The sequence below is a fragment of the Gopherus evgoodei genome, chromosome 11 (assembly GCF_007399415.2).
Source record: "Gopherus evgoodei ecotype Sinaloan lineage chromosome 11, rGopEvg1_v1.p, whole genome shotgun sequence".
Taxonomy (NCBI): Eukaryota; Metazoa; Chordata; order Testudines; family Testudinidae; genus Gopherus; species Gopherus evgoodei.
The window spans coordinates 34,656,845-34,801,023 of record NC_044332.1 but is presented as its reverse complement, the minus strand read 5'-3'; the positions used below and the strand labels follow the sequence as shown (position 1 = coordinate 34,801,023).

The following is a 144,179-nucleotide window of genomic DNA, read 5'->3' as shown; positions in this document are numbered from 1 at the left end:
AACTGATGCAGAGCCTGGTGCAAAGACTGAGGGAAGGTGGCTTAAGCCTCCTGTATCCTGAGGGTGCTGGGAGCTAGCTCAGCCTGTGGCATAATGCCACTCTAACTTGCACACGGTTACCATGCCATCTTCTGATCTTTGATGCACCAGAGGAATGACAATGACATAAGAATGCCACAGCCATACCTCCTCCTGCCCTGTGCTCCAGCATGGCCCAGAATGCCAGCAACACTAGAGGCTTCTGCAGGCACAAAGGATGGAGCAGTCAGCACAGTAGGCCCAGCGCCTGCCAGAAGCCTTTATGCTGGGGGTTTCCTTAAAGGGGACTTCTATCAGCTTTATGCCCCTCATAGATAGATAGACTAGGTACTGCACCTATAGTACATCCTCTGGAGACATGATAATTAAAATGCCTGCACATGTTTGTTTTAAGTTTTTAAATGTATTGGTTCCCATGATGTTCTCCACCCTGTTGTGTTTGGTTTCTGTGATCATCTCAGTGATTTATTTTTACTGATGCCATTTTTTTCTGAAATTGCATTTCAAATTCATGTTTATCTGTGTGTCTGAAATTTATAAATAAAAATATTTGCCCCAGAAATGCTTACATTGCTTACCCAATCAGAAGATAAAAAGAATACCGTGCAACTTACCTAACCAGTCACAACTAAGTAACAAGGCTTGAATTTTGGGTATGCATCAAAAAACAAATCTCATGTAGGTGGTACAAGCAAGAGGTACCCAAATTCATCTTATAAATTATTCATGATGAATTATTCACCATAATCTCATAGTGGTAAAGAAGGCACTGTGTTTTATACTATAAAATCTACTCAGACTTTCAAACCATATTTATGTAAGTGAAGCAGGATTGTAGCTGGAGATGTACTTTTATATCAATTTTATGAAATATGAGTTCAACTGAGGACACATTAAATATACATCCAGTTCCACTGAGTTCAAATGTTAACCCTAGCAGGATGGGATGTGGGATGTGGGATTCAACATGTAGGAAGAAGTATCCTTATCTGCTCAGGAGCATCCCCTATTCCTCAGTTGGACTCATTCTGTTTTGGGATGGGAAAGGTTGGGAGCAGCTCTTTGAAATTCCAGCTTAACTACAAGAATTTTCCCCAAGAATCCTGTTTCATGTTTGTGACCCCAGGTTCTTTCCTGTGCACTTCAGAATAGTCTTTTTGATGAGCTTATGTTTTCCAAGAAACACTTCCCAATGTTTTCGATTTCTGATTTTATGACGTCTTAAGCTAAATTAGGACAAGCTAAAGCCCTAATCCTGCAAACACTTAAGCACATGTGTAATTTAATGGTATTAGTTGCATGAGTAAAATTACTAAATTGTTGCAGGACTAAGGCCTAACCAGTGAATGTGCCGAGTGTGCTGAAGTAGCCATCTTCTTTGTTTGAGGTATACAAAAACAATCATATCCAACTTCAGCACTTTAACATAGATCATGCCACAGGACCACTGCCAGCAGGATAACTGGGTACACTTCTTAGACAAACAGGTCTGGGTTGCTAGTAGAACTGTGCCACTTCCAGGAGCAGTTGCCAGATTTTTTTTCCAACTAAAATATTAAAGCTACCCAGCTTCAAATTTCATACCAATTTCTTCTTTGTCTTATCCAGTGCCAGATAAATTAAATTGCTCAGGCAAGCTCTGACCTTGCAACTGGATCTGGGCCAGTGTTGAAGTCAATAGGGCTCACATGGGTGCAGGCCTAGAGTCCATCCCCTGTGATCCAGGGCCAATAGATAACATTAGTTGATGATAAAATAAAGAAAACTGCCCTGAAAAAATATAAAGTATCCAGTAAATCCAGAAGTAAGTCAGGTCCCTTAATGACATGGTTGAATAAATTGTGGCATATCTGTTCCTTCACCTCCTTTGCATTGTATATAGTTCCCAGTTCTCAGTGTTCTCATGTTAGGGAGTGAACATTATCTCAGAAGGTGGTGAGCACTTGGGGAAAGATTTATTTTCGATGTGGCCAACAGAACACTACAGATCCATCTCTAACAGTGACAGTAACAGGACTCCTGAATTACTAGCTGTTTATTACATCCAACCTTTTTCTTAGAGCTTCTGATACCTAGTTTCTCATCAGTCAGATCTCAAAGCTCTCAACAAAAGAGCAATATTTTACTCACTCCCTTTCTCAGCTGTCGTAGAAGTTCTTGGTGCATTCTTATGCAAACTACATACAGCATCTCCAAAGTTCCAGTTGGTTCACTTTCACTGGCTTTGAAATACAGATGTATAGCCATTCATAGAATCATAGAATATCAGGGTTGGAAGAGACTTCAGGAGGTCATCTAGTCCAACCCCCAACTAAATCATCCCAGCCGGGCTTTGTCAAACCAGGCCTTAAAACTCTAAGGATGGAGATTCCACCATCTCCCGAGGTAACCCATTCCAGTGCTTCACCACCTTCCTAGTGAAATAATTTTTCGTAATATCCGACCTAGACCTCCCGCACTGCAACTTGAGACTATTGCTCCTTGTTCTGTCATCTGCCACCACTGAGAACAGCCGAGCTCCATCCTCTTTGGAACCCCCCTTCAGGTAGTTGAAGACTGCTATCAAATGCCCCCTCACTCTTTTCTTCTGCAGACTAAATAAGTCCAGTTCCCTCAGCCTCTCCTCATAAGTCATGTGTCCCAGGCCCCTAATCATTTTCATTGCCCTCCGCTGAACTCCACATCCTTCAGTTTGTCCACATCCTTTCTGTAGTGGGGGGGGGGAGACAAAAACTGACACAATACTCCAGATGTGGCCTCACCAATGCCAAATGGAGGGGAATAATCATTTCCCTCCATCTTCTAGCAACGGTCCTGCTAATGCAGCCCAATATGCTGTAAGCCTTCTTGGCAACAAGGGCACACTATTGACTCGTATCCAGCTTCTTCTCCGTTGTAATCCCCAGGTCCTTTTCTGCAGAACTGCCGCTTAGTCAGTCGGTTCCCAGTTTGTAGCAGTGCCTGAGATTCTTCTGTCCTAAGTCCAGGACTCTGCACTTGTCCTTGTTGAATCTCATCAGATTTCTTTTGGCCCAATCCACCAATTTGTCTAGGTCACTCAGGACCTTATCCTTACCCTCGAACGCATCTACCTCTCTCCCGAGCTTAGTGTCATCCACGAATTTGCTGAGGTGCAATCCATCCCGTCATCTAGATCATTAATGAAGATGCTGAACAAAACCGGCCCCAGGACCAACCCCTGGGGCACTTCGCTTGCTACCACCTGCCAAATAGAAATTGAGCTGTTGATCACTACCCATTGAGCCTGATGATCTAGACAGCTTTCTATCCACCTTATAGTCCATTCATCCAATCCATACTTCTTTAACTTGCTGGCAAGAATATTGAGGGAGACTGTATCAAAAGCTTTGCTGAAGTCAAGGGATATCACGTCCACCGCTTTCCCCGTATCCACAGAGCCAGTTATCTCATCATAGAAGACAATCAGGTTGGTCAGGCATGACTTGCCCTTGGTGGATCCATGTTAATTGTTCCTGATCAACTTCCTCTCCTCCAAGTCCTTCAAAATGGATTCCTTGAGAACCTGCTCCATGATTTTTCCTGAGACTGAGATGAGGCTGACTGGTCTGTAGTTCCCCAGATTCACCTTCTTCCCTTTTTTAAAGATGGGCACTATATTTGCCTTTTTCCAATCATCTGGGACCTCCCCTGATCCCCACAAGTTTTCAAAGAAAATGGCCAATGGCTCTGCAATCACATCAGCCAACTCCCTTAGCACCCTCAGATGCATTGCATCCAGTCCCATGAACTTGTGCATATCCAGTTTTTATAAATAACCCTTAAACTGTTCTTTCACCACTGAGGGCTGGTCACACCTCCTCATAGACTCATAGACTCATAGGTCAGAAGGGACCAATATGATCATCTAGTCTGACCTCCTGCACAAGGCAGGCCACAGAACCCCACCCATCCAATTTTATAACAACCCCTAACCCAGGACCGAGTTATTGAAATCCTCAAAATTGGTTTGAAGACCTCAAGCTGCAGAGAATCCACCAGCAAGCGACACGTGCCCCACGCTGCAGGGGAAGGCGAAAAACCTCCAGGGCCCCTGCCAATCCGCCCTGGAGGAAAATTCCTTCCCGACCCCAAATATGGCGATCAGCTAAACCCTGAGCATGTGGGCAAGACTCACCAGCCAGCACCCAAGAAGGAATTCTCTGCAGTAACTCAGTTCCCATCCCATCCAACATCTCCCCGCAGACCATTGAGCAGACCTATCTGGTGGTAATCCAAGATCAATTGCCCAAATTAATGATCCTATCATAACATCCCCTCCATATACTTATCAAGCTTTGTCTTAAAGCCAGAAAAGTCTTTTGCCCCTACAACTTCCCTCGGAAGGCTGTTCCAGAACTTCACTCCCCTAATGGTTAGAAACCTTCGTCTAATTTCAAGTCTAAACTTCCTAATATCCAATTTATACCCATTCGTCCTCGTGCTTACATTAGTACTAAACTTAAATAATTCCTCTCCCTCCCTAACGTTAACCCCCCTGATATATTTATATAGAGCAAGCATATCCCCCCGCAGCCTTCTTTTGGCCAGGCTAAACAAGCCAAGCTCTTTGAGTCTCCTTTCATAAGGCAGTTTTTCCATTCCTTGGATCATCCTTGTAGCCCGTCTCTGAACCTGTTCCAGTTTGAATTCATCCTTCTTGAACATGAGACACCAGAACTGCACACAGTATTCCAGATGGGGTCTCACCAACGCCTTATATAACGGTACTAACACCTCCTTATCCTTGCAGGAAATACCCCGCCTGATGCATCCCAAAATCGCATTTGCTTTTTTAACAGCCGTATCACAGTGGCGACTCATAGTCATCCTGCTATCAACCAGTACCCCAAGGTCCTTCTCCTCCTCCGTCGCTTCCAACTGATGCGCCCCCAACGTATATCCAAAATTCTTATTATTAATTCCTAAGTGCATGACCTTGCACTTTTCACTATTGTATTTCATCCTATTTCTATTACTCCAGTTTACAAGGTGGTTCAGATCTTCCTGAATAGTATCCCTGTCCTTCTCTGTGTTAGCAATACCCCCCAGCTTTGTGTCATCCGCAAACTTTATTAGCACATTCCCGCTCTTTGTGCCAAGGTCAGTAATAAAAAGGTTAAATAAGATCGGTCCCAAAACCGATCCTTGAGGGACTCCACTAGTGACCTCCTTCCAGCCTGACAGTTCACCTTTCAATACGACCCGCTGGAGTCTCCCCTTTAACCAGTTCCTTATCCACCTTACAACTTTCATATTCATCCCCATCTTTTCCAATTTAACTAACAGTTCCCCATGGGGAACCGTGTCGAACGCCTTACTGAAATCTAGGTAAATTATATCTACCGCATTTCCTTTATCTAAGTAATCCGTCATCTTCTCAAAGAAGGAGATCAGATTGGTTTGACACGAGCTACCTTTAGTAAATCCGTGTTGCAATTCGTCCCAATTACCATTGACCTCTATGTCCTTAACTACTTTCTCCCTTAAAATTTTTTTCAAGACCTTACATACTACAGACGTCAAGTTAACAGGCCTATAATTACCCGGATCACTTTTATTCCCTTTCTTAAAAATAGGAACTACATTAGCAATCCTCCAGTCATACGGCACAACCCCCGAGTTTATCGATTGCTTAAAAATTCTCGCTAACGGGCTCGCAATTTCACGCGCCAGTTCCTTTAATATCCTGGGATGGAGATTGTCCGGGCCCTCCGACTTCGTCCCCTCGAGCTGTTCAAGTACGGCCTCTACCTCAGTTGCGGTAATATCCACTTCCATATCCACATTCCCGTTTATCATCCCTCCATCATCGCTAGATTCCTCACTAGTCTTATTAAAAACTGAGGCAAAGTACTTGTTTAGATGTTGGGCCATGCCTAGGTTATCCTTAACCTCCATTCCATCCTCAGTGTATAGCGGCCCCACTTTTTCTTTCTTTGTTTTCTTCTTATTTATGTGGCTGTAGAACCTTTTACTATTGGTTTTGATTCCCTTTGCAAGGTCCAGTTCAATGCGGCTTTTAGCCTTCCTCACTTTTTCCCTACATATTCTGACCTCACCAAGGTAGCTTTCCTTACTGATCCTGCCTTTCTTCCACTCCCTGTAAGCTTTTTGCTTTTGTCTAATCCCCTCTCTGAGTTGCTTGCTCATCCAGTTTGGCCTACAACTCCTGCCCATGGTTTTTTCCCCCTTTCTTGGGATGCAGGCTTCTGACAGTCTCCGCAGCTGCGACTTAAAGTAATTCCAGGCCTCCTCCGCATTTAAATCCACTAATTCCTCCGTCCAATCCACTTCCCTAACTAATTTCCTTAACTCTTTAAAATTAGCCCTCGAGAAGTCGAAAACCCTAATCCCAGATCTACATTCGTTTATCCTTCCATCTAGTTTGAACTGAATCAGCTCATGATCACTCGAACCAAGGTTGTCCCCTACCACCATTTCTTCTACGAGGTCCTCACTGCTCACCAACACCAAATCTAAAATGGCATCCCCTCTCGTAGGTACTTCAACTACTTGATGAAGAAATCCATCCGCTATCACATCCAGGAAAATCTGACCCCTATTATTCTTGCAAGCACTCGTCCTCCAGTCTATATCCGGGAAGTTGAAGTCCCCCATAATCACACATTTCCCCTTTGTGTTTACTTCATTAAAGACATTAAAGAGGTCTCTATCCATATCCCAATGAGATCCCGGCGGTCTATAGCACACCCCAAGCACTATCTCAGGGGAAGCTCTAGTTGCTTTTTTACCCAGTGTGATTTTTGCCCAGACAGACTCTGTCTTATCCATTCCATTGCTTCTTATTTCGCTACAGTTAATTTCATCATTGATGTACAAGGCTACTCCACCACCTTTGCCTTTCTTCCTGTCTTTTCTAAACAGCACATAGCCTTCAATACCCGTGCTCCAGTCATGAGTACTATTCCACCAGGTTTCGGTTATCCCTATAATATCCGGTTTCACTTCCTGCACCAGTAACTCCAGTTCCTCCATCTTGTTACCTAGGCTCCTCGCATTAGTGTACAGACCTTTTAATTTTCGGCATTTGGCGTCAGTGACATTCTTTCCCCCGTCGTGCAGAGACCTTCTACCACCAGCATCACCTGTTACTCTGGTTTCTACTCCACTATTCCTCCTTGGATCAATTCTTGGGACCGCAAGGGTATCCCCTCTCACTTTGTTTACTTCCCTCTCCAGGTTATATTCCGGCGTGGAGATCTCCCGAACATCTCCCAACCATCTCCCCCAACTTCCTAGTTTAAAGCTCTCTTGATGAGGTCGGCGAGCCTCCATCCTAGAATTCTATTTCCCTCCTTGCTTAGATGAAGTCCATCCTGAGCGAACAGTTGTCTATCCGTAAATGCTTCCCAGTGACCGTACATCCCAAAGCCCTCCTTATAACACCACTCCCTAAGCCATCTGTTGATCGCCATAATCTTGTCACTCCTTCGTCGCCCCGCTCTAGGAACCGGCAGAATCCCACTGAAGATCACCTGAGCCTCGATTTCTTTGAGCGTCTTCCCCAGTCTGGCATAGTCCTCCTTGATACAGTCCAGCGAGTAACTAGCCGTATCATTCGTTCCCACATGAAGGATAATCAACGGATTCTTTCCCGCTCCCGCTAAGATCGTATTCAGCCTCAGGTCCACATCCTGTATCTTAGCCCCTGGCAGACAGCACATCCTTCTGTTCTCCCGATCAGGTCTAGTTACAGGCCTGTCTACTCTTCTCAGTAAAGAGTCTCCAATCACGTAGACTTGCCTTTTTCTGGCGACAGTGCGATTCTGCGGTCTATCCGCCACAGCAGCTGGCCGCAATTCCTCTCGATTTGTATTCGCCCTTACAATCCTCCTAGGGCTCGTACTTGGTGTCGCCTCCATTGACTCCTCCCCTCCTTCTGCAGGACTAGCTGCTCGCCTCTTCTTCCTCACCCTTTCTCCTTCTCCCCATACTGTGTTGCCTAGTGCAGCAGTCTGGGAGCTGACCTTGTCTTTGAAGACTGAGGCCAAAAAAGCATTGAGTTTTTCAGTATTTTCCACATCATCTGTCACTAGGTTGCCTCCCCCATTCAGTAAGGGTCCCACACTTTCCCTGACCACCTTCTTGTTGCTAACATGCCTATAGAAACCCTTCTTGTTGTCCTTCACATCCCTTGCTAGCTGCAACTCCAATTGTGCTTTGGCCTTCCTGATTACACTCCTGCATGCTTGAGCAATGTTTTTATACTCCTCCCTAGTCATATGTCCAAGTTTCCACTCCTTGTAAGCTTCCTTTTTGTGTTTAAGCTCACCGAAGATTTCACTGTTAAGCCAAGCTGGTCACCTGCCATATTTGCTATTCCTTCTGCACATGGGGATGGTTTGTCCCTGTGCCCTCTATAAGGATTCTTTAAAATACAATCAGCTTTCCTGGACTCATTTCCCCCTCATATTAGCCTCCAGGGGATCTGGCTCATCAGTTCCCTGAGAGAGTCAAAGTCTGCTTTTCTGAAGTCCAGGGTCCGTATTCTGCTGCTCTCCTTTCTTCCTTTTTTCAGGATCCTGAACTCAACTTCTCATGGTCACTGCTGTCCAGGTTGCCACTCACTTCCACTTCTCCTACCAATTCTTCCCTGTTTGTGAGCAGCCGGTCAAAAGGAGAAAGGCCCCTACTTGGTTCCTTCAGCACTTGCACCAGGAAGTTGTCCCCAACATGCTCCAAAAGCTTCCTGGATTGTCTGTGCACTGATGTATTGCTCTCCCAACAGATGTCAGAGTGATTGAAGTCCCCCGTGAGAACCAGGGCCTGTGATCTGGAAACTTCTGTTAGTTGTCCGAAGAAAGCCTTCTGGTCTATAGCAGTCACCCACCACGACATCACCCTTGTTGCTCTTGCCTCTAAACTTAACCCAAAGACTCTCAACAGGCTTTTCTCCAGTTTCATACTGGAATTGTGAGCAATCATACTGCTTTCTTACATACAGTGCAACTCCATTCAGACCTATCTGCCCTTAATGGCAGCTTTAATGTCATACCACAGCTGAGCATGCTGGGTATTACTTGTAGTCCACCTCTAGATACTCGGGCAAGGATTCTCGACCCAGAAGATTCCATATTTCCATCTGGGGCAGAAAAACAAGGTGTGCAGATTCCAGAAGAAAGGAGAGAAAAGGTTGTTGTAACTGTGTTGGCCCCAGGATATGAGAGACAAGGTGGGTGAGGTAATGTCTTTTATTGAACCAACTTGTATTGGTGAAAGACAAGCTTTGGAGCTCCACAGAGCTCTTCTTCAGGTCTTTGGGGCTCCAAAGCTTGTCTTTCCACCAACCAAAGTTGGTCCAGTAAAATATTACCTCACTCACCTTGCCTGAGAGAAAGTCAGATTAAACTACAATCCAACTTTTGAAATCAGGGTTACATGTGTGTGATGAGCCCAACCATGGTTGGTCCCACCCAAACTCCACAGCTTTGGGGAGTTATTTGAATTATAGTTTTCTGAAACAAAAAGACTGGTGCTTGTGAATGATCGCACATTATGACCAGCACTAACTTTCATCATTCAGAGCTAAAATGTTCTCCAAAAGCTCTTGGCTACTCGACAGAAGTTCATCCTATAGAAGATATTATCTCACCCACTTCGTCTCTCTAATACCCTGGGACCACCCTGGCTTCCGCAACACTGCATACAGAGAAAAGTGACAGCTCCAGACTTGCAGGCAAAATTCCCTCAGCAAGGATGATATGCTCTGAGAGTTTGAGAGCAGAACCCCTCAATAGAATTAAAGCCTCTTAATTCAGTTATCCTGATATTCTTATAGATATCAGATTTTTGTCTCAAGTTTTATTTTTACTTTCACTTTCACCTATGAATAACTGCCAGGTATAAAGCCATCTGATTGGCTGGCACAGAAACCATTTTGTATCATTCATTAGTTGAGCTCAATTGTGAATTATTTTCATTCATGAAATTTAGAGCACTAGTTAATTTCAGGATAATAGCATGAATCATTAAGCTAATATATCTAGCGTCACCTCTGTTGTAATAATCTGCCTGTACTAATCTGTAGTTGTACTAATCTGTTTTCTTTACTAAGGCTCCAAAAAGTTAATTTGTAAATTGACTAGAAGTTCCAGTTTTGATTAAGAGCTAAGCTGACAGCACATCCTTTGTGTAAACTATGCCTTTAAAAACAGATTCATATTAATTCTAGAATTTGTGTAACATTATTTACATTCTTAGTGTAATTTACTCTTTTGTTTTTTCTTTGCCTCCTCAAGAAGCCCCTCCTTCCCTCTCAGACACATATTTACCTATACACATGCATCTTTGGTATATGTGTTTGTTTTTTCCCTTCTCTCTCTCTCATCATTAATTTAAAGTGTAGTCAAGTAATTCATTGCATTGGAAGCTCCTCTGTTTGGCTGAAATGAAATCTGTTTCCTCTATTCATTTATAGGAAGTAAAAATTCCACAGTCACAAATCATTCTCCTGTGCATATAGCATAGTGCTACTAATTATTCTTGGTACTTATATAGGGCCTGATTCAGTTCCCATTAAAGCTTTGGATGAAATCCTGGCCTCATTAAAGTCAATGGCAAAACTCCCATTGACTTCAGTGAAGCTGGATTTTACCCCTGGAGCAGGGTTGGGCTTATGTGTACTTTTAATCCATAGACTTGAAAGGATTTCCAGAGGAGAAGAGACAAAGGACTCTTGCTGCTGCAACAGGTTTATTTTAGAGATGGGCCAGAGCCTCAAAGGTTAGACCTGTATCTTGATTTCACTATTTTCACCTCTGCTCCAATTATCTGAATCAGCCAGTTCTGATTAAATGAGGGTTACTGTGTCACGCAATAGCAATGTAATAGTTTAGGCGCTAATCATGCAAAGACCTACACTCGTATTCAGTTTTAATGATATAAGTAGTCCTATTGAAATTATCCATACTATGGACATGCTTGAAATTAAGCACATGTGTATGTGTTTTCAGGACTAGAACATTAGAATTTGCCCATAATTAAACCTGTTCAATTTATTTGTCAAAAAAGCTAAAATTTGGTGAACAGCCTTTTGGCTCAAAGGTGAACCTTTCATAACCTTTTTTTTTTGCAGGGAGGGGTGGCAAGAAATCAAGAAATATAATGGATGACAAGAAAAAAGTCATTCTTTTTATGTCTTCAAACCAAAACTTCTAATTCTGTACAAACAGAATCTTGCAAGCATTTATTCCTTAAATCACACTAATAACTTTTGGTGTGGTGAAAAGGACTGGATATTTATACCTGAGAAATAGCTGCTGCAGCTACTTTCTCCAATGTTTCATAATTACATGTCAGCACTGCACACTGCAGAGATGATTCCATACTAAATCTCAGTGTGGACATGTTTTCACTCTTATAAAATGTCAGCAAGTACATAGTTGTGGGGACATTCATATATAACATGACAGACATGTAAATTCATATGTGGTGTGCCTTATTGAAATAAATGATCTATCAAGAGTTTTAATGTATTGCTTTACAGCTTTGGGTTTTACATACAGAATAGGGTGTCTTGTATTTAGTTGGGCAAAGCCACTTGGTAATGAGACACAATGGATCAGGAAGTGCCCTTCCCCCTCAGGTGTAAACTCCATAAATAGCTGGGGAATAGGCTTTTTGATTCCTGGGTTGTTGGGTTGCTGGGTTGTTCATAGGCATTTGTTCGGTATCGCTTTTTTATTTTAAAGTGAGGAACAGGAGAGCTATGTCCAAAATGCAAAGCTAGCAACATTTCTTTTTCCAGTTAAGATGTACTCTTTCAACAGAAGGATTTTCCTATTGATTCACTGGGGCAAAAAAACACAGTTGAAACTATGAGAGGCAGGGGTTGGCCTTGATCTTAAATTAGAGTGAGATACAGGATCTTGAATGAGCTGTGTTGTATTATGTGTTGTTGTGGCAGAAAGCAAAGTACTAGGCCAAATCTTGCCTTCCTTAATCAGTCCTAAGTAAAGCAAAATTCATCCTGAGCACAATGAGAGTTGTCTTGGTAAGGACTAAGAACCTTTTCCTGTAAGATACTGGGTGCCTTCAATGCCCAATAGCCAACAAGAGGTCTCACCTTGCATAATCAGGCTGTTAAAAAAGGGCTTTAAGACAAAGTACCCCTAGTACCAAGTATATTTGTTCATCCTGCAGCATCAGTTATTCAGCTTACCATATATACTCAATCATAAGCTGGTTTGTTTATAAGCTGCCTGTCCCCACCCAAGATGGATAAGTAAAAATGGAAAATTTTCATGACCAGTTCATAAGCTGACCCTATAATTCAGGAGTCAGCAAACTTTGGCTCCCGGGCCATCAGGATAAGCCACTGGTGGTCCAAGATGGTTTGTTTACCTCGAGCGTCTGCAGGCACAGAGGTAAACCTAAGTAAACGAAGTGTTCCTGCGTACCAGCTGCTTACCCTGATAGGCTGGGACAGCAACTGGTGGGGAAATTAGGGAGGAGGGAGAAGCTGGGGGTCAGGGGAGTAACCCCTGTGACCGCACCCCTAGCCCGGGACTCCCACACTCTTCCCATCCCATCCCTTCCTACCACATCTGGGGAGGACCAGGGGAGGATGTCTATGGCCTGGTTGGAGCTGCTCTGGCAGGCGGGGTAGTGTGGCCACAGCCTGCTCCGGCGAGCCAGACCAGGCAGCACGGCCACAGCATGTTCCAGTGGGCTGGGCTGGGCAACATGGTAACAGCATGCTCTGGTGAGCCGGGTGGCTGGTATGTAGCCCACGGATCCACAATTAAGTCCATCTAAAGGTATCTTCAGCAACACGCTGTAGTAGCTCTTACACTACAGTACTTGCAGCCCAGCTGGCTCCCATGGTGTGAAGCCACTGCCTCCCCTTCCATCAACATGAACTCCTTTGGGGTAACAGGCTGTAGATGGGGAGTTCTACTGGTCTGAGTTGCAGAAATTTAGAATATGTATTTCTCTGTAAGCCCCTAAAATGAATTTTTCATGGTTCCTGTAGCCTTGCAGTTAATTCAGAGCTGGAAAGCTGGACATGCTTTTTATATTTATTTTAAATGCAAACTGTGATGGTAATATCCCTGATTCTCATACAGACACAACAGATTTTGCTTTAGGAATTCAGCCCCCTACGTATTTTTTATATTCCTATTGCCTTTCATTCCAGGAAGACAATTATCTACAGTAAAATTTGGGAAAGAGGTTTAGCAAAACAATAAAACATTGGCATTAACTGTATTCTAATGGAAGATTAAAAGGGTTTTGTTGTAAATAAGAGACACAATGTCTGAAAACGCAGTTCTCCCAGTGACTGTTGAAAATCCATTATCTGTAATATGTGAGGCAAAAATTTCACATTCATTCTTTTCACAGCATTAGGAGACTGAAAAGAGCCTATTCAGTTCAATGACCTATAATCCACCCTGTTTGATTATATGTACCCAGCACTTTTTTCATTTGAGTAAAAGTCAACTTAAAAACACATTTCTCTCTCCCTCTTTCTTTTTCAATCCATTTAAGAAACTGTTAAATATGTATTTTAGCATCATTATTTGTTACCCTAGAAGTGGCAGAACACTATGAATGGATCAGAAAGAATTGAGAGGAATGCAGCTGTTCTCTTATAAAGGAGACCAGTATTTCTGGTAAGATACTATGCAGGCCCTAACATCTGAGATGCAGAGAGTAAGGGTCAGATTTTTAAAAGTATATAGGTGCCTCTCTACATCATTAGGCACCTAAATGCCTATCTGCTTTTCAAGACTCTGAAATACCTTTAAGAAACTGTCCCTAAATGTCTATTTGGGACAGTGGCCATAGTTCAATTCCCACCTCTACTCATCGTGATACAAATTGCAGAAGTGTGACAGATAAGGCTTTAAGAGTTTCTGTAAATGGTTTTGTCTATAGATTTTGAAATCTTGCTTAGCCAAGCCAACAGCTTACGTGAATGCTGTTTTGGGAACACACCCATCCAGAGGGTCTGGCTGGACTCCAGGGTCAAGTGCTGCCTGGCCATCATTGTAAATGTTAGATAACTGTATTTGGTTAATTAACAATTTGGAAATCATCTCAGCACAGTTTAACCGCTGACAATTCTAGATCCTTCCCACAGAAACCATTATAGCATCCAATTCACAATTCTGTGCCCAAGTGAGAGAAGCCCATATCCTGAAGCATGGGAACAGAAGAGGGGCACGGATGAGACACAGCTACGCCATATTCACTTGACTAGTTCACAATGTGATCAGCCTATAGACCACCCAAACTTTTACTGGAAACCTAACTCCTGGAGCAGGGACAAATGGCCCCATTACAAGTTAACAACTCATCCCCCAAACAAAAAGAATTCTAATCCTGCATTCTGGCTGCCAAACTTCTCCCTTCTCAAATTCTTCAGATTCTCCACTGTGGCTAGAGTAGAACCTCAACCTCCTGTCTTCCACCAAGGGCTCAGGCTATTGCTGTCACATGCCTAGACCTTACTAGCACACCAATGGCAAAACTTTCTGATCCACCTGCCTCTCAGACCATTCTGTCCCTTTGCTCTTGTGGCCAGATTCTGCTGCTTGTACGTTGAGTAATAACTTATTCAACCGAGCAGTAATATTTACTTGAATTAAACTGCTCATGTAATAAGGCGCTACTTAGTGTGAGTAACAGTGGCAGGATTGGACCCTTAGGCCTGGTCTACACGATGGGGTTAGGTCGAATTTAGCCGCATTAGGGCAATTTAAAAATTAATGCGTCCACACAACCAACCCCGTTCCGTCGACCTACAGGGTTCTTAAAATCAACTTCTGTACTCCTCCCCAGCAAGGGGAGTAGAGCTAAAATCGACTTTGCTGGGTGACATTTAGGGTAGTGCAGATGCAAATCGATGGTATTGGCCTCCGGGAGCTCTCCCTGAGTGCTCCATTGTGACCGCTCTGGACAGCACTTTGAACTCCAATGCACTAGCCAGGTACACAGGGAAAGCCCCAGGAACTTTTGAATTTCATTTCCTGTTTGGTCAGCATGGCAAACTCAGCAGCACAGGTGACCATGCAGTCCCCCCAGAACCATAGAGCATAGAATGTTTCTACGCTCCCCGTATCATCTCCGTCCCTAAGGTTACTGCAGTTTAGAAGGCAAAAAAAACGCACTTGCGATTACATGTTTTCCGAGCTCATGCAGCCCTCCCACACTGATAGGGCACAGCTTAATGCATAGAGGCATTCAGTGGCAGAGGCCAGGAAAGAATTAAGTGAGCGTGAAGAGCAGAGGCAGGACGCGATGCTGAGGCTAATAGGGGAGCAAACGAACATGATGAAGTGTCTGTTGGACCTGCAGGAAAGCCAACAAGACTCCCGCTGCATCCACTGTATAACTGCATGCCCTCCTCCCCAAGTTCCATATCTGCCTCACCCAGATGCCCAAGAACAGGGGGGAGGGAAAGCTTCAGACACCCAGCCACTCCACTCCAGAGGATGGCCCAAGCAACAGGCTGTCATTCAAGGCTGTCATTCAAACACTTTGATTTTTAGTGTGGCTGCAATAAGCGATGTGGCCTTGTCCTTCCCTCCTCCCCCATCCCATCCAGGCTACCTTGTCCATTATCTCTCTCTCTCTCTCTCTTTTTTTTAATTAAAAAAGAAAGAATGCATGGTTTCAAAACAATAGTTACTTTATTTCGAAGGGGGAAGTGTGGTTCAGCTTACAGGGAATTAAAATCAACAAAGAGGGCGGGTTTGCATCTAGGAGAAACATAACTGTCAAACCAAAGCCTGGCCAGTCATGAAACTGGTTTCCAAAGCCTCTCTGATGTGCAGTGTGCCTTGCTATGCTCTTCTAATCACCCTAGTGTCTGGCGGGAAATGATTGTCTGCCATTACTTTCACGGAGAGAGGGGCGACTGATGACGTACCCCAAACCACCTCTGACAATATTTTTTGCCCCATCAGGCACTGGGAGCTTAAACCAGAATTCCAGTGGGTGGTGGAGACTGTGGGAACTGTGGGATAGCTAGCTACAGTGCACTGCTCCATAAGTCCATTTTAGCCACGGTAGCGAGGACGCACTCCGCCAACTTAATGCGCTTAGTGTGGACATACGCAATAGACTATAAAATTGATTTCTAAAAATTGACTTCTATAAAATCGACATAATTTCATAGTGTAGACATACCCTCGATTGTCTCAGTTGTAATACGGACCTGAAGCTCTGAAATGTCAAAGCTCACAATCACAAGAGCAGGCGGCCAACTGCACAGAACATGTCTAGTTTAATAATGCTGTAGGTGTGGGAAGCTACCAACACCTGATGAGGGAAGTTGCCCACTACCAGACATAAGGTGTCCATGCATGTTTTAGCGATTGTCATTGCATGGGGAAATAAGAGGATGTAAATGGGTGAGGGATTGCTGCCCGTTTGCTTTGGTAGCAGTCAAGATGGAAGGAGCATCGCACTCTTCGAGTCTGTCGCCATGAATGCCAGCAGATTGGGAACTGCTAATTTAACAAGGCTCCAGATTCCAGAAAGCAAAAGACGAGGGTAAGGCAATACATTGTTGGTATTGTTTCCTCTTTGTATGCTAGCTGTTCTGCACATATTCATTTAACATTGCTGGTTGAACCTGGGGTATTGTGGTTAGATAATTGGACCTGTCTTCATTGCTGGCTGCTTTTTATTACATGCTGAGAGACTGCATGCCATCTAAGACATGGACAAATTTATAGCTGGCACTGAGGAACACCCAAGGAGAGATTAGCAGATGAAAGGAGACAGAGAGGAGTTAAGATTTTTAAAGTTGAGAGATTTAAAGGAAGTGTACTTAGGCAGGAAAACAGCATAGTAGACACCACATAAAAATGTCCTTTTTACATGTTAGTTAATAATGAGGGAAATTAAAAGCTCTAACTGCCATATAAAACAATACTACAGATGCAAATTACAAACAAAATATGTAACTTCATGATATTGGGTTATTATGTGTCACAGTTCAACCAATCCTTCAGAAAACAGACCACTCCTATCCCTAGTCCTCTCTATCATGCGGTACCTTCTCCAAAATCCCCTAGATATGTTTAGCCAGATTTTTCAGCTCAAGCACTGGCTATGCAATGCAGCTGCATTTCTGATTCATCTCTTCTTAGTCCCATGTACATCAGGAGAAATCAGACTAATAATCCAGCATCAGTGTAGCTTCACTAACAGTAGCAATTGTAAAAGCAGTAGACGTCTTAGAAAATAGTGGTTAAAAACTCCTGCATACTATCAACACTACAGCTTTCAACATAGCTCCTACCAGTGGAAAATTATAGATCCAAATTTTGCCAGTCTTGACACTTTCTCAGAGTACCTTCACCATTGCAGGTGAAATCAGTGTCGATAGCAGCTCCAGATGGATAAACATTATCACCCTCATTATACAGACAGGGAGACCGAGGCACAAATTAAAAATGATGAGATAGATTACAAGCAAGGTGCTCAAGGCATGAGAAATATTCAAGAACATGTTGTGTAAGAGATACGAATGGGCACGAAGGAGGGAGTAATTGTGCAAAAGGGGTGGATGCTCCAAGAGGTTATTTTTGTCTCTACTGTCCATAACTACTACATATGTATTATGAACTATCTTACAGCAAGAACAAATTTAATCATTTAGTTATTTACATCATCATTATAGAGAATTGATTTCCTTTTATTCTACAGGCACAGATTTAAATTATCACTGCATGGCCAGGTCTTACATTGTCCTGGCTTATTTTGACATCTGCTAGGTTAAGTCTATGCAATATTGTAATTTTGCTTTTAAGAAAAATGCATCAGATTGAATAGACTATAACTGTCAAATGTCCAATTTATTCCACCAGTGCATACGTATGTAACACTATTTCAAATTCCTATCAGATAACTTGTGTGTCAATTGTGCCTGCATTCAACAGCTATATTTTCAGTTAATCAAAAGTTGCTATTCTCACTTCTCCCTCCTGTTTATTATGCAAGACTGATCATGTTCCAGTATTCTTGTACAATTGTCAATTGCTAATTACCAAAGGAAAAGTTATCAGATTGTCAAGTATGGAATCAAACGACTTGAAAATACCGTGTCAAACATTTGACAAAAGTGAGGAAAAATACAATTCTAAAAACAACAATTAGCATGTTCCCTTACTTCTGTCAATGATCTCCTTCAGTAAAAAATACAAATCATGCTTAATTATCTCACATTTCATTAGCAACAGCTGCTAATTGTCTTTCGAAATGTGAATTGTCTTTCATAAGTAAAGTGAAACATTTCATAGGTCTTCAAACTGATCCAGTAAATACATTGTTGGAATGCAAATGCTCATCTCCAAATTAATGCATGACAGAGGGTTTGGCTAACCTGAGCTAATCACACCCCTGGGGTCCTCTAATCCTCTAAGGCTGATTGTCTCATGATTGTCACACCCATTGGGAGTTGCTTTTGTCATTATCAAATCCAGATTGTAACCAAAAATGTATACTTAGTTGACGTTGATGTTGGTTAACGAATACTTGATTCAGCTCAGATATTATAAAGAGCTGATAGGAAGAAAAAGTATTCTAATCAGTCTTAGTGCTCCTTTAATCCTAAAAATATTAGAATTTACATGGAACAAACTCCAAGATAAGAGTGCAAGAGTGAAGGCTCTAACTAGTAGGAAAACCTATTCCTGTCCAAAATATAGTAAGTCAAATTCTGCCCTTGGATATTTGGGTACAGCTATAAGTAAAGTAAGGGATTCTGAATAGAACCACATGAAATGGAAGAGCCATCTAGTCAGAGCTCCAAGGTAAATTTCAAATGTCTAGTGTTTAATAAGACTGTGGTAAATTGAATCAGACTAGATGATCATAAAGGTCCCTTCTGGCCTAAACATCAGTGAACTTATTAATCTTTCCACTCTTTTTGTTTTGGTCACAATTTCAGTTTTTTCAGCAAAATAATTTCTAAACAAAATTTATTGTTTCAAGAAAATTATTTTTTTTAATTTAATTTTTTGTAAGGTATTTGGTTTGTTGGGTAGGGTTCTTTCCATTTCTTTTGATTCCCCCTGCCCCTAAAAGAGAAGGGAGGGTGGAAGGAATTAAAAAAAATTAAAATGAGGAAAAACGTCTCCCTAAAATCAACAACAATTTGTAAAAAGCAATCTGAAAAACCTAAATTTTAACAGTTTAAATCCAAAACAAAACTAAAATTTTCATTTTTTTCAGATTTTTACATTAAAAAACAAAATAAGTACCTAGAAAATATGCAAAGACAAACCATTTTTGTTTTTTGTGAAAATGGAATTCTCTTTTTCAACCAGCCCTAGACCACAATGTTTCTTGTGATATCAACATTAAGTTGTAAATAATTTTGCACAACACAGATTGCACAGTATATTTGCAATGTGCATTTTGAGTGTTTGAAATTTACACTACACTAGTGCAGTAGCATTAGCACTGTAAGCAGAGAAATGTGTACGTATAACAAATTAGCCAATGTGTGTGTGGTATGTAACCACTACCAGGTAACAGATTACTTTTAGCCCAAGTAGTAGAAGTCTCTGTTCTGGGGCTGAAAATCCAAGGTTCAAATTCTGCTGATGACCAGACCTGTGCATGCAAACTGATTTTTTGCTTTACTGGTTGAATTAAAAAAAAAAAATTCCGGATCAACCTAAAAACAAATCTGTCTTGAATTTTTCAACGAACAAAGCTGAAAAAAATTCATTTTGGGTTGAACATAATGTTTTGTTTGATCCAAAATAAAATGTTCTGTTTTAGAGATTAAATTTTTTTTTGTAAAAATAAAATTGATGTAAAACACAAAGGAAAGTTGTTTCAAATCAAAATGTTCCATTTTGAAAATATTGAGACAAAATGCTTGAGGTTTTTTGCAGTTTTCCTTCAACAAAAACAATCTGATGAATTTGACACAAGTTTGCAAAATGTTTCAGTCAACCCAAATCTGCATTCTTCAGTGAAAAGTTTTGTTCAAAAAATTTCACCCAGCTCTATCCATGACACGTTTGGGCAGTCCTTACGTACATATTGGAAAGTATTTTGCACATACATACATATGAAAAACTTCAAAACAATGTGTGATATTTGCATTCTGAATTTGAGTTAAATGTGTTGTGTACACTGTAAAGTTTATATTCCAGTCATGCTGGAAAATTATGTGGGGAAACTTGCATTGAGTATATACTTTGAATTATTCATCACGTGTGCTGTTTAATTTGCACTGTTTGTTCCCAATATTATCAACCTGCTGAAATTTGCTTGATACATTCGCTGTCTTTAAATGTATAGTGTTGGTTTTTTACTCTATATTCCAAATAACATTTGAGAATCATCTATGAACTGATTAATTGTTTATCGGCCTAATAGTCACTCTGTGGTATTTTTATTGACTTGTTATTTAAAAACATATCTTGTAAAATTTTATTCAAAAGGTGCACTGTGTGTTTCAGAATCTGTATTGTGCAATTTACATCCCACATACAAACGTAAGGTCTATTTTGTCTTACTCACTCTGAAATTCACACTGAAGCTAGAAATTTATATTGCATGCTCTGATGTTCATTTTCTATGGTAGTTTTCTGGAAGCTACATAATCTGTACATTGTGAAATATGTAATGCGTGATATGGAATTTATGTTTCACCCATGTTCATTGTAGCCACAATAACATTAGAAAACTAGACATATGCTTAACAGTTGAATCATTTGTATAGTCTGTAATTCATATTGCATGCCGCATGGAATTTACACTGCAAAATTTGTGTTCCATATGGAATGGCTTTGTGTCACAGGTTAAAAAGTATTGCCCAGTGTTTTGGTTTTTTTTAAATCTTGTATGCTATGAAGTTTGCATTCAATGCTCTGTTATTTATGGAGCATACATATCTTAAAATCTGCATTTTAATAAAGTATGTTGGGGGAGCTGCATTAAACACTGTGGATATTATATATGCATGTTGTGAAATTTGAGATATACATTGAGAAATTTGCATTGGGACCACTGTGAAACTAGCACTGTTTCATGATGTGAGTATGTGATAGAATTTGTATTATACATAGGAAATCAGATTTTATTAAAGCTCAGAAGTATAAGGCTGCATGTAAAAAAAATGTATGCACACTACACAAATAGGATAAAATCTTGGCCCTACAGAACTATCATTTCAGTAGTTCCAGGATTTTACCTCCAATCTTCATATGTATGTATTATAATTCTACTTGAAAAGTAGTATAAGTTGCCAGTTACACAGCTTACTGATCATTTACATGTGCAAATACTCAATCTGCATATGAACTGCCACCATTTCCCAAAAAGATTGTGTGCGCATTTTTGTGAGCAGCTTCTGATGGTTTGAAAAACTAGTCCATGGTGACAAATTTACAAATCAACCTCAATGTGGAACTTAAACAACCTGAAGAAATGTGAAAGTTCTACTGACAAGTTACGGTTGGTGTATTGACAAGAGACTGTTTTCCATGGAGTGCTAGAGCTGAAAGTGAAGTACTGGAATAATGGTGAAGGTGAATTTCTCATAACTATAAATAGCAAAAAGCTACCTCTTGTTTTTCCTGCCTATATCAGATCCCTTATACACTATGACCAAACCTTCTGCAGTGTAACTACAGAGCAAAAGAGTGAAATACATGGGGACCTCACCTCTGAGTGATGGTGAATATACATAACACAGTATCTTTAGTTTAAAAATGTAAAGTATTTTAATAAACACTCTTAATTTGGGCACAACCCTTTCTCTTTATGGGCCCTCCTGACAAATATTGCTTCTACTGATTGCCTTGCCAAGGACTGCCTGATTTGAATCCCAGATAACTGGCTTACAATTATCTGCAACCCTTCATTTGTGAGATATGAAAAGCATGACATGATGATCAATTGTGACTTGTCACATCTCCTCACAGCATGCCTTATGTAAAAATCTCATAATAAAGAAGAAATTAAGACATGTCAAAAACTGTAGCTGCCTGTGTACACCAAATGAAACTCAGCATGGGGACTGTAAAAATGCTCACTATAGCAAAGAATGTATTAGTCATAGTTACTTTTTATTATTTATTCATTTGTATTGTGGCAGCACATAGACTCCCTATTGAAGAATCAGGCCCACACTAAGCTAGGCACTATACACAGACATCAGAGGTCAAGTAAAGCTGTATCTCTTGACATCAAAAGCATGGTGAAAGCTTCCTAGGGTTATGTTACATATGCCATGGAAAGTTACTTTGACTCCACTGGCTTCTGTAGTATTTTGAAAATATGTTCACAATAATATTCTATTTCCACCCTGGTAATGTCAGTGGGAGTCCTGGTAGTACAGTATTTAGACGCATTGAGAAAATAATAGGATTTACAATAGCTGGCAATTTGTTTTCCACTGCCATGGTATGTGTGTTTTTGTTAAAGTCTTTGGTGCTGTTGGCGACTTCTGTCTATTTCAGTTCTCTTTTACAATGAGGTATTTATTTAGTGCCAATCATTGTAGTACAGAAGTGTTTTTCCTGCTGTAGCTCTATATAGTAGACTAGTAGACTTTTGGGGGGAATAGTCATTTAAATATTTTAAGTGAATATTCTAACTGTTAATGACTTGTGTGCCTGCTTCCTGCAAATACTCAATGAAATGAACAATGAATATTCACAGAGCAAGTGAAGTTGTATTTACACCAATAACTTTATTCTGAAAGGTATGCTCATCTACTCAGGGAACAGAATCATATCATGTCTCCTATATGATTCTAATAAGAACTAATCAACAGACTCTCAATTTTGAACATTGAACATACAGATCAAGTTTGTACTATTTGCAGAAATTAGTCAAATATTTCAGATAATGAACATATTAAAGCTGTTCATAGAAAATTAGAGATAGAAAATAATTATTTACCCAATTATATTCAAGAAGCTTGTGACATAACATCTGAATGCCTGCGCTTATAATTTTGACACTCCTGTGGCTGAGAATATAGTGTGTACTGCTAAGATGTTTCCTCACCATTATTACCTGCTGCTAAAAACTTATTTTGGTTATTCAAATTGTGCACCCAAACACCATAAAATCCAGGGAAACAAATTGGTTACGTAACAATTTAAGCAATATGCATATCAGAATTGGAAGGGACCTCAGGAGGTCATCTAGTCCAATCCCCTGCTCAAAGCAGGACCAATTCCCAGACAGATTTTTGCCCCAGATGGCCTTCTCAAGGATTGAGCTCACAATGTAGGGTTTAACAGGCCAATGCTCAAACCACTGTGCTATCCCTCCCCCCTGAAGAAAACCTATACATAAGTCTGCAAATGAGGAAGGTGAGTTTCAAATATCAAAACAGAGCCTCAAGTACTAGGGGGAAACCTGAGATTATAGCGCTGTTAGGAATTTACGTGTAGTACACGGAGTTGACTTGGACTAAGCAAGGACAGGAAAATTAAAACAAAACAAACTGATGAATATAAAATTGGTTGTTATTTCTGATCTTCAAACATGGAAACTGAATGTCCAGTTCCCTTCTGATTCCAGCCCAATGCTTTCCATGAGACCCCCTGCTCAATCCTTTATGTGAAGCTTAAATGGTGGAGAAGGTCACCTTAACTTGAGTGAATTTCACCAACAGTGTGTATCTTCGATTGTCCACCAAGCATACTTCAATATACCCCAATGCTAGGGTGACCAGATGTCCCAAGTTTATAGTGACAGTCCCAATATTTTGAGTCAAGAGAGAAGTTGTTTATTTTTGCATTATTTGTGTAGCCTGACCACCAGTTGTGGCTATTGAGAACAGTGTTATGATTAATTTTTGCCTACACAATTTTTGCCTCTTCTACAACTTTGTCCTTCCTTCCCCATTTTTGTTTGTCTGTTTATTCATTTGTTATATTTTACCTAAATCTTAGATTGTGAGCTAAGAGGGCAAGACGACAGTCTTTGCGTGGTGCTCCTGTAATTAATGTCCTCAACAGGCTAATGGACATCGATTTGTCAATCTCCCGGTATGATTAACAACGGAAAATTTGTTTAGAGTCTTTTTTGGGACATCACCAAAGAACAACTGGACCAACTCTTTGTGTGTACCAACTCAGTAGGGGAGGTCTGTCATATGCTACTAATGTCAAGGTGTACAACACTAACATTTCTGCTCTCAAGAAACTCATGCTGCAGACTATGAGCAAGCTACAAGACACAAAATTCATAGCTATGAATTAATTGCCAACATGAGTAATGCAAAGTATGACCTTGCCATGTACATCAGGCACAGTCTTAAAGATGTCTCAGTCCTGGAGGAATCCAAAACTATGGGAATCTCTGTTGTTGTGGTAAACATTGTATAACTGCCCATAACAAATGTCTTCAAATCTCAAATGGCCAAAGCCCACATTACCATCTTTTATCCACCCAGACATGCACCTAGGTGTCTTTCATAGCCACCATTCCCAATGGGATATAGCAGAAATGATGCAGCTGGTGAGCAACTCACAGACTGGGCCTTGTTCACCAATGTTCACCTTCTTTTTGAACTTAAATAACAAGGGACTTTTTGCTTGGCCAGATGGAACTCTGAACCTGGAACTTTACTTTCTGATGAAAGACTGTAGTGATATTCCTTTGCAAGCTTCACAAGCAGTGTTTGGATACTTTCCTGTAGTCAACAGCATCCCACTATTCTGCATGTCAGCTTTGGAGTTCTGCTGATTGAATCAATGCTGAAATAGTTCTGGAATTTCCACAAAGTTAACTGGATTGCATCTACCTCTGAAGCTGAATATGGGATAAATTGTATCAAGTCAATCCCATAGAATGATGCCTGCTTTGTTCACCTTCTTACCAAAGCAGCAGTGAAACATATTCCTCACGGCTATCGCAAGGTCTATATCAAACAGGAGTATGTTAAAGTGAATTAGGTACCATTTAATTTGTGCTAGTAGGGTCTACAGAGAGAAGTTACAAAGCAACACTGCAACTCACATACTCCTAGCCTGTGCTGTGGGGATGTGCAGACAAACCCTTATAAACCTAACATGCTTAAGCACTTTGTAAGTCCCGGGAGGAACCTACCTTCACCTTTAAGTGCTTAAATATCCTTGTGAACCAGGCCTTTGATGACTTGTTCTGGTCAATCAGGAAGCATATGGCAGAGCAAGGAATTGAACATAGGTCTGCCAAGCTCCAGGCTAGTACTATAACCACTGACCCATCCTCCCTCTCTCATTCCAGGGCACAGGATGGAAGGCTGTGCTGGAGCTATTGTGCCAATCCTGTGCCACCTGTGGATTCCCCTCTTGGGGAAATCTTCCAAGAACTGCATCTATGGCCTCTTTGCACAGCTTGACTAGCGTAAAGCAGCTGCACCAGGGAGCCAGGATTAGTCCAAAGCATTTAGAAATGTACATCTATTTCCCAGTCTGTCACTTTATACTGAAATTAAAAGATAGGAATTAATTTTAGCAAAGGATGATTAGTCACTGATTAGAGTTTAATTTACTATATTTTTTGTGATAAATTACCAATAAGTGTAGCCAGAAATAAAAATTTTACAGATTTATAATCAAGCCAAAGAATTTTTGGAGTCTCAATTGCCCTCCTACTAATAGTGTATTAAATTATCCTGATATACCTTCAGCTGATGATATCAAGGGATGTTCACTTCCAGAATTTAAGAAATTAGTAATACATTAAAAGATACAGGGATATTGATTATTGTTATTTTTAATCTGTAATATTCCTCTGATTTTGAGTTGGATATTGATAAATATGTCTGCGACCTACCGTGCACAGTCTTTCTTCAATAAGCGATGTTAGGTCAAATTCTTAATTTAGCTTTATTGTATGTTCTGGGCTGGATTCTGTAAAGACAGACCCAAATCATACCCTAATACTAGGGATACAGCACCCTCGTGATTCCTCATATATCTGTGTTTCTAGAATTCCCGTAGCAGCCAGTCCCTTTTAGAGGGAACAGTGCTGCTAGCTTCATAGGTGCCATATTTATGAGTTGCCTAAGGTTGCTCAACCCCTGCTCCACCCCAGGCCCTGCCCCCACTCAATCCCTTCCCCTACCCCCACCCCCATTCCACCCTGCTCCCCACCTCTTCCCGCCTCACCCTGCCCCCTCCTCTGAGCGCACCACGCCCTTGCTCCTCCCTCTCCCTCCACATGCCTCGTGCATGCTGCTGAACAGCTGATCTGCAGGAGGTTGGAAGCGCTGGGGGGGAACGGGGAGGAGCTGATCAGGGGGCTGCCAGTGGGTTTTTCTGTGGGTGTTCCAGCCCCAGAGCACCCACCGAGTCAGCGCCTATGGCTAGCTTAACTGTCCTCTGTTCCTCAGATCCAACTAATGATAAAATTCTGAGTGGCCAAGGTGAAGGGAAACTAGTGTAGCACTTGCACACATACCTATGTATGTAGTAGGCAGGCGCTGGATCACCCCAGGTGTCAGACCATGCTCCCCTTTGGACAGCAGTCCCTACCCAAGCTGATGCTGGAACTGGACGTTGCTATGAGCACTTTTAAGTTCTACAGAGGGTTCCCATGAAATGCTTGCATGAGGAGTAAAGGAGAATCTTCCTATCTTCTCCACACTATTCCCTACAACACACCCAAACACAGAGTCAGTGCCAAGGAGTCTGTCCCTTCCCTCTCAACTCTCTATATTCCTTTTACTGTCATCAGTTAGAATCAAAACATCAGGTATAAAAATATAAGAGTTTTTTTTACTCATGCACACAGAATAAGCCTAATGCTTCAGACCACTTGATCATCATGGGTGTTAAGCAGAAACACTACCATTCCAGTATATGACAGCTGCTTTGTTTAAGTACAAAATTTTATGAACACTCCAAGACAACTGTAAATGTTATCTGTTTGCCAATATTTAAAGATCTGAAAGTCAGAAATGCCCTTGCCAACTGTTTTTGTCAAGTGTGATTTCAAAAATCTTGAAAAAGCTAACTATTGGCAAATGAATCATGTTAGTAGTATTATCCCACATAAGGGAATATTGTTCTAGCCAGAAACTCACTAGTGTCTTGTATAAAATAAGATTTAGCCAAATGTTTGCAGTTGTAAAGGATTTTTGTTCACTAGGGTAAATTGCTCTAACTCTAAAAAGAAAAAATAAAATAAACATAGTAATTGCTACATTGTACTTTCTTTACAATGAACAAACATGAGTATGTACATTCTATATAGTAACTAATATACATAGACACATACTGTTTCTTAAGACTGCGTTGCATAATACATTCAATTATTTTCCAGCGTATAGTATTATTTTGGGACTGTTTAGAAAAATTCCATTTCTTTGATGTAGCACTAGCTCCCTGCAGGTCAGTCTACCAATCGCAGACATACCTTTGCATGCATTTTTAAAGGAGTCAGTTGCCAAGCTAAGGAAAATGCTAAGTTTCAGGTTAGATAGACCATCTGACAGGTTGTCCGTACTCGTCAGCTTCCTGTTTTTTTCCTTTATTATTAAACCTATTCTGAAAAAGCAAGCAAGGACTTAGCCCACCTGAAAATGCACTACAGCACAGCTGCATTGAGGGAAAGACCCAACATGTCCCAGTGCATATAGTGCAGGGAGCAAAAGCGTAGCCTGCAACACTTTATTGTAATGTTATGACCAACAATATTTATGTGGATCCAATGACCACAATTACATTTCCGAGCAATACATCCACTACTTGTCTTATATGGAGCATGGCTATGCTCGTCACATCAATGGCAGGCAGACAATGTTCCACACTGCTCTGTTGTCCCTGGTACAGTGGAAAGAGCTGTAAATAGGTAAGCAGAGGATGTTCAGGTCACTGGATTCAAGAGTGAATTAGGAGTTAATTATATTAAAGATGGGAATTATATGTACCATGAGGAAAGAACATGTAGGACACTGTTGGCTGGAACAGTCATTCAGTTAAAGTGGAAGTAGATTACGAAGGTTCAGCACTGAACTACAATCAATTTTTCTGTCATTGTGGGAAAGCTGACTGAAAGGCAAAAGACAACTGATAAGAGGGTTTATAGAACTGGTCACATTATTCATTGCATGCAAATATAATATGGAGAAAGGTCCTGGAGGCCAAATTTAGGCTGCTAGGTAAGAGACTGAAGTTCAGGACCTCCATGGTAGCATCCTCTGAAATGCTTCCAGTTCCATGCGCAGGGTCAGTTAGACAGGCAGAACTGCAGGGTCTCAATGCGTGGATGAGACGATAGTGTAGGGAGAAGGGGGTTAGATTTATTAGGAACTGGGAAGCTTTGGGGAGAGGGGGAGCCTATACAGGAAGGATGGGCTTCACCTAAAGCAAAACGGAACCATGTCCTAATAAGGAGAGGAGGATGGACACCGATAAAATACAGGGAGGATCTGATGAGAAACAGTCAAATGAAAAAAAGTCCCATTCAATTATGTCATGCAATAGGGGACAGCCAAAAAATGACAAATTTTTAAAATGCTTATATACCAATGCTAGAAGCCTAAATAATAAGATGGGTGAACTAGAGTGCCGAGTATTAAATGAGGATATTGATATAATAGGCATCATAGAACCCTGGTGGAATGAGGATAATCAATAGGACACAGTAATACCAGGGAACAAAATATATCGGAAGGACAGAACAGGTCGTGCTGGTGGGGGAGTGGCATTATATGTGAAAGAATGTGTAGAATCAAATGAAGTAAAAATCTTAAATGAACTAAATTGTACTATAGAATCTCTATGGATAGTAATTTCATCCTTGAAAAATAAGAATATAGCAGTAGGGCTATATTACAGTCCAGGATGGTGTTAGTGACTCTGAAATGCTCAGGCTGATTAGAGAGGCTACTAAAATAAAAAACTCAATAATAATAATGGGGGATTTCAACTATCCCCATATTGACTGGGTACATATTACCTCAGGACGGGATGCAGAGATAAGTTTCTTGACACCTTAAATGACTGCTTCTTGGAGCAGCTAGTCCTGGAACCCACAAGAGAAGAGGCAATTCTTGATTTAGTCCTAAGTGAAGCACAGGATCAGGTCCAAGAGGTGACTATAGCTTGACCACTTGGAAATAGTGACCATAATATTATTAAATTTAACATCCCTGTGGCAGGGAAAATTCCACAGCGGCCCAACACTGTAGGATTTTATTTCAGAAAGGGGAACTACACAAAAATGAGGAGGTTCGTGAACAGAAATTAAAAGATACAGTACCAAAAGTAAAATGCCTGCAAGCTGCGTAGAAACTTTTTAAAGACACCATAATAGAGGCTCAACTTAAATGTATACCCCAATTTAAAAACATAGTAAGAGAACAAAAAAAGAGACACCGTGGTTAAACAACAAAGTAACAGAAGCAGTGAGAGGCAAAAAGTTATCCTTTAAAAAGTGGAAAATCAATCCTAATGAAGAAAATAGAAAAAAGAGCATAAACTCTGGCAAATGAAGTGTAAAAAAATATAATTAGAAAGACCAAAAAAGAATTTGAAGAACAGCTGGCCAAAGACTCCAAAAGTAATAGCTATTTTTTTTTAAATACATCAGAAGCAGAAAGCCTGCTAAACAACCAGTGGGGCCATTGGAAGACTGAGATGCAAAAGGAGCACTCAAAGACAATAAGGCCATTGCAGAAAAACTAAATGAATTCTTTGCAATGGTCTTCACTGTTGAGAATGTGAGGGAGATTCCCAAAACTGAGCTCTTCTTTTTGGGTGACAGATCTGAGGAACTGTCCCAAATTGAGGTGTCATTAGAGGAGGTTTTGGAACAAATTGATAAACTAAACAGTAATAGGTCTCCAGGACCTGACAGTGTTTACCCAAGAGTTCTGAAGGAACTCAAATGTGAAATTGCAGGACTACTAACTGTCATCTGTAACCTATCATTTAAACCAGCTTCTGAACCAAATGACTGGAGGATATCTAATGTGACGCCAATTTTTAAAAAAGGGCTCCAGAGGTGACCCTGGCAACTATAGGCCAGTAAGCCTCACTTCACTACTGGGCAAATTGGTTGAAATTATTGTAAAGAACAAAATTATCAGACACATAGATTAACATAATTTTTTTGGAAATAGTCAACATGTTTTTTGTGAAGGGAAATCGTGCCTCATCAAGCTACTAGAATTCTTTGAGAGGGTGAACAAGCATGTTGACAAAGGAGATCCAGTGCATATAGTGTATTTAGATTTTCAGAAAGCTTTTGACAAGGTCCCTCACCAAAGGCTCTTAAGCAAAATAAGCAGTCATGAGATAAGAGGGAAGGTTCTCTCATGGATTGGTAACTGGTTAAAAGATAGGAAACAAAGGGTAGGAATAAATCGTCAGTTTTCAGAATGGAGAGAGGTAAATAGTGGTGTCCCCCAGGGACCTGTACTGGGCCAGTCCTATTTAACATATTCATAAGCAAACTGGAAAAAGGGGTAAATAGTGAGGTGGCAAAATTTGGAGATGATACAAAACTGCTCAAGATAGTTAAGTCCCAGGCAGACTGCGAAGAGCTACAAAAGGATCTCACAAAACTGGGTGACTGGGCAACAAAATGGCAGATGAAATTTAATGTTGATAAATGTAAAGTAATGCACACTGGAAAACATAATCCTAACATATACAATGATTGGGTCTAAATTAGCTGGTACCACTCAAGAAAGAGATCTTGGAGTCACTGTGGATAGTTCTCTGAAATCATCTACTCAATGTGCAGCAGCAGTCAAAAAAGTGAACAGAACGTTGGGAATCATCAAGAAAGGGATAGATAATAGGACAGAAAATATCATATTGCCTCTATACAAATCCATGGTACACTCATACCTTGAATACTGCGTGCAGATGTGGTAGCCCCATCTCAAAAGAGATATATTGGAATTGGAAAAGGTTCAGAAAAGGGCAACAAAAATTATTAGGGGTACAGAACGGCTTCCATATGAGGAGAGATTAATAAAACTGGGACTTTTCAGCTTGGAAAAGAGGCACCTAAGGGGGGATATGATAGAGGTCATGACTGGTGTGGAGGAAGTAAATAAGGAAGTGTTATTTACTCCTTCTCATAATACAAGAACAAGGGGCCACCAAATGAAATTAATAGGTAGTGGGTTTAAAACAAAAACAAGAAAGTATATTTTCAGGCAATGCCCTGTCAACCTCTGGAACTCCTTGCCTGAGGATGTTGTGAAGGCCAATACTATAATGTGGTTCAAAAGGGAGCTAGATAGATTCATGGAAGGTAGGTCCATCAATGTCTATAAGCCAGGATGGGCAGGGATGGTGTCCTTAGCCTCTGTTTGCCAGAAGCTGGGATTGGGTGACAGGGCATGGATCACTTGATGATAACCTGTCTGTTCATTCCCTTTGGGGCACCTGCCATTGGCCACTGTTAGAGGACAGGATACTGGGCTTGATGGACTTTTGGTCTGACCCGTATGGCCGTTCTATGTCGCAAACATAGCCTTTTTTCCTGTTCAAGAATCATTTGTGATCAGAACCTGATTTCTATGAATGTCTTCATTGCTCATAAGTATTCACCAAATAGAAAATCCCAGCTTTGGGTTGTTTGCAAACAGATCGCAGACTATTCATGGTCACTTAATTCATATGGTACTGTTTCTATTTTCCTGACTGGATGTTAGAAACTTTTCAAAGAAGAAACTAACAATTGGCAAATACTGAAGAGAAAATACATTTCTGGTATGGATTTTTGGATGAATAATCATATCTTCTAAAATTTGAGAGACTTTAAAATACCCGGCAGCTGTCCAAATACTCATGAACGGTGAACAACATGATTAAAAAATGTAATAGCAAACTGAACTCGCTGCCTCGATTAATACAAATACTTGTGAATAACTTTGTGATGATCAGCTCTAGTCTTGGAAATAAAAAAGGAGAAGGATTGTAAAATGAAAAGGGCAGGAAATTCCCCAAAATAGAGAACAAATAAAATTGAGTTTGTTTTATAATCTTGATATTATCCAATACATGGACAATTGTCTAGTTCAGTGCAGAAATTAGCTATCATAGGATTATCTAAGACAATGAAAAATAAAGCTGAAGAGACAGCAAAATATAACTTGCATAAGTTGTGAGACAACTTCATATCAAGCTAAAACACTACACTTAAAAAGAAAGAATAAAAAACTGATAGAAGGTTTTAAGAAATGCACAAACTACCTCAAAGAAAGTGGCACAAAACTCATGTCCTTTAGGGAAAAGGGCATCATATCTGAAACGGCTGGTAGAAAGATTATAGAAGAAGGATGAAGAGAAACAGATGGACAATTATCTGAGAGAATGCAAAAGCAATTTCTTGGGCCGTACGAATCTTATCTGAATTGGAATCAACTGATAGTCCAGGAGCATTTAATTTGGGGAAAAGGTTAAATCAAAACCTGAACAAGTGATGAAAGCTCCCATCAAAGATGTTTAATGTGTGTCAGAACAAAACTTGCTCTCTCTTTCCCACTATCTTCCATCACAATGGTACTCAACCTATGTGCTAAACCTTCATGCAGCAAGATTAGAATTAAAAGGGAAAGCCCTGCTAATGAAAGCAATGTTTCTAAATAACGAACCTACTTTTTTCCTCTACCATCTGTGTCCAACCTGAGGGATTCTTAAGAAATATTGAATGAAAAATTCGTCATAAGAAGGGGGAAAGAATACTAGTCTAACTTTGACTAAAGCATTAAACAAAGGCTGAAGGTGATTCTTAAAATTACAGGAATATTTTGTTAAAGAAATTTAATCAGCTAAAAGGACATGTTCTAGAAAAAGTGATGTGTGCCAAAGAATGCATCTTAAAATCTTCTGCTTAGTGTGAATAATCTTGCAGAAGAGAATTAAACACACATCTGGCCTATACATCAGTTCTTTTCTATTGTTTATATTACATGGATGCAATGAGTCTGTCATGAAGCTGCATTCTTACTCTGCCAGCCTTCAGCACAGAAAGAGAAACCAGTAACAGTGACCTTTGTGAATTTGAATAAATGAATGAGTCATGACTGAATGAACTATTCTCCCTTCAATCTTATATTTTTACTTTAATAAACCTTTATCTCAGACAAATCATTGCCTTGTATGTGACAGTAAGAATCCAGAAAAAAATGGTTTTGGTCAAACTCTAGACACTAATTAATTTTTAAGTTATATAATTGCAAAATAAGACCAATGGCTCCAAGACACTGAAAACCTTGAGTACCATGGATAGAAACACTTGTGAGAAAGCTAAGGGTTAGATGGTGTCCTGGTGACAGCAGCTGTTTTTCATAGACTTTAAGGTCAGAAGGGACCATTATGATCATCTAGTCCGACCGCCTTAAGAATGGTGACTTCATAGCAATAATGGATATTCACAGTGTTTCAGTGGTAAGTAGGAAAAAATATACCAGCAGCTCCTACAATAACATATCAACAGATATGCCATGTATGCTTACATTTTCTGATGTGAACAGGAAACATAAGGGAAAAACAAATATATTATGTCAGTGGAATGCCAGCATATACAATCAGTGTGTTGAAGACTTCAATGGGGTCGGCTCCAATGCACTAGGACAATGGTTTTCAACCTGGGGTCCACAGACTATGCCTAAGATTTTCAAAGGGGTCCGCACCTCCCTTCAAAAAATGTGTAGGGGTCCACAAATGAAACAAGAATGAAAATTCTGCATTAGGAGAAGAATTTGGCCCTCCCTGTTTTAAGAGAAGAGGCAGAACAAGGAATAAAGATAACAGAAATCGTCTTGTAATTGACATTCTAATAGGCAGATGTATCCAAGCAACAGCCAAAGTAATTAAACTAATTGGCTATATATCATAAGAAAATGTGTGCAAAAAGGGAATATATTTTGCACAAAATACAGGTAGCAGTCCTGACGAGCTGCAGAGAAAACTGTCCTTTTCTGGAACCTAGAAAAACTGTCACCATTATATTACTTCATTTCACAGTGTATTAAAGATCACCAAGACAAAGTGACTAATTAAAAGATTGCTCATAAAACTGATTAATTTTTCTCAGGTTTTCAGCTCTTAAGCTTGGCACCAGACACTACATCATATTAAATTGTTGCACAACTTCTGCAATGCTCATTTAGGTATCTTTGTAGAATGAGGCACTATTATAATATTGCTATGACATCATGATCGTTATGGTTCAGAAGACAAACTTTTTTCAAGGTGCTTATAACTTTTGAAAAGATATCACTTTAAATTTGAAAAAACCACACACTGCCCGATTTCAAGTGTTTCAGGTTTGTTGTCAACCCAATGGCAAATACTTTTGGGGTAAAAAGCCCTCATATTTGAATTATCTCCATGGAAAAAAATATGATTTTGAATTAAAAAAAAGTTCAGAAGCTCAGCCCATTCAAATAACCATGCTCAGTGAAAAAGAAACGAAATGCAGAAAACTGTACTGATGTATACCAAAATCAGAACGTATACCAAATGTATACCAAATGTATACCAAAATCACTGCACTTGTAACACCGCCACTGTGCAAGTGGAGTAACAGATTAAGCAGTGCACATCGAGTCATTAAAGTAACGGCACACACAGTAATGCAAAACATTATGAAAGCAGAAGAGAATCAAGTTAAGGTTACTTTGAGAAACAGAATTTCTTGACTTATGTCTACAAAACGTTATGTTAACAAAAGACCTGAGTCTGCCTCAAGTAGAAGCCAAGAAGCTCTAGGAGTTTGCTTTTGTGGAGTTTCCTCCAAATTCTTCTGTCAGGTAGCAAGGGGTTTGCTCCCTGCCCACCTCTGTCACTTCTAGTTCACTCCCCCAACTTGGCAATCCACAGAACCACAGAGAGTTCTCAGAGACTCAGGAGCAGAGAGAAATGCTGCTGTGGAGGCAATCTGATGCTACCATATAGAAGAGGAGATCCATGTGTGGAAAGGACATATCCATCAGGACTACAGCTGGTAGGAAAAACATAGTTTCTATTGTGCAGGAAATTCTGATATTGTGGAATTTGTTATTCCAAACGGGAACGAAAAGCCAAAAATATCAAAATTTCTCAAAAAACACAACATTCCATCAAATGGAATGCGGGAGAGAGGGGTTTACATAATTGGCAGTTCGGGGGAGGGAATAGCATCCAGTCAGGTTGGACAAACAAGGCCAAGACATAGCTTGTCTTATATACAATATATATATATATATATATATAATATAAACTATTAATCATTATATTAATATATAATATTAAAGTCTAAATATAAAAGTCAAAATGAAATTAATCTAAATGATCAAATAAAAACAAAACACTGACATTACTGAAATGAAATGAGAAAAATAAAAACAATTTGTTAAGCCTCTTTCTTCCCCCCAGAAATTTGGTTGAAATCAACACATTCCTGTGAAATGTTTTAATTTTGATGAAACTATATTTTCAGACAGAAAACTTTTCCATCATTTTTTTTACTAGCTTGACTCTGGGCACAATGTGGCTCACAGGAGTTTTCTTCATGAAATATGTCTGCTTGCACAAAACAGTCATCTACAATAAATTGCATCTCTAAGGGAAGGAAGTATCACAAAAGGTAATTCTGTATTGTCAGCAATAAATCACCTCTCTGTCATGAACTGAATGAGCTACTGAAAAAGCGAATAGAGTCTTCCAATGGAAATTGCAGTCACAAACATGTACTAACAGGAGCGAAAGAAAAGAAAGATCCCTGAAAATGTTGTGAAAGATTGTTTGATTGAAAAAAAATCATGCAAAAATTACCCAGATCCATGCAGAACACACCTCAGGGCGATGACATCTGTTTAGCCTGGATTGGCAGAAAATGATGGCTTCCTTTTAGGAAAGAAGAAATTTGACCTTCCCTAGGGTAAAAGACCTACAGTTGTTTCCAGTGTAATCAGAGAAGAAAATACATATGGAAAATATATTCTTCTTTGACTGAAAGGTTAGTGTTCATCTATGTTAAACGGCTGTTTTATTGTAGGAACAGCTGACTATTTAATGGGACAAATGCTTTCCTTTTTCATAGTTGCATTTTATACCATCAAGTACTGATTAAGCATGATGAACAGTGAACAAGTGAATGCTTAGAAATATACACACATGCCACTGTGGTAGTAACGGAAGACCTAACTGCTCAGATATGGACTACAGAGAATGTGAAATGAAGGGCTGGAGAGGAAATAAGGCTGCAGTTATTGGATCACTTATAGTGGCCTTTTAACTCAATATACACATCAGTCATTTAGGAAAGAAATAATACTAGTTTTGGTTGGGAGTAACAGAAGATGCGGTCAAGGGCACAAATGTAGGAAAAACATGGGAAGCAGTGATCACAATCATATTTGATAAAGGGATTGAAGTTGCTATCACTGAAGGTTTAACTTCATTCTTTGTCCCAGAGTCAAAAGAGACAATAGCAGCATGCAACGTTATTAATACAGTTAAGAAAAATAAAGCAACTAGAACATCTCAAAGACTGAGACACATTTCTGTGTGGAGGCTATTTGGCAGTTTAGAAGCATTAAAAGCTGACAAAGCAGGAAGACATATAGTGCTTCAGAAAATTCTGAAGGAAATATCAAAGCTTCTGGCAAAGAATGTTGTTTAAAAGGGACAGTGCCGGAAATCTCAGCATCTAACACAGAGCCTAAAATTCATGGACAAGGGAGTTTAGATCTATACATTGTATCTATACATTCACTCACTGCCACAACTTCTTCTTCGACTGCTGCTGCTGGTCTTGCCTGTCTTGTACCACTGCTGCTTTTGCCCAGATGGCTGCGTTTTCTTCTCTCTTCTGCTATTGCTTGTAATGCAGTTACAGAATGTGACCCAGACCATTACTACTGCTTTTGCTACAATCATGAATGATAGCAGCATCCACCTCTGCTTTTACCTCTTTTCTTAAATCAAATATTTTGAGGGATTTTATTTCTGCTGGTTTAAAAACAGTACAAAACTTTTCCCTGGCTTGATTTCCTCTTCCTCTTTTTCCCTCACCCCACTACTCTGTTGTTTATATTTCCTTTCGTTTTTGGTTTTTTTCCCAGTCTTGTATGCAACCCATCAAATTCTCTTTATCCAGTTCTCCTGCCAAATGAATGATTCCTCTTAATACCAGAAAGAATGTCTAGACTCCAGCAGCCAGCTTTCACTGCTTAACGCCGAGTTTGTTTGTTTTTTTAACTGCATTTAGGCCAGATCAAGACCTGAGGCAATGTAACTGCAACTCCATGGAAATCAGTAGGACTCTTACCAATTCCTGTTTGATATGACCTATGCATTTTGGTTTTGTTTACAAAGGTGCTGAACTGGTGACAGGTGCATCGTTACTGTTTGCTTCCTGGTTAAACTGAAAAAGGGCTGAACCCAACTCCCCCTCAAGTCCATGGAGAAGCTCCCAAAAGAGGAAACGTGTTCCAGTTTATTTTACCACATGGACCATTTCACAAAGCTATTCCACTGAAATGAAATTCTGAAAATCAAGGATGCCAAAATCTGTGGTGATAGTATATTCCATGCTGACTATATTTCCATCAACTATATTAAATCATTTACTAAAGCTGCTTAACAACCAAAGTGCTGCAGTAATCTAGGCGCCTTGTGATTCTGTGGTTTTAGATACAAAATCAGACCTGGGTAAGTGCTGACAAAGCCTGGTTAGCAGTTACATTTGCTAACAGATGACTTATTAAAAATTATTAAAATATAAAAATACATTGATTAATCCTACTCACTTAATCACTGAATGATACATCAGCTAGGGAACAGAAGTGCATAGAAGTTGTGTGCTTGGATTAAGACATTTGCTGTTAACCTTTTATTTGCATTTTGAGGTAAAATATCTGCTACCTAGCACATTTGCAATTGCCATAAACTCAAGTCTCTGAATTGTGTGTCCAACATAGTCGAGCAGGTAAGAGATATCTTTGATTAAAAAAACATTAGAAGGACCTGATTTACCATTGCTCTGCATCTGTGTAATTATTTTCACCACTGCAAAATGCTATCAAATCAGAAATTCAGCATTTTGCATTGGTGTAAACAGTACAAAGTGCACAGCAAAGTGAATCAGGTGCAACAATGTTCTATTCTTACAGAGAGTTGTTTTTTAACCTTCTCTAATCCAACTGTTTGATATAGTTTAAGCATTTTTAAATATGTTCATTTCTTTTATGTGAATACCTCCACTTCCCTAAAGATTTATGCCTGGACTGCATCAAAGTTTGCCTATAAAAGTCTGGATAAACATAATAGTGTGAGGGGCTGTCATTCTTCAGAAGTACACTTTCATTTCGTTGTGCACAGGTAATACCTGAAGAAAATAACCATCCAGAAAGGACTGTTGTTTTCTGTTCACATGCTGCTGGCCATGAGTATCATTCTCTGCCATCCCTTTAGACCTGTGGTCATGTGGAACTAGGTGACTTCCATTCCCTTCGAGAATATTGTCAGTCCTTGTCAATACATGTTTCGCTTTAATGTAATTTAATGTAATTTAGCTGATTTAGTATTTTCTGCACCAATGACACTAGGATACCATTACTTCTATATGCCCCATTATTTTTTACTGTATGTTCTACTCTCAAATTTCCTCTTTCTAGGGAGAGAATGTATTAAGAATTCTGTGGAGCAAGTTAGCAGTAATATACTGGAAAACATGATGAAATGAGACTTTCATTTACAATTGTAGGAAAACACTGAAGCTAAAATATCATAACAGGAAAACAAGAGACTATTACATTTTCATTTATCTGAGGAAAAACAAAATAAAGTGTACACAACTGTCCGGAAAAAAAAATCAGTTCAACCAATATTATTATTATGATTACTTATTATTTGTATAGCTGTATTATCTAGAGGCCAAAAACACACAGGAGATGGTCCCCTTCCCCTAAAGAGCTTCCAATCTAAAGAGACAATGCACAGAAAATGAAAATAGGAAATAATCAGAAAATTCAGGATGAGGGAAACAGTAACAAGGACCATGTATTTACCTGAGCTGACTGGTGACAAGCAGCAGCCGTGATGATGAGTGAGAGAGTTGAACCCATTGGAGGTCAAACAAGGTAGTGAGGAGGAGGGGGCCAGAATCCAAGAGTCAAATGAGATTTTATTGCGGAATTTGCTAAGGATGAGTGAGAGACTGTGAGGTGAGAGAACTGGGAGTCAAAAATTAGGTGGTTGGGAAAGTAGGGGAGCAGATGATTGAAGGGGAGAAAAGGAACTTGAATGGGGAGAAGGGAGGATTGGTAATGGCTTGATTGAGAGATAAACCATTAACCCCCAACTTGCTCTTCTGGGGAATATTAAGGGGCATGGTGTGTGAGAAGAGGTGGATGTAAAAGATGGCAGCTGCAGAGGAAGTGTCAGTGAGGGGTTGAATACAGATCTCAGTGAGTGCCAAGAGATGGTGGGAGCGAGAACTACAGAGGCTGTGCATGTCAGTGATCTTCTTGGAGCCAGCATTGCAGGGGGAGCGGAGGAGGAAAAGGGAACATGGAAGGTATCACACGGAATATTCAAGAGCTGAGAGATGTTTAGCACTGGATATTATAGAGATACTTGGAAATTAACTTTAGCAAAAGAAAGCTCATGCTCAAAGACTGCTTTGAGAGACAGTTATAATGTGACAATAGTGTGGGTCTGTGGCGATGAAGCTACTCAGCATCCTGAAAAATGGGTACATTGGAGTAGCCATTGAAATTAGAGCTGGCTGAAAAATCTTGACATTTTTCATATGTAAAAAATGGGAATAATTTTCCATTAATATTTTTGTGAAAAAAATTGACCATTTTGAATCAGCTCTAGTTGAAATATAGATCTTATTCAGAGGTCAGTCAGGAAAAGAAGGCTCAACTAACGTACAGTTGGACATGTCCTTTGAGCAATGCCAAAGAGCTGATTTTATGTATATATAAATATATATACACACATACTGCTACAACCTCATTTTAGCTGTGATAGCAGCCGCTGCCAATATATGAAATTGTACAGTTATTCATGTGTAGCTTGCCTAATGGTGAGCCCCCTTCCCCCCACAATATATGGCAAAGTCATCATACAACGCTATGTCTAACTTTACAGTGGGGCGGTGCACTTGTCTGGAAAATAAACATGTATTGCTGAGTATGTGATAAATTAGTACTGATTGAGGGGGTGGGCAATTCATTGGTCACAGGTCCGTACAGCTATGATATCTGCAAACTGAACAGTGATTTAACACAGCTGAGGAGCCAACAATGCACCATAGATTCTAGTGACATGAGTATTTGTCTGTGCCTAAACAAGCATTTTAGCATCAATATTTGTCCTAATTAAGAGAATAAGACATAGAATAGCCTTTCCAGTTTAGAACAAAGGTCCATATAGTCCAGTACCATATCATAGTGTCATATACTTCAGATCAAGTGCAAGGAACCCCATAGTGGACAATTATGGAATAAACTTTTCACAGATGAAGTTTCTTCCTGACCCTTATCAGTTTGCGGCTGATTTATACCATAAAGCACCAGGATTTATATCCCATCATAAAAATTATTCCTCCCTAATGCAACTGTGGATGTTCCCCCTATCCATATAAATGTCAAACATTTTTTTGACTCCTACTAAGTTCTTGCATTGTGTAGCAGTGAGTTCCACAGCATATGTATTCACTGCTAAAAATTGTTTCCTTTAATTAGATTTAAATTTGTTGCTTTTCAATATCTCATTCTTGTACAGGCACGCCAAATGTAGCTCCCTCACACCATTCATTATTTATTTCTCTATCTTGTCTCAATTAAAAACTAAAAAGTTCCAATCCTGGATTACATCTCCCATCATGCATCACTATTTCTCCTCTTGATGTATCAGTTTGTATTTGTCAAAACAATTTCATGTGCTCTCCTGCCTCTCATTCCCCCTACCATTGCTAGGTCCCTGTGACTTTCATTTACCTATCTAACAGTAAATAACCCCCTCACCTCTGAGCACCCCCTTGCAGCTGAGTGCAATAATACCACAGTCACCACCTCAGTTTCCACTCTCAAGCTCCTTCAAGACTCCACCACAAGTTCTCTTGGACCCAATATTATACCTACCAGGGGCTAGTGTATTATTCCATAGAGTGCAAATAGTCCTTGCAAGTTCTAAAACACACTCCATTTATCCCATGTGCAGTGCACAGTCCCCATAAACCCAGTTCCAGAATCTTCTGCTGTACCTGGGCTTTCAAGTAAGTCCTATCTATTCTTTTATTGGAACAATCACCCTGGGTTCTTTCATCAGAACAGCCACCTTGCAAGCCTCTGCCTGGGAAGGATTCTTTTTTTAATCTACAAATGTTGATTTCACTGTACGTACACAAACTGATGAGAAAACATTTCCATCTATAGTAACTGAAGTTTACAGATAAGCAAAGTAAGAAAACTTCTGCTTGAGAACTTATTAGTTTGATATTTGTTTTGTAGATTTTACATGTAATGTTGACAAGTTGTCTTTTAAATGTTATAAAGCTTTACCTTTTGAATCTCAATGTCTACTGTCATTAAATAATTATTGTCCTAATTCTCCCTACCAGTATCTGAGCCCCCATAATTTCCCACAACTGAAAGTTTAAATGTAAAAACTGCTCATGAACACATATTATCCATCAAAATTAGAAAAAAGTTAAATTCTGCCAACCCTAATTACAGTGCTGCCTCTTTCCTCTTCTCTTCAGTGCTGCTTCAAGCCATGAGGGAGCATAATAAATCTAAAAAGGTGGTTGTTACTCTTTGCTCTGCAGACAGTGAGTTGTGCAGTCATTCTTATCTGGTCCAGTAAGGCATTTGAAAGTTTTAAGCCTGTTCCTGAGAAATCTGATGAGCTTTCCCCATAAAGCTAAGAGCTTCACTGTTTCTGAAGAAAGTGGATGGCAGGCAAGAACATGGCCTGAGAATGAGAGGCACTCCAGCGAATGGCATGGGGAATGTTCCATGGAGAACTTTGAAAATTAACAATGATATTCTGAAACTGACTCAGAATCCTGTGGGGGAGCCAGTATAGTAAGTAGAATACTGGCTAGAAGTTCTCTTAGGCCCCAATTCAGCAAGGTAATTAAAATATTGTTAATGGATAAGCGTGCTTGGAGGTAGTTCTTCATTTGCTTCTGTATTATGTTACCTAAAAATGTGAAGTTTGACATTAGGATGTAATTTGTATGGTCTGCTGGTTCTCAAAATGGTTTTGAGACAACTAGCTGAACTATAGCATAGTTTAGGGTAGATGGTAGGTTCCCCTCTTCACAGTTGGTGGTAGCCAGTTGTTCAGCAGCATTGCCAGGTGCTTCTGAGCATCTTTTACCTTCCAAAATGGCCATGAGTCCAAATCACAGGTGGTAACTGATTTCTTTCAGCACTGCCATACCCCAGGAACATGCTGAAGTCTGTATGACAGGAAGAAAGGTGTATTCTGTCGTGGGGTTGGAGTATAATTACTGCCACCTGGAAAGGACTTGCCATATGCAGTTGACCTTCTCTGAAAAGTATATTGTCAGTTCCTTACATTGTACTGAGCTAGTTTCTGGAGCACAATGGATTCAGTGTTGGTTGACAGAGCACAATTCAGCTGCTTTGATAGAGGAGGGGAAAGGATCTCTTAATTTTTACCTTGGCCGCAGTGTAGAATTTTGGAAACTTTTGCAGTTGATTTATCTCTAATGATTGTGTTTCTGCAAACGTCATGATTGTGTTTCGTGCTCCAATTTCCTTTCTTCCTACTTCAGCTCATGAAAACCATTAGAGACTGAAGGCAATTTGCAGACCCGGTCGACAAGGATAAGGATGCAAGAGTGGCCACTGTGTAGCCATGTGTCTCCCAATTCCCCAGCTTCTCAGTTCATGGGTTGGTTAAGGTACTTGTGTGCATGAAACTTAAAGAATGGACTATGATGGCTGAACCTTCTTGTTTATAAATATGAGCATTGGTGTCTGCTCGAAGGAGGTAGAATAGTTCGACCAAGGCAGAGGTGTACTTATTATATTCCTCAAGCCCATTTATAAGCCAATGAGTTAATTTAAGAATGTGACAAAACTATGTGCTGAACTGGAGATCAGCTTTATGAGATCCACGATGGACAGCAGATTTGGGTATAATCTGCCTGGATGCTGAAATCTCCTAGAAAGATGAGCCCTAGAGAACCCAACATCATAGTAGTCTACATCCCTCCTGGGAACCCTTTCCTGCTGGAAGAGCTACAGATTAGCAGGATTCCTAGACAGGTTTTTTATTCATCTATTTTCAGATGACATGGATGTACTCAAATGATTCTTTTTCCCTGCCTCGTTTGCATGACTGGATGGCATAGCACTGCTACTATATCCTTGGTTTTGAGCATCCTGGTGGTATTGTGCATGGCAACTTGGGATGAGTTTGGTTAGCCTGGAAATGTGGTGTCATCGAACCTGATTTTAATAAGGTAAGTCAGAGTGGATTTCTCAACCAGCTGTGAGGGTCAGAGGCTAAACAGTTTTTTTGTTCAGGCATGAAGCAGCGTGAGTTTGAGCTCTGTTAGTGTAAGCACTGTACAAACATAGAAACACACACAATTACTTCATGCAGGAGCTTCTGAGGAAATGAAATAATTGCTCTACCTCTGTGGGTATTCCTTACCACAGTGTAGTAAAGAACACAGCTAGTGGAGATCTATTCCTGAGTACCGAGGAACGGTGGATGAAAACGTGCTATTCTTCCACCCAGTTCCCTTTATTTTTTTTCTTTTTCTTCTGGGAATATAACTGTAGCCTACAAACTTTCAACCCTGGACCTTATATTGTGCATACTATATATTACTCATCTGTATTGTGCCTTTTGAGTGTGTCAATCATGTTTTAACTAATAAGGAATAATAGACAGAAAGTGAGTAGACTTGGAGCTTTGTAAACAGTTCTTTCACATACTCATTTATTTGTTGGAGAGGATTCTAAAAATGCACTGGGTAGGAATTTCAAAGACAGAGTCAGCAGTTTCCTCAGTGCAGGAAACTAAACAGGTTTTGTTATTGTTTTCTTTGTTTTTGCAGAATTTCACACATTCTGAGTCATGTGACAGTTTTCACCAATGAGAACTATACTTTGCCACCTCTCGCTAGGCTGATCACTACGACTTTGGCCATGTGTATCTCCATGAAAGATTTGCTAATTTTTCTTTATAAAAATAAGGTAAAGATCACACAAGAATTTTTGCTAGAGCTACGTCCTATCTAGATATTACACCACTTCAGAGTATGTTTGAGAGGAACAACTAGGCAAATAGTAGAAAAATCCTACATTCAATAATCTATTAAAATTTTCATCAAAGTGAACATGATTTGACTATTTCAATTGATTTCTCATGGGTTTCAAAATTATTTTATCCTTGGACTGATGCTGAGATGGAGATACTGTGTATAAAACACTGACCTCACTGGGAGCTGTTAGGTGCTTGGCACTTTTGAAAATCAGGCCACCTGCTTAGGCACCCAAGTGGATTTAGGAACCTAACTTTAGGCACCTATTTTTCAAAATCTTGGCCTCCACATATTGTCTCAGTTCAATCCCCAGTCACACAAGAGCAACTCCACTGTCCAAGAAATTTCTCAGTTAATGATTTTCTTTTTGCGCTAGGATCAATACGAACTAGTCACAGGGAAATAACTAGTCAAAGTTCTGTTCATGCTATCATCAAAGGCCAAGACACCAGTCTCACCCAGGGATGAAATGGAAACAAAAATAAGCAGAACTCAGAAATCATGATATCCATTTAAAAAAATGTAAACAACTTAAAGTAATTGAGGGCTAAGAATAACCACAAGAGAAGTTATTTATGGCTTTCAAAATCAGGGATATAGTATAGAGTGAAATAATCTTTTGATGGAAGATGTCCTGAAGCAGCTTCATCACCATATTTTCCCCACTATTTTGAAAGTAGCATCATGTTCTTATTTATTCTAATCTAAAATAGTGCCCTTTATTTTTATTTAACCAACTAATCCTTTTTTTAAAAAACAACAACAACAAAACACTGCATAATATTCACTATAGGCATTAGCAAAAATACTACAAGAAAAAGCAAAAGGCAACCATTCAAAATTCAAATTTGACGAGGCAGGATTAAACAAAGAAAATAAGCAAATAAGGGTGGCTTCAGTTAAGTTTGTTCCTGTCTAGTTTTCTGAACCACTGCTGTTTAAAAGATATGAGAACATCTTTTCAGCTAACTTAGGATGCGCATACTAAAGCATTTTAAAGTTGTACTTGAGCATTTGACAGCCACTCACTACATTTATTTTTCTGTTATAGTTGCAACTTTAACCTCAAGAGGACTATAACATACTCATGAATAGCATGTGTGCTGATAGGGAAGCAGTGTCACACAACTCTCTAGCCTGAAAAGATACAGCAGGTTGAGTTACATATTTATTAAATATTATAAAAAGGTGTGCATATTGCGGTGCCACATCTCATTTACTGGGGGCCCAGCAGCCAGGATCACTTTATTGAAAGATTATCACATTTTACTTGCAAACATAAAAGCGAATGAAACAATAGATGAGACAGATTAGACTTTGGGACTAAGATGGGGCACACTCACCCTTGAAGCACCCCCCCCCGGCTTGCATCCATGCATATTGTCACCAGTATCCTCGGCTCCAGCACCTCCTGCAGGCTGTCTGCCTCTCACTAAGTCTTCCATGGCTTGGCACCTCACCCAAGTCACATAAGTCACTCCCCTTCCGGGGTAATAAAGTCCCAACCGGAAGCTGTTCCTAAAGATGAACTGCCACCACTATGGCATTCTGTTATCATTGGTGGGACCTTATGCTATTAGAGGTAGGGGAGTCAAGCAATGAGTTGTCTTTCTCTTTCCAGTTCTGCTGCTAGAAGGGGAAATTGCTTTCCCTGCAGGTTCTGCTGTCAGAACGGGACAAAAGTGCCAGGCAATTAGTTACTTTCCACTATTGCACCATCTGCCAAATTGAGGGGATGAGGGACTGAGTCATGAGTTCCTAATCCTACAAGGGATGCCCACATGCGTGTAGTCCAAAGCATGTATCAATAACAACTACACATCTATGTTCTGCCACAATAGCCACTGAGCCATGTCCAGGAAGCTGAGTTTCTGAAAAGGATATCTACAGGAGTTGATGAGAGCATACCTGGTGCCTCTCCATTTTGCCCAGGAACAATGCTTTTGATGGTAGGATCAAAAGAAACAGCACCCAATGCACATATTCAATGTTTGTGGAAAGGAAATGCAGGTATCCCTCACAGGCAAGTGTCCTGAACTTTTCAGATCAATCTGAACTGTCATTAGTTGAGCTTTACACCCATTGCACCTCACAATGCTAGTTCTTTTCTCATAGTTGTAATGAGTTGATGGAAAAGAACAAACGTAATAGGTACATCAGCAGTGATCAGGCTGATGTCAAATTATGAAGAATAAGATTAATCACCAAGTTCACGGTACGTTGTTTTTGTATTACTGTTAACAAAATTTGCATTTTCCCCTCTGGCTCTGACTGTATCATACCTCTTCAATAACCTACTTTGTATACCTTTTTAATGTAATCCCTTTTTAAAAGTCAGCTGACAACATAGAAATAATAAACAACATATGAGAGGAAAACACAGCTTCTTAAGAGGAAAGTGTCACCCCTTGGGACTTGATGTCAACGGAATGAATATTCATTCAAATAAACATATGTTACATCAGCAAGTTGCTATAATAAATCTGTTTGAAGACAATGATATGAACAGCTGAAAATCACATCTAGTTTGTCTTTTCAATTAATCCCTGTTAAATGGGCTCTCTTTTTATTTTCTTTTACATCTTAAAAGACAAATAGGAACCAGTATGTGGTAGCCGATACGGTGAGCAACCTTTGACCAGTCTAATTATACTCAACCTGCATTATCATTTCATAATTATCCTTCTTTGGATAGTGGGGATGTATTGTTCATTTTCACCTATAATAAAATATTATTTAAAATACTTAATCCTGACTTTCAAAGTTCTCTGAATCTACTAAGGACCATATTGTAGCATCATCCACATCTTAACAAAAGCCTTGTAGTGCTGACTGTTAGATTTTGATATTGCCATGTCTCTCTTTTACTAATTATGCCCAGATTGCTCATCCTACTAGATACTGTTTATGCTAGGAATTTTCTACAGCATACCTCAGGGGCAAATTGCTTGTAGTGGTGAGCGGGGAATTCTCCATAGCGTACTTTAATAAATAAACCTCCACTATTTCTCCACATCACATCACCACACTCTTCCACCAAACCTTTAGCATACTTTTCATTTGTACTAACTTCAGTTACTCAGAGGACTGTCAACTCACACACATCCAATGGTTTATTCCTTTTAGACCACAGAGTACACACTCTGGCTCCTTGCTCCCATCAAGCCTAAGAAAATACAGTAGTTTTAAGACATTTGGCTAAAGGTGTGCACTGTTTTGTGGGCAACACTTTTCAAAAGAGATTTCTTGTTAATCACTGTATTTGGTCTTTGCACAAACATTTGAAGTAATACACTATAATTAAACAGTCCTTTCCCATCTCAGTCTCACCCATCCACATCAGCTACGATCTATTCTACAAATATTGTTGCGCTATGATCAATTTTTCAATTCAAGGTGATTTAATTTTCAATATGATCATCTCTTGCACAAGGTTGAAATATTCAGTTTTTCTTTGTTCTTGTGCTAGATTCATACTGTCCCCATTTTTGCCACATACAAATACTCTAGCTGTTGATTGCGTTTAGTTATTTACATCATATAGTGGACTAGTAACCACCAGAAATTACTCTATGCATGACTAGACAGGGGAAGGAAATGACTCTCCCTCCTCAACCAGCTTCTCTGTAAAATGATACTTCAGTTGGCATATACTGTGATCATTATTCTTGACACCTCTCCTCTCTAAAATATAGATTTTACAGCTTGTATGGCTGGTCATTTATGGAGTATCTCAGATCAGCATGCTGTTGCCAGTACTTTAGAATAAATAGGATTTTGAATACACATTGCTAACTTGGTTGCTGTTTTTTTATATAGTTGTGAAATGTATATCTCCACCTCTTTTTGCAGCACGGGTGCCAGATAAGAGTTTTTACAACTTTCTTGTACTAGAGTGTTTAGATTTTTTTTTATTTTATTTTTTTGGTGGAAAGGTAGCAGCAGCACTTCTTGCCTATTTTGATGGTACAGTTTCTGCGTTTGTCCAGATCCAAACTGATTCAAATGCCGAATCAGAGTTTTTGTGGGACTATGTTGTTAGGGGACAGCAAGGTCTGGAATTTTAAGAGGCAGAAAGAGCAGTTAAACATCTTCTCTATTTACACATTTTTAATCTCAGGGCTGGGGTCCCAAAAATTGGCTGGATCCAGAAGGACCTGGATTTCTGAGGCACTTCTGTGCTGGGGCACATTAGGGCCCAGCTTTTATTGGTGCAGCAAGACTGAACATTTGAGGCAGTGGGATTTGGTCCTGGGGACAAAACCTGGCCGGATTTAGTTTTCAGTCAGACTCTACATGCCATATGTTAAGGCACTATATTATTCAAACCCAACCAATTCCAGTGCCCAGATACATACATTTACTCCTGAGTGACCTGCCTCTTTACACCGCAGATTCAGTGACCATCTCTATAAACAGCAGTGAGTAACAGAGGGGGAGCCAGCAAAAGCAGAGCAAACCAGTTTCCTTGCTCTGGCGAGGCCCCAGCAGGATTTTGCACACTTGTGCATGGCACTCTAGTAATTTCAGGATCTGAGGATCTCCCTCCCGTAGTGGCTGCTCGGGAGTTGCAAGCTTGCGAGAAAGGTATTTGTATCGGGGGAGGGGGGACAGGACCAGCCACTAGTAAGACACACAAGCAAGGTTCAAGCTGCCAGTGCCAACTTGGGGGCTGCACAGGGACCAACTCTTTGTCCTTGGCCAGGCCGGGAGAATGCACGCACCCTGCAAAGGTAGAGGAGCGAGAGAGCGTGCGCGTGCCCCAGCCCAGAGGGGGGCGCGCTCTACAAGCCAGGGAGCGAGCACCCCCTCCCCCGCCCCCATGTCGTTTGGAACTTTGCTGACTGCAACATTCTGAATCCGAACGTAGCGACACAAGGGGGCGGAGGTGATAGAACGCTCGGCTCTTCCCCGTTCCATCCGGCCTCCTTCCCCCGAGGGGAAGATCGCGTTTTCTCTCTCGCCCTCTTACCCCCAGCCCCGCCGCGGGAGCCCGCTTTGCAAAAAGGGGACACGCCAGCGCCACCCTCCGACCACCGAGCCGCACTGCACCCTCCCCCCGTCTCTCTCCCCCCTGCTCCGACTCTCAATGTTCCACACTGCCCGGCCACAGAGCCTCCTCTGCTGCTTTATATCCCCCCGGCTTCCTCCAGCCCCTCCACCGATACTGTATCCCCTTCCCTCCCCCCCTCCATCCCTCCCCTCCGACCTAACACCGGGACAGGACGCCTGCGAAGGTAAAGGAGAAGCGGGTTAGGTGGCTGCAGCAGGAGCCTGGGCGAGCTTGGTGGGGGGAGGAGGAGGAGGAGGCGGTGCGGGGGGGGCGAGGTTGGTAGAGGGAGCTTTGTTCTTGTTTTCAGCGCTTGCTGCCTGTCGGTGGCCGGGAGAGAGAGGAGCCGGGACTGAGTTCACGCCTCACTTGGTGCACACACACCATGCTGATCCTGGAGAGCCTCCTACCATAACAACCCCTCTGTACCCACCTCGCTGGGAGCTCGATCTCTCCCCACAAAGCCGGGGGGGGGGAGGGAAGAAGAGGGCGAGTGTGTGTGCAAAGCTGCATTTCAACCCTACTGCAATTTCCTACTAGGAGCTTCATTTTCTTTTTCCTTCCCCCAATTTGGGTGCCTCCCGCGTGTATCTATATAATTTTTTCCCCTAAAAATGTCGGTCTGTTTTGTAGAAACTGGTCAAGGATCGGTGGCGCTGAAAGCTTTGCAGAAGGTGCAGTTTTAATTAAGCTTCTTCCCCCTCCAGGAGCTTTGTGGTGACCAAATGCAATTTTTGCTGCTGGCCCTGTAAATAACCGAGGCTTCTGCTTTCTGAGTTGTTTTAAATGTATAGTGTTAAAAAAAAAATCACTCCTCCTCCTCACGGCCCTTTAAATACAAAGAGACAGAGTGAGTGTAAATTTCAATCTGAAATCAGCCGGAATGTTATTGGCAATATATGGTCTCAAGAGAGAGAGGGTTATCTGGCTGCTTGGACCCAATAAAATACTGTGCTCCAGTGTAAATATTTACATGGTATTAGTGACTTCTTAAAAAAAAAATTTTCAGCAGGTCTGTTACTTACAATGTGTCATAAGTTATTAATGCTCATTGCCTGAAGGACCCTGCTAAAATCCCTGTCTCATGGCTTCCAACAAAGTAGACAATTGATATGTTGTCTAAAGTATGAAAAAAATGTGAGTGGGCTTTAAAAAACTGGAGATCTCTCTCTATAAAAAAAAAAGTATAAATATTACTTTGTAACTGTCAAACGGCAACCTAAAGTGAACTGTGCTTTTTTCCCCTCTCCTCTCTTTTCTTCCCCCTCCAAAAGTTCACCACAATGTCCAGTGACAGGCAAAGGTCAGATGATGAAAGTCCAAGTACCAGCAGTGGTAGTTCAGATGCAGATCAGAGGGACCCGCCAGCACCAGAACCTGAAGAGCAAGAAGAAAGAAAACCTTCTGCAACCCAACAGAAGAAAAATACCAAACTATCCAGCAAAACTACTGCTAAGCTATCCACTAGTGCTAAAAGGTAATGACTATAAGAAGTGATTGTGAAACATTCTATCACTGTATTTTTTGAGCTATAATATTAGCACGGCATTTTTAAGACAGATGGATTCTTGCAAAGCTGTATTAGGGAGTCATTTACTGAATTACAAACTTTTTTGAGTTAGGTGGCTGTCAATCACTAGCTTCAATAATGCGAAGGTTAGTAAGCTAACCATTAAATAAACTTGTCACATGTCTTTGGAAGAGACTTTATAACTTCATAACTTTAAAAATTAAAATACTGGCTTCTAAAAGCTTTTATTCGCTAACTTGAATTTCATCCTTGCAAGTAGTATGAGAACTATAAACTTTTTCACCTGAGTTCAAAGGCTTAGCCTTTCTTCCCTTATTTGTGTAGAGTACCATCCTTCTGATGTATTTCAATAGATTGTGTGTACTGTTGACAATCAGTGCTATTGAATATAAAAATATTTACAAAAACTTCACTGGCACAAAAATAGATGGTTTGGGATTGTACCTGTAACTTCCTTTTCATGCCAACATACAATATATCATTTATATGCAGTAACCTAATATAATGTGTTATTCTGTAGTTCTTCCTTTGGAAAAACTACCAACTTCAGTAGGACATTTGCCTTAATAAGGCCTGCAGAATCAGACTCTGGAGATTAATTATATAGGCTCTACCTTTAAGTGTCAAAAACGTCACAAACCTCTTGTAGTCTGTTTGATAAATATCTGTATTTGCATATAAAATTTTTGTCAGACTGGCTTTCAGTAAGTGCACACTGATCATTTTCTTTAACTTCAGCCATGTGAAACAAGCAGACTTTAAATCCCTTGATCTGTTGTGGTCTTTTGAGATAAGACAATTTATTAATCCTTTCCTTTAAATTCACTTTTCCTTAGGAATACATATTACATTATGGCCAATAGCAAATAGATCTGAAGCGTAACAGTGGAAAAATGATTTTTTAATTTTAGAGTCAGTTCTCTATTGAACAACTTGGTATTTTGCTTATTCAGAATGGACACTATAGTTCAACCTTTCATAAAGATCTCAGGCTGTTTTATATTCCACTTCAGTAAATACTCCTTGAAATATTAAAGTGTTAGCCATAAGTAGAATACTACCTGTATTTTCCACTGATTTTTGTACTTGTAAAAGAAATAAAGGTCTAAAATAGTAATAGCTAAGGTAGATACTTTAAATCAGGCCTGGTCTACACTTGAAACGGAGGTCAACCTAGCTACATTGCTCAGGGGCCAGGCTGTGAAAAATTTTGTACCATATGACATAATTAGGTCGACCTAACCCCCACTGTAGATGCAGGTAGGTAAGTGGGAGAAATCCATTGACCTAGCTCTCGCCTCTTGAGGGAGTGGATTTATTATAAGTGGCAGAAACTCCCCTTTTGTCACGGTAGTATGTGTGTACTCTACTACCGGAATGTTGCTTGAGACACTAGAGATGTACCATTTGTCATGTGGACATACCCTCAGTAAAGAAGCTAAAGTATTTGATTGTTTTTATAACTTGTAGTATAATATGTTTAAGATAATGCTTTTGCTAGCCCTTTTGGAAAGCTTGAGATGTATTGTACAGAAAATCTCATCACTGATTTTTTCCGTGCAACTTTACTTTCCTTAATCATGGTGGGGTCTGAGTCCACATATCTTGAGTAGGTCTAAGTCATCTAATTGAACTTAATGGGACTATTCCTGAAAGGTCTTTCAGGATCAGGTTCTGCTGATCTCCTTTGAATTGGAAATATTAGCATACTGACAGCTGTTCAGTCTTATTTTATGGGCCTTCTGTTCTAAAAAGTAAGTATCTCTTGGTGTACAGACAATTAGCAGCAAGAAACAAAATTTCTTTAGTCTTAGAAGTAATTTAATACACACCTTTTAAACCAGGCGTATTTTTCTGGATAACTTGTTTAATTGGCAAAACTTTAGAAAATATTCTGGATATTAACAACACTTCTATAACTACTCTCAAAGGAGACAATGAAACTATCATGGATTATTTCTGATTAAGATAATGATTTACTTTACTAATATTATATAAAAATAACCAAAATACTGTATTGTCTTGGGGGGGAGGAGATGTACCAAAAGGTGTGTACAGAAGCAAAGTTGGTTCTCCAAGAATTATTCCAGTAATAAAAACAGCTTGGGAAATTTATAGATTCACTCCTTAAATACTGTATGAAGTAGCATGTAAAAAACATGTATTTGTTCACAATATAGCTTGTTAATTCAGTCTCAGTTACAGCTCTGTTACACTGGTTTAAAGTCATTGTCAAATATGCTTGTATAGCTACCCCCCTCATTTGCATATAAGCTTGAAAAGAAAATCTCTCTGGTAAAAAGCATTTAGATATGGGTGATAGTTACTTTTATGAGTACTTGTGGGATATTTCTACCTATCTCAGGTGTAAATGTTCTGTTTCTTTACTGTATCAAGTAAGAAAAAAGCTGCAAAGTTTCTCTGTTATGGGATTTGGGTTATGCCTCTGAGAACAAAGAGGAAGCAGCCATGTTAGCATTACTGAAGGCACAGCCAGTCTTGCATTTAACTGCATGGTGGTAGAGGGCAGTGTAATTCCTGATTTATTCTATAGACTCTCTCAAATGCTTTGTGTCTGTTCTCATTTCACCCACAGAATTCAGAAGGAGCTAGCTGAAATAACCCTTGATCCTCCTCCTAACTGCAGGTATGTAACAACTTTTTAAATTGTGGACAGTGATAGGAAATTCAAATGGGTAGAGACGATTGCTCAGCAGAACAGGCAAGCAGTTCTTTAATGTTTGTAAGTGGACAACTATAATACAAACATTGTGTAAGGTAAATTGAACAATTGTCTGGGAACATTTGATAAGGTATCACAAAGTCTGGATTTTCAAGTACATGTAGTAGTTGTCTCGTTGAGATTGATATGAATGGTAGAGTTTGTTCAGTAGATTTTTCTGTAGAGGTTCATTGTGTATTTTAAAGTCAGTGTTATATAAACTTCCAAATGTACTGAAGCTTTGAAGTTACTGCTTGTACGCAATTTTAACTTACCTTTTGCGTGCTGAGATATATGAAAGTGATGTTACGATGCTCTAAAATTTAGATAAATAACTGTATGAGATTTATTTTTTACAGTTTTATCTTATTACAGTGGTTTAGAGTAAAGCTGAAGTATTACATTTAAAGTTTCTGTCTGTTGGCCAGAGACTGTATTGTCTTGATACATGGTGTTTTAAGGAAATTCCCCAGTGGACTGGGAGACTGTTGGTAGTTTTAGAAAATGAAATTAGAGTGTATGAGAGATTAGTGATTTATGCAGTCTTAAAGAAAATTAAGACTAGTGTGGTGCACAGTCGATAAGAAACTTAAATGGTAACAATTGACTAAACTAACTTTTTATCTTTAAAACTTGCTGAAAAATTATCAGCTGTGATGCCATATTTATTTTAAGAAAAGATTTCATGTTGACTGTAAGCATCCAATGTTGAAATCTATAATAAATCTTCTTAAGTTTAAATAAGATACCTAATTTAATGTTACCTTTCTATTATACATATTTCAGCAGGCTGCCTGTGCATAAAGTGTACTTAGTTTAACAGATACTGTACAATGCCAGCATTGCTCATATGTGAGAATACTGAAAACGTTCTGGAGTTTTTGATATATTGAGTAGTTGGAAGACTTTGGTAAAAGGAGTTTTTACAATTCAGTAAAGATGTATTTTTTTCATATTTTTATCTGGATGACTGGGATTTATCGCAGCTTTGTTCTTTTATTTGACTCTTACGGTCAGGGTGTCTTATCCGGAGAGGTCCGTGCCATGAATGCCCTGTAATAGTCTTATGTATATGTGTGTATGGTCACTGTCTTCCCTGATCAAAGCAGTATGGCTCTCCAGTTCTACATCCTCTTCATGTTAGTGCTATCAGAGACCAAAAGGTGGCATGGTATGGGAGAAAGAGTATTACAAGGAAATAAGCCAGAGGTACTTCACCTTTTAATTTCAAAGCATGTGTTGCTCTTTACCCATTTTGGGCACATTATGTGACAACTGACTTTCAGAAGGTGATAATTACCCTCTGCTGTAACATCTGATATGAGCATATTTAGACTCTGGGAAAATTTGCTCCTCTGGTATCAGTTTAAGTATATCTACATAAATAAAGTCTTCAGGGTAGATATGGAAACCATTGTTAAGAACTAGGGAAAAAAATAAACAAAAACATTTAAAATTATTTGAATTTCTCTGAGAGTACGCAGAAAAAATATTTTTGGCCAGTGAAGAAAATCTATTATTCTATTCATATGTGTCTCATATGTATTATATTTAAAGAGAAAGTGCACCATTTCCCTCAGTGCAACTGTTTGGCAAGTCCCTTCCACCTTGTGTAAGATCAGCAATACATGCGAAAAAGACCTTGGCATCCCTCTAGAGACAAGTCAGATTTTTGAGATGAACAGTTTGGGAAGAGCATTCCATTGACTCCAGGAGTACCATGGATTGGAACTTAAAACAGTTTTTTCTTCTTTTTTTACAAAAAGCTTTTCTGTTAGGAAATGAATGCAGCATTTTGTTGCATGTAGAACAGTGAAGCGGAAGACATCATATATCTTCTTATAGCACAGATTTGGCAGCACAAACTGACACAGCAGGTGCATGATATACCTTAATTGCTCTGTGTGCAATAAGCAATAAAATGCTCTATCACTCCTTGCATATTTGAGGGAAATGTAATTTCTTGGAGATAGGGAAAAACAACATCAGTTAGTTTTAGGCCTGTAATATAAGTTGTATGTGTGTTTAAAAAGTTAGAGAGCTTTGCTAGTCATTAAAAATGTCCAGAAGATGTTTCTTAATGTTAATGAAGAGTGTTTTTTTCAATTTGACTATAAATGTGCCTGTCTTATTTGCAACCATAATATTGCAAGATCACGGCAGCAAGTAATACAAAATTGAATGGTAACAAAAATGACTCACTGTACAAGCAGAAATGGTAAAAATAAAGTAGATTTCTAAAATTCCTTAGTTCTAATAAGGTGATAGTACTACGTGAAAGAAAAAGTATTAGTGTTTAGCAGGATAAAGTACAAGGGTTGAATGATATTTATCCATTGTGTAATGTATTTTGTGTAATGTGTTAACAATTTTGGTAAAAACTATTGGGGATAATCATGGAATAATCTTTAGTTGGTGCTCAGTAACTGAGCATGGTACTGTACAAACTGCTTTCTATGCCATTTAAAACATGTTACTCGTGTTAAGTGTAATTGTATTAGCTAATGAATATTCAATGTTCAGCAGACACTTAAGGGTCTCAGTAAGTAAGTCTGGTCTGCATTTACCTGGCCTAAATTTTTCTATTTGTTACAGCTCTGTTAGCAGTACAGGGTTACAGACAGGAAGATGGCTTTAGGTATTAGCACAGACCTGCACAACTCATAAAGCGACGAGGGCCATATTACTTCAAAGAAAACAGCTGAGGGCCGAACCGCCCCCCAGTCCTGCCGACACCCTTGCCCCCCAGCGCTGCCAAGCCCCCCCCAAAACACAACACTCCCCCCCCCGCACCGCGGAAATAAATCCTCCTTCCCCAGCGCTGCCCCCACCAAAACAGTGGTATTGAACCTTGGTAATATGTTATAGCGGGCCCCTAAGGTAGTATAATTAAGGTAAAATAAAAATGTCTTTTTGTTGGAAGTAGAATAAGATGTTCCCCCAACTTTGTAATCGTCCTGTTGAATGAATGAGGTGTGAATGAGGAAGGCATGGAAGGCAGCACCTCCAGACAGCTGCAATACTTGGAGAGGGGATAGGAGCCAGACCAGATCAGTAGGACAGGTCAGCCACTGACTCCTTGCTCGTCTCCTCAGCCCCCCTCACCCTCCCGGTTCGCCTACTCACCCCCCACCACTGCCCGCCCGCCTCCTCAGCCCCTCTCCCTTGCTGCCGACTCACCTGTCCCCCTCTTCCCCCCGCTCACCTCCTCAGCCCCCCACCCTTCCGGCTCGCCTCCTCACCCTCCACCTCTGCCCGCCCCTTCAGCCCCCCTCCCTCACCTGCCACTTGCCTACTCACCGCCCGCGGGCCGCACAGTGAGCCCGCCTACTCACCGCCCGCGGGCCGCACAGTGAGCCCGCCTACTCACCCCCCGCGGGCCGCACAGTGAGCCCATGCAGGCCGTATGCAGCTCCCAGGCTGCATGTTGAGCAGGCTTGTATTAGCACATAAGCCACTGACGTGCATACGTCTGTCTGATTTAACACAAACCAGAATACACTTTTGTTCCATTTGTAGCATTGGGTAAAAAAAAGTTACTTAAGTACAAAATATGAAATGCACTAAAATTACAAATGAAAAAAAAAGCTTAAGAAAACTAGCCCTCTGTAGCTAGACTCATGTCTGACTGGTGCGCAGACCTAAATTCAGGAACAAGAAAAGTGTGGCTTTCCCCTGGCTGGTTAAACCTTCCCACAGCCACATCTGCAGCATCTGTTTTGAAAACATGCTAAAGTCGTAAGTGAGATCCACATTGCTTGAGTGCTCAGGGTTGCCCTTTGGTTTCTATTTAAGGTACTTGGTAAAGGCTGTACCCTGCTCAATCATGTCACACTCTGAACTTCTGACTTCAGTAGGATTTCCCCAAGTGCAATGATGGCAGGATAGGGCTCCAGAAATCTATGTTAAAATAAAGATTCAGATTTAAGCAACAAATGCAAGGAAATTAAGTGGCACTTTATCCTTAAGACCGCTCGTGTGTCTAAAGACAGGAGTCTTAGATGAATGATTCCAAGATATACTGTAGTACTAGGACACAGAGAGAGATTGAAGACAGAGAACCTTAATGCCAAATTTTTCTTGCTTTTGTTGGCTTAACTCAATATCTTTCTGTTTGATGCAGTGTGTTGTATTTAATGTCTTTTGTGTATTTCACACTATAAAGCAAGGTTAAAAAAGGCCCTTCTTACCCCATTGCATCTAGGCAGCTCTGTTTCAAACCATGGCCAAATGCTCAAACATGCTTCAAGGTATGGAAGTGTGCCAAATCTCACCTTTATACATTTTCAGAATAGTATTAACAAGGCTCCTTTTCTCATAATGCATTGTAAATCCATGTTGCTGAGATTTTCTTATAGGTTTGTTGCATGTCTGGAATAACTTTTTAGTGCATAGCACAAAGCTATTCTAGAATGGAAGTCCCCACTCCTTAGTTAAGGGTGCACCTGAGCCTGCAATTCTGAAATGTGGAGTTCAGAGGCTACAGCTGAAAGGGAATGGGGGAAGGCTGGCTTTGTGTCACTGTTGTACTTTCTGGATTCTTGTTGTTCGTTGGCACAACTTAGAGCAGTTCCTAGGATGCTGTAAATTTCAGCAGCTTTCCACAATTGCTGATGAGCTGCTCTGCTGGTCCGGAATAGCTGGAGTGCACATTTTCCTGTTTTCTTTTCTTCTCCTGCTTTCCATTCCAAAATTAATCAGGGCTTGTCTATGGAAGAAAGTTGCACCAATTTAATCTAACAAATGAATTTGAACAGCTTTAGTTACACTGGTGCAAGTATAACTCATGCCTGCTTGGTGTGGCACTCTGCCCTCCTTTAGTGGCACCTAGACCAGCTAGAGATTGAGTCTGCTACAGCATTAGCTAGTGGTAAAATCTCATGCCCTAAGCTTCAAAGGTCCCAGGTTCGATCCCGCCTGCTAGCGACTGGGGTCTGTTGGCAGGGCTGGAACTTGCATTTAGGCGGCTTAGGCAATCGCCTAGGGCGCCAGCATTATTAGGGGGCAGCATTTTGCTGGAGGGGACGGCAGGCAGCTGCGGTGGAGCTGCCGCAGTGATGCCTGCGGACGGTCGGCTGCTCGCGCGGCTGCGGTGCACCTCCCGCAGGCACGACTGCGGCAGCTCCACCGGAGCTGCGGGAGCAGCCGACCGGCCGCAGGCAGGACCGCGGAGCTGGGGGACCAGCGTGCGGAGCGGCGAAATGACCGTGCGCCTAGGGCGCTCAAACTCCTAGCGCCGGGCCTGTCTGTTGGCATTACACAAGGCCTTTGTTGACACATTTATTTCAGTTTAACTGTGGGGGAAGATGGGGTTGTTTTAGCTTCAGTTGACTGGGAACAGAAAACAAGACTGTCCACCAGAGGGCTTGCCTGGCCTAGTGTAACTAATTGGGTTTAAAAACATCTTGAATTTAAACAGGTGCAACTTAAACAGGTAGACCAAGCCGTAGTTTCAGAACTCTGCACTGCTTTTCTAGCATAGTCCTCACACCCAGTGCTTACAAATTTTTATCAAGACACCTGATAGATAGAGGCCTAAATGTAGTGGGCAAAGACTGCAAATGGAAGTGTCTAAGGACAATGCCCAAATCAGATAGTCAAACTCCTCCCTTCCTAGTTGTTGGAAAAGTCTCACTGGGATGCTATCCTTGTAATCTGCTGAAGGCTCCATCTTTTGTATCAGCCTCTGACTTTGAGACAACCTCATCTCTCAGGCTACTGAAAAGGAGCAGGAACATTTTCCTTCTGTATCTGTTCTCACACTGCTGCTGCTTTTGCTGTGAAGTGATGGGAGCTCTGCTCCTGTACCTTTCCCTAAATGTGTTGGCTGAGGAAGATGATAGTGGGTCTGCTATCTTGTGTAGCCTCGATTTTCCACCTAAATGAATAGCTATGGTGTCCATGTTATAGACTCCCAAACAGTAGCAGAATAAAATTTCTCTGTTTCACTGATGTCCACATTTTTCTGAGTGCCAACAGTTTTCACTCAGCAGCTTAGGAAAGTTCTAAGTAGCAGCAGCAACACTGGAGCTGTCTTTCTGCAATCTTGGGAAGACAGCATAGCAATGGTTAACACACTTCAGATTTGGAGAATTTTCTTTGCAACAGTAGGTCTAGAAATTTAAATAAAAGGTTTGAATATGTAAAAGTTGTTGGACATACCAGGGAAAATTCCTACTCATCATAGATACAAACAGATTTTTCCAATAATAGTTTCTTGTTACAAGAACAGTGATAGACTGCAACAAAAGCTGTCCTTAGCCCTGCTTAAACTCGCAACAAAATTCATCATTTGTGAGCCATTCATTTTAAATTATCAGTGTACAGAATTGCTTTGAGGTTTTCCCTAGCTTTGTTTTTAAATAAAGCTCTTCCTTAGTTACCTTCGTTTTATGATTACTTTATTACTTATACGTCCCTTGAAATAAGCTCTTCCATGCAGATTTTCAGTTATGTTGCTTGTATAATTAGCTTTAAATTAGTGTATAAACTTCATATTTTAAAATGTGAAGGATTTTTGCGAAAGAAATTTACATATGGTCTCTGCCTTCATCTAGTTGATTTAAGTGATATGTAATTTGTACCTGTGAACATTGGTGTGTCTACATTAAAATAACAGCAGCCTACTCGGTTTACAGTTTGTCATATGTCTAAACAAGAGAGTTGCATGCCAAAGACTGCCTTTAGCCCATACTATACAATTAGTAACAAGAGACTTGGGTTTTGTTATATTACCTTGTGTAATGGTAGTACTGTAGCGTGCATTGCAGTACAGTGCAGCAGGACTCTGGTTTTTCCAAGTATTTCAGCTTTTGGCTAGTAGGTACTTTCAATATTTCAGTACCACTGCTTAGTTCTCAGGCACCCTTTGTCCCTCTGTTAGGGCTTTAAAACTTGCCAGTTTACTACTAAGGAGTCCATTTGGTAAGCCAATGAGTGCATCCCATCCTGAATTGTGTGATCAGAAGGGAGCGGAATGCTGGCCCCAGGATAATTGTGTTCTGCCCTTACCAGAGGGCTCAGCTCTGGGAGAGAGTGAGATCTACTGGGAATTCTCATGGAGCTTTACAGAGGAATGCTTCTTGTGTGCCATTGTGGCTCTATGCCACTCAGTTCAATGGGACCTTACTGGTATTACAGGTTATACAAGTGTTGTCAAAGTACAGAAGGTATCTGTGAAAAGTAAGATCTGCCCACAGTAGGGCAATCACTGTTTGGGTTTGATCCCCTCAGTGCATTTTTCAGTAAAATCTTTTCCTGACCTGTTAGCACAATGCTACCACCACCAATCCTCCTTCTGACTTTTGGCTTAGTGGGACATTGCCACTGCTGATGGTTGACAGCTGTAGTGGCCCCTTAGAGCTGTTGGTAGTCTGGGGTGTATGGGCAGAGATGGCTACAAGCCACCTTTCTGCTCAGCCTCAGGTCTGGATCTGGCCCTATATAATTTTCACTAATATCTTCTGTACCAGCCTTAAATACCAGTAGTGATGGTGCCTTGACTAAAACAAGTAGGGTTCTTAAAGTTAAAATGTTCCTGATATTTATCTTAAAACTTCACCTGCTTGTCCTACCATCTTCACAGGCTATGAATAAATCCTTTCCTTCATGTGTGTTATCTTGAAGCTGTTGATCGACTGTGATCTGATCCCCCTAGTCATCTTGTTTCTCAGTAAATCTAATTCCCTCCATCTCTCGTCCTATGTTTTATCCTCCAGTATCATTTTTGTTTTTCTTCTTTGTCTTTTCTTTAGTTTACTTACATATCATGGTGAGAGCAGAGCGCGTATTCTAGGTACAAGCACATCAAGACTCTATAAAGCAGCACCAGTACTTCCCTAGGTACAGAAGTGTATGAATATAAAAGGGAGTCATATCATAGAATAGCACTGGCTTTTGATGGGAATTTCACACTACAGGCTAATTTAGTTATTACTCATTATCCTTCATCATCCTTCTCAGACGTGCTGCTTTCTAGATACAGTAACTGTCCTTCAATTTTGCATTTATATTGTTTATTTCCTCTGATTGGCAAAAGCTTTCAGATTTGTGTTACATTGTTTGATACCACTTGGTACTGAAAATCTGAACTGTAACATTAAACAGCTCCCAGTACAGAGAGGAGTTGATTAGGACATGTAAGAATGTGTAATGGGAAGATCCACCAAAATGCCTTTGTTGGGGTTAGGGATCCTCTGTGGTGGGGGAACAAAAGCAAAGAAATAGCAGCCAAAAATGAATGCAATATCAGTTATACAATGCCTTTCATCCAAAAGGAAGACTTCCTTACCACTGTAAAAAAAAAAAAAAAAAGAAGAAGAAAAAAAAAGAGAGACACCCTTTGTATAATTACTATACCAGTTGGGCACCAGAAAAACAAAGATATGAGGCAAAGCTTTCAGTGTAGTCTGTGAATATATATTATATTTGAATGTTATTTTGAACAGTATATTTCTGGATACATTCTTACCAATAGTATTTTGCTCGTGTAAATGTGACCCTTTAAGGAAAAGGGTCACATTCCACAAAACACACACAGTTCTTATTCAAACAAACGTTTAAATACTTGTAGCATTGGTACAGCTGTAATGATAGGCTGTCAGTTCTATCTGAGATACTTTCTTCATCATTAATCTCTTCAGAAGGTAAATCAATGGGTTGCAACCATTTAAAGATATATTTATCTAATGATAACCTTAATTCAGCTCTAATAATTACTTCTCTCAAGGAATTTCTTGTTTAGTTTTTTTTTCTTATAACAAGGACTCAATTTTGTAGGATTAGACTAAACCAGTGAAGAGTGAGATAATTTAGTGCAGCAATCACAGATCAAATATGTTTGCCCATTTGTACCAACTGCCTGATTCTATTATCTTACTTTGTGAATAGTCAGTGGGAGTACTTAAGCAGTAAGGTATAAAACGCACTCATGATCTGAGGAAGGAGTACCAGTATATATGTAATCTGTAGAAAAAGTGTGTTATTACTTCATAGATTTTTGATTAACTGAAGAGTGGAAGATGGCTCCAAAATATAGCAGTAAGAACCACATACATCATGTTCTCAGCAATACAGTTTTTTGTTAAGGAATTATACATTATCCTCTTGAATGTATGTATTAAATATAAAAACTTCCTAGTCTTCTTCCACTTAAACTTTTTTCTGTGCAGAGGTTTGGTAACTACAACTATTTTCCAACATCTTTTTCTGAGCAGTTATTCTTTGTCATGTACTTTCATGTTTAGTTTAGCACCTTGCAAGGTATAGAACAAGATCCTGCAAAGAGTTTTGTACATGATTAACTTCACTCATATGAGTAGTCCCAGAGAAACAGTGAATTACGATAAACTGAAGAAATATAAAAGCCAGCAGGACTAGTTATGGAAGTAAAGCTTTATAGTTTATAGATTCCAAGACCGGAAGGGAGCATTATGATCTAATCTGACCTGTATAACACAGACCATAGAACTTCCTCAAAATAATTCCTACAGCAGATCTTTTAGAAGAACATCCATCCTTGATTTAAAAGTTGTCAGTGATGGAGAATCCACCATGCCCATTGGTAAATTGTTCCAATGGTTAATTACTTTTAGTTAAAAATTTACACCTTATTTCCAGTCTGAATTTGCCTAGCTTCAGCTTTCAGCCATTGGATCATTTTATACCCCTCATTAAGTATCTGTTCTTCACATAGGTACTTATTAACTGTAATCAAGTCACTCTCTCTTTGTTAAGCTAAATAGATACATAAGTGTTTGTTGGATCGGGCCCTTATTATGTAAGCAGCATCCACACTTTCCCTTTTATATATGCTGTGAAATATAGCTATCATTTAGTCAAAGGCTTCATAAAGCTGGTGTCAATCTTCATAGGTACACCTCTACCCTGATATAACGTGACCTGATATAACATGAATTTGGATATAATGCAGTAAAACAGCACGGAGGGAGTCCCAGATTAGATAGTTTTAACAGATATATTTTTAATCTTATTTTGTTTGATAAGATTTTTAAAATTTAAAGAAATGTGTTCTCAGCATTAAAAAATCATTTTTTCAAATACTCATTTAATAGTTTACATAAAGGTCCTTCAGACACTTTGATAATACTGATTAATCTTGTATATTTTACACTCAAGTTGTGTATTAATCAACATCAGCAGTCTTTCACACTTACTGTTTAATAAACAGTATATATGGTCAGGTTGGAGCACACTGAATACATCTCCATCACATTGTTTTGCCTGTGAATCTCAGGGTATGTCTACATCTACAATTTTGCAGCGCTGGTTGTTACAAGCTGTATTAGTACAGCTGTATAGGGCCAGCGCTGCAGAGTGGCCACACTTACAGCAACCAGCGCTGCAAGTGGTGTTAGATGTGGCCACGCTGCAGCGCTGTTGCACACCGCGGGGAAGGAGACCTGCTTGGAGGGGGGGTCGGGGAACGCCAGAGCACGCCGCGGGGCTGGATACCTGCTTGGAGGGGGGGTCGGGGAACGCCAGAGCACACTGCGGGGAAGGAGACCTGCTTGAAGGGGGGGGTTGGGGAACGCCAGAGCACACCGCGGGGAAGGAGACCTGCTTGGAGGGGGGGGTCGGGGAATGCCAGAGCACACCGCGGGGAAGGAGACCTGCTTGGAGGGGGGGTCGGGGAATGCCAGAGCACACCGCGGGGAAGGAGACCTGCTTGGAGGGCAGTGGAGTTTGCTTAATTACCAGAGAGGCTTCCTCAGGTATGCTGGGATACCTGCTTATTCCACGGAGGTCAACAAAAACGCTGGTGAGTGTCTACACCTGATGACCAGCGCTGGTGGTCCAGCGCTGGATCCTCTACACCCGAGGCACGACCAGGTGTACGGCCAGCGCTGCAAACAGGGAGTTGCAGAGCTGGTAATGCCCTGCAGGTGTGTACACATCCTAAGTTGCAGCGCTGTAACCCCCTCACCAGCGCTGCAACTTTGTAGTGTAGACAAGGCCTCAGTTCAGAGAGTTGGAGTTGCCACTTCCTGTCAGTTCAAGCTTTCTGTACGTGGGAACATTTAAGAAAATTAATCTGAATTAACTGAAGGTGTGAATTTGAAGTGCGTTAGTTAAACTTCATTGAACCCCTGTGTAGACAGTCCCATTCAGAATAAAAAGTGGCCTTAATTCCCTTTATTTTAAGGCCACTTCAGTTGTGAATGAAAGCCTCACACAGGTGTTTCATGTAGATTAACTAAACTACTTTAAATTCACACTTTTAGTTAATTTGGATTCATTTGCTTGAGTATCCCCATGTAGACAAGCCCCTAGCTTATTTTCTGGTTCAGGCCTGGGCTGGAACCACTCTTTTGATTATATACTGTACTATGTCTTGTAGAGACTGACCAAACTTTCTTTAAGGATCTTCTCAATAGAGATAGTGAAGAATATTTTCACTGTGTTTAGGATTTAAATTAGCACATCAAAGGAGCAAAGTGTTACTCTCTGAACCTTCCTATAATAATAACATTTGTTATCACATCTGTAGCATAATCATTCAGTAACAATACTAAATCCTGTAATTTAAAAACACCTCAAAAATTATTCAAATACATGTTTCCAGTCCTTACATCACACAATGGAACAGCAAATCTCTTTTCACAGATTCCAAGGCCAGAAGAGACCACTGTGATCATCTAGTCTGACTTCCTGTATAATACAGGCCAAAGAACTTCCCCAGAATAATTCTTGCATTCCCCATTAAGAGCTTAAGATACCAAACAGGTTGCTTCTGGGGAATTTTGACCTCTGTTCCTTTTTGCCCGCCCACCCCCCCCCTTTGGGCAGGGGGAGGGACTGGGTCCAGTCCTACAGTCTTTGCACACAGAAAATTGATTGGATTAGCATCACAGAGTAGATAGGTCTCCACTGCATCGCTAGCTTGAGTGCCAGCAGCACTTAAGCTTCAAACCGAAACCTCCTGCTGGGCCAGCCACCTCAAGTTTACAGTGCCAGTGAACTTGAGCTAAAGATTTGGGACAGGAGCTGAGTTAGGGGCAACACTCAAGGTGTATCTTGAGCTCATCCTGCAGTGAAGATGACAAGACCTGAGACATCAGTGAGACTGCATGGACACAAGGGCCACTCATCCTGATCAGATGGCAGGATGGGGGCTTTATTCAGGTGTCTGAATGATTCCTTAGGAGAATGTAGCTCCAATTTCAGTGAGGAGAATCCAGTGGAGAATCATCCCACAGGAGGGAAGCAGTAGAATTCAGAGAATTTTTCCCACAAGGTGAAAATGTTAAGATAGATTTAAAAAAAACAATAACGAAGAAACAGCCACAATTTAATCTGCCACTGTGTGTAAAGAACAGTTTTTTCCATTCATTTTCTGCTTTCCTGTGTGGTGACCTATAGCACGGGTTTGATATTTTCCTCTCTATAATCTACAATAATCAATGGAAAAATGTTTACTTCTGTTTGCATTTTAAAGAGAATTTGGATTTTAAATGCTTTGCAAAAAATGAATCTGAACAAGTATATTATAATTAGTAGTAATATGAAAGGAGATATATATACACATTTCTGTCTGCTGACATTTGTCATTGGAAAGCAGCTATTAGCATAGCTTCTATTTAAGCAAAGGGTGATCAGCTAGTGTTTTTCACTTCATCTCCATGAAGACTTTCATACAGGTTGCAGTACACAAGAGGAGGCTAAGATATGTATACCAAATTACACAATCCAACAAACCCTCAGTACACAAAACCCACTTTGATTTCTGTGGTTGGACTTCTGTGCACAGAGGGCTTGCTTGACTGATTTCCAGCTTTATTTTCTGTCTAAAGGAAAAGTGAAGATGAGGTCTTTGTTAGTAGAATAGAATCCATCTACAGTGAAAAATGTAAGCAATGCTATAGTCCCATGAAACGGAACTTAGGTGAATTCAACCTGCTTTATGCCAAATACAGTTTCTGACTGGGCACACAATTTCTCACATGAAAGGAAAAATACTGTATTATCTAAGACTATGCAGACAATAGCTCTTGGGCAGTAAACGTTACAGGGAAAGCTTAACATTGAAGTACAAACATAGTACGTGACTACAAACAATTTTCTTTGCCAGAAAAGTAGTTTTCTTCCAGCTGGGTACTTAGAAATATGTAGTAGTTATTGTAGTAGCCAGTGTCACACTCCTCTCCTCTCTCCAAGTCTTTAATGTGGCATTTATAGTATAGAGGGTATAAAATAGAAACATAACTGATTTTTTTTAAAGTGAATTTCAGCTGCAGAAAGCGCTAGCTAATAGTCTGTCTGATTTGGTTAATATTTAAATCCAGAATCCAAATTCACTGCTGGCATTAGAGTTTCTCAGTGGAACTGCATCCAACAACACCAGCTGTTGGTTTGGCCCCAACAGTGGTAATTGAATTTTGCATCTAAGAGGCAGATTGCTGAAAGGGAGCAAAGCAGAAAAATAGCACTGATTCATTTACACATATGAGAAATACAAAAGCAGAAATGTTATATAAAGTATTACTGCTAACACAAAATACATCAAAATTTAAATAAAGCAAGTAGTCTCCGGAAGAAGTAAATTTTAGAACAAAATTCTTTAAGGAAGTTGTTCTCTTTAAAATGTTTTCAATGTCTGTTTATGCTTCATTGTTTGTAATTTTTCCAGATTAGCATAATTATCAGTTCTAGTCATTTTTGCCATTTGACAAACATGGTGGCTTCTTAGCAATAAAAAAGAAAATGTAATGGAATTAAGGTCATACCCGCTCTAGAGAGGAAGGTGCAGTTGCTAGTTGTAAATGGCCACTTTAGGCCTGCAGCTGGCTGGTTCTGCCAAATATAAAGGGCCAGCCTCCCATAGAGCATGCTGGGAAAAAATCCCTATAAGACCACAAACCTGCTGTGGTAAGAGTCAAGTAATTAAAAAAAGGGCATTCAGGTGTGTGTTAGTTCTTATACTGCAAACATATTTTTCTTAGAAGGCAATATAGTGTGGCAAAAGACTTTTTATATTAATGATGTATCACAATATCTCTTAGTTAAGTTGGGCTATCAATGAATTATTGTTCCTAAGTTTGCAAAAGAATAAAAATTGAGGTTTTTTTAATAGGTCATTTGGTCCCCAGTAGATTCTAACTGTTGTGAAGTAGATTAAATCTGGGAACTAAACTTTGTGGGGCCCTTTTCATGTTGCACCTTCTGTGTCTGGGAACATGTAAAACCAGACCTTCATCCTGCAAGCCTATAAATGCCTGCACAAAGTGTGAACCTCCTGGAGGATGTAAAGATTAAACCATGTGTATGAGTTTGCAGGATTGAGGCCGTACTTACTTTTTGTCTACCAAATATAAGACTGTTCCCAATATTAAGAGTTCTTTAAATGTATTAAAGCATTTAAACCACTAGAATTTATTTTTCTGACTCTTTTTAACATACAAAATACCTGTATCTTGCCCTTTCTTTTTAAAGCAGTTTCAATTAAAACATTTTAGTCTTCTCCTTCTGCTGCATTTGTGTTGCAGTAAAGAAGCTCCATGCAGGGGCTTCACAGAGGAATCAGCATTTCTGTCAGTTCTTTAATCTTTGGGGAATGTTATGTAGATCCCATATACACTTTTTTTTTTTAGAAGTCTAATATTTTCAAAATCCCCTACCAACTATTTCCTTTATGCTATTGTGAGTCTTTTCCTGTGGATAAAAGTGGCTGTGGCATACTGCAAAGGTCTGCTGCTAAATGTCTGGGTCCAGGCCCTCATGAGAAGTACATTTGTATATTTAATTTCACTGTCTGGATTTGAGGAGCCCCCCTGAGACGTCTGTGGGTCCCTGATACTCTGCAATAAGTTGGACCTGAATTCTGCAGCTATGTCCTTGCATGTTATAGTGTAATGCTGAGAGACCCTGGTCGTCAGCAGGCTGGATCGAACCTGGGAGCTCTGGATCTTAGTGCATGAGCCTCTACCACATCAGCCAAAAGCCAGCTGGCTATTAGCTAAGGCTGTAGAGCAGACTCATTTTGTCTCTCTCTCTCTCTGTAAGGGTACGTGTATACTACCCGCTGGATCGGTGGGTAGTGTTCGATGTATCAGGGTTCGACTTATTGCGTCTCATGTAGACGCGATAAATCGATCCCCGAATCAACGCCTGTACTCCACCTTGGCAGGAAGAGTAAGCGGAATTGACGGGGGAGCCATGGTGGTTGACTCACCGCCGTGAGGACAGCGAGGTAAGTCGAAATAAGATACTTCAACTTCAGCTATGCGAATAGCATAGCTGAAGTTGCATATCTTAGTTGAACCACCCCACTAGCCGAGGCCTAAATGGTGTCCGTGCCACTAAATGGGACAGAACACCACACCCAGATGGTGTGTAGGTTACAATAGCCCGGCAGGGAGGCTGATGGGAAGATCTGCTGAAGTTTCATTTAAATGTTTTTTAAATTTATTACTTCAATATGTAAATGATTAATGCAATCTGTACACTTTATATACCTTAGTATTAGATTTGATTTACTCTATGCCATACCCACATTCTGAAGGAGATTTTGTACTAACCAACTGTCATAACTACATAGAGAAGTTGTTTGGGGAAGCAGAAGCTCTTGGACAGGTTAGATTTTGGTACATGGGGAAGTAGTTGGGGACGGGAAGTGGGGGAGGGACAGGCATCTTACCTGGATGTTTCAACTAAATGGTAAGCAAGTGAAATTGACATTTAAACTGCCACTTTGTGGTTTCCAGTTTAACACATTGAAGTGAAGGTGTTAGCAATTCACATCTGAGATTTTTTTCAGACTTTCTGCAGACTCATGTAAACACCATTGCATCAGTTTGTACTTGGCTCGCGTTTCCTAGGCTGTCTTCACAAATATGTGGGCTAGAAGCCTACAAACACAAATTAAATCTTTCAGTCTGGAACACAGTTCTGAAGCAGAATGTGGATGTTGTGCCAGATTCTTTGGCTGCTGGATTCTTGGGAAGGTGGCGATACCTGTCATTGAACACCTATGTGCAGAACTCATCATTGAAATACATTGAGGCTGGAGAATAAAAAAGGACAACAGAATACATCTCTGTGCTGATAAATCAGTTATTGTAGAGGAGATTATCCATACTTCAGAAATTGTTTTAAATGGGTGTTTCAATCAGTGGAGGAGTCTGAATCCCTCCCATACCATCAGACATCACTTCGAGCATGGACAAGGCCCTTCTGCCCCTCTCTATCCTGGGTTACTTTTTTGTATATCTTCTGTGTATATCTTCTGTATTCTATTAAGGGAGGAATGGAGTTGCAGTGCTGATGAGAAGTGCAGTCAGGAAAGTAGCAAATACTTTCCTCATGGGTTGTATTTTCTAAATGGACAACCAACCTAATTCTCAAGTACTGAGCAACAATCTCCATTCATTGATATATTTTGCTTTCCACAACCAAATCTCTGTACATCTTTTCATGAGTGATGTACCCAAGTATTTGGATTCTAATATTCAACTGTATGGTTAAATCTATTCACCTACATTTAGGTTATTGCTGATTATTTACTCTATGTATAAGATGACTTGTAAAAACTAACTTGGTATTTGTGGATAATCTAAGCACTATACCCAGATGTACAGACACTCTTTTCCCCACCTATGTATTATATAATTTTTTTTAACATTAGCTTTAATAAAATTTTTAAATCAAAGTTTTAAAGGACTACCACTTACTGGGCAGAATTGTAATGCAGGGTTAGGGTAACTCTCTGCTCTGTTTCCTTAGCTGTTACACAAACTGGCAACTGCATTAGTAGCCTTACATCAGTATTTACTCTAGTTAATTTTTTCTTTAACTTTACTGCTACAACAGGCATTTTCAGATTTTGCACATGGAAGACTAAGCATTTTCTGATTCAGGTACCGAATAAAAGAATCCATGATCTGAGTCATCAGAATTGAGTTCTGCCTCTGGATGAAGGAAGGGTGACAGTAAAAGTGTTCCTACTTCTATACATGAAATAAGCTGGCTAGCTCCCATTTAAAATCCTCCTGAAAAGCCAATTAATCTGGGAAACCTTCCAGCTACAATAGTCACTCGCCCACTTCTGTGATTACCTACATTGCAATAGATTTAGAACTTGAGGTGGTAACGTTTTTTTTTAAAACTGATTCACAAATATAAGTGCTGAGACTGGTTTTCTGTAATTTGCTAGGCTCATGAATGTTACTGTTTGGAGTCTGTGAGGTATTTATGGACATATTTGTGAATAACAAGTTTCCACAAATCTTAGCACAAACCAATGTTCATCCAAAAATGTGTTCTAGAAGTTTCTTAATTTAGAAACCTTCGGTCGTCCAATTATAAAGCAAACACAATCATACAGCACATCTAATAAATAAGGTAGTGAATAGTCCATAGACTGTTGTTTGTGTTTGTTTTTTTCTAAGTGTTCACCATTCAGAGAAACGAGGTCAAATAGCGCTAGATTTGCAACAGATGTTATTTGCAATGAATAATGACAAGCTGTGTTTATAATATGTCTTGTGTTGTACCCGCTCATACCTTCAATATGTAAAATCTGTGCAATAGGGATTGCTAGTTGTGTAGAATGCTAGAAAACTCTATAATGGTATCAATCATTATGGCACTATGGAAATATTGTTTGAGCCATTGGAAAGCCCAGACCCTCAGGGCTAGTCAAACTGCAATCAAGAGCAGGTCAGAAAAGGGCAGGGAAGCTCACATTTGCACTCTGATTCTGGGGCCACTAGTGTAAAGTTACAGCAGCTAGAGGGGCTGGTCTAAATTATACCGGCTGTTAATTATCCTTAGCGTCCGAAACCTCAGTCAGGAACTAGTGCTTTTTAGGGGTCCCATAACCATGTTCTAACACTGGCAGAACAGAGTAGGGTCTGTTATGAACTTATATCTTACTGAGAAGCGATCCTTGTCACCCAGATATGCTAGCAGTATGCCAAATTCTGCCAGTAAGGTAATGCAAAGTGGCTGCACTAAATTGCACCCAGGAGCTGAAACTGAAAGGGCTAAGAAGTGGAAGTGTGATAAGAGATGCTCCAATTTTCTGCAGAAGTTCTAATAATACAGTGGACATGGTGCCGTGGTAATTGAGATGAATGCCTTAAAAAGGGGTTTTGGAAGAAGGATGTTCCTTGGTATGATTCTTCCTGGGTATGATTGGTAGAAAGAAGCTTTACAAGAGGTTTTCTGTTTTCATTTTTACTATCTGCTATAAATGGTTACCACTAATTATTTAATGCTTCTGGTTTGCAGAATTAATTCTAATATACAAATACATTAATGCTGCTAGAGGGATTGTTGTGGAAGTAGAGCAAAAATGGACAGGAATTTAAAGGAAATTTCAATGCAAACAGTCCCGTCTGTGAGCAATTGTCAGGCTAAGCTGTAACCCTAATAACGCAAGACTTCTAAAAGCAAAAATTGTGTAAAGCAAATACAAAAAACTGTATAAAAACTTGTGTTAAATATAAAATGTAAACTATAGTCAAAAAAAATAAAAATTAACTATTGTCATGGTGCTCCAAGCTTTTTTGCATGGGTCTTCTTTTTTAAATGTGAAATATAACAAAATAATAAAAAGTCAAAAGTTTTTATTATTATTATTGGTGTTCTGTTAGATAAATTTAAAACACCAGGAAACCCAGCCAGAATATGAATACTGAAGTGAGGATTTACACTGCTGGATGTGTTGTAATTTCCAGTGGTGTATTCCAGTTTGTGGGGAGAGAAGGATACCGGTACATATGTTTTACAAACTCTGTTGAACACAGTGCTGAGCAGGTAAAAGTGCTTTGCTTTATTGCTATAGTTTCTTGAATTTTTAAGACCAAGTCTGTATAGCAATTACAGCCAAGAAGAAAAGCCCAAATATAATATTGAATTAACATGGCCACAACACGAAACAGCTCTCTGATCCCCTTGATAGATGTTAATAAATTAACATTTTTAAAATTCACATTCTTCTTCAGTCACATTATATATCAGTTATTCCTTTGACTGTTCCCAGCACAGCTGTATCCACATTCCTCTTGTACTGTCTTGCTCAGTAAGGCTGATGTGGTTTTTTTTTTTTTTCCTTCATGTCCCAAAACTGTTTTCCTTTGTGCTTTCTCTAAAGACTTCTTAACTACAAAAGTGAATCATCACATTTAATTCCATGAAGGTACTCTTCACAGCTAGATAGCGTCTCTTCTTAGTAAGAGGAGAGTCGAAAATCCAGAAAGAACAAAATCTTTGCTCTGCAAATGCTTGTTTTTCCTGTCAGCTACTAAACTTCTTTCATAATCTCAGTTTTTGCATCTTCCTTGTTTAGTAAAGGGCCTTTCCCATTAATTCTGTGGGCCCTGAGTCATTTTCCATATCTAGATTTAGATTTTTTTCCCAACGATTGCTTAAAATAGCAGATCGGATCTCTCTTCTTCCTTAGGGAGCCAAGAATACATAGATTACATTTATTTATGTCAAAAGCTAGTTTAACTGTTTGCTGTCTCTTACCTGTAGAACAGTGGTTCTCAAATTGTGGGTCAGGACCCCAAAGTGGGTCATGACTCCGTTTTAATGGTGTTGCCAGTGTTGGCATTAGACTTGCTGGGGCCCAGGGCTGAAGCCTTGGATGGTGGGGCTCAGGTTACGGGCCCCACACCTGGGGCTGAAGTCCTTGGACTTTGGCTTTGCCTTCCCTCCGCCCAGCTGGAGCTGAAGCCCTTGGGCTTCAGCTTTGGCCCCACTGACCGAGGCTCAGGCAGACTCAGGCTTTGGTCCACCCTCGTGGGGTCATGTGGTAATTTTGCGGTCAGAAGGGGGTTGTGGTGCAATGAAGTTTGAGAACTGCTGGTGTAGAGCTTACTGTGTTGGTTGATCTGTTTCACTGGCTCGCTTGGGCATGTGTGCCAACTCAATACATTGCTGCTCCATGGTTTCTGGATGACTCTGTTCTGCACTTATAGTTGAAAGCTGTTTGATTTTACTGAATTCAATGTGATATTCATCTTTCGTAGTATCACAAATATCAGTCCATTTTAGTTACTGTCTGCCACTTCCTCTGTGATGTAATCATGATTGTGGGTTCCTGATGCTAAAAGGTCACTGTCAACTCAATTTTTTTAAATGATTTTTGTAAAATGCATTAATTTTCAAATAGAGCAGACAGTGTTTTTTTTATTTCTGGGAGGGGAGGAAAGGGTTTTTCTCCTCCCTTGCTGAGCTTTAGCAGGATTGTTTGGCAGGCCTATGAGCAACACTATAGCTCTTCCACCCTCTGCGTCTCCATTCATACACCTACCAGTTACTTCTCCAGTTTGTGTCACTGCTTCAGGAAGTCCTGAGGTATATCTCTCACTCATCTGTATTCAGGAAAACATTTAAGCATGTAAATAAATATTAAGCATGTGCTTCAGTGTTTTCCTGAATCAGGTCTTGTTTCAGCTGATGGTAGACAGCTTTACTTAGCAATCCATGTGACAGGAAGTGCAAGTGGCCATCCTCAAAGTAGTGAAATTGATTATGTATAAAGTGGTGTCAACTATGCAAAGTAAACAAACAAAATGTTTGTTTAATCTTTGTGATAATAATATTAGGTGTTATTGGAAACAATAATGAATATCAGGGTGGATTGGTATAAATCAAGGCTGTTTAAATCACCCAGTGCAAAGTCTTGATTTTAATCAGCATTTCCATTTGTACTGCAGTTATTTTCTTAAGAACGGTGCTGTCTCATTGGATGACATAACCATTAAAACATGCTGATTTACAGCTAAATGGAGCCTTTTCACCAGGTTTGGTACATCTTTTTGCTACCTAGGATAGTATACGATACCTAAATACATTTATTTAAGCAATTATGTAGCTTAATACTTTCAGATTTTTATTAATTGTACATTTTAGTATGTTAGAAAATGAATGATATAGTGCTTATTTACTAGATAATTTTGCACATGATTTGGGTCAAGCTGCAACAGGATGATAACTGGAATTTAATTGAACACAACAGCATATACATTTATTTTTAGTAACAACCTTAAATGTTTTGGATACATACACTGCTCTTGTCAAAACGTTTCACATTTACAACAAAATGGTATATTAAAGGAATAGATGGATTAACTGTAGTCCCTGAATTAAACTGATTATTTCAGGTCAGCCTGGGGCAATTTTGAAATATATCTAAGGGAAAGTGACTGGAGCTTAAGTTCCTACTCGCTAGAGTTGTCAGCTTTCTGGCTGAACAAAACCGAACACCCTTGCTCCCACTTTCTCTGTGGCCCTGCCCTGCCCACTCCATCTTTCCCCCTCCCTCTGTTGCTCACTCTTCCTCATCCTCACTCACTTGCTCATTTTCACCAGGATGGGGAGGGCTGGGAAGGGTCCCTTTTTGACCAGATGTTTGGTTGAAAACTGTACACATGACAACCCTGATACTTGCCTAAGTCTTTTGAAAATGAGACAGTCTCCTGTTACTCGGGCTGACCTATTGTGCTATATTTATAAAGCTTGACCTCAAAAGTTAGATTTTTTTTCCTGATTCTTTTTTTTAATATAGAAAAGAACCCTTTAGCTCCATTTTTGATAAAGTCTCTGGATTCTACTTATTTATTTTTTATTTAAAAGTTTTAAATATTTTTTAATCGATTTTTATCTACCCTGGTGGATCCAAAATATTCTACAGGAATTGTGATATTTCAGGATGGTATTCTTAAAGGAAGTTCTTTGGGGAAAAAAATCTTGGGACTAGCATTATTTTTTACTTTTTTGTTGATATGCATTGGAAACTCTCAATACTCAGTTATACTTCAAGAGTAAAATTTGTCTGATACATCTCCTAGAGCAACAGCCAAATACATGTATTCTGCTTTCATGCCTGATCTTTTCCACTTCCTTCGTTGTTGACATTGAAGTTGGTCTCACTGTTGTTAAAGATACTTCTTTATCATACTGTAAAAAGTAGATTATAGACTTTTTATAATTTTGTGCTGTGCTTAGACTTTAAATCGTGTAAAGCCATTTATCAGTCTGGAGTCTTTATTTTGGCCTCACTATAAATGTGCAGTTTTAGCCTTCTCTGGTTGTTAGAGATGAGGTATGTTACTGATTGTTGAATGTTTGGAACTGGAAGGGTGTTTGTTCTGGAGGAAGTTTGCACAGCTTTGGGCATAATGACAATTGAGAGGTGGACGTGAAAAATGAAGGTCTGAATGTCAACATCTTAACTGAAGATTTGCTTGATTTTTTTTTTTCCAAGTGCTTGTTCTAGTCTGTGCCAGGGAATTTTTTTGAAACTTTTTCACCATTACCTGCAGCAGTTCAGCTTCATTGGTGTTAGCATTGTAGTGAGTCCATATGTACCTGTAGTTCCACTGTTGCCAACCCTAGTGGGACTGAAATGGAAAAAAATAGATATGGTGGGGGTTAAATTTCTCTAGTGTAGACAATGCCCTACTGTTACAGAATGCACATGATGAATTTTGACTGTTCATTTAAATACATTTTTAGTGCAGTATTAAGTTTAGAGTAAGATTAGGAAGTAAGCTCTTTGTAGCTTAATGTAGCTGTCATGCCATATGTTTATAGTTGTAGCTCATGGGCTAACTTAAATTCTGAGGGTTTTTTTGGAGTGGGGTTGAGGATGGATAAGATTTTTGAGTACTTTATTACAGAAAGAAATGCAGCAGTATCAGCATGTAAACTTCAGCTCAGTTGTGGGGAGGCTTTACATGAGCATTTGGGGTTAATGTAAAATTGTGTCTTTATTCAATACATTTGTTCGTTGTTATGTCCTTGAATTATTTAATAAAACCACACATGCAGTAAGACAGTGCAACTTCTGAATGTTGCATACAAAATATAAAGCTTGTGGGCTTTGGTTTCCAAACAGCTGTTGCTATCAAAGCATCATAATATACTTCATTATGCAGTCATTTTTCCTTGTAGCAGAATGGTGATTTAGGAGATATGTATTCTGTTCATAAAGTGTTTTTTTATTTTAGTACTCAAAATATATAGAAAAATTGTGGGGTTTCTGTTTTTTTTTTTAAGTTTGAAATCAAGTTAACATGGATTATAATTTTGGAAGTAAAAATTCAGCTATATAAAAGCTTGGTCTTTGAGTTAACATTAAAATGCACTGAATAACAAAAAAAAATCATACATCCAGTTTTATAGGTTTTTCATTGTTTTGAAGGTAAAGCATTGATAATTGTTCTCCATGGACTTTTATACCTACATTTTTGTTTGATTGTATGTAGATGATTAAAACACCGCAAGGCATTTTGACTATAAAACTAGAATGATAAATTAACGTAGCACACAATAAATGGATTAAAAATTGCCTAACAGATAGGTCTCAAAATGGAACTGAAAGTGGAGAACTGTTTCAAGCAGGTGTGTTTTGGGGGAGAGGGAAGAGTCTTCCAGGATTGGTTCTTGCCCCTGCACTATTTAACATTTTTATAAATGACCTGGAAGAAAACAAAGTAATCACTGAGTAAAGTTTGCAGTCATCAATGGATTGTTTGGTAAACTGCACGCAAGCAAACAATGTGCATTATAATATAGCTAAATGTAAATGTATACATCTAGGAACAAAGAATGTAGGCCCTATCTACAGAATGGAGGATTCTATCCTGGGAAGCAGTAACTCTGTAAAAGATTTGGGAGTTTTGGTGTATAATCAGCTGAACATGAGATCTCAGTATGAAGTTGTAGACAAGAGTTAATATGATCCTGGAATGCATGAACAGAGGAATCTCGAGTAGGAGTTAAAGAGGTTATTTTACTTTTGCATTTGGCAGTGGTGGAAATGCTACTGGAAAGTTGTGTCCACTTCTGGTGCCCAAAATTCAAGAAGGATGTTGATAAATTGGAGAGGTTTCAGAGAAGAGCAACGGGAATGATTAAAGGATTAGAAAACCTGCCTTACAGGGAGAGTTCAATCCATTTAACTAACAAAGAGAAGGTTAAGGAGTGATTTGATTATGGTCTATAGGTATCTATGTGGGGAACAAATATTTAATAATGGACTTGTGATGGGCAGTATTTGCTGGTGGTGTCACCTGGGGGTACAGGTTTAGGTCTCTGCTCACCACAACTCTACTCTTTCTCCTGGGCCATCATCATGCCCCGTGGCCATCTGCCTTTTGATGAGAGTTGACCACCTTCCAGTCAGGTCATCAATCAGCCTTTTCTCTCCCCAGTGTGACAGGATTTCAGGGAAGATACAGGGTTCATCTGTTGACCCCCATGAATATCCAGTCCCAGACAGTCTTTACCCTTTTCTTCTTGCCCTAAAGGACATCTAGAAATGAGCGTTTTGGGCCCTTAACAAGGGGGAATTGGTAGGGGAGTCCAGGCTCTCCCACTCCACAGGGCTGCAGCCCAGGGCCCTGTAAGAGGTACCAATGTTCAGTACCCAGGAGTGCCTTAAGGCTGCCTTCCTGGGATACTTCCTACCACCCACTCTCTTCCCAAAGTCTTACAGTTTGCCCTAAAGTAGTAAAAGAAAAGAAAATAATTAAGCTGTCATCCCCTCCGTGCTCAGCAGACAGGAGGTTTCTGCAGCACCCATCTCCAGGAGCCCTCAGGGTAGGCCTCTCTCTCTACCCTGTCAGCCCCTTCTGAGCTGACTGGCTCTACCTCCAGCTGGAGCATGCTCTGCAGATTCAGCTGGCTGGGGCTCCCTGGGATGAGAGTTTCACCTTAACCCCTTCATAGGGCTCTTCAGTCTAGCGAGAAAGGCATAACGTGATCCAGTGGCTGAAAGTTGAAGCTAGATCATTTCAAACTGGAAATAAGGCATAAATATTTGACAGTGAGGGTAATTAACCATTGGAACCATTTACCAAGGATTGTGGTGGATTCACCATCATTGATAATTTTAAATTAAGACTGGATGTTTTTCTTGAAGATCTGCTCTAGGAATTATTTTGGGGAAGTTCTGTGGCGTTGGAATCTGTGACTTTATGAACCATTGATATGCAGTCAATCGGATCCCATCGTTACTTCTGCGTCTGGGTTTGGTATAGGCACACTACAAATGTTTTCTGTTTTTTAGCACTCAGGAACCATTTCCTTTTAAAATTATGTGCCTTTTTAATGTGCTCAATGATCACATTCTGTTTTGGCTCCCAAAATAACCAAATATATTGTCTAGCAAGTGACAGCCTGGGCCCTTTTCTCTTTCTGGCCTTTTGCCAGCTGTTTAATTGGAGCCCTTTATTTGCTGTGTGTCAAATCTTATGGGGGTCTATTATACCCAGCTAAAACAATATTTTGAAAATATTTCAAACGTAAACTAGTGCTGTGAATTTATGTTCTCCTTTGAGATGATCTATTCAGTTGGAAGTGTTGGTAATTGTTTTAGTTTTCTCCTGTAGAGGTGGATATGCAGACCTCAGTTGTCATGACATATATTTTCAAGGTAAAATACTAAACTGTGATTCTGACACCTTTTTCCTCCTGGGCTGGATTCATTAAAGCTATACGCTTTCCATGTAATTTCTCATTTGAGGAATGCATTTCAAACTACTGGTCAAATATTTCCTTTTGTTCTGCCCTTTAGAAGGCAGCAAACGTATATAAACTGAAAAGTCAGAAAGGAGAACAGCAAAGCCTACGGGGAATACTCATCCCTGACAGATCCAGTGGAGAAAGCTGCACACTGAGGGTTCAATGGAATTTTGAATGCAGTGAGCCTCAAGAAGGCAAAGCCATGGCATAATCTCTCTAGGCAATACTTGGCAATGCATGTATTTTGTTTTGGGAAAGTCCTTGGGCTCATGCTACTCATAGCAGCATTTGACTTCTGATTTGTGACTCATAGCTCCAAAAAGCCAGCCACGATACTCAGGGCAAACAAGGTGAGGCCAGAATATGTGAGAGGACCAGTCACCCCCTGAGGCCATTTTCCCCGTTCTCCTTCTTGTGGCTGCTAATCTCTCCAAAAGGAGCATTTGTCTGGAAGGATCTCAATTCATGGGCAAAATCATCAGCTGGTGGAAATCAGCTCAGCTCTGTGAGCTGTGGTAGTGTTCATCAACTAAGGATCTGGTCCATGTAGTTTCCAGCAGAGTGTTTCCTCTTCCAACTTTTTAAATGAAAGAGCACGTTTTGGCCTATTATCTGTTTAGTAGGAGTAATGATTATATTACAAGGAGAGAAATGAAACAGAGCATTAAAATTTCAGATGCCAAATAATCAACAGGAGAAAATGAGATCTTAAACGAAGATCCCATTTTTGTACAAATCCCCATACTAATAGTTTTAAGTATTAAGTGGTGTTTTAAAAAAATAGAAGATAGTACATAGACAGGATTATATTGACAGACTTTTTTCTGTTCCTGTAGCAGAAGGGGTGAAATCATACCCCATCTAAAAAGCCAACGTCCCATACTAATTCAGATATTAAGATGGTTCTTTCAAAGGAAAGAATTGCAGCAAAATGGCCTTTACAAGAGTTATTTTTGGGAAAATATCTTAATATTTTAAATGGTCTATTCTGAAACAATTCCCCCTTTCCCCCAATATCTTTTCAAAAATTAACATTAGCAAGAAAAAGAAGTGGATGCAAAAAGAGCATTTAGGGTAAATGGGACATCTAGAGTGTGAGCGATTATGGCAGTTCTGCTGTGCTGTCACTGTGCTACTGGTCGGGAAGTGCAGCAAAATAATAGCTAGCAACATTTTATTGTAGAAGGATCTACATACATTCTATGAGTTTTACAATGTGACCAGTCCATCTAATGTCAGAAAAGGTTACTTTCCCATGCCTGTGTTTCTGCTTGACTAAGCTCTGCCCTCTTCCAGTAAGCTTTCGTGTAAACATTGTCCTTAGTGTTGTGTATTACATCCCCCAAATCAGTTAGTTCTTGGGTAAGTCTGAAGTTATCATTGACTGAGTTTCATAAAAGACAGATGGTGCTGATGCTGAAGGGTAGCTGAACAGAAACTTGTTTCTGTTTATATCCATATGGGCTTGTTTGATAGGCTGGTGGACACTGTTGAATTGGAGGGAGTTTAGGCAGGCCCCTGTTTTATATTTAAATCGCTTGTAGAGAAATTGCCGTTTCCAAAAGGTAAATAGACCACTAAGTTATGTATATGGTCATATAAAAGAAGATTGATAGCATGCAAGGTATTTTCACTGCAACTTAGGGATAGTCTTGGGAAACTAAAGTGCAATGGAAACACATTGACCATGCCAGGTCTGCAGGTATTCCTAGGTGCTAGAGACAAAGTTCAATTAGAGCAGAACTAATGAATCCAGAGTTTATCGCACACAAACCAGCATTGGCCAAGGAGTCATGTCTGTTATTTTTTACAGCTCAAAAACTAGTGTCTGCTTGATACAGCTTGGGTGAAGGGGGACACTGTCAGAAGAGGTCAGGGATACACAGACTATGACAGCACAGGGCAGTGTGACTCTGAATATCGGGATAATCAAACACTGATCAAAAACAATGTCTAGTTGAATACATTTCCTAGACCATAAAGCAGAGCAGAGGACAACTGAATGTTTATACAGCAATTATTGAAGTTTTACTTGAGAGGGGCAGGACTGTAGCCAAAATGCAAAGGTTCTCAGAATCGGGGAAATTTGGGGCAAAGTCTGAAACAAATGAGATATACGTAGTTTGTGGTTTTGTTTTGCTCCCCTCTGTTCAAACTCCTTTTCCTGATGCAAGTCCTCTGACCCTTATTATCCTTATTCACATCTCCTCACCTTGCAATCTGTCCTATCCATCCTCCCATCTCCGCGCTATCCCCATCTTTTAATTATTTGTTCTAGGTATTTGCCTTATGTTTTAATGGGCACGAGAACCTGAACAGTGTATAAAAATATATTGAGCACATTCATAGTTAAAATAGACCATAGAAAAGGACACTTTCCCTGCTTGTCAAATTGGCTCATAGATTCACCATTGTGGAATGCAGGCCTGAAACTTCAGTTTTCTCATAAGAAGGAAGCAGAACCAACTGATTTAAACTTCTAGTTGTGTCTGTTGATAATTTCCATTAGCAGCTAATTACAGCTAGTTGGTGGCACCGATGTTTGTCCCACCTTTCAGAGCAAGCAACTTTCCAGTGCTGCCTTTTTTTTTGGTAACATTAGGTCTAGATAAAGCTGCATAAATTCTCCAAATAATCCATGTCTTCACAAAAAATACTTCAAAAAGCATTGTAAATTCAAAAGTAAAATCTTTTGCTATGTAAAACAGACTTTTGGCAGCTGTTCTTTCTTTGAAAACGATTTGGTGAGTTTTGCCTTGTGTCTCCTTACTATATGCATTCAAACGCTGATATGAATAATCATGTCTGTCCCTCTGAGGGATGTAAATATCGTTTAAAAAGTAAACCATTTAAATGATTAAAAAGATGTCAGGGTTGACTGGGGCTGGGGCTGAGGCTGCTCCAGCTGGCGTGGCTGGGACTGCTCTAGCTGGCATGGGGCCACTGGGGGAGGGTTAACATTTTACATCCCTAGTCCCTCTATATTGTAAGTTTACTAAATTAATTTACCTTAAACCTGAAATGGCTCCTTTCCTTTGACCAAATGAAGATTTGGATTTTTACTTTTTAAAATGTTTACAGGCTTGGATTTTATACTACATGTAACAACAGCTCCACTAACACTAGATTTCCTACAATAATTGATCTTTTAATAAAGCCTGAGATATGAATTTTTGTACTCTGTTCACTCGGTAGCATTGTGTATTAGTATAACAATTGTATTATTAACTATTTTCATAATGGAGTTGGAACCAATAAAACATTTTCAAAAATTTGAAACCTTAATGTGTGGGGTTTGTTTTTCCCTACTAAACAACCTTTTACCTTCCCTGTCTTTCTAGAGCAGTGGTTCCCAAAGTGGAGTTTGCGAAATGTTACAGGGGGTTCTCAGGGAAAAAATTCCCTAATCTTGGACAGAGCTGTCCCTAGGGTCCCCGGGCAGCTCAGGACCAGCAGCCTGGAGCCCCTGGACTTCCAAGAGCTAAGCAGATCAAAGCAAGCATATCTACCACACTGAGGAGCTTTAAACTTCAAGACTCCTATAAGAAATGGAAAGGGAGGTAGATATTTTTTGCTGTTTTTAAAATTAAATAGGCAGCTAGTATTGTTTTTAAATTATTATGAAGAACAAGTTTAAGCTTTGTTGTAATGTGCATTGTTTGCCTGGACTGCTCAAGACCTGAATGCTTGTGTAGGAGGAACTCTTTGAGTTGGCTCCTTAAATACCTTCATGCTGTTTCACATCTGATACTCCTTTGAAACATAGGAGCCTTGTCTTATAAAAGGCTTATTCAAAGTGATACAAGCTACAAAAGTGAGATCTTGGAAGAGTGTTGCCGTTTTCATAATGTAATTAAGATACTGTAATGATAAATAATAATAATAAATAGTGTGCAATAAGCATGTCATAAAAACAAATTTTATATTTCCAAGATCACTGCTTTTATAAAGGAGAAAATCCCTGGAAATATTCATTTTTAGGAGGGGGTTTGCGAGACTTGACATTTTAGTGAAAGGGGTTTACAAGTTGTTAAAGTTTGAGAACCACTGCTCTAGACAGAGACACCATCTCCTTTAATTGAGCATCTCGGCTACTACAGAGCTCTTCAAAAAACCCACCTCCACGAGGAGCATAGCTTCCAGCGCTGGGAACACGGCTTCCAGCGCTGGTGCACTGTCTACATTGGTGCTTTACAGACCTGAAACTTGCTGAGCTCAGGGGGTTGTTTTTTCACAACCCCGAGCAAGAAAGTTGCAGCGTTGTAAAGTGCCAGTGTAGACAAGCCCTTATGGGAGGAACTGTTCCTAAACCAAAATATATCAAGTCAGAGTGCCTATTCAGATTCCAGAAGCAATTTGTAGAAAACATTACTATAATATCTTTGAGGAAACTAAGCCTATATTATCATTCCATGTTTTGATCTTTTTATGCAAATTATTGTCATTTCTTTTAATCCTATAGCTAAATACTAGAGAAACGGTTATACAAAGGATACTAGATTTTTAAAATTATATTTATGTTCCTTAAAGGAACACTATAAACTTGGAAATCACATTTGTATAAATTTTTTGTGCCCACAGTTACAGACAATGTGAGTTTAGTGACAATATTTTTTCCAATTGTTTACCTTGGGTGTTAGGCGGCGCTCTGTGTATGGTCAGTTTCATTGTTTTGTTAATGGATAATTGTACTTCCTGTCTCATGCACTGTCATGTCAACATCGTGCTCATGCCAGATACATGCTCACTAGTGTTTCCTTCTCCACATGCTGCAGCAGGGTGCTTGCCAGCAACTTCAGCAGTAAAAGCTGAAACTGAAGACAATTCAGGCAGATGTGTGTGTACAGAGGGGAAAGTAAAGGGCTAGAGACCAAAGCACATTGCATGGTGTTGCTGTCTGGCCCACACATTTTCCTCTGTACTACAAAACACTTCTAAACATTATCAGAGATGCAGAAAATCCCTTATTTTTTTTAAAGGAATTCTTTAAAAATATGTTCTTTATTTAAAGGGTTCTCAGTTCAAAACTAGAATCCTCCAACAATGGAAGTTGTTAATATCCCTTTAAGCCTGTTACAAATTCTAGAATTGGGGGGAGGTCTGGGGACTGGTGTGATTTGATTTGTTTTGTTTCTTAATTTAAACCTTAGTGCAGGTTAATGTCAATTGATTAACTTCTGGCAAAACAAGCCACAACTTAGGTATAGACCAAATGCACTGCTGTAAGTGTAACACTTGTATATGCAAAATAATATTTATTAAATTGTGCAGCTTTGCGAATTTGTACTAATGATTAAGGGTGGGATCCACAGTCTCTACTGCCATCCATAAAACTCTACCCAGCATGTCACCAGTTTTTCCCTGTCTCTTCTCAGTTGGGCCTCACTGCTGAGACTCTGCCAGTCTCTGTTCCCTAGGCGCTGGACTGATGCATCTTCTCCAGATTTTATATGATCAGGGGCAGTTTTTCATTTTAAAACATTTTTAAAAATCACAACTATGAGACAGACTTGGGGGTTAATGTAACTGAATATTTCTGTGTGGGTAGGGACGGTATCAGATGGTGGCAGTCAGATTTTTAGTGGGTATGTGGAGACAAAAGCTGAAGGTCAAAGCTCTTTTTACAAGCAGTTTAAGTCAGTACAAGAGTCCTGCTCTGCCACATGTAATTCAACTACTCTGGAAAGTATTGGGCTGTCAGGATAGCATATAAACCATTACTAATTGCAAACCTTGATGCCAGGCATGTGACTATCTCTGCTTGGACCTCTATCAAGAGGTAAACTTCAGCTTGTTCCTAGTACCAGAAACTACTTTTCTGAAATTGCCATTGAATCAGTACCATTTAATTGTAGTTTATAGAATGGAATAGCCTAAATGCAAGTGTATTTTATCTGTTCTGCTAGTGGAAGGAGAAAAATCATACGTCTGAACACCACGTGGGTGCTGCTGGGATCTGCTTCCTTCCTCGCTGGTCTAAGAGTTGGTGACTTGTGGTTGAGCTGCTTTACTGCTCACCACATTGTGTTGTGAAGAGGATCTAGGACAGAGGTTCTCGCAACAAATTTTTTGGTGGCCTCAGAATGCGGCCATCAACTATTGGTGGTGGCTCCACTGACACTTCTTCCTAAAATAATTTATTTTTCCTATAGTTAATAATATGTACATGTAGACATCCAAATCATTGCAATTTATTTATGTAAGGTTTGGGTTGTTTTTTTTGCAAACTCGATAATAAAAATAATGCACAGTTATCTCTGTTCTTTACTGGACCTAACAGAATAAAAACACAAATGAGGTGCTTTGCACGTTCTTGTCTTTTTTATTATTGTTTCTTTTGCTTTTTTGGTAAAAGTGGTTGTCTGTACAACAATTCTGAAGTAAATTTAAAAATGCTTTGACATAATAGAAGTCCAAATAATAATTAAAAACATATCTGGGTGGCTTGGGTCTGGGGAGGGGAAGGGAGGAGAGGAGAGGCGCGGCACAGCTGCTGTTGGCCTGGGGCACGTCAGGGCAGGTGGAGAGATGAGGGGGAGGCTCGAGGCTTTGGCTGGCCCGGAGCACCTCTGGCTGGGACGGGGAGGGGTACTCAAGGCTTCTCCAGGAAGGGGGCTTGTGGCTTCAGCTGGTGGGGGAGGCAGGAGGTCTCAGGGCTTCAGCTGCGGGGGGGGGGGGGACAAGCAGAATGAGTGGAGTCAGGAGCTAACCTCCCCAAACGGGTGATCAACCCACTGACTATGCGCCCACTGCTTGCCTCCTGCATCCCTCAATCCCCAACCTGCCGTTCATCTCCTCTTACTCTCCACACCCGCTGCTTGCCTCCTCACTCCCTTGCCACAGACAGCCACCTGCCCGCCACAAGAATCCCGCTCACTGTTAGCTCACCGCTCACCTCCTCACTCTCCCACTCGCAGCCAGACACCCCCCCCACCGCCCGCCTCCTCACCCTGCTGCTGGCTCGCCGCTTGCCTCCTTATTCCCCCTCCAGACCCCCCCTGCCCATTCATCTCGCCGCTCGCCTTCTCACCTCCCCCCAGCTCACCTCCTCACCCCAGTGCTTGCCTCGCCGCTTGCCTCCACACCTTGCTCCTTAAGCATTGTGTGTCACACCCATGTGTCCAGAGAGGTGGCACATGCAGGAGCAACAGGGAGGAGGGGGAGAGGCTGATGCTCCCCACCCCCCATCGCCCCCACTGCCAAGGAAACTGCCTTGGTCACAGGGAAACCGTGGGTGCTGCGTGCGGCCACGGTGGCCGCATTTGAGAAACAGTGATCTAGGAGGAGAAGTCAGTTTGCAGGCAAGCTGCTAATGCTGGTTAAACATGCTGTAGGAACTGTCAAAGGGTAGAAGACTTTACAGCAAAGTGAATAAGATAAAAGTTAACCAGCTGACCTAACTGTACTCAGAAGACTGCCGACTCACTTACATAAATATCATTGGCATGTAAAAGAGGAGTCACGCCTATATGCTGGAGACCACATACAAATGAGGCAAGCCAGCCAGCAAGCTTGGAAGTGGGATTTTGACAACTGTCTCACCTACCCTCTCCCCCCTTTCTGGAAGAGAGCACAAAACTAACTTGACAGGGGTGGCCTAGGGAGAATTGCCACCCACCTGCTGGAATGGGCGGGGGAAATTGATGGGTTCAGCAGTGAAAGGGGGACAATCCCAGTAGCAAGAGAGGAGGACACTTGCCAAGGAACAATAGGTAGCTCCTCCCCCAGGGAGTGTCTAGCTCTGATTGGCCACCTCCATCCACCCATGCAGGGGCCCTGTAAAGCTCTGTTCCAGCAGCCCGCGCTACCCACCTGAACTAGGAACGGGAACCCAGCTGGACAGATGCTTTGGATCTAGCTGATCCCTGTTTTGGGGGTCAGGAAGGAATTGTTTCCTCTCATGGGCCAATTGGCAGAGGACCAGCGGGTTTTGTGCCTTCCTCATAGTACCTTCAAGCCACAGTGGGTTGAGTAGGAATGTGCTTAGTACCTAAATGAGGTTCTGGGGTAGAGATTTTTATCTGTTGCAACTTGCGGCTGGTTTCCAACATAGTTAAGAGAATAAAATGAACAGTTCCCAGAGGTAAAAGACCTGGGATTTGTTGATGGGACTTGGGCTCACGTAATATGGTCTTACCTTGTGGCCTTCGCAGGCCAAGGTCCCCACCCTGCTGCACGCTCTGTGCCCTTGCAGGAGGAGGGTGCTAGGACTCAGGGAGAACCGAGTCCAGGGCGGACGGGGAGGGAATGAGGAGAGCCTAACCGGCATTTATATGACAAGGAGCCCTGTAAGCCTTGCATTGGAGCCAATTAAATGCTGGGTATAGGAGAGTATGGGTGATGGGTGGGTAGCGTCCCTCTGGTGTTAAAATTTAATAAAAGTTGCAGCCTGCTGCTTAAATCCATGCTTGTCTTTCCTCATTTTGCTGCGCTGTCCACAACCGTTGTCAAAAGCATACTTCACAAGCAAGAAATGACTCTTTTCTGGATTTTTCCTTACAATCGTACAATTATGTGATGGACACATCCTGAGCTAATCACCGTCTGCTTCCCCCACCCCACCCTCAAAAAAGCCATTGCAAAGCAGAAATGATATATTAAAACACATTTCCCATAAATAATAAAACTAAGGTATGTAAAAACATAATCGTAATTGTTGTGGGTAAAGCAAGGGAGAAAGGTGAGAGCTAAAATGCTGCTGTCTTATATAAAGTTTATGTGAGCTGGTTCTGCTGCTTATGTCCTGCTACAGGGACAGCCTGGAGTGTCTCTTTTTACACTCTGCATGGATCAACCATTAGCAGCCTTCTGAAGTAGCAAGCCAGCTGGTATTTTCCCTTAGAGACTGGAAGGTATCATGCCACCAGGACTGCTTATGTTACATGTACTAAACACATTTGGTTCATTTCTTCTTTCTCCTTGGCATCAACTGTTTAGAGCAGGGACTGAAATTAGCAACATTTGTAAGGGGGAGGGTGCTAAGTAAACAATTAACCAGTAGTAGCCTACAAAACACACATGATCCAGACCTTTTGCTAAGATTTTCAATTTCTATTGTGAAAACCCTCAGAGGAAGGCTGACACTTGATCCTTACCTAATCCAGATGGAGGCACTTACAGCTGCTTAAGTGTCAGCCTTAAAAAAGACATTCTCCTTTATGAGAATCTGCTGCTCTGTCAAATTTGGTGGTATTGGATTTTTTTTTTTTTTTTTTCCAAATCTGAGGCAGGCGAAAATTCTGCTTTGTAACTGCAAACTGGATACAAGATGAACTATTGTGGGACTATTTGGACAGATCTACACTTAAAATTTCGATCAACTTAGCTACCTTGCTCAGGGAGTGTGAAAAAGATATCGCTAAATCTGCCTGAACCCCAGTGTAGACACAGCTAGGAAAATGGAAGAATTCTGAGAGATGGATTAACTACAGCGATGGAAAAGCTCTTTCCATCGCTGTAGGAAACATTTACGCTATGGTGCTGTAGTATAGATATAGTCTTAGAATACCAACATAGTCAAGTGACTGGATTGCTAACAAGGCAGAGTGATAGTCTGGTTTAAAATAAAAAGGAAAATGTGTGAAGAAATTTTTTAAAAAAATATTTCAGCAGATATAGCTTTAAAGTTAAATAAATATGTGAATGTGAAAAGGAAGATCTCATTCAGTGCTGTATTATACTGGTAGCTGAGAGAATTAGTTTAAAATTTTATTAGGTGATCTCATTAAAGAAATGGGGGAGTAAAATTTATACTCTTCCCATCTCATAAGGCTTATATTGGAATGTTTCAATATTTGAATGCTTAAGCATCGCAGACTAATGAAAAGATTATTGCAGGGCTCTTGAACAGTTTTATAGCTTGCAATAGCTGAAAAGATATGTTTATTTCAGGAAAGATTATTTAACTGGTACAGAAATGTGTGCGTGATCTCTGCTAGAGCAATATGCTAGCAATTGTATGAAATGTATATATAACACAGTAACTGCACCTGTGGATGTAATCTCTTGACTGAAAAGGCCAAAAATGATAAGATTGCAGTTTTACTTTTGCTAAAAAGAACAGCAAATTAACTGATTATATTTTATATCATCTTATTCTAAGAGATTTAAAACTACCTTTCACTTTAAAACTAATATTAAACCAAAAGGGCTATTAGAATACATTATCAGGTTTTACCATTTTTTTTAATTTTAATTTTCTTCTGTTTTTTACACTGCCAGTTAGTTTACTAGATGGATGAAGCATGTTTGTTGTAGAGAATGCTGTATTGGATTCTTATAAACTGTCTAACTTAAGCGTTGTCAAGGGTGTGTGTGTGTGTGTGAGTGGGGGGGGGGGGATATATTATTACACTTGTGTGAATCCAGAGAAACTTCCTTAACTTAGTGCCATTATTCAGGATTCACACTAGTGTAGATGAAAGCAGAGTTTAGCTAAATGAGAATAGTATGATTAAGTCTTAATAATTCTCTGCATATTGAGAGCTAGAAAAATGTTTCTAATACCTCTTAGCCCTGGTAAATGTACTAACCAGGGCAAAAAATTACTATCTGGCACACCCCATGCAATTTAATTGAATGAAACAGCTGTCTATTATTTTACTTTATGCTGTCATTTTTAAATACCTATATGCTTTTCCTCCATTATATTATCTCTCTTGTTCTTTTACAAAAAAATCAGAGAGATTTACTTTTTTGCCATTTTAATCCACCAGTTACTCCCTTTGCCTCACCCTTGTAGGGCTTGGAAACTTTCTCAGAGAATGAATAACCAGAGAAATAAACCCACTAGTCAAAGATTGATTTAAAAGATGAAGGGATACCACTGCCCAGGCAAGAATGATCAGGTGAGAGGCCAGCTCTCCCTGCTGGGATTCCTATCAGATGCTTTCCCTAGGCCCTACTTGCGGGCTCATCTTTCATATCAGCATACAACTACTAGACATTTAAGAAATGTGAAGCCCACCTCTCAACCCCTCCTCATTCAGCCCAAGGCTTCCTGTCTGCTGCAGTATTGAGAGTGGCATTTCCATTACTCTAGCCTTCCTGCAGCTTTCTGGCAGCTGCAAAGTTCACGTTTCTGTTTCTCTCCCCCTCCTGCAGCCTCTATTGAGTCACTCTCCCCAATGAATAATCCTATTGCTTGCCCCCTCCATTATGTTGCTCATAGCTTTCCCAATGAGCTTCAGAGCAAAATGGATCAAATTTGTCAATTTTGCTGCTGTTTAAGATGCTCTGAATAACCACAGTGAAAGCATAGGAGACTGGTTGGGTGCAGATATAGCAAGACCACACTGCTTTGGCTTATGCCAACTTTGACAGGTTATCTTTATAGCCAGAATGGCTATACACTTACTTTGAAAATTCCACTCACCAATGAAAAGCAGGCAGCTTACCCAGGCAAGTACAGAATCAAACCCTACATTTTTTTAATTCCTGTGGCTATTGACTAACTTTTCATATTAGAATTTGTCTCACTTTAAATGTAGTTGTCGTTTCATATCATGGTATAATATGTTGAAATGTGTTTATGTAACTTCTGACTACAACATTCCTGATAGCATAGAAAGGGATTTGTCACTGTATGCAAGGCTGTGGCCACACTGTTGAATTTCACAGAAAAGTTCCCACTGGTTTAGCTTGACCAGGACTATAACCAGTCAGAACTGCAGCACAGAGGGCTCTAGTGACTTTGAGTGTTTTATTACCACCAAGTTAAATAAACGTACTGAACAGTTAAACCATCCCTGGGAATCTTGCGTATGTTGTGACTTTCATGGCATCAGCAGTAATGGAAATTCTTTGACATTTCCAAGCATAGCTAAAGTTTTAGAACTTTGGTCCTGTTTACATGGCACCATTAAGTACAAACAATGTAAATATTCAAGAAGAAGAGGAGTAGAAAACTTCAAATAGCTGTATACACATTTTATGAAAGGTTTTGTTTTCATTTTTATGCTGGCTAGTGTACATTTGTTTAAGTACTTCACCTTAATAGCTGTCAAAAGCTATTATTGATTCTATTTAGTCCACTGAGCTGGTACTAATAACTTCCTGGTCCCCATATCTACACTAGAACCAAGCCTCAATCTGACTTTCTGTAACTGTGCTGAAAGTGGCTGTCTGCAAAAGGAGTTAAACCATTTGCTACCCTTTGGTTCCAACTTAATCAGCAGTGGATGAATTTCTACGTGTAAATAGGGCCCGAATATGTGGTTTTTGGTTTTTTGGCTGGTATTTTTAACATTTGCTCTTCTAAGTCAAAACCAAGATTGGAGCCAGCTGTTCCAGATTATTTAAATGTTTCTGAACAGAACATCAGGCAACGTCAAGTGTATGCTTGGCTGCATTGAGCAAACCCATTTTCTAGATGTGTTTTTGATACGTTATTCAACAGTGAAGCAGTTTTATTGAAATGTAATTGACCATAATTAGACTTCAAAGTTTCTATTCTACTGAGGTAAACAGAAGTTTGCTACTTTCTTCCTGTTTCAGACTCTTAATGTCTGACTTTATGCTCATCTCAGGATGCCATGAGCTTGTCTTCATGGCTCCGTTATATCCAAAAGTGGTAGAGATGTCTGTGTTAAAACAAAAGTGTAATAGATTCTGGAAAATGGAAACTGTTTTAAATCTGATGAATTTGTGATTGGGAGGCAATAGATGAAAATGCATAAAAATCGTAGGCGCGGTTTGCCTTCTATATTTGGGGCTGGCAGCTCCAGTCAGGCCAACACGGCCATGTGTGTTGGTGGTGGGGGAATTCTGCTCCTGCCCGAGGCTTGCAGTTTGGGCAGGGCAATGGCCCCTGCCCTTTGCCCATGATAAAATATTTGTTTACTGATTTCTTTTTTTAAACCCACTAGATTAACTGTACAGATGTAGTGGCTCTGTGGAACCCTGTATTGCAGAAATGAAACAAATACCCAAATTGCATATGCTTGTAAATGCCATGCATTAATATTTAGGGGGCAGTTACATTGTCATATCATGGCGGGCAGAGGCTTTTCGAGTGGGACAAGAAGGAAGCTCATTGATGACCCACATCGCTGGAAACTGGACCTAAGTAACAGATGGAATGAACTATATTCAGCTAACACTATTGAATTTGCCTGTATCTCTTTGCTAAAACTTTTGGAATTGGCGTCATTGTAAACAAAAAGAGCAAAAAACTTAATGCTAAACAGTCCTTCTATCCCAGAAACAGAATTTATATCTGGATGCACATCTTCTTTTGTCCAGACTGCTGGACAGAGGTATGCATCCTGATTGAAGAGGAGGATCTTTTCTGGTATTAACTCCATGGGGAGAACATCTGCACGTAATACTGCTGTGCTGTAGTTATAAGACCGTGTTACCAAAAGCTTTTCAGGCCACCACTTAAGCTATAGCTGGAAGTAGTGAAATGAAGACTCAGAAGGATAAGGACAGATTTCACTGCATAGTTTCAGATCCCCTTTTTGCAGCCTAATTTTTGAAATTGCTCTGTAAACATCCTATTTCATTTGATGCCCTTCAGCATCAAAGATCTACCAACACCATCTGATATACCTTCTACATATAGACAAATTACTCCCTTCACATACCCAATAGGGTTTATTTCCTCCATTCCAAACCAAAGTGTGATATGAAGCTAAAGTCCAAGTTCTCCTCTGTTACATGCGTATAATCATATTGAAGTGTGAAGGCAAAATTTGGCTCTCGGTTACAGTAGTTTTGTGAGGGTGTGGCCCAGGGCTTTTGAGTTCACTACCACTTGCTGTCTGCTCTGCTCCCTGTATAATGATAATAGCAAATTATAAGTTGTAAGAGATAAAATAAGTGATAAGACAAGAGTCAGAGAAGAGCACCAAAAATGAGTAAAGGTTCAGAAAACATGACCGATGAGGGAAGATTGAAAACATTGGATTTGTTTAGTCTAGAGAAGAGAAGACAGAGAGGAGACATAACAGTTTTCAAGTACATAAAAGGTTGTTACAAGGAAGAAGGAGAAAAACCTCTTGTTAACCTCTGAGGATAGGGCAAGAAGCAATGGCCTTAAAATTGCAGCAAGGGTGATTCAACTGAACTTTAGGAAAAACTTCCTAACTGTCATGGTAGTTAAGCACTGGAATAAATTGTGAGTGGAGGAGGGGTGCAGAATCTCAGTCATTAGAGATTTCTAAGAGCAGGTGAGACAAATACCTGTCAGGGATGAACTAAATCAGCATTTCTCAAACTGTGGGTCGCAACCCCAAAGTGGGTCACAACCCCGTTTTAATGGGGTTGCCAGGGTTGGCGTTAGACTTATTGGGGGCCCAGGGGCGAAGCCCGAGTCCCCCACCCTGGGCAGCGGGGCTGAAGGCCTTAGGCTTTGGCTCCCCCTCTCCTGGCTCCAGTGGGGCTTGGGTGGACTCAGGCTTCAGTTCCCCCTCCTGGGATCGTGAAGTAACTTTTGTTGTCAGAAGGGGGTTGCAGTGCAATGAAGTTTGAGAACCCCTTGTCTAGATAATACTGAGTCCTGCCTTAAGTGCAGGTCACTTCCAGTCCTACCATTCTATGATTGTCCGTGCTCATTTTTGTCCATTCTCCATATTTTGCCTGGTGGGATGATGTCGGAGAGCGATGATCAGGTAATACCCTTACCATTTGTTCCTGAAGATAATAAATAGGGAAAATTTTTAAAAGGAAATGGGTAAGCAATTTTCTCTTTTGAATTAGAGGGAAGGTGAGACTAGTTATTTACAGAATCAGCTATCAGCCTCACACTTGCATCTCTGCAGGCTAAATTTAGTAGATCAACTGTTTTCATTGCAGATGATTATCAACACCAAAATAAAATTATTGATTTAAGATGTTTTAACAAACTATGCACTAAAATTCCACTACTGATTATGCCAGAGTAGCCATACCAAGTAGTCTTCTCCCTTGATTCTCGCCTGTCAGCTCAGCAGCACTGAGAGGGCTGAACAAAGTCTTTCCACCACTTTATGCCTCATACCAGCTCCCTGGCTTTGTTCGTCTTTAAACCTTTTTTAAACTTTCTTTTTTTAAATCACACCAGGGGCCAGAGCAGAATTTGGCTCTGTTTATGTGCTGAAAGGAAAGAAGAATTTCTTACTCTTATCCTCTATATAAAATATATAATGACCAGGGGAATAAGAGCAAGCTAGTATTGTGCATGTTATTTGGCTGTGAATTCAGTGTGAACTGTGGTGGAAACCAGACTTTAAATGGTGTGGCACAGTTCAGTTTTACTGCAAAGGAGTAGATGGAGTTATATTTAGAAAAAAAGTTGAACCTTGGTGGGTCACTTAACAAATGAGTATAAAATGATTTAATATTCATGTGAATGTATACATTCAGGTTTAGCACTATGATAAACATTTCCAGCAATGTTTTAAAATTGTTGTAGCATTTCCATTTTAAAAAAAAACTATTCTCTGATGCTAATACTAATGTAAAACTGTGCTCTAGGCAAACACTGAAACAGCTTAGTCATTTTTAGTTATTGTACAAGTCTACATGATGTTTTTCTGCACAAATATAACTCAAGTGTTTCAATTACAAATAAATACCATAGCTTTTCCAAACAGTCCATGTAACGATCTATTCATGTGAATAATCTGAACCAAAAATGACATAAGTTATTAATATTTTTTTTAAAACTGCTGTGCATTAAGATCTGTTATCATATATGTGACAAACTAAAGATTCATAGTCCTAGAGGATAAAGACATGTGTTCTGTAGTAAACTTAAGAGAATATTAAGGAAATGATTAAAACAAGGTCACATGTACAGTCTTAGTCTGTTAGATGCATATGCATTACAGAAGCTTTCATTACATATTATTTCTCAAATAGATCCTACTGTTTTTCCCCAATATGACATACAGATGTAACATCTTTGTAATATTTTCTTTCTTGTATGCTTACACTATTTTCATGTCATAAGTTATCTTTGATTTAGAGGGCTTTTTTTCCCCTGTGTTCTTCTCCAAGGTACATTTTGTTGAGTGTTGTTAGGATTATATAATTCGTTTCAACAACAGCTCAGTCTTCCCAATGCACATTTCTGGGGATAGTCAGTTAACTAGGGTACTAATTTAACTGCAAATTTAAGTCATCTGTACAAGCCATTAGATTTTCACTATTACTTGGGTGCATTTAATCTGTAGGAAGTTGTGTAAAAACTATTTACTGCATGGTCTTTGTATAAATAGCTGTCATGGATTCAGTGTAAACTGTAGAAGATGGTATGACAAGATTTTATATCAAAAACTGGAAGAATGTTGGCTAGACAATATGTGATTAATATAATTAAAGCATTATAATGCATATGTAGGAGGAATTAGAAGTACAGTTGCATATGCAGTTTTAACATTTTCTGGTTTCTGAAGACTTAATCATATAACATGATGTCAGCTACTCTTGGGGATCTCTCTCTAGAGGTCCTAGCTTCATCCTAACTGGTCTCCTTCTATTCATCTCCCATTAGCTCAGTCCATCAGTTTACCCTAAAATGAGTTTATCAGCCCCTAAAGGAAGACTGCAAGCCCTAGAGCTTATCTCCTTGTTTGTTTCTTGAAGGTAGGCTAACATAAAGCTGTTATCCCTCCACCATGCCAGGCCTTTCTGCCTCCCCGTGGCTTACGGTTCTCCTTCCTTTATAGCTGGGCTGGTTTTCCTTATTGGTCCCAGCTGCCAGCACATGCCTCCTGGATTGGCAGTTCTGACAGGGGTGCTGGGGTGTGGTCAGCCTAGTCACTTGTAAGCAGGGGAGACTCTCCTCTCCCTTCTGCCTGTGCTCTATGTGGAGTTTGTAAACCCCATTACATCTTAATGTTCCCTTAGCAGTCCCCCACCAGCTCTGGAATTGAAGTATTTCTATTTCAAAAGGAAGGACTTTAAGAGGAAATAAATTTTGTCAGTAAAAATGCAAGTACTGTAACAGAACAAACTATTTCAGTTAACTATATCAGATTTACATAAACATAGTCTCTTGAGGTTAACAACATAAAAACAGTCACAGGCAGTCCTTGATCCTTTTTAAACTTATTTGATAGTGAAAACATTACAGATTATGACTGTATTATATTGTAAATTGCTTAACACTCACTGGGAAGTACCTTACCAGAAACAAAGAAAGGCCTCCTTTTGTTCTTGAGCAGGAATACATGAATAGCAATATTTTGGAGTTTAATTATTTAAAATGACCTATTTAACTTTGGTGTGAATTAAGGACCTCTTGATGCTAACTGGCAGAGGGCATAAATGCATAAGGGTTACAGCCCTCTGGTATTTACATTCTAGATCCCCAGAGTGTGTCACATGTGGATTCTACTGAAACCCTGTGTCACTGAGCATCAATATCATTGCAAAAGGCATGTACAGATTTCATGAAAGCTGTTACGTATAGACACAGAAAATTGCATTCTTAGCATTGTGTCTAGGGACTGATCACCAGCAAGTGAAGAACAGTTTTCTTTCAGGCAAGAAATGTTTAACCATCTTCCTGTTTACATGTCAATTCAGTATTGTGTGGTTCACAGGGAGCATCCACTCACAAATCTAAACTGAATGTTAAGGGTTATGAAATCTTCAGAGAGAGAAATGTAACTGGAAGAGGTAAACAATGGGTGTGTGGGGGAGGAAATGCAGGACACTAGCTTGAGATGCACATCAGACGTCTGTGGTAGTATACTTGGGGGTTCAAATAAACACCTTGGCATCCTTCACCTGGGAAGTAAACTGACAGCAAGTTTGCTTCATAAAAACAGGAATCTCAGCCAGGCTTGGTTGAAAACAGTAAAGAGGACTTTGGGTGAGAAACTTCTATAGATAGGAATGGAACTTGTGGTTAAATTCAGTCCCTAGAAAGCATGTTGTGATTTGTTTCAATGTAACCATTTGTTTCCAGTATTCTTATTCAACAGAATAAACTTAGACATATTTATAGTGAAAACAAGAATAAGTACAGTGTGTTCAGTGAGGCTGAGTGCTAAGGTATAGGTAATACGCCACAGTGTACTTTTTCTTTGGGAAGAGCAGGCCTGGTAATTCTGAGTGTCCAGTGAATAAGGGCCTGAACCCTCCAGGGTATGCTCAGAGGACTCAGAGATTGAGGCATGCCCATCACTAGCCTGGCGCGAGAGAATGAGGCCTGTGGAGGGCTGGAGGAGCATGCTTGTGTTGCCAGAGGCGGGTGTAATCAGGGCGCTGACCCACAGCAGACACAAACAAGACTTCCTCATGCTGAGGGCAAATGGTGAGGTTCCTTACAGCCCTGGGTACCCCTGGGAAGTGTCACATACATATGGTATACTTTGTGTTTTAAAGAAAGGGCTCATTATACCAAATCTTGCCAGTACAAATATGAAAAGATTAAATTGCCAGCAAGAGGTTACTTGTTCTTTGATAGAATAAATGATAGTGACAGATCAAATACTTCATCCTGTCTAATTACTGTTTTTAATGGTTGTGAAGATACTAGCTACATCTAAGTCATCTCTAAGTTAGATTGTTTTCACAGGCAGCTCAGGAAACCTGTTGGAAGAACAGTTGCAACTTGGAAGCATTTCAGGGGCACATGTTCAAGAGAAAAGGAAGAGTACACCTGAAGCTGAGTAGAAAGCTATATGAAAGACCACTGACCCGGGACAGGGAATGCAAGAGAGGCAGAGCAACGTCTGAGGAACTCTGGGAGAACTAGGATATCTGGGAGGCAGAGCAAGCCTGAGGTTTTAAAAAAAAGATACCCATTTGCATTATATTTTAAAGAGATGGCAACAAATGGAGTCGATGTTTGGGAGAGTGTCGGAGGGGAGAGCTCCAGAAGCTGAGCCAGGAGGAGAGGTGTGATTGTGCAGTAGTGCTAAGGCACTAGCCTGGAGGAATTTATCAAAACTAGATAAACTGCAGTTAGTGACTGATGTTGAGGAACCATTATTTGTAAATCAGATTATCTATTCGGGGGTCCTCTAAAGCGGTGTTGAAGAACTATATTCATTTGCTCTTGCAACTTTTTTGTTTTGGATGAGGACCTTCTGTTTTGAGGACCCTGCTACACTTACCTATACCTTAGTCACTTTGAGATTAGATTCTGTTATATACTTTTCTCAGAACTATGCCTGGAGGACATTCAGAAGCTGAAATCCAGCGTATGGCTGTTAAACTAAACTTTTCATAACTCTGGTGCTCCACACACTGCCTCTGGGTTTCCAGATAAATTTCAGTGTGGTATGTTTGACCTTTAAAGTCTTAAGGGTTTTAGTATGTGGTTACTGGAGAGACTGCCTATCTCTTTGTTTGATAATACTTCAGCAGCAGTTAGTGGAGATTACGCTGGTTTCCTTAATATATAGCATTCTCCAGGAGGCTGTCCCTTCCTTTGGTTTGCCAGAGCCTCCCAGACTTACTGCAAAATTCTTCCTTTTCATCCTTGGTGAGCAGGCAGGGTTATTTGTAAATACAGTATAATTAATGTGAAGTGGGATTAGATTATGATTATATAGGAAGGATAATTGATTTTTAAGTGATCAGTGAAGTTATTGATTATTAAGAGCTAAATAGTGGAAGGGATGCCTAGATTTTGGGATGGGTGTTTTGAGTAGGATTAATTTTTAAAATGTGCAATATAAATAGGTTGTAATGGACTGGGAATTTTTGATAATATTTTGGATGACTGTTGCATGCCTCAGTTTCCCTTATAGCTGCCTGGGGGGAGGGATAGCTCAGTGGTTTGAGCATTGGCCTGCTAAACCCAGGGTGGCAAGTTCAGCCCTTGAGGGGGCCATTTAGGGATCTGGGGCAAAAATCTGGCTGCAGATTGGTCCTGCTTTGAGCAGCAGGTTATACTAGATGACCTCCTGAGGTCCCTTCCAACCCTGATGTTCTGTGATAAGTGGAAGGAAAAGGTTGTTTACTCTTTGCAGAGACCCAGCAATCCAGGTGTAGCTGATGCCTAGCTGTCTGGGGCTTGGGCCCAGACAATTGCCTGGACATCTAATACCTAGCAACTAATGACCGGTGGGCGGGTGCTATGGCAGCTGGTTCTGACCAGCTGGAGAACAAAGAACTAAGAAAAATGGCCAGGTGACCATGTTTGCTGGGAACAAGAACAAAGGACTGAGGAGGGATCCCTTGGTAAGAATTTCAAGAACTGGGGTAGGGCCTTCTGGGTGGGAGATTCTCTGCTCTGCAGCTCTTTACTTTCAGGTGGATGAGTCCAAGCCTGACCATTTTTAGAGTATGATGCCACACTCATCTTACCCAAAGCCTCCAACCAGTAACAGTGGCTGAACAGTGCATTACCTGAGACTGTAGTGGCTTAGCACCTGCCCACTCCCAAATAAGCACTTGGCTGGTTCTAGGAAGGACTGAGAACTAGGGTGACCAGACAGCAACTGTGAAAAATCAGGAAGGGGGAGGGAGGTAATAGGAGCCTATATAAGATAAAGCCCCAAATATAGTGACTGTCCCTATAAAATTGGGACATCTGGTCACCCTACTGAGAACAGAGTCCAGTGCAGACAAACAATGGAATTCTTAATTTTGTCTTTAGTCTGCCTACAGACTGTGGGGATGGGCCTGTGACAGGGGCCATAAGGCCTTTTCAGTGCCCTGTGGGAGGTGTCAGTGCCTTGTTCAGGGAAAATCTACTCCATGGGGTTACCAACAAGACAGTTGTCCAGAGGGCTAGAAAAGCCAGGAGGAAATACTGCCCAGTCAAGGGCCAATAGGCCAGTTAGGGTGGCTTGCTAGCTTCCTCTCAGAAGAGTGCAGGGTGAGGCTGGGACAGAGGAGGAATTCCTCGGGGCTAGCCCAGAACCCCACAGCCAGACCAGTGTGTTACCCTCAAACACTTCATTGGCCTTGGAGTTCTGTTGTGGTGTTTGTTGATTTATTTAAAGGTGCAGGCTGCCAAAGGTTGAGGGGGGGTTGTTTTGACTGGTATTGAGCTGGCTGTAGGTTGATGCCAAGCTTATGGCCACAACTGGTGGATGGATGGAGGAAATGCCTTTAGTACCGTGATTGGTCTTATAAGGAGACGCTACAGAGTGGCCCGTCTGCTCTTTAGAAATGACGGGTCACATTCTCATTTACTGTGAAGAGCAAAAGAGTGAAATGGAAACAGTGTCATTGCCTTAACTTTGGTTCTGATTAAGGAAATACACCAGATTCAGCAGTGTCCCTCTTCTGAAAATAACAGCATAATGTTTTCTTCAGATTTGGAAAAAATCTCTGCTGCTGTCTGAGAATTACTTTTTTGGCTCCTATGATGTTCCCACATAAGCGACAGGTTCACATTTTTATAGTGCTGGAATGGCCCTTTCGCATGCCGTAATTTTATTTCTTTGGAAAAAGATAAGCATTCTACACTGTTCTGTGTGCTGCAGTATCAGATGTGACCTTTCACTCTACTTCTGAAGGCATGAGGAATAGAATGTAGAAAGCAGAGGTGTCCAATCTTCTCTTATTAAACTTTGCCCTTTGAAAGACCTGATTCCTAACTTATACCTGTGTTATTTACAATGGTGACATAAATTACCTGTAAGCAGAGTTGAAAATTTGAGCCAAAGCATCTAAGACATCTAAATCCAATCTTGAAAAACACCTGTGTCATTTAGAAACCTAAGTCCAACTGGAAGTCAGTGGATCTCAGGTGATTTTGCAAGTTTTACCAGTAGGGCCTGATTTAAAGCCTACTGAAGTTAATGGAGAAATACTTATTTACTTCAGTGGATTTTGGATAAGGCTGATACTATAAAGCCAGTCACATAAGTTTCCATAGTTGTTAATGTTGAAAAGCTCCTTTGTAATAGCCCAGATGGGGAAAAATTAGACTCCTGGCCAACACAGCTAGGCTGACATAATCCCCACGGTAGATGCAGCTATGTTCATGGAAGATTGGGCTTCTGTACTGCAGATGTTTCCAACGTCAACAGTATCACAGAGTGTTCAAGGGATTTTTCCATCTGTGTAGTTAATCCATCTCTCCAAGAGGCAGTAGCTAGTTTGACAGAAGAATTCTTCTGTTTATCTAGCTGGATTGATACAGCATTCACGGCACAAACTTTTTCACAGCCCTGAGGGATGTTGCTAGGTCAGTCTAATTTTTAAATGTAGACCAGGCCTCAGTTAATATTGTCTCACTTCTGATAGATTCAATATGGTAGTTGCTCAGAAACTAACATAGTTGGAGACTGAAATACAGTATAGGATCATTAATGAACACTTTATAAGGATGATAGTTTACTGACCATTAATAATGTGTATTGATACTCCATGCATCAGCCTGAGTAGATCAGTTCAGTGATATTTTAGATTACAAGGTTAAAGAATAAAAAGTTGTGGATGCTGTATAATGAATATCCTGCAAAGTCTGATGTGGACTGTGTTAGCTTCTTATTTCAGAGAACTGGTTTACATTGGTGTGGTATTCTCCTGAGACATTTGGAATTACCATGGAAAATATTTTATGAAAGAGGAGTGATATTTTTTAATGGAGTTGCCTTTACCTGGCAAGTTTAAATGAAAGCAGTTAAGCTAGTTTGTCAAAAGGCAAATAATATAGGTTACACTTAGCAATATTGGATCACTTTCTCCAGAGATGAAATAAATGTAATTAAGAGTCTTTAGAAACTAATTCGTGACATTACAATATACATAAAAAGTATAGCTGTACCTTATGTCATACAACCATGCTTATTTAAAAAAAAAGACACTGAAATCTTTCATTAGCATGTAGAGGAAAACAGAAACCCCCTTTTTTGTAGGTACTCATTACACTTTTTATTTTAAGGTACTAACTGAGCTATGCGAGAGATAATTGGGGTATGAAGTCACAAGAAGTTTAGACTTAGTTATTTTGGAGTTTCAGTAAGTCATGGAACAATGGAATCTGAAGAAAATGTTCAGTTTATGTTACTGTCTTGGGGAAAAAACTTTTCTATTCATGCAAGCACAGAGAACTAGAAAAAACTCACCTGTTACCTGGCCTTAATTATGGAGCATTTCAGAGATGGGACAGACAGAAGAGTGACAGTGTCATCTAAACTGGTTGTAACGAAAGTGGCTTGAGCTGTATACAGGCTGCAGTATACCTACTCTGTGGCAGTTACTGGAGAGAATTTGTTTTTTGACTAAATGGAAACTTTGAGAGTCTTCATTTTCTTCAGCTTTCCCCCTTCTCTTCCTCCTCCCTACATTTTCTGAAGCAAGATTTTTCAAATTTTGGAGGAAAACTTCATTATCTTTTTAAATAAAAGAAACACCCCCCCCACACACACTTTTTACCATGTAAAAACCAGCAGGGGAAATAGTATTAAAGTATTCCTGTACTCTTTCGAACACTTCTTTTTTTTAAACATTGTCCCTCATTTTCCAGTGGGGAAAAAAGAGGGGAAGTCATGAGGGAAAGAGTGAAAACAAGCTCTTACAAAAATTTTAAAAAAATTGAATTCATCAAGAAAAAACAAAATGAAAAAAAACACTAATTCTTTTTTTAGAAAAATTGTTAATTTTTTTCACCAGCTCTAATTTTGATCTTTTATTTTGAAGATGCAAAACGGCAAAAATCTCTCCTCAGAGAGAATACTAGACCTATGGTCAGCTTATCCTTCCATTTCTTTGCATACTTTATTGATTGAGGAAATATGATTTAAAAGAACCCAACAAAACAATCTAAAAAAAGTGAGCACTTAGAAGAATTTAGAATTTTTAAATGCTTTTTTATTAGCAAATTTGTGCCACTCTTCATGGGGCCAGCTCATAAGTGGTCAGTTTTCCGGTGGGATTTTTTCCTTCTGTAATGGTATTTTCTCAGAACATGACACACTCTGAGCAGTAGAAGGCTTGTGCTTAATATTGCTTTATTTTTCAGTTTACCTTCTATCATCAATGGCAGCTCAAATCAAGATTGTAATCTATGTGCTCCTATTTTGGGGGATAACCATTCATCCTGGTATGGCAGGGCCTATATGCTTGATTTATTCTGAATATTCTCTGGAGTGTAATCTGTTGGTAACAGTATTTTAAGCAGTTAGGCTAGTACTGACTTGGAAAAGACCTCATGTCAGGTTATTATGTGCTACAATAGGAAATTTAGGAAGAGTCAGTGCCAGCGTATCTAAATCTAGTATAGTTTGAGTACTTGAAGCATGTATTTCTATGCAACAGTCTCCCATAACATAGAAGTTAAAAACAAAGGTTTTTCTTCCAAAGCTGTTTGGGATGATATATCTACACAATGTATAAAATACAGTGGGCTAGATCATTTGCCTGAGATGAAAAGCTGCTCTAATTAAGCAGTTAACCATTCCCCACATACCAGGGAGTCCTTAGCTAGTTCCTTCCATTCCTTAGCACAAGGGATATTCCAGAGCAAGGAGGGGGCAGAGCCAGAGAACAATGTGATTCTAAGTAGGCAGAACCCACCTGTTTAAAGTACAGCAGGCCTGTGGCTGTCCTAGCTTATGCCTGAAACCCATTTGGCTCCTGTCTGCTCCCAGGAAAAGGAGATGCAAATAGGCAACTTAGAGCCACCATTGCTTCCTCAGCAACACTGATACCTAAGTTCTGCAACACCCAGTAACTCTTCATCCCTTAATCTTTCACTGTTTTCCTCAAAAGATAATGCAGCAGGAAAACATGGAACATTTAGGTAAATTTTGGGCATGCATCCTCTGTGTTCTGCAGAACATGTGTGCACAACCCCTGTGAGCAGTTTTGCAAGTGACACTGGGCAATCCTACCAGACAACATTTAGTTCTAGTAGACCCTGGTAAGATGCTCATCTGTTTGAAATAAGACCTTTATTCTAAATTCCAAGCAGAAGACTACATAGTTTTGAGGGGTGGTTAAAATTAAGTGTCATGGGGAGAGCTTCTTACTAAATTTTTTCCAAACCAACACAATTAGAAATTCATTGAATAAGGTCAAATAATAGAGTCGCAGTGGCACATGCATACAAAAAGGAAGGTGTAGGAGTCATATGGTTTTTCTTTGTGGTTTACAATCCCAGTAGTTCTTCAGAAAAGAATGGCAACTTGGGTAGTCCTCTACTACGGGTCCATTTGTAGTTATGATTTGAGACTAATCAAGCTAATTCTTCTGGTTGCTGAAAGATTTACTACAAGATTTTTCAGCATAGTGATCATAACCCTGGGTCAGAAATATGTTTAGAGAGTTCTTTACCGCCTTCCTGAAAACATTTCCTTTTGTCACAGAATCATTGTATGGAAAAAGTTGAGAATTATGCTAGGTGGTTTTCAAGATAAGCAATTTCTAGAAATCAGTGTATAAAACTGGTAATTCATCAGGAAGACATATAAAAACAAATTTTAGATAATCATCCTAAGATCTTAGATGTTAGGCAGATGACAGTTGCAGTGGGGGAGGTCTAGGTTGGATATTTCACTAGGAGGGTGGTGAAGCACTGGAATAGATTACCTAAGGAGGTGGTGGAATTTCCATTCTTAGAGGTTTTTAAGGCTGGCTTGATAAAGCCCTGGCTGGGATATTTTATTTGGATTTAGTCCTTTGAGCAGGGGGTTAGACTAGATGACCTCATGAGGTCTCTTCCAACCCTAAATCTTCTGATTCTATGCTTCCATTGGGTAAGAACTTTAGACTTTGTTCAAGGAGTTGGAATGTCCCAGTGAAGAGTTGATAGATCTCTTGGATCACATTCAGTAATTAGTTAGATCTTTTAAATAAAACATAGTAGACAACACTTTAATCTAGCACAACCTCATTGAAGCAGACATCTAACACTACTCAGTTCTCTTTTTAAACCTCGTCAAGATGTTCCATTTAAGTTGCCTTCAATATATGTATATTAGTGATCATAAGTTTGGCAAGGCATGTATATAATTTACAAGTATTGTTGGCAGTCACTTTTACAGTTCCATTTAGGTAAAAGTTATTTAACGAAACTATCCTAGGATTTTTTTCAAGTAATAATACATTTTCACATAAACCAGAAAGTCCTTGGGATTTGAGCAAAGAATACAGAAAACTGAATTTAATTCACTGTTTTCATGTTGAAGTGTTTAACATTTGGGGAGAACATAGAAGCCCTGGTTTATTGAAAATTTGTTGCACACAAATGAAAATGAATAGGTTCCAAAGCACTGACATTAAGCATTGCAAACTGGATTAAGTTGTGCAGATTGGAGAGATTTCCAAGACATCTGGTAATTAACTTCCAACTCAAATGGAGGCTCAATCTACAAACAGCTACTTCTGCTTCATGAACAGAAAAAAAAAAGTTGAAACCTAGCATTGGAGACTAGGAGTCTTGTGTTCACAAATAACCAGTGGGATATTGAATATTATTTGACTCTTTTTTGGAAAACTGCCTTTCCTCAAAAGGCTTAAGTAATTCCCCAACCTTTTCCTACTTTCAAAAATTTGTTGTAGCTTTTCTCCTGAGCAGAGATCCACTTAGTACATTGTACTGAGGAGGACAGATAGTCAGGGAACTGATTCTCACTGAATGGGGAAGGTCAGAAGCAGTTGCTCTAATTTATACTAAGCTGTCACCACCCCAAAGAGCCCATATACCAACTAGGAACAACTGGAGTGCACTGTGATGTGGTCACTTTTCCACTTCAGAATGCCTTTTGTCTTAGGACTGGTCTTGGAGGCAGCTACACCAGCTCTAAAGCTGGTAAGTATCATTAGCTGGGGAGGTATTGGGACTCTCCTCCCTTTTGGCTACAGGAGTGGCACAAAGGGTAACAGAGTCAGGGAAGAGAATTTGTTCTGTTGTATTTTTCAGGCACTACTTGTTCATTTCCTAAAATGAAGATTAAGGGGAGAAAAACCTTTCCTTTTTCACTTCTTGTTAATTAAATCTGTCAGTTAGGACCATACTTCCCTGGTACTTTTATAGGAAGTGTGTGTGTGGTTTCTTGAATGGTTGGCGATGAGCACTGTAATAGTACAGTGGTGTAGGGAGCCAGGGTGGCTTCCCTCCGAAGCTGAGGGTAAATAGCCACTCTTTCAGCCTGACAGGGCAGAGCCAAGCCAAATTTACTCCACTCCCCAGAAGGGGAGGGGTGGAACAGGAAGTACAAAGGGCGGGGCCCTTAGCCCAGTCAGGCAGCACCAAAGAGGGAGGCAGATGCAGACTACTCCCTTCAGACCCTGCTGCCACACTTGGCGAGACCCTGGATCAGGAGAAACCTGACCTGCAGGAAGGACTGGGGCTACCAGGACTGCCCGCTGCTGAGGAACTAGAGGAGCCTGATGCGGAGGGGGAGCTGGAGCTGCCAGCAGCTGAGTACCAAGATGAGCTGAAGGGACTGGGTAGGAAGTAGCCCAGGGACAGAACTGCACTGTGCGCTGAGTCTATTTGGTCATCATGTTGCAGAAGGACCCGGCTCATCCAGTGGCGGGACCCTCGCCCTGCCACTGTCAGGGCCCTGGGCTGGAATGCCGTGGAGTTGAGTGGGCCTGCGTTCCTCTGCCCTGGCAAACTCACCTCGGGTAGCAGAATCCCAACAATGCTACAGCCCCTCGCCAGTGCCCCCCTCCGCGGCGCAAGGGGGGGGGCGCGTTATACAGACTGGCACCCCTCCCTCCGCTAATTCCCTAGTGACAGATGGTGTGACTCAGGCTGGCCAGCGAGGCAGTAGCTCCCCACCATCCCCTAGTGGCTCGGTGGGCCAACCGACAAGTCACACATGGATTACAGAAGTTATAACACTAAGATTCTAGAAGGATTTCCTAGAGTTAGACAGAGTTCACTGAGGTGGTATTAGCCTTTTTCTATGATAAAGTTCGGGTTTTATATAATCATGTAACTGGTGGGAGGAGATCTTGATGGTTTAACTTGTAGTGCAGTTTGATCTCAACAGCTTGTTTCTGTGAAATGCAATGAGCATGTAGAATGAGAGCTGCACAACGCTTTTTCTTAAATGCCATTTCTTTGTAATACTGCCCAACTTTTAACAGTTAGAATGGCAGCAAATTTGTGTGTGTGTACACACACCCTCCCCCCACGCTTTAGTTGGACTGCTTGTCAAAATGGACACTAGTTGTACTGGATTACTAACTGTTTGCCTAAATTAGCAAGGGCATTAAATTATGTGACTGAAAAATATTATGAAAACAGAACTATATATCAGTATACAATATTAAGACATGTTGAATGAGTAATCATATCTAATTTGTACATAACTTGATGAATTTTACAACAGTGGTAATTCATTAAGCTTACTCTTGTCTAAGAATAAATCGTGCTGAATATCTCCTTTCAAAACTCTACCCCGATTAAGCCTTTCATCATTTAAATGTACAATCAAATTATGTAACCCAAATAAGAGAGATGTAGACGGCCCTAAACAAAGTGTAGCTTATGTGGTTCCATTTTCTATTGGGGTGGGGAAATGGATATGGTAAGGCCATGCAAGGTTGTGTGGACCCCAGATGCTTCAGATGAGGGTTGCTTTGAGGGCAGTGGTCCTTCTGCCATGCTGCAGAGTGTTCAGGAAGGAGGCTTCTGCAACAGATGCACTGGCCAGCACGTGCAGAGTATGAGGGAAGGGATGATTGTTTTTGGTTCATGAGTCTGCAGCATGTGATGTGAAGGTTATCACAGATTCTTGGCAGCACTGCCTGCCAGCCACCCATTCAGACAACTAAGAGACGAATCTAAGCATCTATGCTCTGGATCCCCTGAGGTGTAAAGTTTCTAGAGTTGTCATAACCTATTCCCAGATTTGGACCTTAGCGTCCAAAATATGGGGGTTAGCATGAAAACCTCCAAGCTTAGTTACCAGCTTGGACCTGGTAAAGCTGCCACCACCCAAAAAATTAGAGTGTTTTGGGGCACTCTGGTCCCCCCAAAAACCTTCTCTGGGGACCCCAAGACCCAAATTCCTTGAGTCTCACAACAAAGGGGAATAAACCATTTCCCTTACCCCCTCCAAGTGTTCCCTCCCTGGGTTCTTGAAGAGATACACAGAAGCAAGCTCCGTGAATCTAAACAGAGGAATTCCACCCTCCCTGTTTCCAGTCCTGGAAACAGAAGTACTTCCCTCTTCACCCAGAGGGAATGCAAAGTCAGGCTAGTAAATCTAACACACACAGATTTCCCCCTGACTTCTTCCTCCCACCAATTCCCTGGTGAGCACAGACTCAATTCCCTGGAGTTCCCCACTAAAGAAAAACTCCAACAGGTCTTAAAAGAAAGCTTTATGTAAAAAGAAAAAAAAATACATAAAAATGGTCTCTCTGTATTAAGGTGACAAATACAGGGTCAATTGCTTAAAAGAAATATGAATAAAAAGCCTTATTAAAAAAGAATACAATTCAAAACATTCCAGCAACTACACACATGTAAATACAAAAGAAATCAATATAAACCTTACTACCTTACTATATTTGTACTTACAACTTGGAAACAGAAGATTAGAAAGCAAGAGACAGAAATGCTCTCATAGCCAAGAGAGAGACAGGCACACGACCAGAACAAAGGACTCTCACACAAACTTCCCTCCACCCAGATTTGAAAAAGTCTTGTTTCCTGATTGGTCCTCTGGTCAGGTATTTCAGGTTACTCCTTTCCAGGTGAAAGAGACATTAACCCTTAGCTATCTGTTTATGACAAGAGTCTCAGCAAGCTGCAGCACTGGTTCCTCTCTTGGCCTCTCTGCCACATGTCCTGACCGTCTGCTACCTGTTGTCATCCCACCTGCCCTAGGCCCCAGGACCAGCACTGATAGAGATACCCAGTTACTTAGACATATCCCTCTCTCAGCTCTCCACTCAAAAGGTTTGAAGCTCCTGGTTTAATTTAACTCTTAGGGGCATGCACTTGTTGTAAGGGCAGTCCACACACCACCCCCCCCACACACACACACACCCTCGTCTACACTGCCACTTACAGCACTGAAACTTTCTTCACTCGGGGAGCGTGTAAGGCTACATCGGCAGGTAGAAAATTGATATATCGCGTCTCATCTAGACGCGATATAGCGATCCCTGAATGAGCTCCTGTCGACTCCGGAACTCCACCAACATGAACGGCGGTAGCGGAGTCGACAGGGGGAGCCGCAGATGTCAATTCTGTGCCGTGAGGATGGTAGGTAACTCTATCTAAGATACTTCGACTTCAGCTGCGCTATTCATGTAGCTGAAGTTGTGTATCTTAGATCGATTTCCCCCCCCTAGTGTAGACCAGCCCTAAGTTTCAGTGCTGTGAAGTAGCAGTGTAGATAGTGCTGCAGTACTGGGAAAGCTCTCTCCCAGCACTGGAACTGCGACTACACAACCACGTTAATGTGCTATCGTGGCATTGCTTTAACGTCAGCTCTGTAAACATACCCCAACGCTTTTTATACTTAATCATGTGACACACAGGAGACTACAGATCATACAAAACCCTAAACAAGTTGTTTCTTGACAACTCCAGGGCTTTCTTTGGGCTGTCCAGAATCCCTGGGGCCATCTGAGCTCCAGAAAGTGGGCAGGAGCCTTTGTTTGCCCCAAAGAGTCTGCTCCCTGCTGTAGCCCCTTATCCAGCTACTATGACCTTGCTTTCTGCTGCCCAGCACCTTTGTTTCCTCTCTGACCCTGCCCTGTTCTTATGTCTTTTTATTTTAACCCCTCTCCTGGTCTCTTGTGTTCTACTGGTAAGTTCCCATTTTGGCAGGAGGGTGAAGCTAAAATTGGAATGCATTTTTTTAGTGTTACCTTTGAGAGTTAAATACAGTCATTAACTTTAATTATTTCCCCCATGTGTGTCTGGTATGTGCCTGCTAGCAGTATGGACCCACACTCCTGGCAGCCATTTTTCACATCAATCAGAATTCACAAGTTGTACTGATACAGCCCCAATTCATGACAGAGAAGGTGCAATGAACATGTAGGGCATTTGGTCTCTTGCCATCAATAACAGCTCTACTACAACATTCTCTGTTGGCCACTAACTTCTTAGCTGTTGAAAGTGCCTCTTGATGCTCTGCTGTGGCTGACAAGCTGTTCAGTGAAGTCCTGTGTATTTGAAGCCCTACTTTCATGCCTACCCGGAATATGTACCATTCAATGTGGTGCACTTCAACAGCTGCCCCAACATATAACAATCATCTCAAAGAGCTATTTCATTAAATTAAACACTGTTAAAGAGCTCAAAGGTTTCAAAGGAAGGTACATTTTCTTCAGTCTGCTTTTTCTGAAACTATTTTTTCTGAATACAGTGTTCCGTCTGCAATGGAACAATTCAGCCATTTCCCAGGTGTTTAACATAATAAAAATTCATTTTACACTACAACAATGTATTTTATTTATAAATACACACGTACATGCACATGATGCATTATATTTTCTCAAATATCTGAATTGTAATATTTTAGTATTAAAACTAATTCATAGGGGTTTATATTTCTGATCTGAGTTGTACATCCATTCAATGTGCAGTGGCAGTCGAAAAGCTAAGAGAATATTAGGAACCATTAGGAAAAGGATAGATAAGACAGTAAATATCATAATGCTGCTATATAAATTTATGGTATACCCACACCTTAGAACCATGCAGTTCTGGTTGCCCCATTTCAAAAAAGTTAAATTAGAGCTGGAAAATAAATGATTACGGGTTTGAAACAGCTTCCCTCTGAGGAGAGATTTAAAAAAAGACAGATTATTCATCTTGGAAAAGAAGTGACTATGGGGGGATATGATAGAAGTCTAGGAAATCATGACTAGTATGGGGAAGTGAAGGAGGATGTTTTATTTACCCCTTCACATAACACAAGAACTAGGGGCCACACAGTGAAATTAATAGGAAACAGGTTTACAGTAAAACAGAAGGAAGTACTTCGCAACATCCTCTGGCAATGAGTTCCACAAGTTGTGCATTGTGTGAAGGCCAAAACTATAACAGGATTCAAAAAAGACTTAGATAAGTCCATGGAGGAGAGGTCCATCAGTGGCTATTAGTCAAGATGGTCAGGGATGCAACCCTATGCTATGGGTATCCCTAAGCCTCTGACCGCCAGGTGCTGCGACTGGATGACAGGGGATGAATCATTGGTAATTGCCCTGTTCTGTTGATTCGTTCTGAGACATGTGGTAACTGTCAGATGACAGGATACTGTGCTAGATGGACCCAGTATGACCATTCTTATAGTTGTCTGCTGTGTTTAAATTCCCCAGAATTCATTGTTGTATACAAAATGAGGTCATACGTGGATTAAGATCAGGTAATTACATTGAGATAAATAAATTTAGATGGGGGAATTTTCAGTTTTCATTAATAATAATAAATTTTGTATTATGGACGCAGCCTAAAGGCCACAACCAAAAATGAGGCCCTATTGTGCTAGGTACTGTACAAATGCACAGTAAGGGACAGTTCCTGCCCAAAACATCTTACAATCTGAATCAGAGGTGGGCAGACTACAGCCCATGGGCTGCATCAGGCCAGTCAGACCTTTTAATCCAGCCTTTGATCTCTCGCCAGGGAGCAGGGTTGGGGGCTTGCCCTGCTCTGCATGTGGCGTGTCTCCCCGCAGCTCCCGGAAGCTTCCAGCTCCTACACATAGGGGCAGCCAGAGAGCTCTATGTGCTGCTGCAGCCCCAAGCGCCAGTTCCGCAGCTTCCATTGGCTGGCAACCATGGCCAATGGGAGCTGCAGGGGCAGCGCCTGCAGACTGGGCAGCGTGCAGAGCCATTTGGCCGCACCTCCGTGTAGGAGCCAGTGGGGAGACATGAGGCTGCTTCTGGGAGCTGCTTTAGGTAAGTGCTGCCTGGAACCTGCGCTGCTGTGCTCCAACCCCTCCGTCCCAGCCTGGAGCATCCTCCTGTACCCCAAACCTCTCATTCATGGCCCCACCCCAGAGCCCACACCCTCAGCCAGAGCCATCACTCACTCCCATACCCCAACCCTCAATTTCATGAGCATTCCTGGCCCGCCATACAATTTCCATACCCAGATGTGGCCCTCAGGCCAAAAAGTTTGCCCACCCCTGATCTAACTAGATAAGGCAGACAAAGGGTGGGAGGGGAAACAGGCAGAAAGAGGTGAAATGATTTGCCCAGGGTCAATGGCAAAGCTTGCAAAAAATCTTAAGTTTCTTACTCCCTGGCCTGTCTGTTGGAGCACATTGCCATGGATATTTGATGTTTGTGTGACAATAATACCTAGTTCTTACACAGCATTTTACATGAGTGGATCTCAGCGCGAGACTTAGTCACACCTTCTTGTCAGTTGTTTGAAATGGGCCATCCTGATTATCACTACAAAATTTTTTTCCTCCTCCTGATAATAGCCCACCTTAATTAGTCTCAGAGTTGGTATGGTAACACCCATTTTTTCATGTTCTGTGTATACATCTTCCTACTGTATTTTCCACTGCATGCATCCGATGACGTGGGCTGGAGCCCACGAAAGCTTATACCCAAATAAATTTTAGTCTAAGGTGCCACTCCTTGTTCTTTTTTCTTCTATTCAGTTAACTAGTGACAAAAAGTCATCAGGTAACTTCTGTTTGTTTTTCCCCAAAGGAACCCCATCAGAAGAGCCAACATAACAAACACTAACTAAAACTCCTGCTACCTACAGCTATATGCTGAGTATGTACAGTATACAGGGCTCTTCCTTTTGTCTGTTTTAAAGAACTTAAAAATTTGGTCCCTCCACTGTCAGTCCTGAAGCACGTGGACTGCTGAGGAGAATCTTCACTGCTGATGCCAATGGTGCACTTTTCTGTAGAGCAACAGAAGGCTTCCATTTTCAAGTACTGTCAGTCTTGAAACATTAAATTCACTTAAGAAAAAGTGACTGAAGCTTTGACAGCTTTGAAGCATTCCTCTTCTCTGAAGCTTTTAGGAGTCAAGAAACTGTGTTGAGGCATCAAAGAGAGCTTCAGAGCATTCTTATGTGCCACCTCAGGCTCTTGTCACACATTATAAGGCAGAGAGTGTTCCTCTTATTGAAGGAAATTGAGCAGAGATATCCTAAGTCCAACAATCTGAACGTTCAAAAAGGTCACAAGCGGTTATCAGCATAAGCTACATTACAGGATGAATTTGAAAACAGAATCTTTAACTTAGATTGGTACCTCCATGTGTATTCGTTATGGTAATGTACTTGCTAAAAATTGCAGTTCGTGCTACAGGTGGTCTGAGAGCCCCTGTGTCAGACATGCTATTTCAAAAAAAAGTCTTCCTGTTACAATAAGGTGAGTCTTATTAAAAGAAAGTGTCAGAGTTTACCAGCTTTTGCCACATGGTGTCAGAGACAGCATGGTATTTCCCTATGCTTAAATTTAGGAGCTAGCTACTGTATCTGATAAATGTCTAAACGAGTTTGTTATTTTTATGATTAAAACAAGTGGATACTTACTACAGTCACTTACAGAAAACTGGTGCATCTCTGTTGTCATCTGGATTTCCCTTTGCATCTAGTTGGTAACCACTGGCAACTGGCTCAGATATACTAAATGTAATTAGATTTTATTTCAAGTGTATTTCAGTTTTTGGTGAAAAATAGTCACACTCATTTGGGCTTCCAGGTTTGCTAGGTCATTAAGAATCAGTTAGTTTTTTCTTTTAAGATTAATGCTCTGCACAAACTTGTAAGAGACCTGGGTTCTCTCACCAGTTTCCTGGTCTGGTCTTGCTCTCCAGAATGGCAGAAGCTACAAGTGTAGAGACAGCTCATTCAGAAGAGGGGAGGGAAGATGACCTCCTGGGGTTACTGCAGCAACAATCATCTGCCACCAGTGCTGACTGATTTCCATCCTGCTCTCTTGCAGGAGGAAGAATAGTGTAGTGTAGGGACTGCAGTGGGGGTGATCCTGTCACAGGGTGCTCCATTCACCGCTGGGCTGGTACATCATCCTGGTCATTCTAGGGATTAGCTCTCACAGTAGATGCCCCCTTCCATGGTTTGCATGCTGTTGTTTCAACTTTCTCTCTGGTCTGTAGCCCATCTCACTCCAGCAACCACAGCGTCCTATTCATGACTTAGCCCTCCAGCTGGATCATTCAGTGATCCCCCTTCCGGGGTACAGTCCTTTGAATCCTTTGACCCACAGTGACTCAGGCAGTCTTCCAGTTCACTGTCCTCATCGCTCTATTGCACGCTCTTGGTGGCTGGTAGGGGAACCTGGGCTCGCCTTCTTCTCAAGGTTCCAGTCCAGAGACCCTTAACCCAGCAGTTCTGGGCTTTACACTCTCCGCCCTCACTGCTCCTACTCTGGACTGCTTCCTACCCCCCAGGTTCCCCTTCTCTCTGGGTGTACCAGTTCCAAACCCTCTTCCCAGAGAGTGGCTGCCCAATCCCTGCAGTAGCCCCATTCTGTTCCCAGCTACCTGGCTCTTATTGGCCTCACCTGTTCCTGCCCAGCTGAGCCTGCTTTCAGTTAGCTACCGGCTCTTTGAGGTGCAGCCCGTGGAATTAAATTGGCCTGCTTGGACCATCTTAACCCCTTCCAATCTTGTGTGGGGTGGACACCCCATCACAGGTTCTAGGAGATAATATGAAGGGAATCAGCTATACAGTGCAAAGGATTAGGCTGATATTCAATTCCTCCGTCCATAGACCCCTAACAAATTAGATAGCTGTACTTATTCAGTCAGGTTCTGATCAAACTGTGAAGATGGTGTCAATTCACCTGTGAAAGCAGGTGGTGTCTGCAGGGGCAAGAGTCTATTTAATATTTATTCTGTTTTTCTTGAGTGATTAGTGATATAGGCTGCAATGATTAGGATTTGGAGCAGGAAAACTATAACTTGTTCCTACTTCAAAAAATGTATATGTTGATAAATGACTGAATCAGTAACTAGCAAGATTTAAACAACATCTGTTCACGGAATAGAATATGTGATTTGTAAACAGGAGAAGCAGAAGGACTGTAACAGGAAGCTTCTGGGAAGATAGAAAAAGGTCAAGCATGTGAAGAAATTCACACCTCCTTGCTTATCACCTCAAATAGTTGAGCACTAAGTGGATTTAAAAGGGTTAGAAGATTTGTACTGCAGAATTCCCACACAATTGCCTACTTTAATCGGTTGTTGAGGGATATATTTAACAAGGAAGAGCTCTACCAGGAAAATGATTTCCCACAAACTATTCTATCCAGCCTATGTTAACCCTTATAAAGACTGAACTAATGCAGCTTCACTGAGGCATGGCTAGCTGGTGGAGGTGGGGGAAAATAGCTCTTAGAACGAATGGTAAAAGGCTGTTTGGCCCTCTTTGTTTGGAGAGACCATTTTATTTTTGACGAGTCCAGCCTTTTATTGCTACTCAGAGAGATGCTTCTCAGATTGTTATGGCCTCAAGGGACTTATCCAATGAATTGAGATTCTCTCTATTCTGTTTTGTTAACTTTATCCATGCTTAGTCTTGGATGTGGAAATGAATCGCGGGAGGGGGGAGAGGAAGAATTTTCAAAAGAATAGAATTAAATAAATGCAAGTGTGCCCTACATGACAGAGGCCTGGTCCACACTACAGCGTTAAATCGATTTTAACGCTGTACCCGTCCACACTACAAGGCACTTTAAATCGATTTTAAGGGCTCTTAAAATCGATTTCTGTACTCCTCCCCAACGAGAGGAGTAACCCTAAAATCGATATTACTATATTGATTTAGGGTTAGTGTGGACGGAAATCGAAGTTATTGGTCTCATTCTTTTACTGAGCTACCCAGAGTGCACCGCTCTGGAAATCGATGGTAGCCTAGGACCATGGACGCACACCACCGAATTAATGTGCCCTAGTGTGGACGCATAAAATCAATTTTGTAAAAGCAGTTTTATAAAACTGGTTTTAATAATTTCGATTTTATGCTGTAGTGTAGACGTGGCCTAAGACAACTAAACCACTAATTGACTAAGGCTGTGCCTACTCTGCCCTGCAGTTTGGATTACGGGGGTGTGAATAGCAGCATGCACCAAAGTGCTGCTTGTAACTCCCTCACATGGACATTTCAGGGGTTAATTAAAAGGTTTAGTTTGTATTAACATAATCCAGTTTGACGAAGATTACATTAATCTGTCATGGCTACAGTGTCTACATGGGGGAGTTACAGTGCAGCACTTTGGAGCCTTGCTGCTATTCATACTTGCATAGTCCAAACTGCGGGCCGTGTAGGCAAGCCCTTAGGTTAGGCCAACAGTTTGATTTTGAGGTCAAAAATTGAGATGTTTGTTGTATATAAAGGTTGTTAGAGAGAGCGAAGTAATTGTATCAACATGACATTGCAACGAAAGTAGAGCAGCACAATCCTTCCTCAGTACTACCAAGAATCTAGGGTGTTGATTTTCTGACATGTGGATACAGATAAATATCAGTAAGAGTGACTTCATGGCGACTGTCTCTTTCTTGAGTTCTCACAAAGTCCCAAAATAAATTCTGTTCACTGCATTGCATTTTTTTTCCTTATCAGGATACAGTGATATTTCCACAATAGTAACAGCTTTCAATTATTTATTCCTGGAATCAGCCTTTGGACCTGAACTATAATCTAGGGTGATTGTGTAATGAGCTGTGTGGGTCTTGTGTTGAAAACACTCTGTTCATTGGTGGAGTTGTTTTGCATTGTTGTCTGGAAAAGGAAGTTTCAGATATTCTGGTGTATGCATAGTGTTTTGGTTTTTTTTTTAATTACAGTTGTTAATGTGATCAGCAGAAGAGAATGTGTAGAATATTTTATTAAATATTTAGGCCAATTTTTTTCAGTGTTTGGCGTCTAAAAGTTAGGCATCTAAATCCACATTTAGGTACATGCATGAGTGGCCTGTTTTGACAACTTCCAGTGACTTCAGAGATTCATCCCCCTGAAAATCAGGCTACTCATGTTACCACCCTGACTGATAGATTATAGACACCAAACCTTGTAAATGGACTAAATGTTCAAAGCTATTTTTTAATTAAAAAGGACATTTTCAGTGAGACTGCTTTGTGATGTCATTCCATATTCTTTATGACATTATGCTTAGGATATGAATGACATAACAGATATACTTTATGCCAGATGGCTTATGTGAGATATCATTGGAAAGCTTATGATTTACTGAATGAGATTATCTAGTTTGTATGCCTGTGTCATTTCTGAATCTGAAGTTAAGAATCTTGACTATGTATCTATATTTCAACTATGTTACGTTGGGTGACACCCACTGCTAACGCTTCAGGTACAACAATGGAAAAGCCAGACGGGGTGGATGGCCCATCAGGTAGGGCAATGAGCTGTGAAAAGCTTGGCATTCTTGTGGATGCGCCATACTGCCACTGACTCCCGGACACTGTGATACTACAGGATCAGGTAGTCTTGTCTACAGGGTCAGGAAAGGGGGGGGGCAGGTTTGGGAAACAAAGTATTCCCGCCTTATGTAAATCCTATTTAAGGGCGAAGAGGAAGGTAAACAGGACCCCTCCTCTCCTTGGCTTGTCTGCCCAAGAAGAAAGACTGCAAAAGGGAAGGCAAGGGGGGAGACCAGACAGAGAGGACTCTAGTCGGAAAAGGATTATTACTGAACTCTGAACCACAGAAGCTTTGCAAACTGCCTGCAACAATATCTAGGGTGAAAAATACTATTTGTAACCAGTTTCATTAGTGAAATAGCTTAGTTTACATGTTTGATTTCATTTGCTTGGTAATGTGCTTTGTTCTGTTTGTTACCCCTTTTACCACTTAATCTGCCTTTTATAGTTAATAATATTGTTTTGTTTATTAAACCCAGTTTCTGTAATTTCTAATTGTGGGGGTAAGAAGTGTGCACACCTCTCTTCACATTGAGGGAGGGGGCAAATGTCATACAGTATCTTTGGGTCTGCACTCCAAGGGAGGTGGACATCTGAGTGCTGGAGCAAGTCGCTTAAGAGGAGTCTTCCCAAAGTGGATCTGCAGCTGGGTGTGGCCCTGCCTGTGTGTGTATTAGAGGAGATTGAGACCCTGACTCAGCAAGACAGGTTAAAGCAGGGAGGGATAGCTCAGTGGTTTGAGCATTGGTCTGATAAACCCAGGGTTGTGAGTTTGATACTTCAGGGGGCCATTTAGGGCACTGGGGTAAAAATCTCTCTGGGGATTGGTCCTGTTTTGAGCAGGTGGTTGGACTAAATGACCTTCTGAGGTCCCCTCCAACCCTAATCTTCTATGAAAGGGAGCCCATGCTGGCAGAACAAGTAGAATCAGTGATATCTCAGCAAATCAGAAGGGATCCAACCCATCACATGATTATTTGAAAATTTGGATTTTTTTTGGGAGATATACCTATCTCCTAGAACTGGAAGGGACCTTGAAAGGTCATGGAATCCAGCCCCCTGCCTTCACTAGCAGGACCAAGTACTTATTTTTGCCCCAGATCCTTAACTGGCCTCCTCAAGGATTGAACTCACAACCCTGGGTTTAGCAGGCCAATGCTCAAACCACTGAGCTATCCCTCCCCCCAAACAGCCAGATGTGGCCCCGCCAACACCCCCATCCGACCTCCCCCTGTTTTTTTACCCCCGATGGCCCCCCTGGGACTCCTGCCCCATCCACCTGCCCCGCCTCTGCTCCCTGTCCCCTGACTGCCCCATCCAACCCCTCCTCTCATTCCTGACTCTCCCCCTCCCCCCAGCCACCCCTTCTCCTTCCTGACTGCCCCCAGGAACCCCTGCACCCATGTTTCCCACCCTCTGACCACCCCAACCCTTGTCCACACCCCTGACCACCATCACCACCACCCTGAACTCCCCTGCCCCCTTACCGTGCTGCCTGGAGCACCGGTAGCTGGTAGCACTACAGCCGCACAGCCCAGAGCACCAGGACAGGTAGGCTCGCTGGAGCCAGCCACGCCACTGCGCAGCACAGAGCACTGGGTCAGGCCATGGCTCTGCAGCTGCACTGCCCCAGGAGCTCGTAGCCCTGCCACCCAGAGCATTGTACCGGCAGCTCAGTGAGCTGAGGCTGTGGGGGAGGGGGAACAGCAGGGGAGGGGCCAAGGGCTTAGGGGCCGGGCAGGCAGGTCCCACGGGCCATAGTTTGCCCATCTCTGTCCTAGAACATGCTTTGGAATTGATCAGAGGCTGCATTCAAAAATTATTGCACACACAGAAATGCCCTTGAGTTGACAGTAAGGCTTTCACAGACTTGGACAAAGAAAGATTTCAGAGTAGTTCAGTGTTGATAGTAAGGAGACACGAGAACTGGCATTTTATTGTCTTTGTAGCAAAGTGAGCTACTGGCCCATTACAAAATGTTTTGAAATAGCAGGAATATTTTCCTTTACTTTTCAAACTAAGTTTTTGAGGGGAAATTATTCTTTAAAAGACATTTATTATAAACACGTGCTTGTAGCATTAATGGAATTTTATGTTGATTTCAAGTTATTTTTTTAAAACTAGTCAAAGTTCAGATTTGGTGTAGGTCTTTTAATGACCACAGATCCCACTATTTGGATTTCTCTTCTGTGACATTGAAAAAAAATAAGTGAGCTGTCAGAATTATAAAACTATGTACTGTTTGGGTAGAGCAGGGGTCAGCAATCTTTCAGAAGTGGTGTGCCGAGTCTTCATTTATTCACTCTAATTTAGGGTTTTGCATGCCAGGAATACATTAACATTTTTAGAAGGTCCCTTTCTATAAGTCTATAATATATAACTAAACTATTATTGTATGTAAAGTAAATACGGTTTTTAAAATGTTTAAGCAGCTTAATTTAAAATTAAATTAAAACGCAGAGCCCCTCAGACTGGTGGCCAGGACCCAGGCAGTGTGAGTGCCGCTGATAATCAGCTCACGTGCCGCCTTCGGCACGCATGCCATAGGTTGCCTACCCCAGGGTAGAGTATGTTTAATTACAAGTCTGTTGCTGGTGGGTAGATTAAAATGACTTTTGTATCCCTTGTTAGTGACAATGAAGCAACGCACTAATTGGCTTAAACTCAATATTTTTTATTATACCAAATTAAATTTTTCCGGATTGTGTTGCCCAACAGAAAAATGGCAAGAACTCTAACTTTATGGATTTCTTCTGTATGTTTTGGAAAAAAGATTGAACCTGGTTACGATTAACATTAGCAAGTAATGGGATTAAAAACTAGCTCAAATACAAATGTGAAAGTAAGGCTGAGCTACAGTAGCAAGGAATTAATTGAATGGTTCTTTGTCCCATGTCTTCTGGCAGAGAAAAACTATCAGCCTTCCAAAATACATTACTTGGTAGCTCCATAGTATAGCTTTGACAGCAATATCAAATGATTAACAAATTACCCAGCTGTGTTTATTACAATGCTGTGTTCTTTAACTGAAGTGAAGTTTAGAGTTGGCAGTTTTAATTGTCTAAAAAATGAGTGTTTCTGTCTGCAGCACTAAAATACTCAGGAACAAGTTCTATGCTACTTCACAATCAAGCCTGAATTAGCGGGAGATCCATAAGACAAAGGCCATGTCTACATCTAAAATTTTGCAGCGCTGGTTGTTACAGCTGTATTAGTACAGCTGTATAGGGCCAGCACTGCAGAGTGGCCACACTTACAGCAACCAGCGCTGCAAGTGGTGTTAGATGTGGCCACACTGCAGCGCTGTTGGGCGGCTTCAAGGGGGGGTTCCGGGAACGCGAGAGCAAACCGGGAAAGGAGACCAGCTTCGCCGCGGTTTGCTCTCGCGTTCCCGGAGCCACCCAGCAAACCGCAGGGAAGGAGACCTGCTTGCTCGGGGTTCCGGGAACGAGAGAGCAAACCGGGAAAGGAGACCAGCTTCGCCGCGGTTTGCTCTCGCGTTCCCGGAGCCACCCAGCAAACCGCAGGGAAGGAGACCTGCTTGCTCGGGGTTCCGGGAACGAGAGAGCAAACCGGGAAGGAGACCAGCTTGATTACCAGAGGCTTCCTCCTTCCACGGAGGTCAAGAAAAGCGCTGGTAAGTGTCTACATTGGATTACCAGCGCTGGATCACCAGCGCTGGATCCTCTACACCCGAGACAAAACGGGAGTACGGCCAGCGCTGCAAACAGGGAGTTGCAGCGCTGGTGGTGCCCTGCAGATGTGTACACCTCCTAAGTTGCAGCGCTGTAACTCCCTCACCAGCGCTGCAACTTTCTGATGTAGACAAGCCCAAAGAAATAGGCTTTTCCAGCAGTGATTTCTAGACTTTAGGCTTAAGGGCATGATATACTTAAGGAGTGACAAAAGCAAGGGTTTGTGCAGTAAAGTAGACTCCATGCATCTTCAATTACATGCTCCCTTTATGGATGTTTTAGAGCAGTAAACAATCTTTCTTGTTTAGGCAAAAGGCATTTGCCACTGAACTATCAGCTATAAAATGACAGTTACAGCAATATAAAGCTCACAGTGGACTGGAACTTTTGAACATAAAGCAGAAACTGATAAGACTACTTCAAATCTAGTTTCCTAAATATACATTATCCAAAAAAAGGCATTTTGATTAGATCCATCATTACACAATAGGACCTCCAGAGTAACTAACACCTTGGGACTAGAGGTTGTTTTGAACTCTGAACAAAAACATTATGGTTGTTCTTTCAAAGGTTTACAACTGAACCTTGACTTAATATAGCATTGACTTACTATGCAGCTTAGAAATGCTGTTTTTAACCATCTTAATTTAAATAAAACAAGCACACAAGCAGCTCCCTTACTTTGTCAAATTGTTTTTAACTTGCTTTTTTTTTTTAAGTAGTTTATGTTCAACAATACTGTATTTGTTTTTTCCCCCCTCTCTGCTGTTGCCTGATTTAGAACTGGAAGTATGCAATGAGGTGTGTGGTTGCCTGGTTAGTTTGTAACTCTGTGGTTCTACTGTATATATCCTGCTTTTCTAAAAATGTGTCCTATGTCAGCAAAAAAACTATCAGTCTTTCAAAGTTAGGCTGTTGTAGAGATAAAATTGCATCTCAGGGCCTTGTCAATAAAAGCCATATAGCGTTCTGTGTATGGAGGACATAAGTAGAGCCCCACAAATCTGCAGATAGCCTATTTATATCTGTGGACCATGTCTGCAGATTGAATGCAGACACAAGTTTTATATCCATGCAGGACTCTACACATGAGCACTCAGATACTGTGCTAAGTACTCTAGAAATCTCCATAAATGTAAATAATGAATGCATTTCGCACTGACTTCACTTCCATTCCTGCTGGGTCCCTGTTAAGTATCTCAGGGTTGAAATTCCCAGAAGTTTTACTCTTGACACATTTCAATGCCATCACTTATGGAACATAGCAAAGGTTGCAAAAAGGGCTTTGTCGCCACAGAAGGGGTACTGTACTCACCACTCAGTGGCTTCTGGCAATTCTAGGCATTAGCTCCGCCCAGGTCAGTGCCCCTTCCACCATTGCTGCTCTCCTATCACTTATGGAATCGCTGTACAGCTGCTTCATGACTCAGCCTCTAGCCAGGTCAGGTCACATCCTGGTTCTCCCTTCTAGGAGACTCTATCAAAGTCTCTCTGCACAAGCAGCATCATTCAGTCCTCACACCTGCTGTCCTGACTAAATCACTCCCACAGTGACTCAGGCAGTCTTCCCATTCACTGCCCTAGCAATACCACTCTGCAATGGTTAGCACGGGAACCCAGGTCTGCCCTCTAGTTCAGAGTCCAGTCCAGGGCCCTACAGCAATCAGTTACAGTCTAGAACTTCATCAACCCTACTGCTCTCTTGCCTAGATTATTCCCTACCATGCTTCTTTATGCTTGTCCTTTATCAGTCTTTTAGTCAGACCCATCCCTCTTAAGCCTGCTAGCTTAAACCTTATCTCATGGGTTCCTATATCTTCCCCCCCTTCCTTCTCCCTTACCTTTGGAAGAAAGACTGCAGACCTCCTTCTTGCCACCTGAGTTACTGTGGTTAGCCTCTTGGCTTTATAGAAGTTGTGCCTGTTCCCTCACAGGTGAGCTTCCTTCTCATTAGCATTCTCCATACAGCCTAAATATGCCCTATTTGCAGCTTAATTGGCTGCCTGAAGCTGACTGGGGACAAGGCCACTCCCCATCATAAATCAGAATGTCTTAAATTCACTCTAACCTCTACCTGGCATCCTAAGGGCCATTCTGACATGTGGGGATCCCCGAATTAGAGCTGTTCTAACCATGGCACTTTATACAGAGTGTAAAGGAATCATGCCTGAAAAGGTGAGTGGCATAGGAATTGCTATGGTAGCTTTTATGCCACTCAATGATTCCCACATGCTGGGGGAAGCCTCCACTGACATCAGCATGATGGCTGTTGCACCACTCCAGCAGCCATGGTGGGGCTATAGAGTAGTATCTTGTTTTATTGAATTTTTTTTAACTTTTCAGTGCCCTGGCTGGGCAGGAATTCCAGTCAGAGACTGGAAAGGTCTCTTCAGTCACCCTGTATCCATTGTAGTTATAAGAGCTTGTCTTAGGAGGCTGTTGCACAGTCTGACAAATCCCATTGTTTGGACATTTTCCTGGTATTCAGCCAATCTTTTTTTCCTTTATTAATCTCATTATTACCTTTGCATATTACAGCCCCCCATTACCTCCCATAATTAAGGTCAGCATAGAGTTGACTTTGTGCAAGTGGCTGTAAATTACCTTCACACATACCCCTTCCTTTTTATTTACCCAACCCCATCATGATGAAATTATGAATCGTGCCTAAATTTTAGGTCTAATTATTTAAGATGAGAAGTGTTGTCAGTGGAAGACTACTTAATAATATATGGTATTTTACTGTCACTTGCAGCAGTTAAGTTAGAAATTATTGTCCTAGGCAAAGTTCCTGCAACTGGCTCCAGGTGGGAGGTTTGAATGCATTTAGTGAACTGTAACAAGGAATCCTGATCATTAGGCTAAGAGAGGTAATCAAAGCTAGAGAGGAAGAGTGTAGCACATTGGAGCATTCTGGTTGTAATTCTAACATTAAATAAAAAGTACATGAATAAAAATAATTTTCCCTTATATGTACTGATGTACATAATAAACTGGTAAATGCCAACTACTCTTGCACCAAATTACTATTAAAACCCAGTACATACAAACTGTATTTCCATGAAAAAATCTACATCATTATCAGGACTAATCAAGCCGAATGGTGGTATCTGTAAACTATGCTAGCTGAAGGTTCCTGCGAAACAAAGTGCCACCTCAGTATTGATGAATAATCCTTGGCCAGTCTTTGGCTAAATAAATTGGGGCTTTGATGGCAGAAAGCTTCCTAGAATTCTCTCTTTTGTACTGGAAGAATCCTAAAAAGAGTAGAAGAAATTACAAGTCTTGTTTGTTTTCAGTTTCTTGTCCAAAACCGGTACAATCATGGGAAAGCTGTTGAAATCTCAGGCTCAGTCCCACCTTCTGGACAAGTGTTGTACAAACTCTCACACTTTATAAGGAAGGACAGGTGCATTCTGACGAGAAATGCGTTTGTTTTACTGGTCTTGTAGTGCTACAAATCTCAGATCAAATTCATACTAGAAATTGTATTTGTGTTTACTTTCAAATTGTCCCAGAGTATCCTAAGGCACTCTACAGAATCATTAAAAAGGACCAAGTCCTTGTCCCAAGGAACTTACAAGCTAATAGCCTGCTCCTACTTCCATTGACATCAGTGGTGCAGAACCAAGCACTAAAACCCTGTCTCTGTGCAGACAGTCCCCTGCACCGACCAAGCTCATTGCAGGATCAGGGCCAAGGGATGTATCCACACTAACATTTTTCTCTCAAAGTTTTCCACCTTTGCAGCCAATGTGGCAACTTCACACACATAGCATTGATGGAAGTACTGGTGTAGATAGGTCTCCAGGCTCCTGCAGTTGTGTTCATCACTTAACTCATCCAGAGCAGATGTAGAAGACATGAGAATAAAACTGCTGGCACTTTTTCTACACTAGAGCTGCATGGTTTAGCACTGGCAGGAAGTTTTTAGGGAGAAAAGACTGGTATAGACAAGGCCCTAATTTAGATGCTCTGCAAGAAAAGGATGGCCAGGAAAGGAGTACGGGAGAGCAATGGTTACAGGCATAGGATACACAGTACCCTGATTGCCATGTGTGCTCATCTTGAGGTTCTGTTACATATATTGCTTCCGCTTGTCATTCAGATAAGATACGTATATGTCCCTTGTCTTGTCTTGGGATACGTCTACAGGGAGGTGTAATTCCCAGCATAGGTAAACATGCACATGATAGCACCTTAAAATAGCAGAGTGGCTGTGGCGGCTCGGGCTGGCCACTCTTTGTTTGTACCTGGAGGTCGGGCAAGACTGTACTCAGGGCAGGTCTACACTACAGTGCTACTTCGGCGCAGCGGCACCACTGTGGTGAAGACATGTTATGCCAATGGGAGAGCGCTCTCCCGTCAGTGTAATTTCTCCACCTCAGTGAGCAGCGTAAGCTCTGTCAACGGGAGAGTGTCTCATGCCAACATAGCACCAGTGTAGACAGTGAAACTCATCTCGCTGCGGGGGGATGTTTCCACACCCATGCACAATGTAAGTGAGATCAAATTAAGCAGGAGTGTAGACTTGCCCTTAGGCAGCTTGAGCAGAGCTAGCACCATGTATGGTACCCAGACTGGGAATAACACCTTCCAGCTTCTATGTAGACATGCCCTGTGTCACAGTCCTTCCCATCAGTGAAGCAGCAGGTATTTAAGGAGCAGCTGTTTTGGTTAACTTTATTTTAGCAAAAATCTCTAATTGCACTAATCAATTTTTTTAACCTATAAAATAAAATTTTCTGTAAATTTTAAGCATAGATTTCTTGTCACTTTAAAAAAATGTGATTGCTTTGTTCCTTTGTCTCATTTTTTTAGCCTATTTGCAAAACTGAATTTTGGATGTGCCGGCAACTAATGTGGTAGGGCAGCAAGACAGTAGCAATTAACTGCACAGATATGCTACATAGCTAGAATACTTAGATGTCTGTGTGCCAGAGCAAATCTCCACACTCCCAATCTTCCACTGGCCTAGGTGAAGGCTGTCCCTTAGCTTTTGCCAGGGCTGAGTAGACCTAGTCAGCGAGCTGCATCTGGCTCCCTGCAGCCACCGTGCTCCACTATCTCTAAGCTGCATATTGACCTAGTGGAGAATCAGGGCCATGGGGCTACTTGCATTTTTACATTGAAGACACAGGATTAAACACTTTGCTGAATTAGGCACTTTGGGTTCCAGTGCTCTCCACAACCCTCTAATCACTGGATTCTTGGTGCCCTGATCCTATTGTGAGTGGTTCTAGTCTCTGATTTGCTGATCCTTGTGTCAGTCATACTCCATCAGCTCTGTGAGGCGGGAGTGTTGCTTTTTCAACAGTAGAGAAAAGAATAAAATGTAGCTTGGTAAATTTAGCCAGCAGCTGTCAGTATTTAGTGCTTGAATGTACTGTAGAAAAAAAACTGATTGAAATAGCCTGTTGTGCTGTCTTAGCTGTGTATTACACTCTTTAGTATGGTTTCCACATATCAATAATGTCACAATAGCTGGTGTTTTCAGTCACTAGTGAAGCTAAAGTATCTCTCACACCATTGGAGCACGTGGCACTGTTCCAACTGTTGTAACAAATTTCCCAAACCTCAGTTAAAAATAATGCAATGACCAACCTTTTGATTTAACAGTTTTCTCCTTTGAGTGTATTTACTGTTACAGTGTTATCTTATTTCTGAAGTTGTAGCAGTGTTTTCTCAGCTGTAGAGGGATGTTGAATATTGAACCAATAGGGCACTTTCTTCCCCTCTTATAAAGGTGAGAATATTCTAACCTTCAAAACAGCATTCTCCTCCCCACATGTAACCTTATCCTTTTACATAGGACTAATAGTAGCATCGAAGATAACACTAAATACTAAATGGAGAGTTATTGCTCTTAGATGCTGGGCTATTAACTGATAGGTGCCTTGTTCTGAGATGGTGAGTGATTACCAGATTGGCTCAAAGCTAGATGCCATAGCAGTACTTAATTGTGACGGATTAATTTGGCTGAAATATGTCGCTCTTGTAATTCAGCTATTTCATTAATCTGATTGAATGCCATCCAGCCTTTAGAGTGGTGAGAGAGAAAGGTAGCTAACACATGAGGCAAGAACATTAGCCTCTGCATTAGACTATAAAATAACCATTAGGACAACTAATGCTGAAATTGAATTGCTTCATAGAAATTTAGTTTCCAAGCATAATATTAATTAGCTATAAGCCTGATGAATATCAAGAATTAATTAAAACTTTTCAGTGGCCTGGGTGGGTTTTAAATATTATCATTATTGCTCCAGTATTTTTAGTTCTTATGCTAATTGCTTTTTAGAAAGCATGAATGGAATAATCTACAATAGCGATGTGAGGTACAAACAATTTACTCCAACATTAAGAACTATTGCTTGGCATCCTCCTACACATTTTTCACTTTTTTTCTTCTAAAATTTATCTGCAGTTTTTGTTAAACTCCTTTGTACATGCAATACAAATCAAAAGGACATGGGTCAAGGTTTACAGGCCCAAATTTTATCCGTAGTATTTCTTTTCAACAAAGTTAAGAATTATAACCTGGAAGCTGTCTACTTTTATTTTTGGTAAAGGGACAATAGCTACAATACCACCGGAGATTATTTTTAAAATTTATTTTAAAATGCTAGCTAGAATTCCTGATTATTTTTGCAATATAAAGAAAAGGCCTCAAACAGACTAATTATTTAATACATAAAACAGTCACTGATTAACAAAAATGAATAAGCTATGAATTATAACTAGAAGAGAATTCATAATTAAAATCAGCATTTGGCTCTCTCTGAATGTCATCTTAGGCTAAAATGCCTTCCATGTTTATGACACAGGATATGTGGATGCATGATGATGATGAAAAAGTTCCTCTTTTGCGTATTAAAGCAGGAAAGAAACTAGTTTATAGTAAGACACGAGTGCTCGTATTGCCACTTTCTCAAGCTATGTTACTCTGCACAGCCATCAGTGTGGATCTCATCAAGAGAGGAATCTGCAAATGTAAAATCAAAACATTACCTTAAATTATGGTTTTGTAGAGACTTACTTATATTTTTTAAATCAATGGAGAAAGGGTTTTGTTTTGGATATTTGTGAAGCGATGTAGACGGACTCTCAGATTTTTATAGCATTAATTTTAACATCCCAGCAGTTGGGAAAGTGCTAGCTCATTATTTCATAAACAGTTTTGTAATATTGACATCAATTCAGTTGCTAGAAAATTTGTATAACATGCTCTTTCCTTCCTGAGGAAAATGTCTGTAATATAACCATTTTTAAAATATACAGCATGTAGTAACACAAATATATAAATATGGGGTTCCTATTAATTTGGGGGTGCTATTACAATAGATTAAATTCCTTATCCTCCCCCACAAGAGAACCTTAAACTTTCCAGTGTAGGCAGTACAAAATTTTACTCTATATTATCCTAAACAAGTGACAGTAAACATGTAACAGCTCAACACTACTACACTCGTTAATCACACTTTAAGGTACTTTTATAAATAATTTTATAAATGGTTAATAGATATTACAGACTAGAGTAGTATATTTTACAGTTGGGTATAAGCACATCCATAGATGGTGTTTATAGCTGGCTATAAGCCATGGTTACAAACAAACAAAAACAAACAATCTGTTCACTTGTTGGAACCTAACAATCTCTAAATCAATTACGCACTTATCAAAACATCTATTGTTTATTATATTAACCCTTTATAAACTATTCATAAATGTGCCCTTAATATAAATTGCGACAATTTTTTTCTAGTGCCCCAGAGCCAGTGAGTGAGTGTGAGGTATAATTTCTTTTTTATATGTATGTTCCATGCAACTGGAAGGACAGAACACAGAAGCTTACTGCAGCTAAATACTCCAAAACACAAAGAGGAAATTGTGTTAATACAGTGATGGTCCAATGAATCCACCACATTGCCAGAACATTCAAAAGGAGTAAGGTCCTGATTCAGCTAGGTACCTATGTACAATGCCTAGTTTTAAGCAATAATCCCCCACTGAAGTCAATGAGAAGCTTGGCACCTGCTAAAGTCATTTAAATGATTGATATTAAACATAAAACTGGTAAAAAGTTAATCACTGCAGATGTTATTCACAGAGGTACAATTGATTCTCTCTCCTTCTCTCTTTAAATAGTGCTGGCCCTAAAGGAGATAACATTTATGAATGGAGATCAACTATACTTGGACCTCCAGGTTCTGTATATGAAGGAGGTGTTTTTTTCCTGGATATCACATTTCCTCTGATTATCCAATTCAAGCCACCAAAGGTAAGGGTAAGGTTTTTATTTATAGTAACCAAGATTTTTAAAAATGACTAGTGATTTTTGGAGAAAGGCCTTGATTTTCAGATGAGTGCTCAGCACTTTCTGAAAATCAGGCCCCTTTAAGGTGTCCTAAAAGATGCCCCAAAACCACCTTTGAAAATCTTGGCAAACAATTTCAAGAAATATGTCTGCTTCACAATTCATACTGGTTTTTTTTCCCCAGCTTTCCTAGTGGTCAATTGAGTGATAATTCTAAAGTAATTGGTCAGATGTAATAGGTAGGGTGACCAGATGTCCCGTTTTTAAATGTACAGTTCCGTTTTGGGGAACTTTTTCTTATGTAGGCACCTATTACTCCCCACCCTCTGTCCCCTTTTTTCACAGTTGCTATCTGGTAGCCCTAGTAATAGGTGAAAAACTAATTCCAATAAAAGATATCTTCTCTTTACACAGAAGTTTCATAGCAAACAGTAACAAAACGAAAGGATATTAGAACTGAATGAATTCAACTAAAAAAATGTTACATTATACCTTCCAGTTGGCTAAGAATCCTATGATAGTATCCATTATTATAAAATGTCAGTGTAACTGAAACTGATTAGATCTGCCTTTCTGACTGCCACTGCACATTGAAGTGTCTTTATTTATTTATGTATGTTGGTTCCTTGGGGCACAACATAAAGAATAATGCATTCTCAGACTTCCCAAAAAGCACAAAACACAAACCATAATGTTCTTTGACGTAAGTTTGTTTTCATGGAACGACGAAGAGTTTTTGCTGAATATTTCTAATTCCACATCAAGATTATACTATTATGTGAGTTGGGTGAGTTTCATGAAACATTCAGATGTGTCTCCAAAGTACAGTAAATTAAATGGATGTTTTACTCATCTCTGCCATAAACTGTGCCTTCTGCAACTAATGCATTGAAGTATTTCTCACTCATTTTGTTATGCACAGAACCATTTCATACTATACAAATATTAATCTGAAATCAATTAAAACAGAAGGATGATGGCACTTACTGCAGTAGAAATGTGTTATAGTAATCCTGCCTAACAGGGATGTGATGATGATTTAGTATGCAAAACGCTTTGAAGATGACAATAGTTATACATTCCCTAAAAAGCAATATTTAAATATTGCACAGTTAGGTACAGAAAGTAAGGTTGCACAGTCAGGTACAGAAAAGTAAGGAAAAGACAAAGCTAAGATACACATCAAGCCATTTTTTCATATGTATGCATTGCAATAATTGTAATATAGTCTTGCTCATGATCAAACTGTTACTCAAACACCATATAATCTTTATACTGAATACACGCTGTATTTGTAGTACTATGTATGACTCTGTGTGCATGCCAAAGAGTCTGTATAAAGTGATTTACCTACCAGATGTGCAGTGAATGAGGCCAAAGCTCCTGCAGAGTTACAATGAATGAAGCAAAATGTACACTTTAATAAGTGCATTTTACAAAATATGCAGTGAACGAGAAAGGTCTCTGCAGAAGTTCTGCTCCATTCAGAATGCATCCTTCAAAACTTTTGCTACCCAAAGCTAGGGACAGGCTATTCACAGATAGCATTTAATGATTTTTGTCTGTAACTTTAGGTTACTTTCCGTACCAGAATCTATCACTGCAACATTCAACAGTCAGGGAGTCATCTGTCTGGATATCTGAAAGACAACTGGAGCCCTGCTTTGACTATTTCAAGGTTTTGCTGTCTATTTGTTCTCTCTTGACAGACTGCAATCCTGGTAAGCAAATTCTAATTTACCCAAGCATGAACTCTTGCTCATTTGCTGCAAAAAAATGATTCAGTAGATGATTCTCTGCTGAATAATTCTGTCATTCTAAAAATAAATGTTTGAGATTAGAGATTAAAACCCCTTGTTTTATTTAAATCCATCTAAACTTGTATCATGGCAAGATTGCTCCCTGTAATAGATTTTCTAGCCTTTGCATAGCCAGTGCCAAGATCTGCACTTCAGCCCTTAGCTCTCATATGGCTCTTTTCACTGATCCGTCTTAAGGAGGGTAAATAGCATTATCTCATTTTACAGAAGGAGGAAATGGGGTTACAGAGAGTTGACATGACTTGCCCAAGCATACACGGCAGGTCAGTGGACAATCCAGAACAGAACTCAGATCTCCTGACTACCAGTCCGTTACATTAACCACTTGACCGTTATATGAAAAACAGCTTCTGTTCAGCCTCCTTAAATCTATTTTTTGGGGAGAGGAAGAGAATAAAATGAAAATTTGTAAGAGGTGACTGTTTCAACAACTCAAGACCGTGAAACTGGAAGGAATATGGCCCAATACTTTTAAAATCAATGGATTTATTTTGGATTTACACTAGGTTAAATGGGAGCAGGATTGGTCAAGGGTTTATCATGAAAGAGCCTTGAATTCATTAATATGCACAGCATTATGCATCCAGCACTTTGCATCATAAAAAAATGCTGTAATTAGTACATACAGTTACTCTATGAAATACCTAAGTTTTCATGTTTGTTCATTTGAAGCTACATTCTGTTGTTTTCAAATAAAGGAAGGGGGAAGCAAAGAAGGTGAAGTGTTAATGGTAAATCCTATCCCTGTAAACAAACAACATTTCAGCTTCCCTGCTTTTCTCTCTCTTTTATTTCAAGTTGTTAAAGGGTTGAGTTGGGAGTGAGTTGACCAGGGCAGGGAGCCAGAGCTCAAATTGAATGAGACTGAGGGAGAGCGCTTTCCCTGGTGCTGCCCTGCTGGGACCTGGATACCCTGCACCCTCGCTGCATGGGTCTGTTTTTCGCAGTGTAGACGTACTCTGAGGGACCTGTGAGGAGGTTCTTTACAGAGAATGGGCTTCCAGTTGAGGTGGTAGAGTCTGGTGCGACTGTATGAAATTTAGCTTGGAAGTAACCAACTGTTCTTTAAGGGTGTCATGAGGAAATCTTTCAGGACCATGCTTTTGTCACCTCTGACTGGTGATGTGTTAATCTGCACAGGAGCAGTTTGGCCTCCTGTGGCATGTGAAGTTTCTTTTTTAAGTTTAACATTTTTAAAAGTGTGAATTATATATACATTGCATAATATCAAGCAGTTCCAGACACAAATGGCTCATGGGTTGCTTTCTAGTTTTACACAACTCCTAGCCTGTAGCTGTTGTTCAGACAGTCAGCTAAAATGAAAGCTATAACATTAAACACAGATGTCTGTCTTGTCTTCTAAATAAACTAAACGTTGGCGCTTGCAGATAAAACAGATTAAAATCCTTCCTCTTCATTCTGCTTTGGGTGTTTGTTCTTGAAAATGGCTTGTGTGTCAAGACCTCTGCTACAAAGCCTAGCATTTTCTGGCCTAACAAAGACAGTGTACTGGGAAGCAAGTAATTTTTAAAGTGTTTTTCCTTTTTTAATAGAATGATTTCTGATGTTGTTTTTCTTCCCTATCTTCCTCTCCTTTTACCCCAAACCATTACAGCTGATCCTCTGGTTGGAAGCATAGCCACTCAGTACCTGACCAACAGAGCAGAACATGACAGGATAGCCAGACAGTGGACCAAGAGATATGCAACATAAATGACAAACTACTTGTGCTCTGTGAGGGTGCAGAAGGCAACTTTACAGTGTGCAACAAATCTTTATAGCCTTTACAATACGGACTTCTGTGTATATGTTATACTGATTCTACTCTCTGCTTTTATCCTTTGAAGACTGGGATTCTGCCCCCTAAAAAAGGTAAATGCTATCAGGAGTAGAACTTTGTAGCTGTAGATTAGTTATGTTTAAAAAGCCTACTTGCAAGTCTTGCTTCTTTGGGATATCAAAATGTATTTTGTGATGTACTAAGGATACTGTTCCTGAAGTCAACCAAATATTATAGTGCATTTTAGCCTAATTCATTATCTGTATGAAGTTATTAAAGGTAGCTGTAGATTACTAGGAATTATGTCATTTGTATTAAACCCAGATCTATTTCCAATATGTGGTACATGCTGTTGTGAAAACTGTTTTAACTTTTACCTTTGTCAGTTTGTAATGAAAGGATTTCCTTTTCCCCTTTGTAGCTCAGAGAGCACCCAGTGTATCATCTCAAATACAATAAACATGTTCCCCAAGGAGCAGTTTCTTTGTTTTCCTAATTTAAATTAGAATTGGAGTGAATTTAAATATAACAATGATGCAAAGCTATTGTATCACAGGTCCCGATGGATCATCTGGTAAATTAATATACACAAGCAAAGGCTTGCTATTAAGTGTATACCTATGGATTGTTTAAAAGTAAACATTTTCCAGTGGAATTTTTTTTTTTTTAAACAGAAAATATTTTCCTGTTTTTTGGGGTTTTTTTTAAAACTAACAAGGTTATTTAAGTTAAAATGAGAGCAGTTAGTGAGAGGTTGCTATGGCAGTTACTGTGGATACATATGGGCCCAATCCTGCTTCCATAATAGTCAATCTGAGTTTTCCATTCATTTGTTCAGTTGGAGCAGGGCCAGGCTCTTGATAGCTTGAGGCTTCATTTCTTAATTTTAGATGGAAAAAATGTGGCTCGCCCAGCCAGAGAACTGCTATTGTCCATTGAAAAGAGTCTTCCAAAGCCCTCTTGGAGGCTTTGTCAGCTCTCTGGGAAAGAAAGGAATAGAGGAGATTTAGGCAGGGATTATATGATATGAGAAGAGATTGGAAACACTTGTGGGAAAGTGCATTAGTGCAAGTGAAACTGAAAATTAGAAGAGACTTAGACTTCTCACCAGGAATTCTTATGTGCAACAAAAATGCAAGTGTATGTTCTATACAGTTTGACAAGTACAGTCACTAATTTTCTCTTTAGGGTGTTGATCACTGTAGTGATGACCCTTGAGTAATAGAGTACAGCTAAAGTGTTCATTGATCCCTTTAAAACTAACTTACGAATTGGCTCCTGTTTTAAAAGTAATTCTCTCCTATGTGACCTTGTGTTTTTGGAGATGTAGCTCTTCCATTACTAAGATGTTCTGTGCATTAAATGTATAGAAAGCAGAATTTCAAGGTTTTAATATCAAAGCAGTGGAAGAATTTGAAGATTATCCAAAGTTAATTATCACTGTTAAATCCCTGTTCTTGGGTCAGGTGGCCTTTAGCATGTGTCATTTGCTCTGCTCTAAATATTTGTAGAGTTTCCTCAAGGTGGCTCAAAGGACTATATATCCCATATATCTCTAACTAGATATATTTAGGAGCTGTGAGGTGGATTTGGAGCTTGGGCTGTGAAAGGCAACAAGGAATAAGAGTTAGGGAACTGACCAGTACAGTGGAGATCTTTGTGTGGTAATAAACTAGTGCAAGTGAACAAAGTACTGGGAACCACTGCTGAACGCAACCTCAATTTCTCACTATAGCGTTATACGTAGTGAGAAATAATACATATTGGCAAAGAAACGTGCTTCTAAGAACCAAGGAACAATGCTACATACAAAAGATAACTGAAGTCTGGAGAGAGACTTCCAAGACCTTGATGATCACCGTACGTAGAAGAATGCATGCACAACACTCCACTGAATTTCCAGTAAAGGAAATATGTGAACTACAGAATTCAGATATTTATAATCACAAAAGATATGCTATAAAAGAGATGTAATTCTTATTTTAATGTACTTGGTTTCATATCACACATCAGACTTCAAATACCTAGGTGTACAGGTGGGATACCTTCTTAACATTGCCTCACTCTATCCTTCCTAGACATTTGGTCCTTTTCTCTGAATTCCCATCCTTTTGTTGGTTTGTCATGATTCTGTTCTTTTTAATGTAGTTTGTGTATGTAAATTTTATATTTACTGAAGTAAAGGTTGGTTTTGTGTAAACAATTAAACTTTAAAAATAAGCTAATTTTGTTTCTCAACTTCTCTCTGCTAAACCAAGCAGTAGAAAGAAAATTTGTATTGTTAAATAAATCAATTAGTTGTTAAATGAGCATGTGTGTCTGTTTCCCTGAGGTTGGGGAGAAATCTCCTCCAGTCCTGACGGTATCCAAGAACTGCTACAACCAATTTGACATGCTAAATCAAACGAGAAGTTGAAGTGTATAACAATCCATTTTCTTAGCTCTCCTAGTGCTAATAATCTCTCCTGGCAAATCACCGTAGCTATGCATGCTTTTATTTTATTAAAAATCGAGTTCTCTGATTTCCTATCTCCAACTACTAGTGCTGGCCGGAAAATGTCAACACAAATGACATTTTGGCGAAAAACATCTTTAACATTTCAAAACTCCCCCTCCTCCTTTTCTGGACCTTCTGTTTAGTCTCCAGAATCTACATGATTTGCAAGTCAAACACAATGAGCTCAATGAGCACTCTGGTTCCAGCTCTTTTGCACCATTTGGAAAGCTACCCTAACGGGGCAGCCAGGGATTCCCCATCACAGGAAATCCTCACACAGGGAACTAGTACAGGCAGTTTTGTGCCACCCTTTTCAGCATGAGCTTGTTGGAGAGCAGGGAGGGAAAGAAAGGTGCATGCCAGACCAAATGGAGATTTGCACTCTGCCAGCTTCTTGTCCACTACAGCCACCGCCTCTGCCTGCAGGCAACGTAACTTAGAGCAGCTTTGGAGCTGCTCTAAATTATGCCCAGGGCATTTTCAGAAATACTGTAGTATTCAGTTTCCCATGAAAAATGATAGTTTTAAAGGAACAGAAAGCTGTTGATATTCTAAAAATATCCTTATTTGTATATTTACAGAAGCTCCTGAATTATTCATAAGACAGCAGTTTCCTGGTCTACGATATCTATCCTTGTAAAACATCAGCTAGCTAAAAGGAATGTGCTCAGATACAGTGTAGGCCATAATGCTCTTTGATTATCAGAAATACATCACTGGAAGAGGAGGGTATCACTTGAGGCTAGATTGTGAGAATATAATAGGCCCAGAGCTGCACTGCTCCACAAGCAACCCTGAGACTGAATTAGCTCACAGCCACAATCTGCTCCCTTCCTTCCTCCCTCTAGGAAGAGGTCTGTGCTAGCCTGTTAGCAGGTGCAGATTTGTTCTCATTCTGCACTGGCTCAACTGTGATGCTCATGCAGGGTAGAGTCAAGGCTCTGCCCTTTGCCAGCCTACCTGGGGGAGGGGGTGAGAAAAGCTGCAGCCCCAGGGGGTTCTCCCCCCTACCCCCATGTTGTGACTTGTGAGGTGGGTACAGAACAAGTCACAATCCTGCCCTTCACAGTCATCTTATAATGGTGCATTGACATACTTGTTCAAGGGATTTATGATTTAGCTAAACATTTAGCTGCATATCTCTGCAGCTCCAAAGGGCTTCCTGCTGATCCTGTATAGGCCACCACAGAGAACTGCAAGGAAGAGGGCCAAGGAGCTGGCAACTGTAGTTACACTTTACATTAATCCTATGGCCCCAAAGTCCCTTGGGCTCAACTTGTGTGGGGAAGCAGCAGCTCCTTCTGCTTCTCGCTAAGAGTATTGTCTCCTAGCCCCACACCTTGGCTGTGGGTTGGAGGATGGATTTCACATCTCCAACCACCTGCTTGTCCTCAGTAGAGCCTGACTACTGGAGATGGATATGGGAGAAGTGGATTCCATGCATACAGAATACAACAGCTTTGAAGGCAGTAATTGTAGTAGGAGAAAGATGGGATTCTATTAATCTATAAAAATACTAGAGTACTTATGTAACCTTTGTCATAGATAGGAAATCAGATATAAAATGTTGCATCTCTGGAGTTGCTTTTGGAGTTGCCTTTTTGCAGATATAAAATGCCATGATCAACCTTTGCTGGAGGTCTCCAAATACCCTGACCAGCTGGGGAGGTGAGTGATAATTGCTAGAATGTTAGTAGTACTGCACTTTTGTGCTTGAGGTGCAGCAATTTGAGTAAACAAGGAGCTGGACCACTGTTGGCCCTAACATATCCTGCAACTGTGCCTGTTGTCATTATCCCTAACTCCAGATACAAAATTGAGTGGCAGCAGAGATGGATTACAGTTGTGTAGGGCCTGGGCGAGGGCAAGTGGGGGCTCCTCTCTACCCCTTCTGCCTGCAGCCCCCCCCAGAACTCCTGCCAGGAAGCGGGTGCAGGAGCGCTGGGCAGGTGGGCAGGCGGACTGGGTCAGGGCACCAGGCCATTCCAATTGGGGCCTGGGCCCCGTTGCCCCAGTGGCTAATCCACCACTGAGTGGCAGTTGTCTGTCAAATGGGCGTTAGCTCTCCAAGGAACACCAGTAAACCCGGAAGGGAGATTTTGTATTTTTCTGGTACTGGCTGTTTGTACGGGTAATATGTTCTTTACAAAGTAATAGCAACATACACTGGGAAGGTTGCATTGCACAGAAAGGGTCCCTGATGGCTAGTTATCAATCTGCTTCTGCATGACTCAGGTGAAAACAGCAGCCAGCTCATGTCATCAATCCGGGCTTTGTCTCTCTCTACAGAATAAACAGCAGGTCATCATTTCAAGAGGAGCTCCAGATGGCAAAAATTCCAGGCTCCACTGAATGAGCTGTTATAGTTGAGATTTTGGGGATCTGATATAGGTAGCTAATAAGGGTGAGCCTCAGTCCTGTGGGAGACCATTTTCCGGTATGCACCAACTGGACATATCCCCGAAGCAAACCATTGAGTTAGACATCAGCGATCTAAGATTTATCTGAGGAACCACTTAGCAGCAGTAGGAAAGGATATATAGGGACAATAAATGGAAGCTAAATGAAACTGCTGAAGTACAATTGTGCATGGTGGGGTTACTTTCAGCCAGTGATTGCAGCAGCCTGTCTTTGTGCTTATATATTCCAGTACTTTAGATGTCCTTTATATTTATGAAAATTTGGATCAGACTGCAACTTGCTATTTTATTGAGGGGGGGGTTCAGTTTTTTGCTGGAGCTAAATATGCTAACTGTTCATTATCAGAATTATTGCATATTTGTAACAAATATTTTTCATTCTAATGCAGTTGTACCATTCTTGATTTCCAGTTAAACCATTTTATAACTACGGATTTAATGGCAGTAAGAAACACATTCATATAATCTACCTTTTAAATTGTACAAATAGTTTTAGTAGATATTTTAAGAGAAATAATTCAAGTCATATTCCATTATGTTAGACAGCACAAATCAAAATTACATAGTGGTTTTCCTTGTTGATTATGCTATGTGTTACCTTTTGCAAAGATGTAGGTTATCTAATTTGGTCTATAACATAAGCAACTAATTCACCTTCACCGAACATAACCACAATTTTTTATTGCCTGCAGTATAATATTTGATCCAAGCATTTTTAAAATAGCTCAGGAAAATTAAACCAGAAAATGGATTGTTGTTGTTTAAGGGAAGTAGTATTAAGTGAATCCTGGAGGATCAAAACTGGGCAGGATTTCTATATTTCTTGAGATATATTGTTGACTTAGATATGGATACTACTTGCTTTGCAGTCCTGAACATGAAAGGTGTCAGAGGCAGTCAAATACACTGACTAGATAACTACCAAATCCAAAGGTTATTAGCTTTGCTATGGATTTTCACTGACATGAGTCCAAATAATAATAATAAATAATATGAAGCTGGCCATTATGTGAAAAGTGATGATGATAAAAAAAAATACTGAACTTTGCATTAAAAAGTAAAGCTAGGACAAATAAAACATTTAGTCCCAAATATTGGTCTTCAGGGGATCGACAGAACTATGAACTTTCATGGAAGTTGCACAACTAAATGAAATATTTTGTAAATTTCTCCTTAATGAGTTTTATATCAGTTTCAAATCTAACTTCATTGGAAGATGTGTGTGTAAATAAGGCCATCCATTTAGAATTTTCCACAGCCCAATTTCAACATTTTGGCCTTGAAGCTGGATTTTCTGAATGGCACTTGGCTTAGTTCATTTTCTGACAGGGACCCTCTACAGTCCTGAGAAGCCCTCTCTTTTAACCCAACCTAGTCCAATTTCATTGCTTCAGCCTAGATGATGAGGCCTGAAATAGACTTCTCATCAGAGCCCCTCAACAACAGTTGTTTAATCAGCAGAAAAGGTGATTTCTAACTGACTTAGGACACTCCTGTAGCAATTGCAGACTGGCCTATTTGCTCGGTGCTGTGATGGGAGTATCCTAAACACCTTTGGAGGGTCTGGCTTCTTGTTACTGGCTGGGCAAGAACCTTGTTCCTGGCACATTTAGGAGAAGGCTCTTCCCTTGTCACTTTTAGTGAAGTGCTTTAGAAATGGCCACCTGCCCCTGCCAACACCCCTCATTTCCACATGGTTGTGAAAGGGAAAGAAGTTCTGTTATCTCCACCTCACCTGGTTCCTTGAGGGAGGAATTGTGAGGAACTCTGGCAATGTCCTATCAGCTCTTTGTTCACTGTTTTACCAAGTAGATATTAGCTTTCAAAGCATCTCCTGGCTTCCACCAGGAAGTGATCTGGTGATTGTAAAAAATAAGTTACCATCTAAAAACAAAACAGCATTTTGTTTTAAGAGACCAGGTTGGAGGTTTTTGAGCATGTGAGTGAGGGTTACAATAACATTACACACTGGGGTATGTCAGGTACATCCTGATCAGTGAGCGGGCTGGGGAGGGGTGGGGTTAGTTAATAAGGACGCCGAAAGGTTCACATACTGGCATCATAGACAGTGGTTTTTCAGTCACAGGTAAACAATGTCTGTACATTCCCAGTTTGAGGGAGTATTTGAATGGCCAAGTCCACTTCTCCCCTCCCCCAAATATGCTAGGGGAGCAGGACTGAGAAGGAAGGCCCTGCGGCCCCACTGCACATGAAGGGAGAAAGGGAAAAGCCAGAAACTCCCCATACAATATAGGGGTGAGGAGGGAGAGAGGGATAATCCTCTTATTTGCTCTTGGTTTCTGTGAGTCAGGAAGAAAGAGAGATCTCTGGCTACTTAGTTATTTATCAGAGGTGAGGAAAGGGTTGGAAGGTTTTGCCTCTGCTCAGAACAGGCTTTCCCTGGAGATTCCCCATTGTTGGGATTAATCAAGTTGTAAGAGCTTTTCTTTTAGAATAATTTGGCAGTTTTATCATGTTAGATGAAATAAATCTCCACTAGATGTCAGCATAACACAGTTTAGAGCCATATACTTGACAGCACTTGAAGTTATGTAACACACTGGCTCTCCTGGAAATGAGCTTTATAGAAGCCAAGGTACTTAGGCTTACATGCCATTCCTTCCAAATGCTTTTTTTGTAAATAGGATATAAAATATAACTTTGGAAGGAAAAGCTGCCTGTAGAAGGCTGGGGATTCAGGTAATTTGTAATGGGACAGTGCAAGGTTCACCTCCAGGTCACCAGTTCAATGATACCTAGTAAGCACGGCCTGGAAATTGTTTCCGTATGTTGGCTGTGTGACAGCCAGGCTCCGTGGAGTTCCTAGTGGGCACGGATAAGAGCACAATTGCTGTCAGGGCCAGCAGACAGGTCCAAGGAGCCATGGGTATAGGGTGACCAGATATCGTGTTTTTAAAGGGACTTTTTCTTATATAGGCACCTATAATCTCTCCCGCATCCTGTTTTTTTCACAGTTTCTATCTGGTAACCCTACATGGGTGTGGAGACTGAATGCCTCATAGACTCATAGACTTTAGGATGGGAAGGGACCTCGAGAGGTCATAGAGTCCAGTCCCCTGCCCTCATGGCAGGACCAAATACTGTCTAGACCATCCCTAATAGACATTTGTCTAACCTACTCTTAAATATCTCCAGAGATGGAGATTCCACAAATTCCCTAGGCAATCTATTCCAGTGTTTAACTACCCTGACAGTTAGGAACTTTTTCCTAATGTCCAACCTAAATCTCCCTTGCTGCAGTTTAAGCCCATTGCTTCTTGTTCTATCATTGGAGGCTAAGGTGAACAAGTTTTCTCCCTCCTCCTGATGACACCCGTTTAGATACCTGAAAACTGCTATCATGTCCCCTTTCAGTCTTCTCTTTTCCAAACTAAACAAACCCAATTCCTTCAGCCTTCCTTCATAGGTCATGTTCTCAAGACCTTTAATCATTCTTGTTGCTCTTCTCTGGACCCTCTCCAATTTCTCCACATCTTTCTTGAAATGCGGTGCCCAGAACTGGACACAATACTCCAGTTGAGGCCTAACTAGCGCAGAGTAAAGCGGAAGAATGACTTCTCGTGTCTTGTTTACAACACACCTGTTAATGCATCCCAGAATCACGTTTGCTTTTTTTGCAACAGTATCACACTGTTGACTCATATTAAGCTTGTGGTCCACTATGACCCCTAGATCTCTTTCTGCCATACTCCTTCCTAAACAGTCTCTTCCCATTCTGTATGTGTGAAACTGATTGTTCCTTCCTAAGTGGAGCACTTTGCATTTATCTTTATTGAACTTCATCCTGTTTACCTCAGACCATTTCTCCAATTTGTCCAGATCATTTTGAATTTTGACCCTGTTCTCCAAAGCAGTTGCAATCCCTCCCAGTTTGGTATCGTCCGCAAACTTAATAAGCGTACTTTCTATGCCAACATCTAAATCGTTGATGAAAATATTGAACAGAGCCGGTCCCAAAACAGAGTCCCTCCTGAGGGACTCTCTCCAAAGCAGATGGGGTGGTGTGATGAAGCTTGCACTCCTGTTGCCTTTGCATTACCTGGCCTCCTAGTAAGCAGAAAGCTTTATTCTTCACTGTTGTCAATCTGTCATCCTCCATAAGCACTAAATTCAGTTAAAAAGTATTTTTTTACTTTGTTCAGAATGGGAAGACCCTGCTACAGCCTTGTTAAATAGAGGTCTTCAGCACAATACTCGTCTCACCCATTCTCATAAAACAGGTTTGAAACCTACAATAGTAAAAATATTCTTATGAATATAAGAGGATGGAAAAAACAAAATATTTTGGGTACTAGTCTGACCATTCCACCTAACACCATACACCCCTCTGCTTTGGGTATATCTTTACTCCAGAAAAGAGAGAAGATATATTTGGAATTGTAACGGGGTGCACTCACCTGTCACACACAAACCCTTGCCTAAGTGCATATGCCTGCCCTCTATCTCAGTTTTCCCCTGCTCCAGGATAGAGAGGTGCCCGAGGGCTCCCTCCCTGGAGACAAAGTCTTCAGCCTATTGGGGCCTTTCTGGTCACAGCTCTCCAGATGGGCCACTACAGTTCAGTTCCCCCTCTGGGGTACCTCAATGTCCAGATCACTTCCCCAGTGCCTAATGGATGGGGCGGGGAGGGACACAGGCCTACCCACTACTCCAGGTCCCAGCCCAGGGAACCAGAAGGTAGCAGTCATCTACTGTGTCATACCAGTGCTCTAATTCGCTGGGCCACTTCCATGCACCATCTTCACCCTTACTTCAGGGCCTGGCCCTAATGGAGTCCCAGCAACCAGGACTCCTTCTCATGCTCCGCAGCTTCTGGCAACACTGCCTGTCTGGGGTTCTGCAGCTCCATCAGCCAGACACACCATCCATGCTCCTACAGCTCCAGCAGCTCTTCTTATCCTAGGCTGCTGGGTCCTGATTAGCTATGTGGGACACAGCCACTCTAGGCAGTTTAGAGGACCCCCTCCATTACCCTTTTCTGGGGAAGGGTGTGGCAGGGCCAGGAGGCCTCCAGCAGGGGGCCTCTGAGTGTCTGGCATTCCCTATCACAGGAATATTGACAACTGGCTACAGTACCAATAAAAATGCAATGATATCAAATAAAAATAGTCTAGTTTGAAAGACAGTTGCCTTGAAACAACAGCCAAGGCAAAGAGTGGATGAGAAGGGAAACCTGAATGTAGAAGAGAAGGATTTGGATCATCTTATTCGGGTCAAGGCTTTGCAGATGGATAGCGCAGGCCTGCCGTGACAGGGGAACTACAGGCCAGTCAGCCTCACCTCAGTCCCTGGAAAAATCATGGAGCAGGTCCTCAAGGAATCAATTCTGAAGCACTTAAAGGAGAGGAAAGTGATCAGGAACAGTCAGCATGGATTCACCAAGGGCAAGTCATGCCTGACTAACCTAATTGCCTTCTATGATGAGATAATTGGGTCTGTGGATGAGGGGAAAGCAGTGGACATGTTATTCCTTGACTTTAGCAAAGCTTTTGATAAGGTCTTCCACAGTATTCTTGCCAACAAGTTACAGAAGTATAGGCTGGATAAATGGATAAGGTGGATAGAAAACTAACTAGATCATCGGGCTCCAGGGGTAGTGATCAATGGCTCCATGTCTAGTTGGCAGCCGGTATCAAGTGGAGTGACCCAAGGGTCAGTCCTGGGGCTGGCTTTGTTCAATATCTTCATTAATGATCTGGAGGATGGCATGGACTGCACTCTCAGCAAGTTTGCAGATGACACTAAACTGGGAGGCATGGTAGATACACTGGAGGGTAGGGATAGGACATAGAGGGACCTAGACAAATTAGAGGATTGGGCCAAAAAAAAAAAAAAAAGAATCTGATGAGGTTCAACAAGGACAAGTGCAGAGTCCTGCGCTTAGGACGGAAGAATCCCATGCACTGCTACAGACTGGGGACCGAGTGGCTAGGCAGCAGTTCTGCAGAAAAGGACCTAGGGGTTACAGCAGTGGACGAGAAGCTGGATACGAGTTGCCAAGAAGGCTGTGACAGGGTTGGGACTCACCACCATGGCACCTCCTGCCTCCAGGCATTAACTCACTTCATGGGGAGTGCCCTCTGCTGGTGGTGTCCCGTCCGTCATCTGTTCCTCACTGGTGTCTGGACCCACATTGCTCCCCCTCTGGCAGTGCCGCCTAATCCATCCTCACCACCTTCCGGGGAGGGGGAGAGGAGGGCTTAGCAACAGTCCTTGCACTGGCCTCAGTGGCCAACCACAGCCTCCAAAGTCTATCCCCTTGTTTCAAGGGCCAGTTGCAGTTTGTTTCAGCCACTCTACTTCATGGCCAGGTGCAGTACAAGGGGGGGAGGGAGCTGGGGGGGGCA

At 40.7% G+C, this 144,179-nt stretch overlaps 1 protein-coding gene across 1 annotated transcript; it reads left to right on the top strand.

Moving 5' to 3' along the window:
* Nucleotides 1-49,658: 49,658 nt before the first annotated feature.
* UBE2E3 (ubiquitin conjugating enzyme E2 E3) lies at nucleotides 49,659-133,367 on the top strand. Its single transcript, XM_030580627.1, is given in 7 exon segments — nucleotides 49,659-50,004; nucleotides 50,605-50,807; nucleotides 53,458-53,508; nucleotides 129,126-129,258; nucleotides 130,869-130,965; nucleotides 130,968-131,015; nucleotides 132,730-133,367. Coding segments are annotated over 7 exon segments (690 nt in total). The 5' UTR covers nucleotides 49,659-49,944; the 3' UTR covers nucleotides 132,828-133,367.
* Nucleotides 133,368-144,179: the final 10,812 nt, after the last annotated feature.